Raw genomic sequence first — 144,179 nt, 5'->3', positions numbered from 1 at the left:
ACTTTTTTGAAGGCATACGACTAAAAAACAGAGACGAAACGGGAGGGAATGACCTTTTCCTGCAGAAAAATGAAACTGACGTGGAAAAAGAAAAACCCAAAGGTTCATTCAGAAAAAGGTTGAGAGGGCAGAAAAAGTGAAAGTGATATTTCCTGGATATACAGTACGACTTTCCTTCCAGGAACAAACACCTAAAGGTCGATGTGTCGAGCTCTTAAATTGTCTAAAATGAGACTCTTAAAACTGCAAGAACTCACAAAACTACATGACATGAAATTATTATTATTACTCTTAATTTCCCTTCTGTAACAACTAGAATTTAAGTCTGACCTGCTGCCTATGAGAATATATGATATATGGTAAAAAGGTTCATATTTAGACATTCATTTACATTTTTTAAGCCAGGTTGTCATCAATTGTGGTGTGTGGATCATTTAACATTACATTCAGGTTCAAACAGTATCATTTCCACTGAGCACAACTCCAGAAGTCCAGTATCTATCAAAACCTCTACATAGACTCAACTGTTTTCAGACTAAAGTAGAGCTGGAACAACTAGTTGAATATTTTGATATTTGATTAATGAAAAAACATTTGCTGCCTCCAGCTTCTCAAATGTAAGAATTTGCTGCGTTGCTCTGTTGTATATCACTGTAGATTAAATCTCTTTAGATTTTTGACCATTGGTTTGACAAAACAAGTGATTTGAAGATGTCTCCCCTGGGCTCCGAGAACTTGTGATTGATTATCACATTTAACAAAGTAAATGATTGAATGATTAATCCATCAATAAAAAAATAACTGATATAGCTAGAGTTGAAATGATTAACTGATTAGTTGATAGAAACTTAATCTACTAATATTTTAATGACAGAATACTTAGGATTCCCTGTTTGTCTCTATTTTATATATCATTGTAAACTGATTTTTATGGATCATTGGTTGGACATGCACAGTCATCACTTTGATTCCAGGAAACTGTGATGGACAGTTTCCTAGAGGCGGTAATGTTGAACAATGAAATTATCGTTGCAGCTTTAGACCAAAGGGAACGTGATGGCAGGTGTCTGACCCTCATGACCTCTGACAAACACACAAACACAACAGGCAGGGACGATGTCCAGAGAAAAGTCACAACAAAGTTAAAGACACAGAAATCTAAAAAGAGTTCCCAAGATGCAGTGGACACCAGAGAAAGAGACTCTAGAAATAGAGGGACCCAACCCATCCAGAAGGAGGAAGAGGATGAAGGGGGAAAAGGGGATTAGCAGGCAGGCTATCCTTACTCCCCTGTCCTCCTGCTGAGCACATGGCCAGGTCAGAGGAAAACTGGAGTTATTTTGGAGCAGAGCGGAGAGGAGCTAAGCAGGCCCTCACAGAAGGATTTATCCTGGTAGAGGCTCTGGCAGTCCTACTGTCCCCTGGCAGACGGCTGAGGGTGGGGAGGAGTGCATCCGAGAATCTGTGAAGACCTTAACCCCTTAGACGCCAGAAGACAAAAGCACATGCCTGTGAAAGTCTTTTTTTTTTTTAAAATCAGTGTGAGGCCCGCTTCACACTTCTGTGGCACAGTAAAAATATAAAAGCCACTTTCATTGTAGATTAATTAGGCAATTTTCTTCACGATTAATTGATGAGTCTATGAAATGTTGATTAGTAGTGCTATGTGCCCAGGGTGACATGTTTAAATGCCTTGTTTTATCCAACCTACTGTCCAAAACCCAAAGATAAGTAGCTGTCAGTGATTAAAAACAACAACAAAGAAAACCTTAAAAGCAACACATTCTCACAGTGAAGAAAGTGAATGTTTGGACTTTTTGCTTGAAAAATGACTGACATAATTAAATTCATTATCAAAACAGTCACTGGTTTTATTCTGATGATTGCTTAATCCATTTATCAACTAATTTTCCCTACTCTAAAAAAAAAAAAAAAAAACTTAAATGTAAACTGAAGAAAAATTCATATCCTGCATTATTGTCAAAACTGAAAATGTGACTCTCAAATGTCCTGCAGATTAGTCTGAAGTGGTCGATCAACCCCAAGCCAAACCTGAGACTAACTCAAATCCATACTGTACAACAGCAGGTGAAAAACACCCAGATGTCATCATGAAGTGAAATTTCACCTTTGACCTTGTAAATTGTCAGTTTGAAGCTACACAATAACACACTGACTACTGCACAAGGAAATACTGTATCCACTGGTAAAAGGAAAAAGTAGAGGGTAACGGGTATTTAATAAGATATTGGTGGATTCAAAACAAAAGTCTCACTAAACTGCTCCATCACTCTGGTCCTCATGCATCCACAGCAGTGACGGCAGAAGAAAAAGTTCAGCGATAGATCAAAACATGTCAGCGTTTTTATGATCAATACTTTCTATTCATCAAACGGACTCATAACCTCAATATACCGTTACCAACTTGCCACCATGAAACTGACAGCTTTAAAGTGATGAGTATGAGTTCGCAACCGGCGGCGACACTGACCAACAGATAGTTTCCCAGGAGATGCTGCCATGGAAACACATGTACAGTGTACAGTGATGCTGGAAGCAGATCTGTGCAGCGCTTAAAAAGCCTGTCCTTCAGCTGGAGGAGCTCAGCTCACAGCCTCTCTGTTAGAAAGCCTCAGACCATGCTGAAGCACCCTTAGGCAAGGCACTGAGTTCTTATCAACCTGTGGAGGGTTCAAAAAACTAAATTTCCCATTGATACTAGAAGAGAATCAAAACTTAGTATTTATCACACAGTGAGACAAGTCTTCATGTGGACTCGGTGCTGTTTTCTCATTAACTCCAGTTTTGGTGCTTTCAACACTGCAGGGTCCATTAAAACTGGCCAAACAATACAAAGGCTCATGGAGGCCAGACTTTTGTTTCACAGCAGGGGATCAGTATTGTGATCAATGAATAACACTACACTGCAGTTACATTTACAGACCCATACAACACATTATGACTCATTACTGACTTTTTTTCTGCCTCCTTTAGGTTGATTAGTCTAATTCATGCTCAACTAAGAATTTTTTTGTTAAGTAATTATTTTTGTCAGAACTTTCTGTCAAAGTGTGTTCATCACTCGGGAGACAAACAAATGAGAATTAATCCAAAACTGAGCATAGAAGTTCAGTGCTTCACTATTAGTTATAGAATTAAAACACACCACTGTTTAATAATGCTTTTGTTATTTTCCTTAGGCTATGTTTTCCTACTACCCCCCACCACACGTCATAATGGTCCATTCACATGAGGCCACTGTTTCAATGCTTGGCACGCGCCACCGATTGTTCCTCACTGTGTGCGGGTGCTTGGTCATTCCGCATCACCCACCCACCACCCCGTCCACACACACACACACACGCACACACAAGTAGTCGTAAACACACGTGCACGCCTATCACTCAGGCACGCTCCCGCGCACGCAGGCACGGGCAGCAACAGAATAGTGTGCGCCTTGTCAGGAGCTCACGCGCCCTCCTGCTCCCTGCATTCCAGCAGAACACGGTCATGAATGATAATGATAATCATAATCAGAGTTGTCGCAGGACGGAGGCCTGCTGGAGACATACGACGAGCGGCAGCAGCAGCTTCAGTGTTTTTAATGAGCTGCAGGAGGGGTGGTACGGAGCCCACACCGTGCTGCCCTCCACTAACTGCCCGCAGGACAACAACACAATACAAGTTACTGACCCGCTCCAGCAGGCAACCACACAAACGTCAAGTGTGTTGCCGCAGCAAACAACCGGTGTTTCATTACTGTTATTTTCCTCGCGATTTAGTTGGCATCGATAATTGATCAGGTCGCCTGTCAATAGTGCGTCCAGCAGCAGCAGCAGCACGATGTGACGTGACCGCACAGGAGAGGAGGCAGCTCTGCAGGCTGCTCGCGTCTCCGTCTGTCAGTCAGTCACCGGCTTCCAGGAAACAGGGGAGGAAAATACCGAAGGAGGAGGCGAAACACTCCGGGTGATAAATAAATAACAAACACACGCAGAAAACGCCTTCTTACCTTCACTTCTGTCAGATTACAAACATGAATGTCGACCGCCACCCGCGCTTCCACACTCTTGTTCTCTTGTTTTCGTTGTTTGGTTTAACTGTTTGTGCATTCGCCTCCAGTTGTTGTTTTTTTTCTTACTGTTTATTTTAAATGGACAATGTATCCTGCTGTATATGGGGAGGGAGTGAGAGCACACAGCAGGACCCTCAAGACTCTCTGTGGCAACCAGAGGGGGCGGGGCTACGGCTGCTTACATCAGAGAGAGGGGGAGAGAGAGGGAGAGAGAGAGAGAAAGAGTGGTTGTACTGTAATATACTACTGTAGTGTGCCACTGACTAAATCCATTAAAACAATGGCAATGAAGATTTGTACTCCTCTTCCATCCCTCCTTCTTTTGTTATCTGTCATCAGCGCCCACAGCAGAGTTCACTCTTACCCACAGCTGGATAATTCACATGACTAAAATACATCTCTAAACTCTACCTTCTGAAGACATCAGTGAAGCAGCAGCAGAGTCAGAGCGGCTGATCAGAGCTTCTAACACATTTTCATGCTTCAATCAGTTTTAAAAACATTTTTAATCAATTCTAATCGAGTCTAACTAATCAATCTCAACTACTTTGTGAAAACTAATCAAAACAGTGCAGAAACAAATCAGCCTTCATCTGAGTATAAGACATCAGCATGACCTTTATACACTTGGCTAAAACTAATGCAGCCTAATACAACAGTACAACAATACAACATGAAACTGTTTTATTTAGAGAGGTGTTATGATAATGAAGTTGATGTATTGTATAAAGAATCTGTTATCCTTTCCCATTCAATTTGACTGGTTAATAAAACACATGAACTGGACAAAGTCAGAGTCTCGCCAGCTGCAGGGTCTCTGAACAATCCCTGCACAGAGCTTTGGACAAAGAAACAAAAACAACCGAGTATATGATCACATATATTCATAGTGAAATTCATCTCTAGAACAAGTTACATGGCTTTTTTTGATGTTGAAGGAAGCTGTTGTCAGTGGTATTTATTTTAGGTGAGAGATTTCATTTTTCTCAAGGACAATGACAAAAATTAAGTGGTAACTGCACTAAAACGTAAAAAATGCAAAACCAACTGTTAACTGGAATTACCCCCTCGCAGTCAACTTACAGTTTAAAGCCTTGTCTCCCCATATTCATACAATATATGTAGTGAAGACTTTGAAGGAATTTTATAAAGGCGTATAAGTGTATTTTGTTATAATTACAATATGAATTCTTGAATTATGGCCAAACATGTTTTGTGTGGTCTCAGTGACCTTACTCTTAGACCTTTGACCACCAAATTCTGTTCAGTTCATACTTGAGTCTCAGTGAATTTTTGTGCCAAATTTGAAGAAATGCCCTCAAGGTGTTCTTGAGATATCACATTTACGGACGGCGGCGGCTGGTAGAGACGTATAGAAACAGACAGCAGCTGTGATTTCCAGTTAAATCAACCCTCTCAGTGCATCTTAAATGTAAACAGAGAGTATTAAAAGGCATCCTGTAGCAGCAGGATGGTGCTGCAGATGCTGTTTTAATATGTTTCTTGGACAAACAGAAAACCATCATTGACACCGACAGGATGTTTCATTCAGCTCAGGTCTCATCTCTTTTTGCACACTGACCTTTACACTGGATCAGCCACAGACAAATGTTTAAATACACACAAACCACTATACATACTCATGAAGCTGCTGGTATGTGTGTGTGTGTGTGTGTGTGTGTGTGTGTGTGTGTGTGTGTGTGAGACAAAGTATCAGAGACTCTCGTACATTTCCATGACAAACCTGCCACCTATAGGCAGAGGGTGAAACTGCGATGTAATTAGCCATGCATGCCCATGCACGGCACCCGGTGCTCAGGGAATTGCAGCGCAGTGTGTGTGTTGATAAGGATGCTTATCATTTCCTGTACCACAGAAAACACTGAATGGGATGCTTGGCCCGAGAGGAGACTGAACACTGTCTAAAAGAACTGGTTTCAACTTTCAGACAGTAGTAACTGTGAAACTAAATTAGCAAAAGAAAGTATTGCTTTTAAAGAAAATATGATACTTTATCACCAGGTTTAACATGTTTGTTACCGCTAAATAATTGGAAAGAGTCATCAGTGTGTTTTAGCGTGTGTTCCAGTAAATATAATAATAAAATATATTTATATACAGCACATTTCAGAGACAAAATGCAGCTCTAAATGCTTAGACAGGGACAACATTACAACAGTTTCGATAGAGAGCAGTCTATGCTTTAAGTGTTTCAAGGGAGATTTTTAGCCTTCTCTTTAAAATTATGTCACTAGTATTGTTTTGAGTCTTTATATCATATAGTCCATAATTCAGGGAGCTTTCGAACCCTCTGTCCCCCATGAAATGTGTTTCGGTTTCAGAGTAGTTTTACTCTAAAAGCAGTTTGAGGGAGAGATTTGACTCAGTTCTGTTCTCAGTGATGACCTGTGATCTCACCTGACCCGCATGGTAAAGGTCATGGGAAACAGAGCTGTGACGCGTTCATGTTCTTTCATACACTATGTGTTGTGCACTTACAGACCACTGAGGGGATTTCTCCTTGCAGGGCTGTTTCCATGGCATCTCTGCTTTATTGGACAGTATACACTGGAGAGCACCAGATGGGCAGATGGTGAGAGGATAAGATGTGATAAAGGTCATGCCCCTGGTGCAAACCCACACTGAGGACTTCAAGCCAGGAGGAAGAGACCGACCAGCACGATATTTGTGATCCTGGTATCAGCTAAAAGCTCTGAACCAGATGTATTTAATGTTTTTAGAGTTTAGAGGCTGGACAACCACTGAGACTATCTACCTTATATCATCATATGGAAGAACAGCTATTGCTCTTATTTTGCTCTAAAACCAGCTGATTGGTAAAATAGTGACAGTAATCAGTTACAGACACGTGGTGTATGTGGAACTATCAACTCCAAATTGTGCATTTATGTTTCTCAGCAAGTTCTGACCAGTATTCATCCATTATTTTAAGGCTGGTTGATCATTTTATCATTTTATTTATTTATTCATTTTTAAACATATCTGACAGAAATTATGTGGATATGGTATTGAACAGTTTTTTGGGTTTTTTTTGGTGAATTAAGTGCCTCATTTACAGTAAGTACAGCACCACAAGATGGTTGGGGAGATTGACTGTGTATGAAACTTAAAGTTCAAAGAATCTTGATTGTCCCTTATCGAGAAATTGATTTGCAGCCAGTAAAACACACATACAAAGACACACATAGCACCAACACTTATGGACATCCACAGACAGTATGGTATGATGGCCAGAGAAAGAGTTCATCAAGGTCAACGTGCAAAAGTCAAGTAAGCAGTCAGTGTAAATTAACAATCTCTAGACAACATTAAATACTATCTGCCATTTAACAACTGAATAGACCAGACCATGATCTTTCCCTACGACAGATCCAGCGTGCTCAACTCAAATACTTTTATTTTAATTAATTTTAAGTATAAATTATTTTAATGGGCGCAGCAGCAGACAGAAACAAACACGTTTCAGCTCTTGTTCTTCTTCAGTGTCACTGACTCTGATCACATCCTGCATTAACATTCTCAGTCACCTGAGGAAGAGCTGCTCTTCTGCTTTTCTTCACATATCACACTCTAATTGCACGAGCATCACAAGCATCAAACTTGTTGCTTGTCGCTGTTGACGACAATGTCCGACACTTTTTACTGACGTCTTTCACATAGACCTAAATGCAGATGTCACTTTAGTCACCGTTCCTATGGAAACACCAGCCAGTTGGGTGAAGCCATCGGTGCCCCAACAATGAACCCTCCTCCAAAGTCACTTAGATCTTTTCCTCTTGCTGTCTTATTTATTTAGGTTTTACCTTTTATTTGTCTCCTGTCTGTGTATAGGAAGGAAGGATAACTCATATAGTTAGCCTCGAATAAGTGCACGATCGGCATTGGACACCATAGAGTCAAACCAATGTTCTGTTTGTTAAAGTCTACAGATCATTCTTTTTATTTTTGACCTTGTATTTCGAATCATGACATTGTGTTGAATACATTCTGTGCATGTGAAGTATACCACTGTACACCATGGTTCACATGTTGCTACAGCAGCCATCAACCATGTAAAACTTGTTTGTGTTTGGCTCCTTGAGGTCATTTCCATTATTTCATTGTTTTTAAAGAACGCCCCACCCTCCTGACATCTGGACTTCCCTGAGAAAAGTCCGAATTATCTCACAGATGTCTGATGCTTTGCACTGTGTAGCACATGTTTACCGAACCTAAGAATCAAACTGTCACTTCATTATTATTACTACTGAAAAACTAGAATTACCGCCTCATGGTTGCAGGCCTCCGCCACTCAGACTAGTTTCAGGTTACATCCCCATTTATCCAGAATCATATAAAATATTGACCATTTGTGTGAAACTTTGTCATAATTGCTGTATGAAGTCTTGAGTAATGGCTAAAAAGTGTTTTGTGAGGTCACTGTGACCTGGACCTTTGACCCCAAAAATCTAATCAATTCATCCTTGAGTTCAAGTGAACGTTTGTGCTTAATTTGAAGGAATTTCCTTGGAGTCCTCAAGATATCGCGTTCACACAGCCCAAACCATGTTTTGTGACGTCGCCATGACCTTGACCCTTTGACCTTTGACCACCAAAATCTTGTCAGCTTATCCTTGAGTCTACCTGTTTTACCAAATTTGAAGAACTTCCGTCAAGACGTTATTGAGATATCATATCCATGAGAATGGGATGGCATATTGTTTTCAGGTTGTATGTACAGATGGAAAACCCGAAAACAATATGCCTCCTGCTCTGACACACAGAGGCAAAAAAACTGTATATGTGGGCAGTGGAGTTCTGGGACCAGGATACTGTTTTGTACATGTAAACTGTAGATTTTCAAGAGAAAGAAACTGATTCTACATCAGTTTTGCTGTGGACAAAAGGACTTGGTCACTTTTTCAAGGCTGTTCCAGCAACCAGCCTTTATGTATGATTTTGCTCTGCTGTCTTCTCAGCAGTCTTTTAGTAATTATAATAGACCAACCCCCAACCTATCTCCCCTCTACACACACATACACACACATACACGCGCACGCACACGCACACACACACACACACCCCTCCTCCCAAAAATAATGAAATGTCTTTCCTCTGGAGGTAGCTGAAATAATGGGCAGAGAGCAGGAGAGGGGGAGACCATAAATGATAATGAACCACCTCATTCTCCCTTTTTAATTCCTTCTGATTCCATACCCCAAACTCCCCCTATCACCTCCCCCAACCCCCTCCTCCCATTCCTCCATCTACCCCCCCTCCCCCCAATCCCACAGTCGCCTTCAAATTTTCTCATTTTTATTTTCACCCTGGCCGAGCACATCCTCCTACTCCCATCCTCATTTTCACTTCTCCTCCTCCTCCTCTCTATCTTCCTCCTTCCCTCAGCCAGACAGAGCCACCGCCCTGCCATCTCTCCATCTTCCTCCTCCCCCCTCAAGTCTCCTCACCCGATTCTACACTGTCTGCAGCATCCCCCCTCAAACACTTCCCCACATCCCCCACACCCCCTTGCCAGGAAGCATCCTGGGTAATTTCCTCCTCTTATTGAATTGGTACAGGGGGCGGATGGAGGGAAAGATAAAGGATGGGCAGATGAACAGAGGCTTGGGATGAGTGCTAATGGAGCCGGTGTAGGATTCACACATATGCTGTACATCCTCCCCTTTTCTTCTTCTGTCGTCTTTGGCTCATTTTCTCTCCTGGGTAAAAGTAGAGATGACCCTCTCTCTCCTTCTCTCCCATGTTCTGTTATGCTCGTTCGCTCTCTCTCCCTGATAGAAACAACCCAGACAAAGGACTCCGACCTTCTTTTTTTCCTTTTTTACAGAATGCTATTCAACTATCCTGCACACTGTGTGATTACACACACACACACACACACACACACACACACACACACACACACACACACACACACACACACACACACTATACTGTCTGCTAAAACTTCATCTTCCAGCTACAAGACTGAAAAGTCAGTCTGGTCTGATAAATATAAATCACATATGAGTGTTTGGGTGTGGGTGGAGGTGCAGATTTAAAGGTGCTGGGGTGGAGAGGGTGGATGGGTGGATGTGGATAGGTTTTCAAAAGTTGACCTCCAAAAGAAATCTGCAGCAACAGGATATCATTACAGCACTTTTTAGTGGAGCTAGACTGATGTATTGGCTGATAAGTCACAGGAACTATTAGCACAGAGAGGCCAGTGTTTGTTGTCATTTAGAAACACTGTCTCCATGACATACAGTAGTTTTCCTATCAGACAGCAGTGACAAGTTTATTTTTCAACTTTGAAATGTCCTGCTTAGTATTAGCCGATTAAAACACTCTTATATCAGTATAGATACTTTTTAAAATCATTCCTGCTCTTCTCTGCTTTTATCCTGTCTTGTGTTTTATTTCACAAATAACATCTTATTTGTGTTACATTCTAATTACAGATTTTATAATTATCATTTAAATATTATCAGCTATATTACATGCTTCTTGTATTTTCATTTGTTTTTTGTGCTTCATTTTGTCTTAATTTTATGGTTATTGCGTTACTTATTGTGTACTATGAGAAACTGGGGCTCATTGTCTTGTGACTGCTAACCCTACACAAGTGCATTATGGGTATATTTCTTTCATGGCAGTGTCAGATCAAATTAACTTTTATTGACCTGTAACTGAAAAACCTGCAGTGTTATTTTATTTATTTGCATGAGGGCTTCAGCTTACAATTATTTTTATTATCAATTAATCTGCCAATTATTTTCTTGAATGATCGATAAATTATTAGGTCTATAAAATGTCAGAAAAATGTCCATCATAATTTCCCACAGCCCGAGGTGATATCTTCAAATCACTTGTTTTGCCATACCAAGAGGCCAAAGTTATTAATTTTACTGCAATTGAAGAAAAGGAAAACCAGCAGATATTAACATATGGAGGCTGAAGCAGGATATTTCTGCATTAAAAAAACTACTTCAATGATTAATCAAATAGCTGCAGATTCATTTTCTATTGATTGACTAAAAAAGTAATCAACTAATTGTTTCAACTCTCCTGACATTTTTATGCTTCTGTTTTAAAGCTGTTTGAAAAGCTTCTCCTTGACTGACATGAATCCTCTTAGGCAACAATAACGACACACCGTGAACAACGACCCAAGGTGAAAGATGCTGAATATTGGCTCATGGTCTCGGTTATTGGAAGCTTCGTATTGATCAAGATCTCACATCAGTCAAGCCCTAACTGCTATAGGCACCAATATATCTTATTTATCATTCACAGGCTGCTTCTGAAGCACCACTGCAGACCAACAGTGGAGAAGTTCTGTTGAATTTACAACATTTCACAGTGACTTTAGATAATTGGATCACACAACCTCAGCTCCTTCACCATTATACCACAAACAGCAATTAGCAGGAGTTAAAGGGTCAGACTTACCGAGAGCGCAGTGAGAGAGTTTTTGAGAGAAACATACAAACTGCTATTTTAACATAAACAATAACGATAAACAACAGTGAGAAAAACATGCAAAGAAAAAACATGTTGGTTTTGCACTGTCCTGGATTCGAACATGAGGGTGTAATGAGAATCATGTCAGAATGTCAGTATGAACTAATTAGAACGGCTCTGACAAGGATGCACCAAACAGACTGGTACAACTGCTAGAAAATAACAGGAGTCACAGAGGTTGTTGCAGGTGTGACTGTGCCTGTGTGTGTGTGTGTGTGTGTGTGTGTGTGTGTGTGTGTGTGTGTGTGTGTGGGAGAGAGAGAGGGGGAAAGAGGGAAGTGAGGGAGGTGGGAGGGAAAGTATTGAACTGTATGTGTGTTTTTCAGATATGCCGTCTGTGTGTGTGCGTTTGTGAGTGTGAGTGTGTGTGTGTCTAGATAACGGGTGGGGGAACAGAGGGTTGAGCTTGTTCCAATTAAGCCAGGCCTCAGAGCATCGAGTTAATTAGCTGAGGAGAGAGAGAGAGAGAGAGAGACACTGAAGTGCCAATTTGCCCTGGAATGTCAATATATCTGCCTGTCTGTCTGTCCAACACACACACACACACACACACACACAGGGAATATGAGTGACAGCAAGTGTGTGGTACTGATAGTCACAGAGGTACAGGGTGATGGTGCTGTGGGAACAATATGGAATATACCAATCACCACCCCACCCCACCCCACCCCACCCCACCCCCCCCCCCCCCACACACACACACCACACACACACACACACACACACACACACACACACACACACACACACACACACACACACACACACACACCACACACACACACACACACCACACACACACACACACACACACACTGCTAAAGCACCTAGCTGAGCAGTGTGTGTTTAGCAGTTCTTTTAGCACGGGCCATGAATGTTCCATCACCGTACCTAGTGATTATTGTTATCACCATGACAACTAAGCTCTAGCTAACTTAGTACCTTTTTTAACCCAAACAACAACCTTTCTCTAAACCTAACCACACCTTAACCACGGCATCGTCACATCATGAAACTGATTTATTTTTCCAGCAGAGACACAAACAAAACCAGCTGTGCCAGGTCAGAAAAAACACTCACACACTGTGTGTGTGTCGCACTGTTAAAAATGACATATGTGATGTTTAATTTGGAGGACTTGTTGATATGAGGACGTACCTTGATTTGATATTTCCTTCCCTTCTCTACTTGTCATATATCACATTATATTAGTGTTGAATCAATGAGTTATTTAATCAGTTATTTCAGCAAAAAGACAGTGAATCAGCAACAATTTTGATAAACAAGTCCAGTTATTTATCAAGAAAAATAACAAATATTCACAGCTCTTCTTTTCTATTTGCCACTTTTGCCAGTTTCATTGAATAACATTGAATATTTCTGAGTTCTGAACTGTTGTTAAGAGATACATGAATATATGAAGGCATCAGCTTAGGCACTGGGAACTTCACTATCTCCCAACATTAAGTGGACTATTCATTAATCTAACTGGAAGTTAACTGATAATGAATTACATTTACTGTGCTATAAGACATTGTCGCAAACCAAAAATGAAAACATGTTTTGTTTTTGTGCAGATGGTCTTACTTGTCATTTGTTCACATCTTTGAGAGCTAGCTTAAATGAGTTTAGAGTTATATATACATTATGTGCAGAGAATATAAAAATAACACTGTGGCTCAGTCTTATTAAGGAGAAATGGTTTTGGTCCACTGACCTCTGCAAGCGTCAGACGGAAACACTGATATTTCTTGTCATTACATTTTTTTAATTGCAAGTACGAGACGGTGCGTGGGAGTTTTCTTCCTACTGAGGCATTAGTGGGCCTCATGGTCTCCTCCTACACACCTGTCACACACGGCTCTCCAATGCACAAAAGAACCTGCTGTTCTAAAGTGTCAACATTTACTTTATGATCCACTCTCAGGATGCAGAGAAACACACGAGGTGAACGTTCGGTCTGATAGCACAGACAAAATCATGAAATCAGACAAAAAATAATGCGCGTGCAGCCTCACACCGAAGCTCAGATCAGATATAGTGTCCCTATTGTTTAACATGCGGCTCTGTTGCAGTCACTTCACGTACCTTGTTGTTGCTCATGCACTGCAGCTTCATCTGTTTCATGTAGGTGGTGGTGAGAGGCATGTTGTAGTCTATCACCTCCGACACCAGAGAGCTCGGTCTGTCGTTCTCTGGAGAGGAAGAGGAGATTTTTAGGTGCAAATAGTAAATGAGAATCCACATTGTCATTCCACCGTGAGCTTTCTTCTCACACAGGGGTTTGTGATGTCTAGACACATCTGTCCTTTCTCTACCTGTATCTGTTTTTGCTTTAGTCCCATTACAGTGGAAAAATTAGGCATTTCTCTTGCCTGTTTCTTCATAGTCACTGAGACTTTATGGGGTGGAAGAATATTTTGAAATTACAAACAGGGATACACAAAATACCCAACATTAGTTTTTACATATTTGCTGTTCCTTCTGATTATTTTAGTTAAAAAAGACTTTTTCAAAGACTTTCAGGCTTCTTTAACTGAAGAAGCCTTTCCGAAGAGAGCAGCCTTCAGCCATCACAGAGGTCAGCACAGTTCATGTCAAAGTGCAGAACCATCACAAAACGCCACGTACACAATAATGAAAGAGACACACACATAAGTTTGTTTTCTGCTAATTCAGTTTGGATCAGTTGCCGTGGATTACCTTTCAACTGTTTTTTAAAATGAGGATGAAAACAGTGTCAACAAAATCTGGTTCGACAAGACAACAAATTACCACCTTAAAAACAACAGCAACACCTTGCTTAGCACCTTGAATCAACAGCTTCAACACAAAAACAAACATGCTGACTGGTTCAGTGCGTCTGTCTCTAGTCCTCACCCTCGTCTGAGTTTCAGTTTTTCAAAATGTCCCTTTCTGACTTGGACATTTTTAGCTTTCTGAATATCCCTCCTTTGGGGCGCCCTGGTGGCTCAACTGGCACCATGAAGGCTTAGTCCCACAGTGGCCCACGTTTGAATCCAACCTGTGGCCCTTTGCTGCATGTCCTCCCCTCTCTCTCTCTCTCTCTCTCTCCCTCTGACTTTCCTGTCTCATTTTCACTGTGGCTGTCTAAATAAAGGCAAAAACCTCTGAAAAAAAAGAAAACCATAAAACCCCTCTTTAATCTCCCACTTCACCTCACAGGTTCTGTGTTCATGCAATCTGTTATCATGCTGTGTCTGAAAGCCAACACTAGAGGACCCTGTAGAGCTGAAGGTGGAACGACACAGACAGAGAAGCAGCGAGAGGAGGTGCTGACTTGAACCATAAATTAAAGGTCTCTGTCATTTCCACTACAAAAGCTTTTTTTTATAAAGAAATTAAACAACAAATACAAACAGGTTGAAAACTACTTGATCTCTCTCTAAACCTCCACCACTTCTCCTCTACCTCTCCTTTCCCTCTTTTATCTTCTGACCTCATAAAGGACACGTCTAACATAGCATCTACACAACGGACATGAATACAGGTCACAAAATCAATACGGCTTAGCAGAATAGACAGACCCGTCATCATTGATTGGTGATTGATAGTCTTGTACAAGGACATGAGAAAGTAACAGTGTGTGAGAGTGTGAGTGTGTGTGTGTGTGTGTGTGTGTGTGTGTGTGTGTGTGTGTATCCTCCAGAGAGCAACAGACGGTGATAAGTGACTGTGTGACACAAAGCTGCCACGTGGTTTTCAACATGAGGCTCTGGACCCCTGCTCGGTCCGGGCAATGATCATCTTGGATGAGATCTTTTCTTCATGTGTAAATTTGTTACTGAACGAAGTAATCAATTTACTGATGCCTTACAACAGTATCAGTCGTGTGTGTGTGTGTGTGTGTGTGTGTGTGTGTGTGTGTGTGTGTGTGTGGGGGGGGGGGGGGGGGGGGCATGAACTGACGAACTGACGAACCAGAAATGAGCATGAGCGGCAGGTTTTTGGGAAACTTCAGCAGAATACAGAAAAGACAAATCAAACATGACGTAAACATGAACAAAGTACCTCGACAATATCAACTACATTTATTTGTACAGCCCATTGTCACATGCAGTGTCGCATCAAAGCATCAAACCTAGCTCCTGAATTATGCGTCTGGTGTCTGGTTCTTTGGGTTGTTTTTATAGTGAATATAACCCCAATATTCACTTGATGTTTAAGGACAAACCTGACGAAGACTGTGGTCAAAATGTAGCTGTGGATAAACGGACCATTGACAGATTGACAAAGTGTTTGTCCTCTTTCTTTTGCATCACACACTTTCAATTTTTTTCAATTCAAGATCAATTTTATTGATAAAGCCCAAATCATTAATTTGCCTCAACAGCTATCGTTAGACCCTCTTCCCATAAGGAAAAATTTCTGGATGGGTTGATATGCAGTTTAATTTTAGCTGCAATTTGTTATAAAAAGGATGATCAGTTATTTTTCTACATAGTAAAAAGGAAGCTCCCCCGTTCTCTCTCTCTCTCTCTCACACACACACACACACACACACACACACACACACACACACACACACACACACACACACACACACACACACACACACACACACACACACACACACACACACACACACACACACACACCCATACAGTGAGCCTGCTGCCTGTGTCAATTAAACATGGCCCTGGTCCACGCTGATTAATTGCATTTAATAATTCACAGCTGAACTTTAGTGGGAGTCACTTCAGCATAGCGATAAAGGGGGCTGGGGTCGTTCGTGTGTGTGTGTGTGTGTGTGTGTGTGTGTCATGGAGAGGCCGAACCCCCACAGGGTAGGAAGGCAATTAGTTGCTCTCTCTCTGAGTGGCATCCAGTCATGGCACAAGACACACACACACACACACACACACACACACACACATACACAGTGAACTGAAATAGTATCACAGAGTTTGTCATTACAATCCATACGTGTGTGTGTGTGTGTGTGTGTGTGTGTGTGTGTTTGATTGTTTGCTCAGCTTATTACATCTTGTTATTAAATAATTTCTATTATGTCCAACATCAACTTCATGTTTACGTTTTTCATTTAATAATTGTGATTTTAATCGGAGACATTGTTCAGTTTGTACAAACAGGTTCATGGTGCTAAAATTCACCAACGACGAGACAAAGAATTGAAAAGTTCTTCCACGAGACTCCTGAAAAATCTGCAGCTTCTACATTATTTGTAAAGTCAGCTTGATGTGAAATTCTTTCCTTTGTCCTCTTCTGTGTATACTCTCATTTCAAATTTTTTCTTCTTCAACATCTCTCTCTTTTACAGTGTATCTCAGATTTCTCCCCCAGCCCCCCAGCAGCACTGATCCCTTCTCCCTCTCTGCCCCGACTCTGTGGAAAATGAGCTTGTTTCCTGAGCCATTTTCTTTGTTAAAAGCCATTAATTAGGCTAATTGAGGAGAGAGACAGGACACTCCAATGACTCCCCTGTTTAATGAGCGACAAGGAGAATTAACGTGGGGGGGGGGGCAGGAATGGACGTAGGGTATAGAGATGGGTAGAGGAGTCGATAGAGGAGGGGAAGGGAGGATGGAGGAGGGGAAGGTGAGGGATACAGGGACGGGACAGGAGGCCTGGAGCAGTGAGGAAGGGGGAGGTTGGGAGGGAAAATAAGAGGGAGAAGAGCTGGAAGCGGGATATGGGGACACGTGGGTGGGATGCCTGGAGGGAAGGAAAAGGGAGAGGAGAACACAGAGAGATGGGTGAGTGGGGGGGGCAGCAGGAGGAGGAATCGGGGAGGGATGAGAGGGATGGGAGTGTGGAAGAGGGGGAAAAGATAGGGAGTGGGGCCTTCAGGGGGCCTGTAGTTATAGAAAATATATAAGGGGGTGGCAGGGCTGGCAGAGGAGGAGACTGGGGAAGAATGGAAACATCTTGTGTTTCATGTGGCAGCTGGAGGATCAGTCCCACTGAAACCTGTACATTTACATTTACCTCTGTACATTTTCATGACATTACACATTTGTACACATAAGAGAACTTGCTTTTGAAGAAACCGGAGGAAATCAGTTGACTGGAGACCGCGGAGTGTAACGAGGTGAGTGTCTGGAAGCTTGGAAGTGTTGTCTTAAAACAACACTCAGATACAGATGTACGCTGAAACAGTTTTGTTCCTCTTCTCTGCAAAAGCTCTCAAGAAAAACCCTTCCAAAACCCCACACTCATCAAACGCATTCAGAGGTTCAGCTGAAGCTACTGTGATTTAAGGCTTCAGCACTCAGGGTCACACAAATCAAGTGTGTATCTTCCCTTTGTGTTTCCTTGTTGAGCTGTGGTAGAGGGATTGTGACACAAAGGGGGGATTTTGTACCAAAATGACTGTCACTTGGAAGACAACCACTTGGATGGATCAGACCTGTTGTGGCTTTTTATACAGAATAAGGATTATATGGATTTTGGTGGAGATTTTGGTGGAGACACATTAGGAAGTGACCTCTCCACAGCCAGTAAGGAAAAGACAACGCTGTTCAGGTGATGCGCAAGAACACAACTAAAACCTTTTGAGGTTTTGGGATCATAAACATAGACTTGTCTTTCCCGCCGGTTTTAAAGTTACAGCTCACAGGCAGCTCTGCCACTATTTACACACTAACAAAAAAGCAAATTCTCCAGCTTTTGAGTGAGTTCCTTCTCCTGTGGCTTGCAAAGCCACATAGTGGTGAGAAAAAAAAACATCTAAAGCTTGTGACCATTAGTTTTAATTTGAATTGTCTCCTTGTTCAGATCCAGTGGAAGCTTCACCGACGCTGGTTTGCTCAGCCACAGGCTGCTCATCAAGATGACTGACAGGTGTGGTGGGAGGAATACGACCAACCAAGGGCAAGGAGGGCGGGTTTCATGATACACCTTTTATCTCCTGCTTATTTCAGCTTTAAAATCAAATCTTTAAAATCACAGCTGGTTGACAATAATGTGTATTTCTCTGTGAGTAAGACTGACCATGGGTCCAAAAAAAGAAACCACAAACAAAAGATACTGGAGAAATACTGTAAATACTGTAGTCTGTCAGCACTGGGGGGGGGGGGGAAGCAAGAGGAAGGATGAAAGAAGAGAAGAGGGACTCTAATTGAAAGACGTGGTGCAGAACGATGGTGAGTAAGAAAGAGTAATGACAAAGAGAAGGAGCTGAGAGCAGAGGAAGCGTGAGGGACAGCGAGGAGTCCTTTGAACCTTTGCGCTTTAACAGAGATGCTGAGAAAGAAAAACAGGAGAGAGACAGGAATAAGATTCTTCTTTGCCTGCACACACACACGATACACTTCCTGTCAACTCTGGTGTTTTTCTGCTGTTAAAACTTATCATTAATCTTCTCTCTTCTGATGATGTATGCTCTCACTGTGTTTTCTTACGTTAATGGAGCTTGATTTGACTCATTAGTGAAACAGTGTGGCATCAGACAGAATTAAAAGCTAAACTGAGCCTGAACCATAACAACAAAACAAGCTGTTATACACAGTTATAGACCAGGTCTGCGGTGATGGACTAAAATAAACAAAATCACAGTTATCATTTTTAAAAACGCTTGTTTTCCTCAAATGAAACCCTCCAATAATCTGTCAGTGAGCTGAGACACTTTCACATTCCCATAGAGGTTTTATCTGCTCTTAAAGAACTCTCCTGTCACAGGCCTCTGATGGAGAAATGTTCTATATAATTCATATAATTCATACTTGTATATATATATATATATATATATATATATATAGATATGTATTTAGCCACATATCACTACTGTTTCTTCCCACGTGCATATACATCCACACAACAACAGACAGCCCTGCTCCTTCTCTAACAAACAGATCCCTCGTCAACACAACAACTACAGAACCATGGTCACATCCCAACCCCTTTTCCCGTTTTCCCTTTTTAATGTATTTATGGATTTATTGTCTTGCTCTTGCTTCTGTATGTTTGTGTGCATGTACTTGCTGCGTGTTTTGTCCCATTGTTACAGCCTTGTAAAGCTCCCACTGTGCTACAGTCTGTCTCATCTGACCTGTTGTGTCTAGTTTCAATAATTAAAAAATAAATGAATAAATAATCTGCAGGCTCTATAGCCAGCAGAGATGAGGAGCAGGCTGCAGAGGTGGAGTCATCCTTCGTTTCACTCACTCTGTAGTTGATCATATACAGGATTTTTCAGCTCACCAAGTTAAATCCATGCTTTCTAACAGCACGTTATTTAATCCCTGTTTCACCATCACACCAGCCCCAGGATGACAGTGTAATGAGAAACCAGTGTGGACTATAATTATATTGTATCCTATCACATTTTTAGAACTTCCCAGTAAATGACAATAATTCCTAATAATACAATTAATTGAATTAATGCAAAATGGATAAGCAACAGAATGAATGGATGGATTAGCCAATTAAAATCATTAATTACCTATAAAGCTGTTACGATTCATCCATCAAAAGAAAATCTGCGTGCAATTGAGGAATGGTTTCCATATTTTTTCCAAGAGAAAATGTAAAAAATTTTGCTGGTTTTTGCTACACAATGTAAACTTTTTCTGCTTGTTTTTTTGTTTTTGTTGATCAGTTTTGGAAAGATGAACAGACAAAACCGGAAAAAAGAGGAGGCAAGAGAAAATATTTAAGACTGAAATAAATCAAATTTAACACTCAGAATTCACTGAGACACACAGATTAGATGGTGGAGTTGATGCAGTTTCACTGTATAGTGATTGGAAGTGATTTTGGACACAGCTGTTGCCACATGTTTGTGCCAGAAAGAGGAAACTGCAGCAGGATCCTTAGTTGAATGTTCCCACTGAAACTTCGATGTTCCCCACTTGTGCAGCATAAAAAAAATATAAAAAAAACATTGCTGAGGCTCAAACTGAGATGAGAGGACTCATTGACTCGGACATTTGCTGTAGCGTTGTGTTTGTACCTTTGTAGTCCTGTCCTGTGGTGCTGATGTGCATCCTCTTCTGACACTCTCCACAGCTCATCAGGAAATGAGTCACCGCCTCTCTGGGCAGGAAGGCGTACGTCTCTGCTATCTGAGAGAGAGAGACACCGAGGGACAGGCAGAGAGAGAGAGAGAGAGAGAGAGAGAGAGAGAGAGAGAGAGAGAGAGAGAGAGAGAGAGAGAGAGAGAGAGAGAGAGACACAGAGAGAGAGAAAGAGAGAGAGAGAGAGATAATAATCAATAATCTAACTTTTTTGTATTTCATTCTAGGCCCTCTGAGTTGTATGGACGTATCTGGGCACACGTCGTCATTTATTATCACTTTTCTGGTTTCCACGAACATAATCATAGAAATGTGGACGTAATAAGGAAACCGTTTGATTTAGAGTTTTGTGAAAGCAATTCACAGTCAAAACTCCAATTTAAGGTGATGAAAGCACATGTGCATCAAACAGCTTGTTAACACTGGTAATTAAAATTACACTCAATGGGAACAGAATTTAATTTAAACAACTCTATATTGTGAGCATTGTATGCGTGAGAGTGGGCACAGTAAAAGTGAGAGTGAGTGAGTGGGAGAGAGGGAAGTGTGTAAGGGTTGTGTGTTTTATCTGCAGTGTAATTTTATCTGTCACAGCACAATAAACAAAAACAACTTCAGTCTGAGGCGCTGACTCTAAAATCAAGTGTTGACAATTGATTATTAAACCACTAAAACACTGTCTGCTCTGTTTGTGCTCTTTATCTTTCAAGTCATGTTGTCTACATTTCACCATATAACAAAATTGGCCCGGAATGGCAAGACAGGGCCGTTATTACCTTTTTCAAAGTGTCTCAAAGAAAAACTGCTCTCGGTGATGCTGAGGATATAAAGTCTATAAATCCGTGGGTGTGTGTTTGAATGTGCGTGTGTGCATAAATAAAACATTTATTCAGGAAGAGAGGCACAAAGACACAAAAGAAAAGAGGAGGAAGGGTGGAAGATAGCCAGCGTGGGTGGATGGGGGTGGCTGTGCAGCCTGTGTGTGTGTGTGTGTGTGTGTGTGTGTGTGTGTGAAAGAGAGAGTGAGTGTGTAGGAAGGAGGGGGTAAAGCAAAGGCAAATGTCACTCACAGCCTTTGGTGTCCTGAAGACCTGAAGCTATGTGGCATGGTAACCTAGCTGCCGGCTGTAACTATACTGTATGTACAGTAAATACAGAAGGACACAGGACAGTGTGACAGACCACATAGGTGATAAAGAATTAAGGATTTTTAAAAGAAGATAAAACAACTACAACAAAGAAGATAAAAACATACACAGATTGGTAAAAAGATGAAGAAGAATGAGGAAAAAACCTAGAAAAAGAAAAGTTAAAGATTAAAGATATCACAGCCGTTTGCCAGTAATTGTCACAGCTTCGTCTTGTGTACTTAGAGATGAATGTGTGGAACCTGCACTTGCACTGTTTAACCAGAAGAGGGCAGTGTCAGCAGCTGAGACAGAGACAGCAGAGCAGAGCTGCACAACCTTCACTGAACTACAAAATCTGAAAATAAAAAATCTATTTCTGCATTTTCCTCAAAAAATTAATCGCAGGTCTCAGAAGGTTTAACAGTTTCTTTGAAACTGAATTATGTTAGAATGATGTTTATCATGAGGTCAGCGGAGGTGGATGAGGAATTAATGTTGCCCCAACAAGGAGAGTGAGATGAGACAGAAGAAAAGAAATAAAGGTGAAATGGAAAAGGAATTCCTGAATAACAGTGATGATGATGATGAAGATGATGATGATGATGATGATGATGATGATAATGAAGGTGGCTCACTTTCACACACTCTGTGACCTATACAAAAGTTAATTTTCTGAATCTATTCACTTTCTCCCTCTGATATTACTATTCGAAGACAGACATTCTCAGCTGCTGGGTTCTTACTCAAAAATTGGATATAAGGGGGAAAAAATTAAGTAGGGTTGCAAATCATTATTAATCTACCAGTTATTTTCTCAATTAATCAACCAAGGTGTTTTAGTTGTATGTAAAAATTGTAATTGCAAAGAAAATTTTCACAAGTCAGGAGCTGAAATTCGGGAATGTTTCGTGTTTTCACTTGAAAAATTATTCCATGATTATAAAAATAATATCCAATTCTTTTTTCTGTTGATCAGCTGATTAAATTTAATTCACTAACTAATCCCTTCAATCGTTGAAAAAAAAGTTACATCTACTAAACAAAATGTAAAGTAAAACTACCTGCAACCCAGCAGAGTCTGCAACCCACCCAGAGTCTAGCTTCTGATGTGAAACTGAAACTAGTGTGACGACGGCTGTTAGAATAAAGAGACACCGTTTCTTTTTTTCTGCCAGAGACACTGAAAGAGGAATGAAGCCCGAATGAAGAGGAAGAGAAAGAAAGGGAGAGGAGGGCAGTGAGCGTTGAGCAACAGACAACACAAGTTATGAAAGAGAGAATCCACTCTGTGGGACAGAGGTTGGTGGGTAGCATGAGACAGAGGAGACAATGAGAAACATAGTGGAAAGTGAAAGGAAGAGAAAGAACAAAGTGGGAGTCAAAAGATGCTCAAGCTGGACACATTAACATAAGAAGAATAAAAAAAAGGTTCACATACTTAGATTGAAATTGAGAGAAGAGAATGAGAGTGACTTTCCTGCTGCTGTAACCATGACACATAAATAAAAGGGAAGACAGCATCCTTACAGCTTTGTAGGTTTTCTTCTGGCCGGCGTGTTTTGGTGCTTTGCCTGGATCCGTGCTGATCTCCACATGCATGGCGTAGATGATGTCGAAGAAATCCTCCACCACTGCCACGCGCTTCAGGGACGAGTCGACCCCGGACATACTGTCCACACACTGGAGACGGAGCAGAGAGAAACTTTGAATGTCTGAGCATCTTTTCTTTTTTTTGGGGGGCATTTTAACCTTTTATCAAACGTTCACATCACAAGACAGACAGGAGAAAAGGGGACAATCGAACCAGGGACCAACTGTTCAGTCTCAGTGACAATAATGATTATTTTTATAATGATCTTTATGGTCTTTAATGAATCATCCACAGGACAGGAACAAGACACCTAAATGTAAAACAGCCTACCCGAGATGTACAGGTATTCACTGAGCCCGGAAACATTCACATTCACATGTGTAAGACACCAGCAAAAAGTGTTAATGATGGTGTTTCATCTAGACACTCGTGAACACCTGTTTAAACTGTGTTATAGATACAAAATGAATAAAAGGTTCTGTATATTTAACATCTGTCTGTTATACAGAGACTGATGTTGGTGATAGTTTGAATTTGACCACTGACAACAGCTGTCATGTGTGTGAAGACTGATGATCAGAGGTATGATTTCAGATTTGCTGGTTCCGGTTTTTGAAATATCAAGTTTTGCTGCTTTTCCCTTGGTCTCACAAAAACAAGATATGTGATGGTACCACCTTCTGTTCTTGTTATGGGTGCCTTTCACTGTCAATCGACAGACTCCTCAATAGTGAAAATAATCATTAGCTGCAGGCCTCCCTCTGTCTAATCAGGTGCAGAAAGGGTTGTTGATGTCTGAGAGAAGGAGAGAGCTGCCATTGTAAAGCCTATTTGTAATTATGTCTGATGACTCAAGCCAACATCTTTAATAATAATAATAATGATGACAATAATAAATTCAATTTTAAGCGCCTTTCACATAACCTGTGGACTTTACATACAGAACACAAGCAAAGCAACTACATTAATAAAAAGCTTGGTAAAACAGATGTTTTCTTAAGTCTAGACTTAAGCTAAAAAATACAAAATTCATCTGAAGTGACAGAAAACCGGTGTAGAAACAACAACAGTGTCTCCTCGCATCAAGTGTCATCCCTTCACTGTGCATCAGTCAGACCATCGTGAGCAAAGTGAAAACTGCGTTGCAGAAGCTTCTTACTGCCATGAGTCAAAAATGAAAATGAGTTCTTTTGTTTTTCATCACTGACTCCTGTCTTTACTCTCTGACCACTATCAAAAAGGTTTCTGTTTAAGTTATGAGTCGTCTGCAAAAATCAGTTTACAGTTAACTGAATTCAAATAGTCGCTAGTGACCTTAATACAAAATACATTTATCTTGGTGTCTTAATTTTGGTGTCTTCTACATTTGAGATGAGGAGGTTAATGGATGCAGATCCCATTAAAACCACATGATTACAGATAGAGATCTGCTCCAGATCACATACCCTGATCATTAGTCTTGATGATTAGATTATTGTGCTGCATTTTGGGATCTTGAGTCTTTCTCACAGATTGAAGATGGACCATTTCTGGCTTCAGTGGGAATTTGAATATTCACTCTTATCTCTCCTGTATGCAGCTATCGCATACCGACTCTTCTCAGAAGAAAAACATTGACACCAAGGAAGACGAGTGTTCTCACACTGATGTTTGATGAGGGATTGTGAAAGTTATTTTGAGTTAACAGCAGCACTGGGAGGAGACTCATCTACATCTCAGAAACCTAAACAGAAGTTGTCAAAGTGCCCTGAAACCTCCAGAGTCAATAATAATACAACTGCATCACATTTACAGCTAGATCAATTCTGCAACAAATCCTCCAACCCTGACCTCTGATACGACCCATAGGAGCATCTGCTGAAATGGCACATATGGAGGCAGATGTACCAAACCTTCATCGTCATGGTTACAACAGACACTGTTAAACTTATGTAAGGGTCACCATTTGGTTAAGGTTAGGCACAAAAACGACTTGGTTAGGAAACGATCATGGTTTGGATACTTCCTTAAGGTTAGCGGACTTTAGTTGTCATGGTTACACTAATAAAACATGCAGTTAAGGTTGAGGAATGGTCATGGGTAAAAGAAACAACGATGGCGATCAAACCTGCTCCTCAGAGGATCTATGAGGACAGTCTTCTCTAATTCTTGTCATGATGACAACTTGTAAAACTAGAACATGGATGCAGTGAAATTCATGTCGTGAACACCTTTCCTGTCTTTAGCTGTAGGTATTTAAAGCGTAATGAAATGTTTCAGTTTTGCAACATGCCAATTTCCTCTGCTGTTTAATGGTGTGGAGTAAATTCATGATGTATAATTATACATAAATGGCTGAGCAGCCCTGAATTAGACAAAGACTTCTACACCTACTGTAAGTTAATCAAGCTTCCCAGAGGACAGCTCACTCTCTCGCTCTCTCGCTCTCTATCTCACTCAAACACACACACACACACACACACTTCTGGGAACACCAGTATGTCTTGGGAACCTCCCCTGTCCCCACAAGGCTGTAGGAGTGTGAGGTGTACCTCTGGAAAGCAAAGAAGGGACTGGAGAGGGTGGGAAAGTTTGTATGTGTGTTTTTCTTTAGACAAAGAAAGAGAATGAGAGCAAAAGAAAAAGAGAAATGCCACTGAAAGAGAGGAGGAGGGGAAAGAGGAGGAAGGCCAATGGAGGGATGGAACAGCGGGAAATAAGGTGGTGGGCATTGCTACCTGCTCAACATGTGTCAGTGGATAACAACATATACACACACACACACACACACACACACACACAAAGCTCCTCCCCCGCTGCAGACTAGTAGCATACAGTGAAGCCTGCTACTGCCATGGTAACCAAGGAGAGCTGACCTCACAGGGCAGGTGTGTGTGTTGGGGTCTTTGTATGTGTGTTATGGAGAGTATATTTTGGTGTGTGTGTGTGTGTGTGTGTGTGTGTGTGTGTTGTGTGTGTGTGTGTGTGTGTGTGTGTGTGTGTGCGCGCAGACAGTGTATTTTCTTCAACAGGTTTCTAACAATAATTGAGTCGCTAGTGAATAGAATGTGATGTGTTGACCAGACAACACACACATGTGCACACACACAAGAGTTCATGGTTACTCACAAGAAAAAGCAGTGAGGGGAAGACGGTCATGTACAGCTTCTCTGCTTTCTCTGCTTGAAAACAACATTTTTATTGTGTCCAGTTTCTTACAGACAGGGGAGAAGAACCTACGGCACCTAAAGAAAGCAGCTGTTGAGTCAGCTGAAGTTCTGCGCAAAAGTTTTAGGCACTTTAGATCTTTAGATTCTTATCTATTACAAAATTACATTATGAAGGCATCAGATAAGTCCCAGATTCCCTCTGCAGCAATGACAACAACCACAAACCTACCTGCAAAGTACCTGGAGAACTGTGTGCAGGTGTACCAAGGAGAACTGCAGCTGTCACAGCAAATATTGATTAGATTTTGGTTTTAACTGATAAATTAAAACTATTCATGGCACAGTAGTCTATGTGGTCATTTTGGAGGTTGTAGTTTGTGTGATATTTTGTCCACATGAGGGCAAAATTGTAAACAAAACTCATAGGATAGGCCTAAGAATCTCAATATGATCAAAGGTTGATCTCACTGTGAATTGTTTACACACAGTACACATGCATTTGTTTGGATGAATTAGATAAAGATCAGATAGTTGGTTTTGTTTAAGGAGCAGTCCAAAACCCAAAGACATATTTAATTTTATTTTTTAAAAGACAAAGAAAAGCTGCAAATTGCTGAATTAGATTCTGCATTTCGCTTGTAAATGACTTAAAAGTAACCTGACACACCAGAAGGTTTGTTACACGAAGCATCTGGGAGGCTTCGTTGTTTAAAAAAACTTGGCAGTTGATTGGATCCATCTGTCTATCATATGATGCGTTAGCAGAGGAAACACAACACAACAACAAGCCGCAGTCTGAGCGGCTTTGAAAGCTAGTTAGCATGTCGATGATTCTGTCTTTGTGAGGAAAATTTGTGCATAGAAGGAACTGATGAACACCAAAACAGATGCTTCTCCACAGCTCCCCATAGCTCCTCCCTCGCAGGACTCTGATTGGTCCGAACCACTGTGGTTTGGCCACAAGCTCCGAGCCTGAATATGGATTCTCACTTGCAAGAAATCCAGCTGTCTAGCAAAGTTGACTTAATAATAATTTGTTATGAAAATTGTTACCAATTCATTTTCTTTCTATCAGTACGACTGATATTGGATTTTTGGGGCCGATGCCGATACTGATATTAGGGAGTAAAAAAAATTCTGATATCGATATATTGGCCAATATATATAAATATAGACTTGTGAAAAAAATATGTAATGAAAGCAGGATCATGTACAGTATAACAATAAACTTTATTGTCCAAAATGACTTCTTACTAGTATAAGAAAACACTTTCATGCAGTCATTCAATCCATTGTTAATGTAAAAACAGTGATTAGTGGAGCTTCATTATCTACATAGGAAAAGCTCTGTTCTTATATACATGGATAAACACATATAGGACATGAATCGGATGCTAGCATGCGACTTCAATCGTGATTTAAGCTGCACGTGGGGACGTTGAGAGCCTAAAAGTCCACGTCTGCCTGAAAATATTTCATTTTCACATCATATAATACAACCTGTAACATCTCTAATGAGTGTGAACAGTGATAAATATCCAGCTGACAGGAAAAGGATGCCTCTCTACCCGTCTGTGTGAGGGACACCACCATGACGTGTGTGTGTGTGTGTGTGTATGTGTGTGTGTGTGTGTGAGAGAGGGAGTGGGCATTCATGGGAGGTTGGGGCTATGTAGGAGACAGGCTGAGGGCAGTGTATATACTGTCTGTGTGTGTGTGTGTCCCCTCATTACTCTAAAGCAGAGTTCCCAGCACGGCCTTTACCAGATATAAAGCATCTAATGAAGAGTCAATGAGCGAAAGCCTTTTCGTTGTACGTACACACACAAACACACACACACACACACACACACACACACACACACACACACACACACACACACACACACACACACACACACACTCTTGCGCATCATACGTACACACAATCAGGACACAATCTTTTGACCCATTACTTCTCTGTCTTTCGCTCTCTCCACCCCCTGTCTCAGGGTGCAGGTAATAAGCGTTGCTATGGTAACCAGCTGCAGCTTATCACAGAGGGGATGTTTCTAATGTGCACCCCCTCCACCCATCCCCAATGCCATTACAACTGCCAGGCTGAGGAGAGGAGGAGAGGAGGAGGAGAGGAGGAGGAGGAGGAGGAGGGGGGTGTGAAAGAGAAAAAGAAAGGAAGACAGTAGGACGGCTACTGGCTGCTGCTGCTAATGGTAGGAGGAGAAAGGAAGGATGGAAGTAAGAGGAGAGGAGGGAACATGGGAAGGTTGATGAAGATGATGGTTAAATGTGTGATGCAGGTGAAGCACCTCTTACTTTTCTGGGAAGATTATAGTTAGTGCCCAGTACTGTATGTGGTTGAACAAAAACAAAATTAGAAATGCTATGTAAATTGCTACATTATTAATGCACTAACCTTACTTAAAAATCCCATAGTTTCTTTGATAGAGACCTGATACTTAATGCATTTCCATCTTAATTAAGAGAAAAATGTATTTTACTGCCTTACCGCCTGATGTTCAATTCTACCCTGTTTGTAGGTGATTAATAACTGTGAATGAACCACAAATTAAATCATATGTATTTTGTCAGCCCTGAGAACTGGCTTCAGTCTTCCTCTCAGGCTGCGTACAGCCCCAACAACCTCCTACAATAACAAAGGGGACATTCGGATACCCAGGGCATAAAGAGGGGTTCACTGCTGCTTGTAAAAGCTTGTTGCTCACAGTAATAACTGGCAGCTGGACAGTCACATACACTGTTCTGAGATAATTTAATGACTAAATCAAAGTGAAACTGTAAGAGAAAGGGGGGCAAAAATATGCTACTTTTTACATTAAATGAGGAATGCAAGACGAAAGAGTTTAAAAGCATTTGTCAGTGTCTGCAGGTTCATGTGCTGTACAGGAAGAGAGTTAAACTGAACCACGACCCTGAATGCTTCTGCAGATATTTTCAGCAGAGAAAAGTGTTTTGAGAATAACTGTCACTCTCATGTATTTGCAATGTTGCAGGTAATGTCAAGGACCGTCCAGCAGTGTTTAGCTTGTTGCCATGGTAATGCTCACCACTGTCTTTAACAAGGTTGGCAAAAAAAATAAGACTGTTAGGTGAATGGTTTCCTACATATAAAACAGTACGTTTTATTTGTTTCTATTTGGTTTGCATGAATGAAACAGCAGCAGCATTTCCAGACTCAAAAGTCTGCAATAGGTTAAAAATCTCTTTCTACTCATGAATCTATAATAAGATGCATCAGATGATCTTTTGTATGGAAGTTAACCCTGAGTATGCATTACTGTTACCACTGTGACACAAGACTTCAAATGTTATACTGTTGTTTTGTTTTCTACTTATGTGTGTTTACAGCGTGCCAGGCCAGCAGTGCCCTTTCCCTCTCCCTGGCACATCACAGGAGGGCCAGGCCACTGCACAACACAGCTCCAGGACACACACACACACACACACACACACACACACTGAAACACATGAAGAACTGAGGCTAGAGCAGGGAAGAGAGGACATGTTTGTCCTCCACTGTCTGCTCCCATCCTCGTTGTCCCTGATACTAAGACCGAATGTGACGTAAAACCAGCACACACACAAACACACACTCACAAACAAATATCAAGCAATAAAACCTCCACATGCAAGAAAAAAGTGTGCACAAATATACATCGATTCAATTACACACATGCACACAGATACAAACTAATATGACACACGCACACACACACACACACACACACACACACAGACACACTGGACCTCCCCCACCTCTCTTCCTTGCGGTTGTAGGGCACATCACTGGCCCGGGACTGTAGCTTATGTGACAGCACTCACACACACATATCTATGTGGGCCATGGGGCGGGGGTGGGAGTGTGTGCGTGTGTGTTAAGGGGACACCTTAAGCCACAGCAGACAGGACAACACAGCATGCATCGGACGGACAGACACACACACACACACACACACACACACACACACACACACACACACACAGAGTCACAAACAGCAACCCCCCGCTTCCTCCTGGCCGAGTAGAAGGGTCAAAGTCAGAGAGGAGAAAGAGAGAGGTGCGAGGGCAGAGCTGCCAGTCTGCAGGACACACTTGAGTGAACACACAAACAAACATAGTAAACACACAAGCGTGCATGTGCATCTCCTGTGGCTGCAGCCCGTGCACACACATGTTCGTCCTGTGCAGCAGCCATGACGACGAATCGTCCAGTAAAAACACTGAAAACTCAACTATTTTTAGGCTCTTTTTTCCCAACCACAGGCCCACTGAGACATGTGACTTCTCTCTCTGGGGGTCGGGCTCATTAGGCATATTGCTTTCTCTGCTCAGCAGGACCCGTGACCCATTTCCAGGTCTCGTCCCACAGTCTGAAGACACAACTAGGTATTTCCCCTGTTCTATTCTCCATTGTCCTCATGTCAAGCCCGCTGTTTTCACGGTTGATCTATAAACATTGATGGGAAAACATAAATACTCAGATTTCTCTGTGGTGACTAGTAACATTTCATGAAAGCTGTTTATATTCTATAAATCTAAATCAACAATGAACTGATCCTAATAACAAGCCTCCAAAGCCTCATGTATCGGCGATACAGACGAATGCACATGCTCCTTCATTAACGTGAACAGGTACACTCCAACATCCACCATCCTGCTGCCATAAATGCTCATTAAATGAAAACGTGGATTAATCCCCTACTGAAAATAGTCCTCAAAAAGGCACTTTTTTGCTGTTAGAGTAATGTTTTCTTTAAAGATTCACATCTTCAGTAGCAACAAATAGGCTTGCGACTGAGTAAGCAACAGATTAATCACTGGACATCTCATACATATAACATATATTGCTAATTAAAAATAAACCATTTTGATGTTTGATGTCAATGATTGTAGTATATTTGTCATCTATATTTGAATTTTTATTCAGAGGAAAGTAAAATATTCACACAGGTGACTTTCAACAAAAAGTAACTGCATGGCAACTAGTCACTTTCTAAGTTGGCTACCAAACTGAAGTAATTAATTAACTACTATATAATATAATACTGTTCTAATGTGTTATAAAAAAATTTTTCCATATTTATTTTGTTGGAACCGAGCAAATAGTATTTTGTTCAGTGGTACATCAAAGGCTTTTGTAAAATTTTATTGGCAGAGGAAGCTGGTGAAACCCTTGGTCTGTTTTTTCAGACAAATCGATCCTATTTCCACAACACTGGCTTCACCTTTCTATCTGAGCCTCCATCTTTCTCCTCTGACCTGCTGCACCTCCACCGCCTCCATCCACACATTATCAGCAGCCACTCTCTCTCTCTCTTTCTCTCATTTCCTCTGTTTTTTGTGGGCTCTCTCCCATCGCATTTCCACACCAGACTGTTGCTAGGATACACATGGGGTCCATTCAGTGAAAGCTAACTGCCCCTTCAACATCCCCTGTGCACCACCAGCCACCCTGCTCTTCATCCTCCTCCTTGTCCTCCAACCACTCTTCATCCAGTAGACCGGGACACACACGCACGCACAGCTCAGATGAAGTGTGTGCTGAGCCACAAGCAAGTAGCAGCAGCCAACCTGCCACAAGACTGATACACATACCCCCTGACACACATACAGCATATGCAGATATGTGCAGACACACAGTTAATGTAGAAACACACAAGCACAGCAAATATGCACCCAGTCACTATCTAACACACACACACATACACACACTATGACATAAACATTGAGGAAGTAGGACACACAAATGCTAACCAACACAGACACACAAAATGAGCCCAGAAACACACAGCACTACAGCCCCGAGGTACCATAAAGCCATACAGTAGAAAAAACTTATATATTAATATTTAATAAATGTGTCACATCAGGAAATTTTAGGCAATAACACAAAAAAAGTCCAAGCCCAGTTTGACTTTACTCGAACACAGAAATATATTCTGTTGGCAGATTACTAGAGATCGCCTGACTGCAATTTTTCCCTTCCTGATAGCTGAACTTGTGTATCGGCCAATAACAAGTACTGATCTGATACCATTATGTTAAAAAGGCATTTAACAGCTGTATACTACTAACCCAGTATGGATGTGATATGATTGCTGTCATTGTTGTATGGCATGGCTCAGGCTAAACCTTTTGTAAAACATCAACAAATACATGAATCTTTCTCTTACTATCTCATTCGACTGTCTTCACTGCTCTAAAACAGTAGCTGTCAGTGGCTGTGCAGCACAACTTCCTGTGTAAGCTACAGTTTTAGAGCAGTGAAGAAGAACTTATTTCTTGAAACACTGCCATTTTATCTGCGTGTGAAACTATACCGATCCAATATTTTAGGAAGTATCAGAGGCATTTCTGACACTAGTATCAGTGTCGGAATAACTCTACACATTGCTGCACAACATCCACCTCAATGTGGTTCAGTGCCAACCGTGTAGAACTGCATGCGGATTTACAGTGACATGACAAAAACATAACAGAAAACCTGACTGCAATCATTCTCAGTAAAATAACAACAACTCCTTACACTTCAAAAACAATAAGAGCTTAGTGAGTGCCTTCCAAAACCTTTTCATACAACTGTTACAAAGCAACTGTTACACACTGAAGCGTTTTGAGATCAGACACCTCTATGATTTTGCTTTGTTTAGCTTTAAACAACTAAAACTATGTAGTTATGGTTGGAGAAAGATTGTTGGGAGAAGAGACACAAAGCACTTTCACTGGTCTCAAAGTCAGGCGCTTTACATGCACACCCACCATCCTCCCACCTGAAAGGCTTCATGACATTATAACATTACACTTTTGCAACTGGACTGTGAACAGCTATTCTAAGGATGACCACAGAACAACATATGCTGGTTTTAGCTTCTGAACAAATGACTAGTTTTTCCTGTAAATACAGATAGTAAATGTCATCCTTCAAAGTAAATAGGCTAAAGCTTTCATTCATTCACTCGTTCATCAATAAAAACGCGCAACAGTGCAAACAAGGACCAGAATCACCCACCAAGAACAATGAAGTCAGATTCACTAACTTTTTTTAAATGTATACTCTTCTGCTCAAACCTTGAACCTGCTGGTCATCACACTCTCATTTCCTCTTCTTTCTATTGTCTAGACGGTGTAATCTACACCATCATTGCACAGTGGAAACAGACAGCAGGTGTGAAGCTGATCAAATTAAAAATAAAGCTGATGACAAAACAACACTGTATTAATTAAATGAAACAGTTTTCAGTTAGGACACTAAGAAATATACACAAAAATAGCAGTGTACAGGTAAAGCAAAATGAAGAATCTGGCCTTATTCTACGATTTTTTCTTTTTTCAGGCTACAAAGGCATGGCCAGGTTAAGAACATTAGAAAGTAAACTCAATAAGCAAACAAGAGCCAAACATATGGGGAGTGGGCATGCTTATAGGACTGTCACTTTTGAAAAGTTACAATTGTCACACAAAGCTCAAAGTGTGTGGTGGAAGGGCTTTGATGACTGCTTTGACAATGCTGTTTCCCAATCTGACCAGCACTTAAAGCAAAGCGGCCCCTTCAGAACACAAAACGGACAGGTACTGGTATAAAAAAACGAAAAGCGATGCAGAAGGCCCAGTGAGAGTTAGGTTATCCTCAAACCAAACTAGTCCATTAGAAGTGTTGTCTGACCTGGTCAGAAATCTTTATAGTTGCTCATAATGGGAATGCTGGAAGCCAGAGGGAAAAGCTGGGTGTGGAGACAGGATATTGTTTAAATATGGGAATAATTGCACTTTCCTAAAAGGCAGTCATAATATTGCACACGGTTGTACAAATGAAAAATGACAGAAATAGTTGTGTAGGGTGAAAATATGTGATCAAGCCTTTACATTACTCTCTCACCTCCATACAGCCGGCCAATCGCTGCACGAATGTGAATGTGGGATTGTTAGTTTTGAACGTTCTAGAAATTACTACAGGCTGCTTCTACAAACTGTCTGAAGTTTTGAGATCAACAGTCTTCAGAGGCAGCAGCTAAATGGGCCATGACACAGGCCAACACACATTCCCCCACCCCCACCCCCCCAACCCCTTCCACCTCTCCGCTCTTCACTCCCTCCATCCATCTTGATCACCGTGACCTGCTTCTATCTCTCTCACTGCGTCAGCATCCTTCCCTTCTGTCTTACTGTATCTCTCCATTGATCACCTCCTTCTCCATCTCCTTCTGCAGACAATTTGATATCAATATCCACACAGTTCTTACTGTATGCTACACATCCTCCATCTCTTCTTGGCCTTTATCTCCTTCTCTGCCCACAGATTCCTTCCTTTCCCTCTCCTCCTCCTCACTTCACTCCACAGGTTGGAACAATAGGTTGATTCAGATTTTAAGGACGGACCGCCCCACTGAAAACCAGGCCAGGGAACATATCCTGTCCTTGACATTGACTATGCCCCTGTACATGAACCTGTTCACACCTGGTCAGACTAGCAGACCAGTCATTAACATGCGTCTCAGGTAAATCAACCACAAGTGGACAGTACATAAGTTTAGACCTGGTATTAGAATACATCTCCACATGCGTCTCTAGGGACCACTTGTGATCAGATCTCACTTTTTCACTCTATGCAAATAAACACGTATGCGTTGTTGTTTTCGATCCGAGTATGACAGACGGTGCGTTGTCAATGTGTTTTTTTTTTTTTTTTTGGGGGGGGGGGGGGGGGGGGGTTGTACTGAGCAAGACAATTCACCGTGCACAGCTCTTCAGTGAAATACGGTTTTGGGCGTTTGAAATAGTAAAAGAAAATAGTAAATAGAAAATCAATATGTAGCGGTCAATGTTGTTATTGTGGCAGGCCGCCACAAATAAATCAATGTATGGGAAACACAGTGAGAAGTGTAAAAATATTTTTGGTTCATTATGAAACTGTGGCAGAACTAATCAGACTGTGTCAGAGGACTTCAGTAGAGTCGGTGGTCCTTCAGTGTGGCCCCAGACCGCCTCCAAATGTGGTCTGAGTGATCAGATCACAAATACGTCCTCAATGTGTCTTGGGTACGTTCACACCTGGACTAAGAGCTTGTTAATACCAGGTCTGAACAGGTAACAATATTACCATGTCAGGAGCATTAATAATCACCTTAACCCAGTGAAAGTGAGTAAGCACAGCTGAATTCTATGGTGGCCCAGAGAGCTCAACGCACTGCAACTTAAGAAAACAAGATTATATTCTTGCTAAATTGTGTTTAATTCATGTACATCCCAATTTCCCAGACCCTAAGTTGATATCTTCAGATGTCTTGTTTTGTCTGAGCAACTGTCCAAACCCAAATCTTAGGCTTCACTTGTTAATCTGACGCAAGGATGGGATCAAAAGAGAAACATAAAAGTTGAAAAAATGATTTGGTGATAATTTAGAGCCGTTTCTGGAAACATGATGGAGCCTTTTACATCAAATATAATAGTTATGATGAGTATGTTACGAATGATGATGATTATTATTATTATGATAATAATAAATGTGACAATGATGATTGCAGTAAGGATGATGATGATGATGATGGTGTTGATTAAAACAGCTGCAGATATAAGGACACAGCACACACACATCTGAGGAGCACCGAGCTAATTACCCAGCAATGTTGGCAGCAGCGCAGAGAAAGGGGCATTGTGGGAAATAAGGAAGGTTTCAGTGGTGGGGGGGGGGGGGGCAGGAGGGGAAGGTGGTGGGTCTGTGGGGAAGACAGTCAGAATGGAAGAGACGGGATGCTGGAGGGAGGTAGGATGTGTGTTTTGGAGGGGGAAGGTAGAAGAACGAGGAGAAAGAGGAGGAGGAGGAGAGACGTGATAATGAGAAGCCCGTTGTCCCACAAGAACATCTCCCTCTGCTTCCCCCCCCCCCCCCCCCCTCAGAGACCAGCCTGGTCTAAACCAGTGAGCAAACCAGAAGGAAAATCTGCCCTTTTCTTCATGAAACAGCCTGAACAGATGAATTCAGATGAAAACTATGAGCTTCGTTTCACTTTACCGATTTTACCTCAGACATTCAGGTGACAGGACCCAGAAAAAAAGATGGAGGGAGAAAGAGGCTTTCCTGAGCCGTAAGAAAACCAAAACATATATGTAATGTGAAAATCAGGTTTAGGCTTTTCTCATTGGTGCTGAACTCATCAGTGGTACTGAAAAGGTATTCTGGGTCTAATCTTGAAAAGCAGCATTTCTTTTTTCTGAAACAGAAAAAAATAAAATAAATAAATAAATAAGGAGGCCGACAACAAAACACATGCTGCTGAGACGCGGACGCAGATGCCACAAGGAGGGGCCACACCTGGGGACAGCTGGAGGGGACTCGGTGACGTCCCAGGAGGGATGCAGCGGGTCAAGAAGATGATGTCCATTTGCACACCTATGGTTTCTAGCAGGAGATTTTCAAACGCATTAAGTCTTGTTGTTGCCGTCTTTGAAATAGGGTGATAATCAGTTATTTTGTTTTTAAACTGCTTGATCTTCACTGAACTTAAAAGTAGCATTTGTAGAGAATGCTGCCTCTGATTATGGAGGAAATTTTGGGGAAAGCGAACTATACTGAGCCATCAATCATCTGTGGAACAGGAGGAGGGTGTCGTCTTTAGTACTACGACCCGATCAGTGCAGTGTAAATATCTCCTTTTAAAATGCTAACAACAAACGGACCATTCGCTTCTTTAAATATACAGTCTAAATGCAGAATTACAGTGTACACCTGCTATTTATTTGAAGGATATTCAGTGAAGTGCGTGGACAGATTCTGACAGCGTAGGTGGGAACTCCTAATTTCTAATGTTTTTCTCGTTGAACCTGGAGGAAAAGGCACATCAGTGTTTTCTGTATTTGTACAGACTGACAGCATGATAAACTGGCCTTCACCTCTCAGTATCAACGTGAGTATTGAGTTTTATACCGGTAAAGGGTCAGCAATTTCATCCCATTAGAAGATTTGTTTTGCAGACTTGTTTTGACACTAGCAACACTTGATGTTATCGGAGCATATTGTCAGCAAACACCTCAGTGAAAGCAGCTATAACCCGCACTGACACAGGTACACATACCAACATAGCAACACAGGAGCTGGCCGTCTGCTGCGGGACACAAACTACAAACTCACACCTCTCAGACCATCAGTCCAGTCTAACACTCATTCTTCACACATTAACAAGTGGTATTCATTGGTGTTTTACTAAAAGCAGCACACAGTGACAAAGGACATGCTGCAGACTTTACTTTGATTGACCGTACTTGATAACAAGGGTTGCTAAAGCAGATGTGAATGACAACAGTCAGTCAAAGAACGAACTGAAACAGCATGTGGAACAACAGCGTACCAAATGTAGGCCTGGTTAAAAACTCAGGTTGTCCACAGGCTTATTAAAGACTTTTCTGTGTCCGGGGTAGATTGTATCTGTTGTTGCTTCTTCAGTTAATCACACACGGCTATGCTCCTGCTGGTGCTCTGACATGTTTTGGCTTCTCTGATCCTCTTGTCACAATGTGAGACATGAAATACGTGACATTAGGAGAATGATGGGAAAATCCTCTTGAAATCTGAGTGGTCACACTTAGCACCATCTGCACTGCAAGCCAACATGCTGCCCGGAAAGTATAAGTGAACATCAACAATTACTGACAGGGGAGGGGGGGGTGAATCACAACTTAGCAAACTGTCTTTGTCGCAGCCTTTGCCCGAGTCTACTTTTGTTTTAATTGTGGATTCACTGACAGTAGAGCTGATATGAGAAACAGGAATGTTTTGGGTTTTGGGTGCAGCTGTGAAAACGCTTCTTTGTTTAATTCCTCTGTGGATCACAGAAAAACAAGGCCAAATACTTATTAAATACACCCTCTGATAAACCAGCATACACCAACCATTTAATCAGTTATCGTGTTTATGAATGAAAATTAATGTCATCCCATGGAGGGAAACTGTATTTTTCCACTTTTATTTCTCCAACCAAATCTGTTTGCAGTTTTTCAAAGACAAAACAAACAAACTAAACTGTTCAGTCATTTTCTCTGTACTTTCCTTCAGACAACCACAATCTGGTCCAAAAAATTACATTTAAATGTGCTTGCTTATACAAAAATCTCACATGCAATCGCTGTAAACAAGTTGAAATGTCTTAAACTTGTCTGAAAGATGTTGTATGTGAAGAATGAAACAATAAAAGCAGTTGAAGGGTCAGTTGTTCAGCACTGAAACAGTTTGTTGTGTCTGTGTCTGTTGATTCTAAGAGTGGAAAGCAACTGAATTCAAACGTTTTATTTTTGTGTGTGCAATGAAGACAGTGACATGTCAGTTGAAGTATATGAACTCTTAGTTGAAGAGAAAAATTACTTGAAATGCAGCAGCTACATACAGTTGAGAAGTGTGAGTACTGAAAGCAGTTGAAAAAACAAATTGGATTAAATGTCAGTTTACATATAAAGGCTGAAAGCAGTTGAAATGTTAAAAGAAACTGATGTTTCATTTGAGGTGTTGGAAGTGTGTTCACTGTAAATAGTTGTTTGCCAATTAGTCGGTATGCATGAAGAGACAGGAGGTGAAATGTCAGTTGCAGCTGACATGTCAGTTTAAGCATGTTCCTTATGTGCAAATTAGCTTAGGCTATAAATGCTGTGGTATGTGGCATTGGTTCATGCTGTATATCGTTCCTATGCAAATCAACATTAAATAAATTAGATACCAACATGAATTTTTAATCTGTAGAAGCAGATGAGTCAGACTCTTAGAAAACGCCTGAAATTTAAAACTAACTTATAGACAAAGTTAATTAATCAATAACTGACTATTTATGTAATAAATTACTTCAAAGGGCACTTCATTACATTATCCATTGATCCTGGTCATTTTTTATAGTGTTTAGTGCAAGAAACGTTATTCTCCATTTGCTAGAGAAAATCCACTAACTCTAGATCCAAAAAAAAAAAATTGGACACCTCACAAACCAAAATTATTTTATCTTCAGACCGGATACTCTATAGTTTTCAGATTTTTACATAATGTTTCCCAAAGCAGGGACAGAGCAATCAGCATCAGTTTGGAAGTTGGAAGTGTTCATAATCTCAGAGGGCCAACTGTGACTGACTGGTCTCATTAATTATGCCTGGTGGCTGGCGTTAATATGCCAGCCTGCCTTTCAGGTGGGAGAGGGGCGTGATGAGAGGGAGGAGAAGGTCGGGAGAGGAAGACAGGAGGAGGAGGAGGAGGAGGAGGCAGGAGGGACGAAGGTGGAAAATGAAGCCTTGCAGTGTAATTAAGACTGGTGTTAATTTCTTTTCACCGTCACTGCGGCCAAAGGAGTTGTTCACCATGGCAACAGGAGAACACCGAGGGGGAGCTAAGCCGAGGGCTGTCTAAAAAAATACACTATGTGTGTAGCAGTAAATAACAAAATACCAACACTGTTACAAACAAACTCAAGGTAACTGATTGGTGAAACATTTGTATTTTTTTCAGGCGCTCTCAGCCTTTGTATTGTATTCTCCATCTTTGACCCAAATAAAATTTACCAACGCCTTCAGCAGCCAAGTATCTCACACCGAGTCTGCTGCTGCCATCCTTTACCAATTAGTAGCTACTAAAAACCTCCGTTCTCCACTTTGGGATGTTTTTATGTTTTACAACAAGTACCAAAGGATTACATGACCCGCTACAGGATGAATACTTCCTGTCAGACGTACAAGATTAATTAAAACAAAACAGAGCTGAAAAAAAAATCTGAATGTGTGGTTACACAAAGAAACAGGAACTACTGAAAATAAGGGAAAATGCAATTAATTATGTGAATTTTTAAACACAAAAATGTGGACGTATTACATTACATTAAAGTTGTACTCTTTCAATACTGCTACAGCTGAGTTTTTATAATTTACCTTCCAGGGAGAAGGTGAATAAATCTATGTTATTTGTGTTTTTATGAAATCACTTCTTATTAAAATCCTGTTGACAATCTAATTAAAACTCAACTGTTTCTTTTTATTCTAGCTCTCACATAAATAATAAAAAAAAACCTGCAACACTAAAGTTTTAAAAGTGACAGAACAAAGTGAAAACATGCATTTAGAAATGTCAAAGTTTATTACTTTTAATTAGTTGAGGCTACACAACAAGTGACTGAGTTCATCACTTTAAACACAAAGGAGCTCAGACTCTATTTACAATGCTTAGACTGAGCTGTATTTACTGCTATATCGTTGAAGGCATGGCAACCGTCTATATTCAGCCTCAGCAATTATGACTTTGAGCACGATCTGTAGAAGTAATCACACTCTGTTTTTTTTTTCTTATCCAACCAATTAAAAGAGAAAACTTTTTATCTTTTGAAAACGTTTCATACTTTGTTCGCTGGAGTTTGACAAAGAGAGACAAAGGTGTGAGCAGGTGTCACAGACTGATGTCTAAATCACAATGTCACAGCACCTCAGACGTAACGTGATAAACTCAATTTTATTAATAATTAATCAACTTTAACTTGCTTGAGATGGTGAAAATGAGTGACGGCAAAAATCACTTCCAACATGTTTATCATCATCAGCAAAAGCCCCATTCAATCATATTAACACTACAGGAGGAGGTGAGGAAGAAGTGTTCCTCTGTAATGAAGTTACAGGATGTAGCTCTCTGCAGGACTAGTCAAAAGAGAATACCAGTAAAGTACATTACAACAACACATTTGATGAGCTCTAACTCTCCCTTTCAGATTAGCAAAAACATTTTTTAACAGTATTTCAACTCCAGGAGGACTAGGTAATTGCAGCTGCCATTATCAATATGGTGGGGGTGAAAAATTACCCACATACAGATTAAGATCATTGACTGATAACTGACCAGCACAGATTATGTTAAAATCATCATCTACCCTAGAGAAATAAATCCAGTCCAAATGGGGCTGAAAACAGAAAACAAACGTTAAGAGGATTTAGGAGAAATTTAATCTTAGATACAAAGACATTTAATACACACTCAACACCAATTCTGAATTATCTCAGTGTGATTCAAAAGTGCCAAAATATTCCACAATATGATGTTTCAGGAATGTTCTTGCAGCCCAAGAATTAGGATGCATAACATAAAAACACAATATCCCTGGATTAATTCCATGTGGGCACCTTTGACACATTTATGTTTCAGGTGAGTTTCACGCTATAGAGACGTGAGCTCGCTTGGCAAAAATACACTCGCCAAGCAAGGAAAGGAGCCGCAGTGAGACACGACATGCCAGACATGCACCCAGTGGACACACACACTGGCTAACGTCGTCTCCGGATGCTGCGAAGCAGAAGGAGCGCCACACATCTGGATCCTGTGTGCATGGCTGTTTACACCAGATACACAACCATTTCTCCATAGCACAAAACAGTGATGTTTAATATATTAGTGAAGTGACACTTTAATTGAGTTTGCAGCTTCATCTTATCCCAATTAAAAGACCCCCCCACACACACCCATTACCCACCCACCCACTCTCTCTCTGGAACATAATTACACCACCAGTCAACAACACACAGCTGCTAAGCAAGAGATTTAGCTGACCACAAACACATACACACCCCACACACACACACACACACACACCCCCATACACACTTCTGTCTGTGAGCAGCAACACACTCTCAAACAGTAGGGGTTTGCCTCCATTGTACTCCCAGACATCTGACACTTGCACTGATCCGCCAAACAAAGGCAACAACTCAGCGAAAGTATGTGTGTGTGTGTAGGGGCTGTGGTCTCAAATATGTTTACACACAACCCTGAATACATACACAGAGTAGTGCTTACAAATCAACAGCAGGCACTTTCAAAGAATCTACTGCTATTGACACAGAGAGGGAATCCTCAAATCGACTAGTGGATGTCACTGGGGCAGCAAGTCTGTATCTACTGTAGTTAATCATCTTTCCTGCCAGCTCATGACGAGTGCTTAGGGCAGAATCATGAGGCTAAGAAACACGGTGACACAAATTTCAAGTCTCAACAACAAGAACTGTGTGAGAAAGACAGTCCAAGAAATGCTTATAGTCACAGAAAATCCATCCAGTATGTGTGTGTCTATAATCTGCCTCTACAGCTCCAAACCTGTGTGCAGCTATAAACCAGCGTGATGATGTAAATTAGCTACATTAGCTCTCCCCTTATCGTTTATACATTAATGCGTCTGTCAATTAGCCTACATATATTTTTAGAAAACCACAGCTGAAGTACGGCTGCAACAAATGATGATTGACACTTTCAATTAATCTGCTGAATATTTTCTCTATTAATAAGTTATTCAGTTGGTCAGTAAAATGTCAAAAAAATAGTAAAATCACAAGGTGACATCTTCAGATTGTTTGTTTTGCACGATCAATGCTCCAAAACCCAAAGTCACTTTACTACAACATGAAACACAAATCGTTTCAGCTCTAAGTCTCTCTCCTGCTGCAATCAGCTCCTGTTTGAGTGATTTTATTGTTTCATTTTCTGTTTAACTAAAGTATCTTATACGGGTTGTTGACAGACAAATAAATGAAATATTATCCAGAGATTTAATCATCAATAATAATCAATAAAACACCAAAAGACAACTTCTTGTTCACCCATTGTGTTTCATTGTTTGAAGTGGCCTGAGGGCTGGATCAACCCTGTCTCCTTGAGATGAAGCTTCTATAAAGCTAATATGTTTTGGAGGAAACACAAATGGGACTGGATTATGTTTCTTATTAAGGTAATGAGGATAAGTTATTAATTTTCAGTATCTGGCATGTCACAAATATGTTGATACTGGATGTATCAGTAAAATGTTCAGACAATGTGTTTGTTTTCTGCTAAAACATCTGCTCTTGCAGAACAACATCCACCTGTGGTGACTCCAGCTTTATTAAACTGTTTTATGGTTCTGTTAAGACTCTCACAGCTCTTGGTTAAGGTTAGAGAAAGATCCTGATCTGGTTTAACACAGAAAAATTCACACCAACTTTGGACAAAACATGTTTACTTACATTTAACTAAAACCACTGGGGCTGGGTTGAAAAAATCCATCCTCGAATTAAATCGATCTTCATTTGAATAATCCGATAGAAAGTTCATTAATGTTACTGCTTTGTGTCCATTTGTAATGTAAACATTAATGTTTTTAATAATGCACCAGGTTAGAACAACAATTTACACTATTAGTTCTCTGAGAATCGGATTCATTTGCAAGAAAAACTGATATTGTAACTGATCTATATATATATAATATCAATATCGAATAAAATCAAATCAGTAATCGAATAAAAATCTTTAAAAAAACACCAAAAAAAAAAAGAGCTTCAACTGAGCAGCTTTTCTAGTCAAACTCTAGGTTGAGACAGAAACGCGAGTTACGAGTAGGTTAACAAAGAATCACTAAAATTACCCAGCAGACTCTGGTGTTTCAAGTTACTATAGTCGCCATTTTGCCAAAACCTCCGCTGTCAGTGAGGCAGCTCCGAGTTTTCTTGATTTTTATTTCTCTATTGTTTCCCAGCAGAGTGGCCGCTGATTCACCCAGGATCTGGCCCTCACATAACCTCTGGCACAGACGAACAGTTACTTACTCACACACACCCACACACACACACACAGGCTTATGACAGGTTAGGGTCAAAGGGAGGGTAGGACATACACACAGAGCCACACACACACCAGAGTCCAACCAATTCCTGTCAATTTAAGGGTTTTTATAATGACAGAATAAGGGGCTCTTTGAGATAGCAGAGATCACAGAGACCTGATAGAAGGGGCCACCCCAATTAAGCTGCTGCTGCTCCAACAGACACCCACACACCATCAAACCCCCAGATGCACAGGACAGCACTCTTATCGAGTGTGTGTGTGTGTGTGTGTGTGTGTGTGTGGGGGGGGGGGGGGGGGGGGGGGAGCATTGGTCCGTCCTTCCTCCTCCTCTCATGATTCTACACTGAGTGAAATTGTTTCTGTTGCTTCTAACAGAGGACGCACACACACACACACGCACGCACGCACACACGCACGTGACGCAAGCACGCACGCACGCACACACATACACACACGTTTCATTCATCCATCTGTTTACCTAAACATACCATTTCCCATCCCACTACAGCGCTGATAACAGCACAGACAAGCCTGGTTTATTGGAGTCATTTCCATGTCAACACTGTTCTGTGTACCAGGTCTGATTCTCCCTGGAAGACACAGGAGCCCTCATCTGTGCATATCACAGTTTACATTTCAGCCATTTGGGTACTGTTCTCATGCAGCTAAGTTAATCATGAGGCCAGCAGGGAATAAACATTCAGCAGCAATTTCTGGGTCTTTAAAATAATGACCAAGTTGCTGTGACAGTAGAGTCACAGGAAAAAAAACACAGGTGTAATCTATGTGAAAAGTATTGCCACTGTTTACTGAATACAATAAAGCCAAAGTCACACAAAAGAGATAAATTAAGCTAAAAAAGATAATGTTGAGGATGATTTGTCACCTACCAGTGGGTTTCAATTCAGAGTTGTAGTAAGCTAACAGCTAACCTGTGTTGTGCGTTCCTACAAAGGCAAATGACTGTTAGCCCATTTCTCTATAGCATCCAAAAAGTGTTGTACTAGACCAATATAACAGTTTAAGCTGTGCTATAATATTAGAGCTAACAAGCATCTTTATGTGCTTATCTTTTACATGGATCACCTCGACTGTGAAAACACTAGGGACAGTCGTTGGAAATAAGCCCAGAACTTTATTGTTTTATCTCTCACAAAGTCTGATGTGTTATATTTTTTTACAACAAACAAAAACTGGTGAGGTTATAGCTTTATCTTCAGTATTTTATTGTGATAGTGCATATTTAACAGCCCTTTACAGGGCTGTGTTTCAAAACAAGTCAGCTGGAGTTGGCGTTATCAACGTACTCATGGACCTAATGTTAGCTAGTTGGCTGGGGCTGACACAGACTGATAGCTACAGCTGTCATTACAAACAGCAAAACTGATGGTTGCCAGGAAGAAATGAGAAGCCTGCTTCTGTCCATATGTATCTGAAATAAAGGACCAATTGTTTCAAGAATTTAGTTAGACTTTTGACCTGCAAATATTCCACCATTGTTATAATAAAGTACATATGTGCAGTATGTACCTGTCAATGCAAAACCTGACAGGTAGTTAAGTGATTAAGAAAGCGTGGGGCAGGGGGTCACTTAGTTGTGTTACAAGTGGGAGACCAGTGAGGGATCACGTCACTGTCCCACTTCAACAGTGCAATTGGACAATCTTTGTCATTCATTTGTGTGTTTGGCTCAAAAATGAGAAATATTAGCCTTCATGATTTAGATGTATGACCAGTTGGCCGCCCACAACAACATCATAAAGTTAAAAAATCCAATGTGTGGGCAGAGGATTTTTGTTTGATATGGCGTCTGATTCAACACTTTACTTTCACTTCCATATTCACTTCGACATCCTGTTCATGTTCACCGTTTCCTCTGTCAGAGTGAGTATTGACTGGTGTATCCGTTATAGTTAAAGCAAGTTGACCAATAACAACCTGTACAATCTGTGTCAGTGTCCATGGACATGTTTGTGTTGCTACGTCTCTGATGATGTCGCTGTTCCTAAATTTGCCTATACAGCTCTGATGGTTTAGTTATATCTCCAGCCAGGGAAATAGCTGTTGATGAGCAAAACACGCGCGATGTGATTCAAAGGACTAGAACCAGAAAAGGCAATTTTGTGGTGAACTTTTTAAAACAAGAGTAGAGGCCAAATGGTAGATCAAATCAACAAAAGACAGCAACACACCAACGATCCATGAAGCAACTGATTAACTGTTTGTACATAAGGCTCTGGTTCACCCTGACCAACCCTACTTTAACTGCAGCTCTGGCTGAGGCCAGTGAAGAGAGGGGGAAGCAGTCATCACATGTAGTTGACACCAGTGTCTAGATACCACCTATTATTAGTCCCAACAAACCACTCAGTGTTTCCCTCTCTCACTGGAGCCTAAGACTCTGTTTGCACCACGGAAACCATGTAAGTTCACTGCTCACTAGATCCGACACAGACTTTTATGAAGCTTATTGATGTGCCAAATTTAAATTTCTACTTTACTATCACTATAATTACTATAACAGCTGAGACCATCACTGCAAAGTTATCTGTTCAGAGCAGTTCATCCTGAGTCCCTGTGTCAGACTTGGTGTTTGCATTACACAACAAAACTAATGTTAATTATTGTTTTCCTCGGGAGACAAAGATCAGAAAAGGCTGCAGACTGATGAGAGGAAAGAAGACAAGTAGAACAGTATATGGGACATGTGGAGAACCTAACGCAAAAATGTATTAGTGGGTTGTAAACTGGACTATTTCATTCTTAATAACACAATGGAACAGAGGTCATTAATGAGTAAAGATGCCCCACCTCCAGTAGATTAGATTATGTTTACTTTGACAATGTCCTTATTCAGATCAGGGTGAAATAAAAGGTTGTTTACATGGTGATTTCTCAGTAAAAGCATTGTCTTCATTTGGTTAATATGAATACAATCCACTGCACTCAAAATTACGGCAACATGTAAACACAATTACTTACAACAGCATGAGACAGAGGGTAGAGATCAGCTTGAATATGGTCCTTAAAGTTAATTTGTCATTATTCCACAGCATCTCTAACAATATTTACAGAGGTTATGTAACAGTTAACTAGCTGCACTCCACTGTTGTCTACAGACTGTCCAAAAAATGACATAAATGCTGCTGGGCCATAAAGAGGAACATCAAAAGACCCAGGATTTTGTTGTGTTTTGGAAATCCTGTTGTAGAGTTATGATAAAACTGCTCAAGCCAAGCCAAGGGAAGGTTATCGTTAAGATTTTAACAATACTATGACTCTAACAGATACTGCTTGTTGATCCGGTATTTTACGGTACTCTTAACGGTTCTTTATGTAACTTTTCAAGAGAAATAAAGAAACAAATTAAGGACAGAATGAACATTACTTTATTTACTTATATGAACTATAGATCAATTAATATTCTTGAGAAGTAACTGCAACAACATAATTTTGAACAAATCACTAATGGTTACTTTTAATTATTAAAAGCTCCCATATAGTATAAAGGTAGCTGTCCATGTGTTCTTTGATTATAAAGCAGGTTCTGCAAGTTCTATATTAATACTGTGAAAGTATCAAAGCGCTCAGTCCACAGAGAAATGCACACAGTCTGTTTACAGAAACTGAGCCTTAAAAAAGCTGTTGAGACTTCTGTAACTTTGTGATGTCACAACTAAGCAGTCACCACTCCGCCACTCTGCCATGCCCCAAGCCACACCCACCCAAACCCATCATCCAACCTTGCAGGATTTGGTTTTATATTTTTATTTAATCACTAAAAATCTAAGAGCCTCTCTTCTGATTGGCTCACGGACCTGCTGTTTCTAGAACTCCAGAGAGAGGAAATGTAAAACTATGTTGAGATGGTTTTTGGTTCTTAAAACCACAAATATATCTTCTTATGGATCAACACTTCAAATAAAACACAAGAGAAGTTAAACTATGAGACCTTTAAAACATGTTCATATAATCTAGTTGACTCGATGTGTGGGCTCTACGCTGCTAGCATACAGATTGACCAGGGTTTTTCCTGCATAGAGAATTGGGAGGTGGCCGCCTCGGTCAAGTTTCGTGATGGCTCCGCCTCCCGACAAAATTCTAGTGCTTGTCTTCTCTGTACTCGGTGGAAAGTTAACTGCAATTGCGGCTGTACGCCACTACGGCAATGTAGTGGCACTGTATCGTAGTCCAGTACCAGCAAGACAGTTTTTTACTACAGTGTATAATCCACATGAAATCAAACAGTGCAATGTTTTCTGATCAGACATCAATACTCTATTATTAATCATTGACAACCAAAACCATGATTTTACATTGATTATACAGATAAATAAAAAATTAGTCAGTTCAGAACACACACACACGCACGCACGCACGCGCGCGCACACACACACAATCTCTGGTGGCTGTCTTTTACATCAACAGGGGCTCTGCTTCTACCTCAGGATAAGTTTCTGTTCCAGGTCTCAAACCAAAGACTCCCCACCAGCCAGAGGGGCGGCTACACTACTAATTAAGCTAATTAAAAAGTGCCCTCTGAATTAACTGAAGGATAGTTTTCCCACCAGGGGTCAGTTGAGCGAACCTGTATTAGATATTCTCTTTTTTAATAACTTAAACTTTCTGTTAGTGCAAAAGGATATAACCACAACATAACCGCAATTTTTTAAAGGTCTGTTTGTAGATAGTTTTACTGATAGAACCAATTATCCTCATTTGAGTTGTCCTGTTCCCTCTGTGCTGCAGGCCTCGTCACTGTTAACTCTCTCGTTCTGTGAAGGACTTAAAAACAGACAGACATGTTCAACCTCTGTGACACATGGTGTTGCCAGCTGCTTCTTTGCACCTGCCTGGGATGAGCTTCACTTGGAGGAAATAACTCACAGGATGTACATCTGCTGTGCAGGTGACCCAAACAACAGGAGTTACCAGAGTAGTGACATGAATGGGAAAAAAGGCCACTGATATTATATCAGTTACTCTTCAGAAACAAACACATAGTTCAGTAACTAATGATTAATTCTTTATTAATGATTAATTTGCTGATTACTTTCTTAATTAATCAGTTAATTGTTTAGTCTATAAAATGTCAGAAAATTGCATAAAATAAACAATTTCTTAAAGCTCAAGGTGAAATAATTTTGTTTGTCGGATCAGTCCAAACCTCATAGATGTTCAGTTTACTATCACATCAGACAAAGAAAAGCAGCAAATCTCCACAATTAAGGAGCTGGAACAAGCTCAAGCACGACAAAAAAATGTATCTTTTCTTTCAACAGGGCTTTTATATTATGCTTTAAAGTTGTTGTGTGTCCTTGTTTGAACAGATGACAGTAGACTCAACGGGAAACTCTTGGACAAATTACACAACAGCCATTTATTTAAAAAAAACAAGCTCTAAAGTTTTCCTGAGGTTTGGCTAAAATCACAGATATGGCATTGAGGAAGACCAGACCCCTCAGCTAATAATAGCTCACTGTAAACCAGCCAGAGCAAGTGTTACACAATCAGATGACCAGTGTGTGTCTGACTAATCAGATGCTTCGACAAAACATCACACCACTAGTTTCCCCTTCATTTTGACTCTTGACAACGAGGAAAAGTTTATCATTGGAATATATGGGTTAAGAGGTTGTGTATGAAACAGACCAGGAGTAATGAATGCAGACACTGAGGAAGAAATTAGCAGCAGATCTGTCACTTTAACACATTAATGTTCCCTGTCAGTCTTTTGATTAGTCCCATCAATTCTGATCACTTGAAAGCTGTTAAGTGTCTCACATGTGTATTACTGAGTTCTGGCTGCAGAGTCAAACCTAAGAGCCGCCAGGAGACTGACATTTCCTATATGTTGCGCACTCAACCCTTTGTTTTCACTTCTTTCGTCCATACAATGTGCCACACATCAGAGATCAGCTGACCATCACACATATAATTGACATGTACACACACGTGATGATCTGTGTATCAGTGTCACTGTAAACACTGTCACTGTCTGATCAGCTGTTGCTGCAGTCAGGTCACACCCCTCTCAGCACGACGCAGACGGAAAGAAAGCAGGATGCTGATTTGAACCATAAACACAACATTAAGATCCTGTGTGGATCAACACATCCAGGCCTGTGTTTCTCACCTCACTCTAAAGGTAGGATATAAAGACAAACTGGAGACTGAATAACAAATGACAACAAATAATATATCTTATTCCTCTGTGCCACAGAGTTCAATTATTGGTCAAAGTCAAATATACATCAATGAGCCACAGCCACACTAATTTATTTTCGACTCAGTCCCACATAAACCTGCTACTGTTGTAAATACTCACTAGCGTATTGAGTATTGTTTTTGTATTTACAATTGTTTTTTTCACCCTGAGCACCAACCAGAGAAAGCTTGTTGCCACTCAAGCTGACAGCTGAAGAACAAGGTAGATGTGTGTGCATGACACAATCTGTCAGAGGCAACAATACAATGAATATCATCACCTCGTCCCTTACAACTCATACTGTGATACAAATGGACACCCTTACTGAGCCTTTTTTTAAAATGAGACCATATGTATGTGATTTTTTTACGGTTCGACCTTTCTGTACATCATAGGAGCCAATGGGTTTGGGGCAGAGTGCCACAGAATGTGTAAGGAAGTCGTAAAGTGCTGAGAGAAATCTTTTGATGGGATTTGTCAACATTAAGAAAACTACAAAGCATCACCTGCCTTATCCTTTGTTTTGTTCAAATGCACATCAGCAGTGGGTTATGGGAGAGCAGATACTGTAATTCAATCACCCCCACACACATGTATTTAGGGATGAATGAATAAAGCTTGAAGTAGCAAAGTTATTGTCATAAGAATTAAAATCTATTCCACAGGTCTTTCAGGAGATTTTATTGGACCCAACTTGCACAGTATAACATGCAATAAACTTCTGCGATAGGTGCACTGCCTCAAGGCACCTTAAACCATCCAGGTACACTCAGAAATAAAACACACACAGAGACTCAGTGAGCTCAAGAGAACACAGGAGGGATCTCTCTCTCTCCCAGTCTAAACACAATCCTCAGATACTAAACAGACTCAACAGACCTGGTGCTGCCAAGACTGAGGGTGAGACACAGGGGGGGTGGGGGGAGCTTAGTCAAGATAAACTCTGCAAGAGGATTCCCAGTCTTCTGCGATACTCCTGATGTTAATCTGAATATGAAATGATATGGGACAGAGTGAAATTAGCCGCGCGGTAACCATGCCAACCATCCTATCAAGCCCCTTCTCGTCTCCACAGCAATCCTGCATTACAACAACCTGTCTGTGTAGCCATTTGAACAAACGCCTCAGTCTGCAGATACAGAAATCGTTCAGACGAAGATCTGCACAGGGGCAGAGACTGAACAGCAAAATCTGTTTGAGATTACAGACAATTCGGGTTTAAAGTACAAACAAGCCAGACTGATCCATTTATAAATGTAGCAGTGTTTTTGTTTCACAGAGAGACGCCCCTTTTTCCCCGTTTAATTCATACCTTTTGGTCATCCCACTGCACCGCACTATCAACAAGAGCTCTCTGTTTTGAGAATACCACCATCATGTAGGCCAGGGCTGCTCCGAGCTACTCATACAATCAATCCAGAAAAATCAAGAGTAAGAAATTAATGATTTGATTCCCTCCCTACAACATCTTTTGGACACACACATTACCAGCCGATACATTGCAAATACCGGTGGTTCTGCTTAGAAACACAGCTAAAGTCATGACATGGGAACAGACCTGCAGACTACTGACCACACAAACCACATATATGGGCTTTTTCAGAGCAAACTAAACAACTTAGTGAACAACACACTGAGCAACAGGTACACTGTTTGAGTTGTGTCGTTAGAAAACTCCCCAACTTTGTCTGTACCTTGAAACAAATGGACATACATCAAACAATATTTAGGATTACTCATTGATCTGTGCAGAAAATGAAAAGAAACTGATTATGAAAAAGCCAAATCTAGATGAAACGATGGATGATGAGGGACATTTCACGACGACCAAATCTGAGACTACAACTAATGATTTTTTTTTTCATATCATTATGGATTCATTTGTTAATTATCAATGGGTATCATTCAGTCTATAAAATGTCCATCACATTTTCACAGAGCCCAATTTGCCATCTTCAAATGGCTTGTTTTGTCCAACCATCAGTTTACAATGACATCAAAAAGAGAAAAGCAAATATTTATGTTTGAGAAGCTAGAACCAGAAAATGTTTCACATATTTAGCTTGAAAAGACTTCATATAATGACTTGCACAATAAATTGATCATCAAAATAGTTGCGTCTGTTTTCGAGATGGTTTTGACTCTAACAACAACAACTACCAACAATGTGCTTCACTGTCCTGCAAACACTTATTTGGTAAGATTATGAGCCACTTTCTGTTTCATTACAGGCGCTAACTGATGCTACCAACTGGCAATCAAGCTTTAATCAAGCTCAATAACCATTTTATAGTAAGAAAGCATTTACACTTCCACCCATACAAACAGTATTGTGTTTGTAATTACCTGAACTAAAATCTAAACTAAATTCTGTTGGTTAAATTAGCTTCTACAGCTGCAGGATGTTGAAGTTCTTTTGCACTTTACTTCTCAACAGTGCAACACAACTGAGTTTACCTGTGGGTTATGGATGTTTGGCTGCCTGCAATGTATCAAAGCACAACAAACACACACACACACACACACGCACGCACACATCTTCCCTTTCCTCTCTCTCACTTTCTCAAAAGCAACTTTCATAAGATTTTCTCACCAAGAGAACAAAACAAAAACAAATCTCAAAATCCCACCTTTTCTCAAGTTAGATCAAGTCAACAACTGGACCTGAACTGATAAACAGCTCAATTATTATTAGAATACTATACGAGCAGAGGAGAACGAATGTGCATTACACTGTCAAGAAAAGAAGGAAGCACACTTGTAAAGGACTTGTATCTCTGTGCGATGTAACATCCCATTCGTCCCTGTTAATGCATTATTTTACCAATGCCAAGATATATCTACACACTCAAAACACAGTCACACTATAGTAAATCAGCTTTAACTGAAGTCAAAGCAAGAGTGGTGGGTTAAACTCCAGGTCAAAGTTCATTACTTGACTGACAGGAGGACAAAAGTAAAAGTGAGATGGATAAACTGCACAACACTACTACCTTGCATTTTCAAATCGAGTGATTAATTCTGGAAAATCCTGTGAATTAATCGACTGACAGAAGCTTTAATTAATCCCAGCACTACTAAATCAAACTGGACTAACTCCACATACAAAACAGCTTTGATGCACTGTAGTACTACTAGGTCCTCATGACTTCAAAATCTCACTGCCACTTTTATTTCCATAATTGTCATAACAGAAACATAATTTTAGTCATTTGTAGATATTTATAGAGTCACAGGTCACAGTCTGTTAAATGCCTGTAGTCGTTTCCTTGTCTTGGTTTCATGTCATTATAAACAGACCATTGTGGGTTTGTAGTTTTTGCCAAACAAATTGATTTTTGAGGACTCTGGTGACCTTTAATAGGCACCTGTATTTGTTTAGATAAATTAATTACTCCCTTTCTTTTACCATAATTAACAAAGGCAAGTATAACTCTTGTCAGTAAATGTTTGTGAGCAGCATTGAACAGTATTATATTGTCTGTTATTCAAGAGGCTGCAAAAATAAAGGATTTTAAAAAAGACAGTTCAAAACCACTAACAGGCTCGGCTCTGTAATGGAACAGGTGTTTGCTGTAGCCATGGCACTGAGCCCGGGAAAGTTATGTTGTACAGCTTCAGGCTACAACACACACACACACACAACACACACACACACACACACACACCTTATTTCTTTAGGCAAATAAGGGTAGCCCAATAGCACCCATGAAAACGGGACACACATGCACGCACAAACACACACACACACACACACACACACACACACACACACACACACACACACACACACACACAGCCCATAGTGAAAGAGGAAGATGCACTAACCGTCGCCTTGATGGGGACGTACAGCACCGGTCTGTCCGACGAGCCGTTCTTGCCGTCCTGCAGGGTCCCGATCTGGAAGCCCTTGGACTTGACCCAGAATTTAAATTTGGCGTTGATATGGTTGTTGCTTTTCTCGTGCAGGAACACCCCGTTGCTGTTCTCCTCGTCCCCCTGGAGCAGGGTCTGGAGGATTTTGTTATATTTGCGCCGGGTCACGGTCTTGGTCTTCCCGGAGTCCCCGTACGTCCGCAGGCACCAGTCCTGAAATTCTCCGAACATCTCCGCCCCTCCGGCCGCCGCTGCCGCCGCCTCGGACGCAGGAACCCCGCTGCCGTAGCTGCTGGGACTCCGGCTCCTCTGCTGGTTCTGGTGCTGGTGGTTGGCGGTGGTGGAGGTAGTCACCATGTCCGCCACACTGCTGGCTTTTCTCGTTGTCATGATAAAACGAGATACACTTTGTTTAAACAAGAGAGAGTCCCCTGAAAAGACCCACTTCGGGTCCGTCGGTTCGTTTCGGTTGGGCTAGCGAACGTCGTCGAAACCACAGGACCAACGGCGGCTCTCTGTCTTTTAACCAGAGGCGAAATCAGTGCAAACCTATAAATTTGGTGAAAAATCTCACAAAATCTTTAAATTTTCTCCGAACCTCTGATATAATGAGTCCAAACCTTTAAATTACCTCCATTCCTCAAGAAAAAAAAAAAACAACCTCGCTACAAAGTCCCATTCGTTTTTTTTAAATTAACGTCTCAAAATTAGCCGTTTGGATCCCACCTCCTCCTTCCTCCCCTCAGATATTACGCACCAATGGATAGATGCGAAGAGACCGAAAGAGGAAAAGAACAAGCGCTCACTGTGATGCCGAAATATAACTCCAAACCAGCCCGTTTGAATGTAATTTCGGCAGGAACAATAAAGACACAAGAACGGACCGGGAGGCACGAAGGGAGGGAAGGAGGGGAGTGAACCGTCCGGACGGGCGGTGCAGATTGGAGCGGTGTGTCCTCCTCAGACACACCTGTTAGCAGCGTGGGTCGGTCGGCCTGTCCCGTGGGGGATGTCGGTCACCGCCTCCCTTCTTCTACCACCTCCTCCTCCTTCTCTGAGGGAGAAAAGAAAGAAGGGAGATGCAAAGCTGGCTCTTTTCACCTATTTTCCTTTAAAACAAGCTACGAGCGATATTAAAAGGCGGTTTTCTCCTGGTTCGTCTGCCGGGTCTCCATCACCGCTGAACCGAGGGAGCGCACGGTTCACTGGAGGAAACGACACGTTGTGAAATTAGCGGATTGATTTGCCTATTAACCGCCTTTTCTTATTGATACAGTCAGAGTAGCCGCACTATAATGTTCTTCTGTTTGCCACCTTTCCTGTTGTCTTCCTCCTTCGGGCTGATGGGAGACAACCGGACACCTGTTTGAATCCTGTTTGTCTTTCCTCCTCTGGCACCCTCAAAGCGCAACGCTACGCCTCATTTCCTCTCTCCTCAAATAAACGATCAGGTCCAACGCTGGTGACAATACGATATCGCTGCCCAAGCAGCAGCAGCAGCAACTGTAATCCTAAATACATGAAAAAAAAAAATACACTGCTGCGACACACGACCAGTCCAGCCTGTGAAGAGGCAACGGGACATACACGCTGCAGCTCCAGTTTAAAAAGCAGGAAGTGTCCGGAAAAGACCAAAACGCGCCGCTACACTGCTGCTGCCAGATGTCAAAAGGGGGTGTAACAGGCTGACGTGAGGATATGACCCAAAGTGTTGAGAAAACTATTTGATCTTACAGGAAAAAATAAAAACAAACATTAACATTAAAGAAGTTTGCAATATAAAATATAAAAACGACTGGCTGGCCTTCAGAAAGTCTAATCTATTATTTATCACATTTTCCAGAATAATATCTGATCAGTCTCTGTTCCACTTTAGGTGGCCTGAACCTGGCGCAACACAGGCACTGATAACGGCTGATGAATAAGAACAAATTATATATGAAGATGGATATTTAGAATGAAAATAGATTAGGACATTTTCTTCTCTGTTAAGATGGAAACTCAATGATCAATGATACATTTTGGGAAGACACAGGGACCTTTAATGTGCATTTTCATAGTTGCCATGTATGTATTTTTTATTTCAAACTGTATTTTAGTCTGTTCTGCCTTTCTTTCCCTCTTTATTTTATTTGTTGTGTTTATCTAACATCTGCATTGGAGCTCCTGCTGCCACTTGTCTGTTATCTGTTTGAAAAGTCATTTAATAAAGTTTGGGCTCACCTTGAATCCCTATTGTTAAAGGCCACAAACCTGTTATTATCTTCAAATATATCGAGAATTAAAGATTTTATCACTCAATGAGACTCAACTACAGTAAAGATGTGTTCACAGATCTCGCCAAAAGTTGACCAGACAACAGCAGCTGATTCAGAGACCTCACTAAAGAGGATCACATACATCCAGTTCTCATATCTTTGCACCGGCTTCCTGTATGTGACAGGAGTGATTTTGACATATTGTTATTGGTTCATAAAGCACTGTGGGTTTCAGGTCCAGAATACGTTTCTGATCTGCTGTTAAGAACAATCGAGACCGCTCATAGTCCAGACCAGGTCCACTTCCTGTCCTTACAGGTACATAAATACACAGAGTTCAGTATCAATGTACTTCATATAAGGAACCAACTCCCAGTGAATTTTATTAACACTGAAACCAAACAACTAAATTAAGGCTAAAAACTTGTTTTCCAAAACATCTTAATAAGTTAAAACATGGTTATTTATTAATATCTCTAATTGAACTATAACGGCACTATACTTTTTATCCTTCTGCTTGTTCTAATTTAATCCATTTTAGTTTTTATCTTTTTATTTAATTCAATGTGTAAATTGCTTTGAATTACCTTGTTGTTTAAAGATGCCATGCCTGTTATTTTAAAACACAAAACAAAACCAATCAAGATGAGCTCTCTGCTTCCCCATGATATCAGATTTTATTTTATTGATTGATCACTTCAGTAAATTTCAGTGAAGATATTTAATGGGAGGTGTTATCTCAAAGTTCTTTTTAATGCAGCCATGATGTGTCCCATTCAACCCATTAAGCTACCGTATACATGCACCACATGGGAGTGTTTTATTAGTGTTTTGCTTTTGTAACAAACCCAGATAAGAAGTAGATCCTCTGATTTTGGGACCAGAACTAAGGAAAACATTATACCTGGATTGTTTCCACGGTTACTGATAAAAAACAATGAGAATAGAGGCTATGAATTCCTTTGGTTTGTTTTAGCTACCTATATAGCTTTTAAATTGAGCTACATTGCATCAGTTTGGTTTTTCATAACTTTGTGTCTAGACTAGAAGAGATGATGAAATTAAAGTATTTCTTTTTTGAGTCCCAGCTGAGGTGTTTAACAGTCATGTAGCCTGCACCCCGACAGTCAGATGCACGCTTGAAATGAGTGGAGTAAGCAGAGGCACAAAAAGGCCGGTAACCCGCTGTAGAAACAGCTACACACATCAAAATAAGGAAGCTGGCACTGAACCAGGCTGCAGAAAACACTCCCCCAACACAGCATCCTCCACCAGCCTTAAAGAGGAACACCACTATCTGACAGTTCACATGGTCTTCCTCCTGTAGCCTGGTTTGTTCACACTGATACTGACTTATGGAGAGAAGTTGACTCTGCAGTTCAGTTCAGTCTCCATGGTTATAAGGGTTAAGAGAGACTTTCTTGAATTATGTTCTTTTAAATTACATCACACATTTTTATTATTTCAACTCACTTTGTATTTGAAAAAACTGGGCGTGTAATGGAATCAACAATCTTTGTTACTGTTTATGTGTCTTCAGTATCTCTGAAGTTTATTGAATAAACTGCAGGTGATATGATATGAATGTGAACGCAGCCCAGTCCAACCAAAAATAAACATACCTGAAACTGTCTAAATATCCAACCTGAAGCTGCTACTGTCAGAGAAAGGGTGACACATTTGTTGTCGATGCATTAAGCAATCATTATTTGAAAGGTTTAAATGAATCTGATTGAATAGAAGTTTCCTTCAAATCAGAGTATAAGAGTACAATAAGAGTATTTTTTAAGAAAAAAATTGCCAAAGACTTTAAAGTTTTTCAAATGTGAAGATCAGAGATGATAATTATGTGAATCTCCCAAAGGCTGTTGGTCAGACACAAGGACATTTCAAGATACCGCCTGGAGCTGTGGGAAATTATAACAATTTTCACAGCAGGCACTGTAACCATTCCACCACCAGAACACTCCACTAATTCCTCATTGTCTAGACAAAATGATTTATCAATTAATCAAGAAAATATATGTCTGATTAATTGATAATGAAAGCCATTGTTATTTACAGCCTCAGAAAAAACAACTTTCCATTATGGGTTGGTTAAAAACACAGAGTTTAATTGTTGATATGTTTTTAAATAACCAGCTATCTCTCTCAAGATGTGTAGTCGTCATATATTCATTTTACAATATCAGTACTTAGTCTAAACCGCTGGAATTATTCATTTCATTTTAATGTAAGACAAAATGTTTTTTGCTAAGGATGGTCTGAGTCATGTTTGTGTTCTGGGAAATTTTTTAAACAAGTGACTCTTAGCTGGAAACAAGTAGGACGATGACAGCTCCACTAGTAAAACGGCCAGTAAAATCATTGTTGGTAAAAGGCATCTCACATTTTCTCCAAGAGACCAACTGCAGAGTTTGAGCTTTTCCCGTCTGGATGGTAATTTAGAGTAGCACAGACCAGGTCTAATAGTAACTGTTGAATTCTCTTGATGAGTCAGCTCTGACTGTCTGTGACTTTGACCTAAAACCTAGTAAGAAAAGTGCTTCATGTACTTCAGGCTTGATGTTATACTGCCACTTGATCCAAACTGTTTCCTGTGAGCTTGTGTGATAGATGTAACATTTGTTTCACTGTAAATATTTATATCACATGTTTTATGTATCTTGTGTTCTGTTTCACCCGCTGACAGACAAATGTCCCTGTAGCGACTATAAAGTTAAAGTTGATGGTTAAGACAAATAAGATGTTTAGACTGAGTATGAACTGAAATGACCTTTTCAAATAGACAGTGCTTTAAATAGGGTGATGAAAGTCACTAAGAAAATAATACATTGCATTCAGCAGATGCCTTTGTCCAAAGTGGCTTTATGTTTTTTCCAGCTCTACTTGTTCTACACACTCCACCACCTGAGCTACAGCTATAGCTACAGCTACAGCTACAGCTACAATCACCAGCCTGCCGTAGGGTTGCAATTATGTGCGGGAAGGATTTCATGGATTTTATTTGCATTTGCATTTCCACTGTGTTTAAGATACATGAGTGTGTGCATGTTAACTTTAGTGTGTTCAGTAACCTTAATTATGTGCACACAGACGGGGGGAGCGCAGTAGCTTCACTCTGTGAGCTGAGGCTTCATGTCATCTTCTTCCATACACAATATGAGACAGACACCGGCTCCTGGAAGGAATTAAACAACAAAAAATTATTTATTTAAAAATTATTTTACCAGACACATTTCTTACACAAATACGGTAATACACAAATACACAAATAATGTGCAGTGGTTTAAGACTCATTTAAGCCTCACAACTGATCATAAACTCTGCACAGTGGATCTTTACTGACAAACATTTTTGTTTTCTGTTCGTCCCTGGTCATTAACATTTTGGTTGCGTTTATGCTGTTTACATTTTTGTGTCTTTTTGCGATGTCATTCTCCTGATTAAAATGTTAAAACAACATGGCCTTTTGTTCGTTTTTAAACAATTTCAAGTTTCCAGCTGGACAGAATCGATGTGCCACTATGTGAAACTCCCCTGTCAAATTTTACCCACCATGCACTGCACGCTTGTTTATTTCAGTTTGTCTTCTTTTAGTTACCACAGAATGACTTCCAAAGTTTGGTGTAACAAGTAAATACAGCTGGTGCAAAAATGATTCTCTAAAACTGTGTGAGATACTTGACACTGTACAGCTCTTTTGCAAAATGGAGACAAATCACATTGAAATGAGCTCCACGTCAAAACAATGCACACTCCACAGTATCAGCACCATAACAACACACACTGACAACCACCTGAAACAGTCAGTTCCGTTTGTCTCCTCTTATCAGCGCAAAAATCTCACAGTGAGGATTCAGCTTCAGAGTGATTCTCACCATCAGCAGCAGCACTGAACTGCAGCTACATATATAATATCAATATATCTGTGGCTGTTTTATCATTTGAAAGAAAGCATCACTGCTAGTGTTGTGAAGTTATCAATCCCACAAAATGAAAACAAACGGTTATAACTTTTAATGTACATCTCCTTTGTTTGTTCTTTTTTAGCTCAAAATAATCAAGACATTATGTTAAAAGGCGTAAATTAAATTTGACTATACAAATATAAAATACAAATACCATATAGAAATGAATGAAATATTTTTCAAACATCTGCACAGGATTCGCTGGATCTTTTGATACTTCTACATGAAATAATGTAGATCAAGAGAAGAGAAAAAAAAACATTATGGACCCTTTCTGAAAAATTCTACATGCCAATTTTCCAGAAACTGAGACAGGCACTGATGTATTTTTAAAAATACTGATTGGGACTTGAAGGCTTTTCATGAGCCCCAGCACCTTGAATCTTCCTTTTTAAATAAAACTGTTAAGTAACTGGAGGTTATATGAGAAAGATCTATTAAACAACTTAGCAGCTTTCTAAAAATGTATGAATATGGGACCCATTTCCCCTGTGCTAACAGCAACTGTATCTAAATATTTGGTCATTTACTGTATTTGTGTGAATATTATAACACGTTTTACCTTAACCACCTGTCTAATTACTGTTGGTACGCAAAGAATAATACAACATTTACTGTAAATTAGATATCTAATATCCTTTCAATACTAAATTTTAAGAGTGTGTACCTTTGCATTGTTCTATTGTCTTGATGAGTTGGCGCAGACAGCTGTTTTATAATGGGAAACAAGATATAAATATAAATATATACAATCTGTGTGTGTGTGTGTGTCTGTGCATGCTTTTAAGGTGGGTTGGGACTCTTTGTTCTTAGTCCTGTCTTATATGGGTGTGTTTATGTGTTCATATTTATAAAGGTAGGTTGCTGTGTACGAGGGCTGTTGTAGTGGCTCCTTGGAGAACATGTGCTGTCAACACACTCTCACACACATGTATACACACTCTCTCTCTCACATAAACACACATACATAGACATGCACATACACACACACACATACACACACACACACACACACACACAGACCCAGCAGCTAAAACACCACAGCCCCTGTCGGTCTCCAGAGAAGAGCTATAGAGAGACAAAGGGAACAGAGAACAACAGAGTACGGTAATATACAGTGGCTGGACAGAATAACATGGACAGCAGTGTAGTATAATGCATCTAGTAGAAAAACACAAGTTGCCTCAGAAATGATGGTGAAGTGTTGAATCCTCCACTCTGACCATGTTTCAAGAAAGGCTTCAACTCAAGCTCCCTCAACAAAAGACATCACAGTCCCAAAATCCCATCTCACACTGTCTGAATGACGGATTGCCTCTTTTGAGGCATAAGGCCCCACCTGTCACAGTCCTTAGCAGCTAGCTGCACCTTGTCTCATGAGAGTCCCGTTTCCCCCACCTCAGCCTTCACTGTCCTTCGCCAGGTAGCCTGAGGTCTTGTTGGAGAAGCAGTAGAGTTTATAACTAAATCGACAACTTAAAAGGGTTTTTCAAACAGGGATCTCTAGAGAACAAAACTGTGGGTAAACAAAGTTATGAGTAAACCTGACACAAAATTACTGAATCCCATGACCCTTGTCTGACTGGAGATATCTGTCAGTTTAACACAACATTTTCAACCAAATGATAAAATTGTTTGTTTTAATAACAGTATTCTTTGTTATATTCAGTGGGAACATCAAGTATATAGATTTTCTTTATTTGAATAACTGATCAGCTCTGATATTTAACTATTAAAATACACCAGCCATGAACCCTGTATTCATAGTTTTAGAAGGTGAATTTGCTGAATTTCGAGTGAGCATTTTATTCACGTGTACTATATGAAGGGTAAAAAAAGGTAATTTTCTTTACAATGATTAACATCTATTATTGTAATTTTACAAGACTTAATAGTAATAATAATTCCATAATGTCTTTTACTTTTAACATATGTTAACTATTGGAATAATCCTGCACTTCTAAAAAACGGAATAGTTTTCTTTACAAATAAAAAAGAAAATTTATATGTTTGAGTTGTTAGACAGTTGTGTGTCATTTCAACATTACTTCATGCACAGAAATAACTCACACACGGCTCCACTGAGACCACTGAGTCCACTCAATGGTTTAATATAGATTGACTTATGAATAATTACATGACAAGTCTTACCTCTGTAAGATTTCCAGAGTTGGACCCAGTTTTGGTGGATAACTGATGCTGAGGCAGTAGTATGTTGCAAACATGAGTACAAGGACGTTGCCAAAATTGGGAAAACTGCCATCCATGAAGGTCTAGTCCACTGGAATCATGAAGAACCCCCTATGGTACACAACAGAGGAAAAAGTCAAATTAAAAGATCAGTCTATCATCATGACTGTCAAAAACCACAACGAGGAACTACTGTAAAAACATGTTGCCATTATTTGGCTTACATTTTGGCATTAGAATATAATCAACAATTACTTAAGAAATATAATGACATAAAGTACTCTCTCAACTCAGGAGCAAAGATCAAATGATGGAGGAAACCAAAGACTGTAAACAAAGATGGACGTAGCCTCCTTGATATCACCCTGAGGTTTCTGAAGAGCATTTTTGAAGCTGTCTTGTCCTAACTCCGCTTAACTCTAATCCACCTAATCCAGAAATGCATAGAGAGGTGGGGCATTCGTAGACCCAAGATTTCGCTGAATACCAGTAAATAAACTGTGGCAAGCGTAAACTCCAATTAGCATCGTTAGCACAGCTGGGGGTCTGTGCGCCTTGCTTGAAGGCTAGCCAAAGGCTAATACATTTGCTAGCCAAATAGCTAGTTAACGAGCTAAGCTAACAGGCCAGTTATGGTGAGCGCAGACAGATAACTGCTAACTAGTGCTAACATATAAATAAAATAATACTATAATTTCACTCACCTTAAAAAAACCGGAGCACAGACATCCTCACGTTCTGTTAGTCAATTAACCGCACAGCAAGCCATATCATTTGTCCGATATTTCCATGATCTTCCATCTTCCAAAAGGCACCAACACCACAAACACCGAGAGGTCACGTTCAGTCTAAGGTGACGCAGAGCTGACGGCCAGCAGACTGTGACGCATCCTCGATGGCCACGCCCACAAATATAAAAGACTTAATCAAATTTAAACGGGTAAGTTATATAAATGACTTAAAAACCGGGTTTTTTTTTTTTTACCCGACTGTAAACATTATTTAAAGGCTTTTTTTAGTATTATTATTATAATCAGGGGTCTAAGTGCCTTGGATGTTTTTAATTCCTGTTTACAATTGACATGAACGGTCCACAGTCTTAACTGCGTTTATAATTGTTACCATGACCACGAGCACACCTGCCGCTAGTACACACCTAACCAGGGCAGTGAAAAGCGACCTATATGGTGGTCTAGGTTTGAGGACTTGTTGCCCTGTTGACATGTTTTGACTATATGATTGTAATTATCACACAAAAATCAGGATTCTAAGAAGTTCATCTAAAACTTTCTTTTATATATTTTTTTACAAAAAAAAGGCATTTTATTGTATGATCCAAATTTAGGATTTTTTTCTACGCGTACCACGATAAACATCAAGAGATATTTTCAAAGATCGTATTGAGAGGAAATAGGTCTTTATGTGCGTGCGAGTGCATTTGTTTTTCAAAGACAACTGAAGTTGAGCTGAGTCCAAACTGGGCCGTTATGTTTGTGTCTGAGTGTCTTATCTGAAGGCCCCTGGCTTTCCCCGTAGGAATAAGGAGATGGAGAGAAAAAAAGAGAAACTCGACCAAGAGGATGAAAATAACCTTCCACCATGGGAAGTGAAAGTGTGTTTCAAAACACTTTTGTATCTCCTCGCGCTCCCCCCTTTTTTTTGTTCTCTGTGTGACGTTGTCCAGGAGGCCAACGTTTGCCCATCGAGAGCAGCTGGTGGGAAAGCAACCGTTTGTTTGAGGAGAATTACACTCAATACAGCTACATAAGAAGTAAATAAATCTTAAAAACCAGGAGTTTAAACATTTAAAGAAAAGACTTCGACAGTTGAGAGGCAAAGTTCTGTCTTTTAAGCCTGTTCACTGATTCATTCAAAATTTTAATGAGTATGACTATTTGTAGTTTTATGCTACTGCTACATAGCTAGCATTAGCATTAACAGCTGTTTATTTACCAGTCTAGAAGAAACATTGTGAGTCAACGTCAAACTTCATTTCTTTACCAAAAGCTGTCTCCAGCGGTGGAAAGCAACCCTTTTGTTTTGCTTCTATTTCTATCGTCACCTTTTCTTCTACTTTAGTTAGCATGCTAGCCAGCTAGCCTGACCGCGCCGTCTCATCACTTTCCGGTACAGTCACTGTAGCATAAGCACTCTAAAGTAATATGTTCCACAGAAAATGCTATATACAGTACAATATATAATGTTTGTATGTATGTATGTTTCTAGTGAGTAAGATTGGATTCACTAGGAAGCAGTTTTATGTTTGGAAGTCATACTGCAGAAACACAAAGCGACTCTGCTCATGTATCCTTTACTATCTCACACACACACTTTCTTTTGGATGCTTCGGTTCCACAATCATCAAAGTTTTGGCTTTAGATATTTCTATTCTAAGGGAATATTTCTGTGTTGTTATGTTTTCTGTCCATCCAGTTTCATCCACTCTGGGCAGGATTCTCAGCTGTGTCCTTGGCCATCCTGGGTTGGGCCTCTTGGATTTCCTTCTCTGTGAAACTGTCCTCTTCTTCTTTTTCTTCCTCTTTCTCTTCTACTGTTTGACACACACACAACCTTTAAGTGTTGAAATCTCCACTGACATTCTGCTGAGGCCATGCAGAGGGCGGGGGACTGTCCCAAACCAGGATGAAGCTGTGGAGTGGTCTGGAACCTTCCCTGTTTCTTCTGTCAGACACTGAATGCAGTGAAGAGGAATATATGTTTTCACATTTCTCACCTTTGACTCATAATTCAAATCAGCAACCTTCCTTAGACCTCCACCGATTCCTAGTACTACTGCTCCTACACATTTATAGTGAAATATGGAAAGATTTTAGATGCAGCAAAGGATAATATGGGACAAATAAATTATACCTAATATTGTTTAAATACTTTGTGTTATTTTAATTTTTATTTGTATAGGGACAAGTATATAGAGTAGCATAAACCAATGCTATATGTGTAGCATTTATAACCCAAGCTCATTTGCAATGCCTGTTCTTACGTGGGCCTTTAAAAAAAAACTTGACAATAAAATACATTAAAACAACAGTAGAAAACACAAACAATGATACAATAAAAGTGCTATAAAGCAACATGGACAAGATCATTCATGATCATTTGTCACATATGATCCACTTTTTTTTTTTAAACTGTTGCAATTTGAGTTTAATGACCTGTTCTGAGCTTTGTGGGTCCCACAAGTTGATCTCCCAAACAAAAGAAGCCATCTGTCCAAATGAGGATTTACTAAAGGGGCCTTTACTATTCCCAGGGGACACACCTCATATTATGGAGCCAGACACCCTGAGAGGAACCAGCAGTTCACTGAGCACTGGAACAACCACGTTATTTAGGCTTTTATACATGACTGTAATGATCAAAACTTAACATATTTAAATTCTTAAGAACATAGCAGTGTTGTGATCTTATTGTTCAAGGGTTTAATTGTTTGATTTCTCATCATCATAAGTGACTGGATTGTTGTAGATGCTGCTTGTGTATGATAACACTCTGCTCACAGTTAGAAAAGTAGGATTTGAACCATTGTAGAGTTTAACCAGAAAAGTTAAATTTGGAAAGTTTATAAATGATAATCTCATGGTTCAATGCGTCAAATGCCTTTTTAAGATCTGGTAAAACCACAACAACCACTTCACCTTTGTCTAATCAGGGTTTTATCTGTTGTGTAATAAGGCAATTAGCAGCCTCTGTAGAATAATTAGGACAGAAGCCAAACTGTAATGGATGGAAATCGATTCTAGATGCTTCATTAACTGCTGAGCTACAACTTTTGAAAACACAGGTAGGATACTAATTGGACTAAAGTTTTATGTCTGATCAACAATATGCATGAAAATTTTTGTCCTGTATGCAACAGGTCTGTCAAATAAGTCTAAAAAATGTAACGTAAATCCATTTTAAGGAAAATGAATTATGGCTCTTAAAGGTGTTTCAAGACAAGATACCTTGTTATGCTAAGCTAAGCTAACTCCAAGATGTCTCTTGCTTTATATGTAGCATACAGACATGAGAATGGTCTTGGTTTTCTCATCTAATGCTCAGCAAGAAAGCAAATTAGCATATTTTCCTAAATGTCAAATTATCCCCTTTTCAACACTATATTTTTGTCCACTGCCTGTGTTTCTGGGGGTCACGTTATCCAGGCACTGAGACTACAAAGTCTCATTGACCTTTGTTGGTAATGTCTGGCCTTTGGTGCAATCAGAAATAGTTGTGTTGTCCTCTGCTCATAAGGAGATGCCAGTGGTGAAGGGTGAAGCCTCTCTGAGCCCTGTTCCTCTTCTGCTGCATCTGTGGGAAAAAAATCTCCTTATTCTGACCCAGCAATGACCGAACAACACCCCCATCCACACACACACACGCACACACACGCGCGCGCACACAAGCGCACACACACACACACACACACACACACACGCCTCCAGACACACAGAGCTATGCAGCCATAAAACTGCATGCCTAAATGAACATTCACCCTGCACACAAATGCATATGTCCTGACTGTCATGCACTAAAACATATGTATATATGCATGAGTTGACACATGTACAACACAGCTGATAAGAGGTTTTATGCACATTAATGTAAATGCTCCTGGTACACAAACAAAATACACAAACAAGGACTGAAAAGATGAATCAGTTAGACCCACCTTAACACAGATATGGACACAAGAATACACAGACACACACACACACACACACACACACACACACACAGGACCCTGGCTGCCTCGCCTGCTCGGCTGGCTGGATCTCTCGGTTGCCATGGTGCCAGTCAGCTGGAGGGAGTGCGAGTGGGCGTCGAGGACGAGGTCTGCTGCTGACTCCTGGCTGGGACACACACACACACACACACACACACACACACACACACACACACATGGGCAGACAAATACAAGTACAAAAACACACAAAAGCACACACACATGCATATCAAGGCACACACAGTGGTACAGTAATGTATGCAGATATATGAACAAACATGGATGTAAAAGCATGCATACAAACACATGTGGGCTGCCACACAGGAACCAACACACACACAGTGCATGCACACACACACAAAAGGAGGCAGAAAACAGTGCGACTAATATGCGAAAAAACACACAGGTGTAAACATGCTCCAAACATACACACACACACACACACACACACGCACGCACACCCATACACACACACACACACAACTCTAACCTTGTCACACTCATGAAGCCACAAGTGACTGCATGCACACACACAAACACACACACACACACACACACACACACACACACACAAACAAACACACAGGGATTTCTGAAGATGAATAAGAAAATAAAAGACGATAATGGAAACATTTTTCATAGTGAACAAAGCTGCTGATGTGACATGCTGCTGCTCATAAACACCTGATATTTCACAGTACTGATCTTACTGAACCTGTGAGAACTTTCACTGACTACAGGCTGTCCATACTGTCTAATCCTGAGCTAAAACTAATTCAATCCTAATCTTACATGAATCCATAAATTATCCCCATACTGATGGGGGGAAATGATGAAAACACTCACATTTGTATTTTGTGACCTGTAAATACAGGTTAGTGGTCTAGTAACATTTGTCTCAACTGCTGTTGTCCTGTCCTCTAATTAGTCAAGCACAAATAACACATGTTTGGTTTTTACAATACAATTACAAATGTTGCTCCTGCACCGTCCACATATAATTTACTTACTGTTACCTGTGTATCATCAGGCCAGGGAATGCTGGAACACTACACCAAAAAAGTAAGGCTGCAACTATCTGAATTTATCTTGATGAATAGATTCATTGATGAATGATTTTGATAAATGTCAGAAAATTCAGAATCTTCATCACATTTTTCCAGAGCCGACGCTGACGTCTTCAAATAGCTTTCTTTGTCCAACTCACAGCTAAGAACTCAAAGATTTTCAATTTACTGTCATAAAAGACCAAAAACACAGCAAATATTCACATTTTAGAGGTCAGAACAAGAGAATTTTGTGTTGATTAACTGATGCATTTACCAACTGATCCAAGTGGCTTTTAAAAAATAGTAAATGTTACTTCTGGAAACAAATTCATCAATACAGAACTTTTAAAAAACCCACCGAGGTGCTCCCCATGGAAAGTATCTGTGAGATATTATGTGATTTTATGTGTGGTGTTTGGTATGAGGCATCATACTCATGATTCCTGTTATTATTATTTCATGTTGAGAAAATGCTCTGGACAGATAATTGTTTCATTATGTGTTTTTCCAGCTCTGTTATTTCAGCAGGGTTTTCATTCACTGGACTCATTTTGTCATTTTGTTTGAGCAAAAGCCATTTTTTCTGAAATGAATATTTAATTTGGGGACTGAACTCTTTATGTCTACAGTAAATAAAACATGAGAATATGTATAAACATATTTTTCTTCACATTGGGAGGTGGAAATACAAAAGCTTAGAAACTGTAAAACTACAGTCTAATTTATAACTCTCCTGAATATATTTTACCTCTAGAAAAGTGACCTCAGTGTAGCAAGAAATTTTGCATTCTGCTTCTCAGTGACTTTAAATCACATGTAAGTTGTATTGTATGTTAGACAAACACACCCAGAATGCCACATGTTCCAAGATAAAACACACAAAAAGAAGAAGTCCAAAGTTCCCATGAATACACACACAGAAATACACAAGGACCCTGCTGTCCCTGACTTGAAGGCACGCTTTGATAGTCTGACAATAGAGGTCAAAGATCACCGTGCGTGAGGATCTGACCCTGACCCATCTCTTGTACAAACAGACCTGACTGCTGCTACTCAGTGTCAGCTCAGTGATGGAAATCAGATGAGAAAGAACAGAAAGATTCAGCCCTGTCAACAACTACTGCACATCATGTTCATGGTCAAATGTAAAATGATAAAAGGATTTAAAAATTCTCCAGAAATATCAGATTATGAAAATAGCATCAAAAGCATAAACTTTATTGATTTTTTCCAGAACTTCATCTGACATCAACTTTTACTGTTTGTAGTAAATTATTACTTATCACAATTTAGTCTATTGTCAATCATTTTTCTTCGGTCAATAATCAGTGGCTGCTGGTTAGTATTCCCTGACAGAATGAAGAAATATTAATATGCTTTTCATGTTTTACTTTTTTATCCTTTGAGATTTGCGTCTTGACCTCTGGGTGTTTTTTTTTCTCTTCTGCTTTCTAAGAAAAATAATTATTAATGATTTTTTGTTCAAATTTACTAGTTGTCTAGTAATGCTTTGCCAACAAGCTTAAAGTTCCCTTCAGACATGTTTTAAAGTTTTCACACATAAAAAGTAAAAAACAAAAACTAGGGCTGGAAGCACATCGACACACAGGCCTCGTGCCCTGCCCACCACCAGACACACAGTCGTACCTGCACCCGTGTCTTTTTAGGATGGACCCTGTGAGGGGGAGGGGAGTGTAAGAGGGTTGAGTTGTGTGGTATGAACGACACAGGATGTAAAAGACATTAATACAGTTAATGAAAATGAAAACCAAACAAACGCTCTTGCTACATCGGGCATCTTAATCATCTTGTGGTTATACACAAAACCACATTTAGTTTTTCGCTGCATTAATGCATCTAATTAATGAACTGAATTCATGTATTAATGCAGTTTAATTAATGTGGCACACAGGCAGATGATCAGCTGGTGTTAATTATTCAATGAAAAAGTGATTGACCACTCAACTGGAAAGTGATGGAAAAAATAAAAGGAAAAAATTTTTTTTATTCTTAATACATATATATTATATGTATATCCTAAGTTAGTTATCTACTGTATGTTATTCTCTCTACTTCCCCATCGGTTCAGAGAACAGACAAACCACAACCGTCTGGTTGTGTTTAGATAAGCCCTGTAGATGTGCTGCGAGTTGTTTCTTCATGTGGTTCATACACACAGTCTACCTGTACATCCCACACAGAAAATGTAACAAAGCTCCAATAAAAAGCTCAAATCCCCAGAAACACAGTTTGCCTCTGACGAATTAAGAGCAGAAATGTTCTGTGTATTTTTCTCACTGTACTCACATGAATGATGGTGTAAACATACAATCTGTGCACAGAAAGAGCAGCTTTCAAATACTGTGCTGTATCTCAGATGTATTGTGGCTTAAAATTCAGAGATACGAACATCTCTTCCTTTTCATCTGCATCTTTCTTCCATGACTGAGGTGGAGTAAAGTGGAGGAATCAACAAGAGCTGGCAGCTTTTAGCAGGATTCACCTGGTTGTTCTGTACAGATTCAGTGTATATATAAATATGCCGTGACTGTAATGGGATTAGGTAAATCCATCCACGGAGGAAAAATGTGACTAAAAGCTCTGTGGCTCAGAGTTTTGGTTATAGAAGCATTTACCAGCAATCACACGACACAGAATAAACCTTCACACATTCAGCTTGTAACCAGAAAGACTAAGTTAACAGCTGATGCTTCATGTCTGTGAAGATTCTCAGTCATCCAGGTCATGGTGTCTCTCAGAGCTTTATGAAGGCAGCTGGACTTACAGTGCTTGAGGTTCTTGAGGATGTTTCTTCTCTCATCTTCTTCAGTTCTGGGGCTGAAACTAAAGCAAGTTCAGTTACCTTCATAAAGCTATAAGAGATGCTATTGCTATGCTATCACTTAACAGTCCACAGAGGTCCTGCTATATTAGACTCTCTCTCATCCCACTTCTTGTAATTAGCTGACTTCAGGCATTTTCAGCAACCAATCAGATTTCAGCACAATCTCAACCATCATGTTGTTGCTGTCAAACTTCAAAACCTGTTCTCCTCTCTTCTGCTGTCGGCTGTCATTTCAGTGCGTGTTGCTGCGACTCTCCTCCACCCCATCCTCCTCCAGTCTTCACATCCAGAGCTCATCAGTGTCCACTCCTCATCACAATCCAGCATTCTCTTCATCCCATGACCACAACCAGTGTCTATGCCCCTGGAAGGGTTTCCTGTACTTCACACAGACTCGCCCCCTTCCAAAGACCCCCTGTGATGAAAATCAAGTTTTTTACCTGGTTAACAGCCGCATGATGTTTTTTATATAATACAAGAAATATCATGAGTGAAGTAATCAGTCGACACCACGACTGAGTATTTCCACCTTGAACTGCAGTGAACCAACGGCAGACTCATACAAACAGATTCAGACATACATCACAAACCTAAGTAACCAATCCTGTCAACTAGTGGGGACGGGGGGCGGGGCTAGAAAAAACATGAAACCAGTCAGTACAGAGAGAGAGTTAGCATTAGCCTGGTCTGGGTCTGACTGAGGCTCAAACATGTGGCTGAGTCTCTCTGATGTTTCCTCCTCTGACCATCTTTATACTTTCTGCTCTTTCACCTGTCCACCTGGAGCAAGCAGCAGCGGTGGTCGTGGGCGGGGCACAAGGCCTGATCCAGATTTCTCAATGAGGAAGTAAGAGTAAATGTGCTTCAGCCCCAGTTTTTTTTACTTTTCATGTGTGAAAATCATGTAAATTACAAAATGTTAATTATAACAGAGTATTTTTACAGAGTTTATAACGTGTCTGGAGAGGAACTTGAAGTATGATGACATCACAATGTGGTTAAATCGCTCTCAATCGACTCTCACATCTCTCACTTTTCCTTCTCTTGTTTTGCACATGGCAATAAAAGTTTATTCACTGACTCAGAGTGAAGTCTCTCCTGAATGAACTGATACTGGAGAGAGTGTTTGCCACCTGAAACTTCATTGCACTGAGCCAAACATAAAGTTTTTATAGATCAACTCTCTACTACTGCTGCAAAAAATGCCAGAAAGAAAGATAGAAAATTAAATATATGGCTAGCAGAGCACCAGCTCCAGGTGACACATCAACACTGTGGTCCCATTCAAATGAATGAATGAGCTGCATTTTTACACACATCATCTGTCTGAACAAAGCCAAACATGCAACTGTATCAAAGAAGAGAGTCCATTAAAGTAGGCATTACTCTATATGCACTGTGCCATGGAAAACACACACACACACACACACACACACACACACACACACACACACACACACACACACACACACACACACATTAACATATTGTTATACATTAATATGGTTCTGTATCACTGTCACACACACAGCCGGGCAGTAATGAGCCGCCATATATAAAACATGTTTATTCATTCTGTGTAAACTGCTTTGTTTCCACAAACACAGCTCGCTGTCAAAGTGTAACCCCGCCTGTGGCAGCATTTCTTCTTTTTTCTGTATCTTATTTATTTATTCATTTGATCTTGATTTAATAAGGGTCTCACTGAGATTAAGACCTGAGAATAAGAAACAATCACAAAAACGCAATCAACTAAACGAAGGCAGCAAAATTACACAATACAAAAAAAAACTGTTACTAGAATCAGAAAAAACATCAGATAATAAAGCTTTAAAATCTCCCTACAAACATGTGGCCAAAACACACACATACACTGACTGATACACTGAAGTCCTAAATCACCAGTTTTAGCAACTTTCCTTCAGTAAAAACTGGAATCATTATGTTGTAATTTTCATATTTCACTGTGCGCAAATACCTCCACAAACACACACACAGGTTCCCCCCTGCATATATAGCACACACACACCGCCTCCCACACACATGCACACACATAATAACGAGCCGTATATGTAAAGTATGTTTATTCACCCTATGGAGGCTGCTTTGCGTTCATGAACGCAGTCCGCTGGTGAAGCGTGACTTCCAATGAATCCCTGCCTGCTGTCAACGCACACACAATACACAACACCTCTACAAACACACAGAGAGCAGGATCAAAACACAAAAGCTACACTGTGTTGTTTTTCACACCCATGTCTTGTTTTGGTGGTTTATTATTCAATTTCTGGGAATTTAAGGACCTGGCAACAGAGTTATACATCTTTACTTCATTAGAGTAAATGATTAAATTCATTTAAAAAACAAGATAAACCAGGATTCAAATCCAGGTTTATTCATCTTCATGTAGACAACACGCTCAAAATCTTGATTACATTTGTCAGTGTCATTATTAAATAACAGTCATGGATGATTGTAATAAGTCTGACAGGTCAAAGTTGAACCATGAAATGGCTCCACAGAATCTAATGGACATTTTAAATGGACCGTTTGGGGAATAACAGACACTTTAGTTAACACTCATTAATATGCAAGTTAAACTTCCTGCTCATGTTACCTGACAGGTGGAGGTTTCACCTCCACTGACCTCAACAATTAACCTGAAGAGGAAAATGTTCAGAACTGATGGTGCTGATGATCAAACGAGACCAAGGTTGGTATTTCCTTGTCAATCATTATACCATCGATGTAATAATTTGTTTGTAATATTCCACCTGCATGTGCTGTGTGTGTGTGTGTGTGTGTGTGTGTGTGTGTGTGTGTGTGTGTGTGTGTGTGTGTACTGTGTATCCTAGAGCTGAAATGATTAGTCAGCACAAAAAATTTCATTGATAATTAATAAGATAATAGATTCATTCACCTTTCCAATCTGAGTTATTTCCTGTTCTTCATTGTCTTAAATGATGAAATCACCTAATGAGAAAATGATCAACAGTTTAATCAATAATGAAAATACGTGTAGTTGCAATATATCCCCATAACAAAGATCATTCGTTTTGTGTAAGAAACACTTTTTTTTTTTTTTTTTGATCATATTGATTAATATGTATTTAGATGAGATTAGATTTGAAAGTCTTTATTGGTCCCAAGGGGCAATTTGGTTTGTTTCTACTATATTGCATTGTTTTTATTATAATTCCTTTCATACACTGATGGTCTAATTAGAGATGCATTCATCACAAACTCATATTTTTCCTTTAAAATGCCTCAGATTTGAATTTAAAGCTGTATCTGTAGCTATAACGATGATATGTTGCCCTTCTTTTATGAGTTGTCTTGTCGTTCTTCAAAAAGTCTTTGTTCCAGTCACTACATGTGTGTTTCTTATTAACCAACAGCGTCCTCTAGTGGTGACAGACATGCTGTGGCTCAGTGGGAAAAACTGCTGAGCTTCTTTTGATCTCAGTTTGTGTGAAGTTTCATTATCTCAGAGTGATTTAGTCTGATTTCATTCAAAGTGTTTCTTTGATTCTCACTTTTCAAGGTCCTCTGAGCACCGAGGACTCTAAAAATAAAAGGATGGATGCTTGAATGAATAATGACTTGGCTGTGTTTAATGACATCGAGGTCTAATCCCTCTGTGGTTCATGCAGACGGGGGAACAGAGTGTTTACATTCAAATGAAAATGAACAGGTCGTTTTCTGATTATTCATTCTGAGTTTGTATAAAACAGTATGTGGCGCTGACTGAAAGAGTATTAGTGTTTATGATAGCAGGTTGTCTGTGAATATATTAGCACCCTAGCTGGCAGAATGACACACACACACACACACACACACACACACACACACACACACACACACATACTGGAATGCATGCAGTCATTCAGACACTCACACATAATTAACTGGGTCTTTTTTAGAAATGAGGGAAAGAAATGAAGAAAGGCGGGATGAAAAGGGAGGGAGGCGGTGCAACAGTTTAGAACAAGCATCGTGGGTGGGTTAGAAACAGGTTGGATTATTAATGAACTATTAATCTCTCTCACACACACACATACACACACACACACACACACACACACACACACACACACAGGAGCAGTATTCTCTGCAGGTGAAGGGAAGGCTGCACGTTTCTTGGTCAAACAACAACAACCTGAAGCTGTTAACAGGTGTGTGTGTTTGCGCAAGTGTGTGTGTGTGCAGCTTTGTGTAGAGGCACAACCCCTTCCTCCCCACCAGGAGCTTCTGCTGTGTGCTGAGTGGGGGTGGGAGAGTGTGTCAGGAGGCGTGGGGCGTTGGGGCACTGGGAGGGGGGAGGGGGCAGCCTTGGGATAACGTTATCCCTGCCTGTGTGTGTCTGTGTGTGTGTATCCTTGGGACAGGCCCACCGTGGCTGGATTTCCACACAATGGGATGGGTATGGTTGCCAAGGTAACCCCATCAGCCCAAGCAACCGTGGCAACTGGTAGCTAAGTAACAGGAACCCAGCAACAAAATTGAGAGGGGGGATTATAGGTACCATTGAAGGGGTGAAATTATGGGCCGCTGAGTGTGTGTGTGTGTGTGTGTGTGTGTGTGTGTGTGTCATGTACTGGTGTATATCCATTTTATGCTTCTTTATGCTTCTACTCATGAACCAATAGAGGGAAATATTGTACTTTTTACTCCACTACATTTACCTAACTGCTATAGTTACTAGTTATATCATACAAAACATGATTAACTAACAAGATATTTTTATAGAATTATATGCTGCATACCCACACAGATGTTTTCAGTCTTAAGTTTAAGTGTATGACTACACCTGTTCAGCTTGGAGATGAACAAAGGTATGCTGGGATTTACTGTATGTGTAGTCTTTGTGTCCTAATAATAAAAATGATAAAGTTGTAAAAGAGAGACTGAGAGCCCCCAAAGAATGATCTTTTATCTTGTTGTACAAAATAAATAACTTTGCTTCTGTGCATCAGATGACCTTTGAACTTTGACCTTTGACCACGAAAATCCTTGGGCATAACTGAGATATTGTGTTCACGAGAATGAGATGGACAGATAACCCAAAACAATATCATCCTTTGGGACCATGAGGCTCCATAACTGAAATCATAAGAGCTTTTATTTTTGATACTAATCATTACATTCTGCTCTTGTACTTTTACTCAAGTAGGATTTCGAATGCAGGACCTTTACTTGTGAGTATTTTTATATTCTGGTATTGCTACTTTTACTTCATATTTCCTCCACCTCTGGCGTTCAAGAATAAAATCATCAACACTCAGCTCCACGTTCCACAAGGCTGCAGGTGCATGAAGTGACACGAGTGCATAGCAAACAATAATTTATTCTAGCAACTTCTGCATCCATTTTCAAAATGCTGGCGCTAACCTCCAGAGCTGTGCATGGTCAAACACCCCAGTATCTTTCTGACCTCCTCCTCCTGCCTTATACGGCACATCGGGCTCTTGGGTCCCCGGAACAGAAATGACTGTCTATCCCTGGAAGCCGCTCTAAAACCTGAGGTGAGAATGCTTTTCAAACTGTTGCACCCAATTTATGGAGCACTCTCTCCTCATCGCTGCAACCCCTGGACTCCTGCGACATCTTTATGAAGCAGCTGAAAATGTTTTTATTCAGACAGGCTTTTGGTTAGTCTGTCTGAATAGCTGCTCTAATTCACTTCATTAACCTAGTTCCTCGTCTCTGTTTGGAACCTTTGTACATTTTTATTGATGTAAAGCACTTTGTGATCTTGTATCTGTGAAAGGTGCCCCACAAATAAACTCAGTTTTTGAGAGAGAAAGAAAAAAATAGTTTGAACTTTACTCCTATTAAGAAGCATCTTTTATTATATAGCACAACAGACTCCTCATCTGAGTCTGGGTCTGACTGAGGCTCAAACATGTGGCTGAGTCTCTCTGATGTTTCCTCCTCTGACCATCTTTATACTTTCTGCTCTTTCACCTGTCAACCTGGAGCAAGCAGCAGCGGTGGTGGACGGGGCACAAGGCCTGATCCAGATTTCATAATGAGGATGTAAGAGTAAATGTGCTTCAGCCCCAGTTTTTATTTTTTCACTTTTTATGTGGGAAAATCATGTTAAACAAAATATCAATCACAGCAGAGTATTTTTACAGAGTTTAAAAGATGTCTGGAGAGGAACTTTAACAGTTAGCAAAGGGAAACAGACACACAGGGCCAGCTGAGTGACAGGCAGCTCCAAGTTCAAGACAAACACACTTAGCAAGACCATGAAAGCACCACTACAGACCAACAGACATCGGTTTGACTACAATACGCAACGGAACAACACTAACTCTTCAGCACTGGAGCAAAACGGTCCCAGATAACAACTCCTCTTTCTGGTCTGGTCAACAGCTGTGTGCCCCCTGGTCCTGGACACACACACACACACACACACACACACACACACACACACACACACACACACACACACATACAGAGTCTGTAATGTGAACACATTATAGGGAAGTGGAGTCTGTGGTCTGTGTGTGTGTGTGTGTGTGTGTGTGTGTGTGTGTGTGGATGTGTGTGTGTGTGTGTGTGGGTGTGTGTGTGTGTGTGTGTGTGCCTGTGTGTGAGTGACAGTGTCCCTGAAGTATTTGTTTGTGTAGGAGGCAGTTTTCTCACAGTTTGGGGCAGGAAGACATTAATTACCATCGGCAGAGAGCGAAACCACTTTCTCAGTAAATCCACATGAGGAGGAGGAACTGGATGAGTCTTATCGGCAAGACACACACACACACACACACACACACACACACACACACACACACACGTGAAAATATACACCACACACTTCTACACTTCCTTCCTGTGACTTGGTACACGCAGGTGTAGTTCCTCTCCTTTACAGCAGAGGGGTCTATATCAGCTTCCTCCCCCTACCTCAGCCTGCCTCATACCTGTACTCTTATATAGCATGTACTGATTTTGTATATCCACACTGCATATGTGTTAATGAGCTAGAATCACTAATGTCATTAAAAAATTTCACGGTAAAGAGCAGAATTCAAACCTCACAGTGAATCTTCCCTTCAGCTTTTCACAGGCAGTGAACCGTCACCAGGCGTTTCCTGATGAAGATTAGAGTCTCGTTCCTCTGGTTTCTACCTGTGGGAAAGAGACGTTCAGGTGCACAGATAATAAAACCATTGATATCCAACCTGGTTTAGGTGGAACAAAGAAACACAGGCAGTGTGTGGGAAACATGGAGATCCAGAGCACAACATAAAATAGTCTTCATCACAAACACAGTAACACAAGTGGATAAGACAAGAGTTCAAAGGTCACATGAGAATAAGAGTTTTCCTCACAAGACACCATTGGTTTAGTCAAGTGCAGGTCAAAAGACATTTAAAAATCTGGATGATTCTGCAGTACAGTTTGTGAATTAGTGACAGTTTTAGGTTACATGTATAGAAGCAGGTCACAACACAGTCTAATATAAACCTGGAACTTTTTAACCATATTTAAACGTCGACACATCCACTGATCAACACTTACAGGGCAGGTCTAAATCCACAATTGAGCAATATTCATTTAAATATTTAATTAAAGATTATAATTTGAACATGAAATATTAAACCATGTGCTGTATGAAATAGTAAAGGTACAACTTTTACTATCAGGGCTCCAACCTTTCCTGAGGGTCCGAACTGGGGATTTAAATGTATTGTTAAAGGCACTTCGGTCCCATAGAATAAACACTGCATAAACACAAACAATACATGCAAATAAAAGAAACAATAAACCTCCTCACTCCTCACCTTAATAATGTCAAGGGGGGTCAGAGATGTTCTTTTGACCTGCAGTTGCTGCATCCAACCTGCCTGAAGGAACTCTGATCCTGCAAGTGAAGAACCTCTCTCTCTTCACAGGTGTGTCCAGCTCCTGGCCTGCGGCGTGGAGCTTCCTGACCGGACGTCCAGCCTCAGCAGTGAGGGCAGGGCAGGAGGTCATTACACCACTCTTTCATTAGGGGATGATGATGGTGTTTTAAAGCTGCTTTTAAGGGATTTTGTGCCTCTGTTGCCTCTGGTGCTCCTGCTTTACTGCCTCCGCCTGGAAGACATGTCCTCTACTCACCATGAGGCAAACATTTGGACCCTTGACCCCGAACTTATGACCTCTGACGAAGTTCCATCTCTGGGTTTTGTCTTTCTGCACGTGGATTGTGCGCAGACACACAGACACACAGACAGACAGACAGACAGACACACACACACACACACACACACACACACACACAACGTAAAACACACTTGCATCGTTCGACAGCTGTGAGCTATTGGAGTTAGCTCCCATAAACTTCCTCTTTCTTCTGTAGGTCCAACGGTAAAACACATAAACTGGGTTGTAGGTGCGGAATAAGCTCCTCATAAAATTATTACCTGTTTTTCATACAATGGACAAACATTTCTGCGGATTCACACTTGACAGAAAAACAGAAACCTACCAGCTGAATGATGTTGTTTTTTTTGGCATGGTGACAAGATAACACCAGGAGAGAGCGACTGCTGACAGAAGCAGCTGAGATGAAAAGATTAAGAGTATCGAGGTTACTGTGATGTCAGGGTTATTTATGTCAAATCACCTGCCACAGCAGAATCCCACTGAAGTGGCAGGTGGCCACGTGCAGAGCCACATATTAATGAGGTGTAACATATTTAACACCCACCAGGGATCACGAACTGACAGAGAGACAAATATATGCTGTGGTGTTTTAAATAGAAAGATGGTGTCATCTTATCTTTTTATTATTAACAACAAATCTCTTAATGCTGAAACAAGCAGCCTGTGGTCTGTGGAGCCACAACAACCTGCGCTGTTGTTCAAATCTACATTAGACTCATTGTGTCACCTGATGCAGAGGGGTTTCCACAGAGAGCTTTTTTGATTGAGGTAGAATCACTGACCCTTAAACCACACTGTTGCTGTGTGTGTGTGTGTGTGCGTGCGTGCGTGTGCATGCGTGCGTGTGTGTGTGTGTGTAAGTAGCACACTAAAGGAGAAATAAAAACACATGAGGAGAAGCTCCTCCTTTTGTATTCTTCAAATGCTGCTGCAGCCAGATGTTCCAGGCTCAAGGGCACATCAAGAGCTCTTCAACAATATAGTGTTATTGATCTCACATGGATAAATTCAAATCAAGGAGCAATCACTGAAAAACTAGATAAACACAATATCCATATCCATATCATTTAACAGGAACTAGCAGCTTGAGCTTTTGCACAGACTATACGACCCTGATGGAGAAAGACGATGAAAACGTATTTTATTTTTCCTATTTCATCCACTGAGATCCACAGCTTTAAAGTTAAAAGCATAGTCTTTTAAAAGTGATATTTGTTTACCTCTGACTGTGTGAGCAGCCGAGTCCAGAACTGGCGCTAATAAACTAGAATAACCACCTTTCGGTTGTATTCCTCCGGCTCTCAGACTAGTTTCAGATTAAATTCCTGTTTATCCACTCACGTAAAATTTTGTCATAATTGCTGTGTGAAGTCTTGAGTGTTGGCTAAAAAGTGTTTTGTGAGGTCACCATGACCTTGACCTTTGACCACTAAAGTCTAATCAGTTTGTCCTCGAGTCCAAGTGAAAGTTGATTTCATTTTCAGATGAGTACAGTCTGTTAGGTGGGGACGATGCAGACACAATTCTGTTATGTGTTCAGAGTCAGTGTTAATGTTGGACATGGACATTCAAAATAGCACTCTTTAATCCACACACTTGTCAGGGTCTGGGAGGATGTGTTAGATACAGTGTTGGCTGTGAAGGTTATAAATGACAGGATGTCTGAGCAGATACAAGATTTCCTGAGGGGAAGATGTGTTGGTGGAATCAAGTCTGTGGTCACAGACGCCACGAGGAAGAAGAGTTATAGTTAGACGTCTGATCTTGTTCGAGATTAAGAAAAATTGTGTTTGAGGAAAAACTAAGTGGGTCGAGGCAGACAGAGACATCACTCACTCAAATCATAAAACTCAGATGTGCAGCTTTGGGCTGTTGGCAGCGAACTGCGTGTGGTGGTTACATGTAATTATAACTGGGATTATTAACATCAATGGGCTACAACGTTTCTGCAAATTTGGTCTTACAATGGTGAACTCATGTATGACGTGTTTCTGGTTCCTTTATAGAAAACACATTAGCAAAATGAAGATGGTGAGCATGCTAAATATTATACCTGCAAAACATCAGCATACTAGCATTGCCATTGCGAGCATGGAGATGTTAGCACAACTCAAAGCCAAAGGCTAATATGCTTTTGTGGGAGCTGAGAACGGCCATACTACAAAATACGTTATCTCAAGATAACAAAACTCGCTACCCCAAGATAACGAAACAATCCACACTTTAAATAAAACACAGGAAAAGTGTAAAACATGGGACCTTTAAAGTCTGAGAAAAGCAGGTGTATAATTTGCATGAGTGATTTACTTAACAGACATTAAAAGGTCCCATATTTTACACTTTAACTGAGTTTTATTTGAAGTTTGCTCTTTCTATTTTGGCGCTTTTTTGTAGAGCCAAATGTCACCTTCACAGACAACACTTACATGTATTACTTTGGCAAATACTTTTGTACAAACCGGCACACAAATGAGATCACACAATCAAAGCCGCAGTAGATCAACGTGGAGGTTTAAAGAATAAAACCAGATATCTTGTGATGTAGTCGGCAGACTGCCATGAACTTTGCTGAGCACATTCCTGACAGTCAGTCAGACAGAACACTTTTGGAAACAATAGATTTCATAAGGTGTAGAGAATATCTAAGGGCCAACAGCTCTCAGCAAAGTGCGACCACAGATCTTCAGAGGAGAAATGAGGAATGACGAGGACTAGTAGACACATGCACAACTGGGTCGCTCGCTCTTCTGAAATCTGCCTCGGGGTTTATATGTATCAGTGTGTGGCACTTATCGCTATCAAGGCTTTCATCACCGCTCATTTTGTCTACCTTTCCTCCATTATTACTGCTAATTGCTATTCCTTATTATCAAGCTGCCCTGACACGTCTCTGCAGCCTCTCCAGCTGATCCAGAACGCTGAGGCACGTGTACCGACAAGACGGAAGAAAAGATCAAATTGCTCCTCTGCGCTGTGGCTTCCTGAGCTCATGGTGACCTGTTACACCATCGCTACTCCATCTGTGCACATTCATATCCCATTAATACATGTTACTAACCTGGCCTCCTCTCTCTCCTGTACTGCTGTGTTTTCTAGCCACGTGCTGCTTACTGTACATCTCTATGTGAAACTCACCTTGTGCTATGTTCTCCCTCCATCCCCTCAGCCAAGGAAGATGGCCGCCCACTCTGAGCCCCTGAACCTGGTTCTGCTCAAGGTTTCTTCTTCTTAAAGGAAGTTGTTTTATGCCACTGTCGCCAGCTTACAGTCTAGACCTGCTCTATATGAAAAGTGCCCTGAGATAACTTTGTATGTTCACCACGTTCTAACTTACGTGATTAGGAAATAAACATACGTATGAAATATTCTTCTTATTAGAAATCAATTAAACACATTATTATTCAAGCCAAGAAACAACAGGTTCTTAGGAGCAGGTCTGCCTGAGGTCGGATTCACTTTCCCTCGTCATTTCACAGTTTTCGTCTGAATTTCTCCACAGGCAGACGAGGAGAAAGTAGGTGATGAAATGCCAGGACTCGTTCACATCTCGGTTGGCAAAAGACACTTCCTATGCTTACACCAGAGGAAGAAATTCAATGACTGGAGTGTTGCTTTATTCCCACATAAATCAAAAGGTAAAAAAAACGAGTGTTTCTTATTCCTCTTCCTCATGTTTATTGATAGATTTTAGTATAAATGTCTGGCAGAAAATAACAGGACTTGTTTTTGTGTTTAGCTTCAGTCAGTGAGGGCTGGCAGGCACACACACACACACACAATGACACAATACATACCGCACATTGCCCTGCAGCTAGACTCTAACATGATCACACACTCTCTTACAGTCAGTCAGTCTCTCTCTCAAAGACACACACACAGACACACACAAACTCAGCGGCCCATAAATTCCACCCTTCAGAGGTACCATTATAAAACTGTCTTATGTGAACATTATGTCAAATGTCACACACACACACACACACACACACACACACACACACACACACACACACTCTCTCAGCTGAAACACTCCATGCTGGCCTTGGCTCTCTCCATTTCGTGCAGGAAGTTGTAAAACTGAGGGAGCGTCAACTCTAGAAGAGACGGGGGGGAAACAGGAAACGGAGTGGATAAAACAGACTGAGATGAACTGGGTACATCTCTACTACAGAAGATAAATAAAAATGAATGACATTTTTTTTCACACTCACTCAGCATAAACAACCAGGTGTATCTTATTTCATAACAGCTTTTTTCCTTTGTGTTTGGCAGCTCTTTATTTATTTTAATTTTATTTAAATTTCTCTGGAAGTGAAGAGTTTTGAAATTTCTGCTTTGATTTGAATAAATGAAAGAATTTCACATGAGCAGTCATCACTACTGAGGATGAACAGATGAAGAAAAGAGTGCCAACAATGAAGCTCTCCAACAACGGTTCGCTGCTTTTGACAAACAGATACTTCTTTATTTGGTCGTTTGCTGTGACGACTGTAACTGATGTCGTGTCTTGCATGCTGTGTTTGTGTGTCCTCTGCTGTAGTGAAATTCCCCCTTAAGGGACAATAAAGATCTCTGAACCCGCTGAACTCTGAACTGCTGGTTCTCTAAAAGTAAAAATTTTTTAACACTATTTCTAAAACCTCTTTTTGCAGCGCTCCTCACGTTGGAGTGGACATTTGTACCAAATTTGAGATATCGCATTCAGGAGAACGTGACGGATGACATGAAAACACGATGTCTGACGCTGGTGTGGAGCCGTAATAAGACAAAAGGTTGTTACAAATGTTAGCTGAAATATTACACTGTGCATTTTCCATCCAAGGTCTGCACTTCTATCAGCTGTCACCAAATCAAACAATGCAACTGTAAAAGCTTGTCAGAGCATCAATCTTAGAGCCTAATTATATTATAGATAAAACAGCCATAAACATTCAGTGACAGTGTGAGTTTTCACACCTTAGAGCAGCCATTTCTTCCTGACCAGCATCTGTGCAAATCTATCCACCACCTTAAAGAAATAATCCAAATGGCTAATGATGCAAAAAGCTAATGATGCACGTTGATAAAACCAGGCGGTTTCTTTCTTCAGATAATAAGCAGAAACCTCACGTCAGATATCTCATAGTAACGTAGTTTGGGAAACCCCAGCCTATTCGCCTGTGATGTAACTTTGCTGCTGGCGCTACAGAAACTGTGTTTGAAAAACTTTTCCAAAACGGGAAACAGGAGTGGCAGCATTAGAGGGTAAAAGAAAATTATAGTCTCCATCTCAAGATGTATTTTCTCTCCAATGCTTCTCTGAGCTGAGCATTCCTGCTGATTACACATATCTCTGTACAAGCAGCGCAGCAGGCGACAGAGTTACGGTGAAAAAGAACATCATTGATTTAAGTGTTTCCGGGAAGAACCTGCAGACCCGAATTACTCACAACGCAGAGTGGCCGACCCACGGCCCCTTGCTTCATGTCATCCCCTCTCTCTCTCCCTGACCTTCCTGTCTACCTCTCACTGTACTATCAAAATAAAAAGGCAAAAATGCCCAAAAATATAACTATATAAAAAAAAAAAAACACAGAGTAATAGTACAGAGTAGACGCACTTGCAGTTCATGCATACACCGTATTTATATGTTTTATTAATCGTACTGCTGCACACACATGGATCTGACAGCCTGTCTTCATTTTATTGAGCCTCTTACCAAATACAATAAATGACATGAACATGATTAAAATGTCAGTGTCGTTTTTATCAGTAACGGCACAAACTCACTCACCCATGTAGACGTTCTCAGTGGAATTCCCCCGTCTGACCACCAGCTTCAGCTGCAACAGGACAAAGAAGTGTAACTGTGCATGTGTGTGTGTCTGCGTGCATGTGCGTGCATGGCCGGTCAAATGCAGGCTTTACAGAGCTTTCATACCTGCAGAAAGATGTTGCCGACTTTCTGAATCTCACTGGTGCCGACAGTCACTGTGTGGGGCCAGAAAACACATCATGATGCTTCAGTTCATTCAAACTGAAACAAAAATGGAATCACAAACAAGAACACACTTCTGTTTTTAAGTTGTATCCCAAAAGGCCGGACACACACACACACACACACACACACACACACACACACACGACTAGCTGGTTGTTAATGTTGTGTGTCTGTTGGATGTGTGTACTCACTAGAAACGAGCCATAACGACATAAAAACTGTCTGTCGGTTGTGTTATTTAGTTCCTCTATCGTTGCCCCTAAAAATGAACCAGTGCTGCTGTAAAACTCACCATGAAGATTTTATTCTTTTCTTTTAACTAAGCAATTTTACCTCTACACTCTTTTCTTTGACTTATCTTTTTACCCCGAACCTTCAGTTTTATACATTTCCTCTTTCTCCATGACGCAGCCCATATTTCATTCCGAATTGTTCTAATTTTTTAATATCTAATTCCAATTTAACATGCATCTCAATTGTCTGAAAATAGACTTTAATTTTAAATGTTTTGTTTTATTTCATTATTTATTATTGGCTGTCTTTGGCTCTAATTTATTCTTATTCTTCTATTCTCTATAAATGATTTGGGGTTTTGGTTGTAACGCTGATGGAAATGGAATATTCCATTCTCCTTCTTGCAGAAGTTACATTACACTTTATATTTATGTTGATGTTAAACTCTGAATGTTCAAGGTAAGTGAAATAAACCTGCTTGACCATAATAACTATTTCTCAACATGTATAACGTGTATACAGTTTCACAACTGTCATCCAAAGAAAAATCACATGGTCAGTTTATCAGTTTTAAGGTGTTTTGTCAAATATGTCCAAGGACCTGGATATTTTATGTACATTCAGGCCTGTATGTAAAGTATGTTGGTCCATATGAACACCAGTTTGTGAGACAGGCCGTGGCCATATTGTCCCTCCATACTGTCAGGTCTCCACGGACGCCCGACTGGATGCAGCTGCAGACACACAGTCCCTTCGTCTGACTGGAGGTTTTCTTTTACATATCAACAAACAGCACGGTGCAGCACACACAGACACTCCCTGTCCACTCCCCTCATAAGCTGGAGCACATTATGAAGATCAGCTCAACAATAGTTGAACATGATGCTAACGACTCTCCTGCCCGGCTGTATTAGCATCTCTATCACCTTAGGTTCTATGAATAAACAATGAGGCCCGATAGAGAGCCATCATGTGTTTAAATGAGACTGAGTCTTACACAAACCATTAGAGGACCTAGGATATGCTAATGACTACGTTAGACTAGAGGCTCGTGGTCATGAATATGCACTGAGAGAGCTGCAGCCCTCACAGTGTGCACAGAAATAAACTCACAGTGAACCTATAATTACAAAAGCTAAATCTGATGTGGTTTTACCTCCAAACTTCCACTCCATGTCAACCAGCTGGTTGACCATGAGAGTCTGTCTCACAGCGAGTCTGGACAGCGCTGCGTAGTGCTCCCCCCACTGCAAAATATGATTTTAAAAAGTCAGAACAACTCATGTGGTTATAAAATGATTCCTGGTTTGAAAAGAGAGTATTTAATGTGACTTTAAGAACACAGAAAGAAACTGGGTTATGCACTTGGTCATCATCAGATTGCAAATGATGAACGTCAGGGGATTTTTTTTTTTTTTTAAACCAAAAGTATCTATTTTGATTGTTTTATTTTTACTGCATCTAAAAGCCTAAAATAAAAAAAATTCATACTAGCAGGAATTTATGAAAAGTTACCTGCTGTGAAAAGTGAGCCGCCTTGTCCTCGTTCAGTCCTGAGGAAACAACATGAAGGAGGAATAAAATGTAAATTGACACAGCGTCATAAGAGAAGAGTATCCAGCAGCTATATTTATATATATATATAAATATATAGTTTTAAAATCGACACCACTGATGATGGTATCGCCGGTGAAGGATTCAAGGTGCGTACCTAACGTCACGAGGTCTTCTTTGATCTGCTCGGCTGTCAGGTTTTTCTTCAGGGCTCCTGAGGGGGAAACAGGGGAATCACTGTCACTGAAACGGAAACGTTCCTGTAGCTGCAGCTTTTTTCTGATAATTCAAAGCTGAACTTTCACAGGTGTCAAGTTTTGAGTGTCGTGGGAAATTTCTGAATTAGCGTGCATGTATGTTCAGATCTGTGCAGCCTCACAGAGAGGGGGATGTACTAAAGTCAGGTTGTGTAATTACAGTTTTAACTACTGAAGCAAATAGTTTGTCTGTTTAGTCTTTCTCTTATTCCCATTGATAACTGGCCTGTAGTAGAATATATCTTATTGTGTCAAGACGTCGACTGGTTACACTGGAGTCTGTTCATCAGGTGGATGGGTGTGTGTGTGTGTGTGTGTGTGTGTGTGTGTGTGTGTGTGTGTGTGTGTGTGTCTCCCACCCTGCGGCACCAGGAGGACGCTCTTCATCAGGTTCCTCAGAGGACCAGCACTCATTCCATGTTCCCCTGCAAACCCAGTGAGCTGCTGCATGAACCTCTCCGTCTACATGCGCACGCGCGCACACACACACACACACACACACACACACACACACACATGCAAATCCATGCATTCATTTGCACACACACACAAAAGAACAGGCAATGTTTCGCCTCGGTTCAGTTATCAAGGCTAATCACTGAATCCAAAGTCCCATTATCATCAAAATTGTGTGTGTGTGTGTGTGTGTGTGTTTGTGTGTGTGTGTGTGTGTGTGTGTGTGTGTGTGTGTGTGTGTGTGTGTGTGTGTGTGTGTGTGTGTGTGTGCGCGTGCTCACCTCTTTAGGCTCCAGGAGTAACTGGAACAGAATTTCAATCAATCGGTGAAACTGCTGCAGAAAATAAAAAAGTTCAGTTTTGGTTGATGTTAAAAATGTTCAGCTGCGTTTGGTTTGTTGAAGAAAAAAAACTTTTCATTTAATATATAATATACTTTGTATCTGTACATAGATTTTTAAATGATATACATGTCATGTGAAGCTGTTTGTGTGACTAAGAGTTTCTAGTCTTTGAGCAAGTGAAACCTCTCCCCAGATCAATTAAGTTAAATATTATACGGTTTGTTTGGGATGAGACAAGTTCTGAAAACATAAAAAAACAGCATCTCTTCATAGTTGTTCTGAGTCTCTTTCTAGTCATTGTGTGTCTCTGTGCAGTTTGTGTCTCTTAGAACAGACATGTAGACATTTGTGGTCCTTTCCGTCTCTTTCTAGTGATCTCAGTCAGTTCGTGGCCCTGAAAGACACTGGGCCCACTGGGTAGTTTTGATGCTCTTACTTTTGTACTTTAACTTCAGTAATCTTCTGAATACATGAGTCTCACTTGAGTATTTCTACACTGTGTTACTCTTAATGGCAGCCTAACTCCACTGGTGCACTGGTCCTGCTGCCGTCACATGACACACATGAGCTGTCACTATCACCTGGTGCGTTTACTGACGCCTCTGAATAACGAGCCGATTCTGAGCATTACTCTTTCAAACCAGACAGATTTCCACACGTGTTTGAAGGAGGTTTAAACCTCAGCCAGCAGCTGAGCTCAGAGTAATAATAAAATAATCTAATGATCCGAGTTTGGCGGTAAAAGCGGCTGAATTTACCTGCTCGTTCAGTTTGTTCAGGTTCTGGAAGTCGGTGCTGACCGAGTCCGGCAAAACGTCTTTGGTGAAGTGAAGCTGCATGTTTGTTTTTTTTAGTTTTTTAATCTGCAGGGTTTCGCTGAAAAACCGTCAGATGCTGCTCTGCTCTATTCTCGACTCCTGTTCCGGGTTAGTCAAATGCGCATGCGCACCGAGTGGTAGCCCCTGCCTTCCTCCTGGAAGGAGCATGAGAGTAATTGAATCAGAAATTGGATTTTTTTTATGCCTTTATTTGATAGTACAGTAGAGAGACAGGAAGAGAGGCAGAGAGAGGGGGAATGACATGCAGCAAAGGCCGTCCGATGCGGGACTCGAACCGGTGACTTTAGCCTCTACACATGAGGCGCCTGCTTAGACACTACATCACATGACGCCCCAGAAATTGAAATATTTAATCATAAAAAAAAGTGGTTTAAAAGGCAAAAGGCAATTAAAATGGTAACCTACAATAATATTGAAATAAGGTTTAATATGTAACAATATATCATTATTAATTATTTCATTATGACTACAGCAGTCAGAGAAATGTAGTGGAGGAAAAGTACATTTGCTGAGATCTGGTGAACCACTGATTGTGTCCCACTTTTTGTGCTCTTTTCTTTCACAATATTTGTCCTCATGAGGAAACAGACTCCTACAAAGTGAAAAACTACAGGCTGATGTGAACAAGGAGTTTACGTGTAGTTTCTTTTCTGTATCACTGCGTCCCCTCGGGTAAAATGGAAGTTTTTTCTTTCACTCTGATTTCTAATGAAATAAGGTGAAAAGGGGGTTGACTAAAGACGAGAGAGGCACGGAGAGGTGAGTGTGGTTGAGGGGCGGAACAAAAAAAGTAGTCCCTGCTCTCGTTTTTAACCTCAGGGGACAAAAAGTGGGAGGTGACATCTTCACCTGGGAAAGCCTCAGAGCAACCAACCCCCCCCCCCCCCTCACCCAACCCTGCAGGTCGACTCTATGTATAGGCCGAGCCTCTAAGTGGCAGAGTTCACTCAGTCTGCAGGGGGACACACGCTGAGAGGGAGAGAGAGAGAGAGAGAGACCTTGGCACACACCAGGAAAGAGAGAGAGAGAGAGAGAGAGAGAGAGAGAGAGAGAGATCTGCAGCAGCTTACTCCGACAGAGTGAAGGACTCCTGCGAGAGGAAAAGACGAACCTGATCCTGATCTGAGCTCAAGTCCAAGGCTGATTTTAAAACTCTTTTAAACACATTTTTCACCAGTTTAACTCCGCGGCGAACAACACGTCCTCCTCCAAAGTCTCCTGCCGTGGATGAGAGCGAAAAGCCCGGGTTGTTATGTAAGTTTCTCACCGCGGAGGGCGGTTTTTTCTTCTTTTTTTGCAGGATTTATTGCAGATAATTACCGAGCGAACAATTAAAGTCTCTAATATTAACACTTTTTATCACACCTGATTGGGTTGTGACTCCGTGTGTGGAGCCGGGCTCTGTTGTGTGCGGTTGTGTTTTCCTTTATTCCACGGTGCACTTTGTAAAGTGTGCAGGTCGGTAGTCGTGGTGCCCATGTGCACGGTGAACCGAGCTGCATACAGATGTTGCCCAGCCCGGTGAGGCGACGTTAATCCGCTACAAGTGGTTCACTAGTGATTTTTAAACTGGTCGCGTCTTTGTTTGAAGTTAATGGTGATTTTAAAGTGTCCTTTATTATTTTCCCACAGTATTCATATAATAATGTGAGAAGTGAACGCATCTGTGCTGCGGTTTCTCCCACTTTTCACTAGTATTTCAATAACAGAGCGTCTCTACATTACATACATACTTATTATAAAGCTTAAGATGCTTTTTAAAACTTTGTAGGCAGCCTAAGACTTTTATCTGCTGTTATTTAGTATTTCTTCTGTGAGGACTGGTGCTGAGAGCAGATTAAAGGTTGTTAATCGACCTTTTATCTAAATTTTGAACTTGAAAATGACTGAAAAGTGAACTAGCAGTGGTTTCACGGGGCTGTCCCTCCTGTGGGGTTAACTGTGATAGATCAGCTGAATGAGGTGTTGGGATTGCACGACAGGATTTGTTTCTTTTTTTTTTTTCTGTGGTGGTTTCCTGGTTGTGAACGCGCTCCGGTGTTTGAGGCTTTACCGGCTCAACTTCCGCCTGGGATTATTATTAGCGTGTTGTGGGGCAGGTAGGAACAAACAAACAATGTCTGCAGATAAAAAACACTGCTCTCGTGTGTGTGTGTGTGTGCGCGCGCGTGTGTGTGTGTGTGGAGCATGTACAGTCTCTGGTGTGGAGTCATTAGACTGTGCAGGGAGCAGCCACGCGGTGGGAGATGAAGGGGAGGAGTCAGATTAAAAGCTGCAGGAGAGTTCACTCAGAGGAATGTTGACATAATGCAGGTGACTGAGTGATTGTAGCCGCCAGCAGGAACAGGTAGACCTCCCAACAACTACCGTCATATTTAACATAGATTTCAAGATGGCACACACGCTTTTCCTTTCATGGCATAATTTGACAACATTACAACAGGACCCCAGGGATCGTCAATAAAATATGTTTTCACTCCAGAAAACAGGAGTTGTAGGAAGTCGGTTGGCCTCACATTCAGCCTCAACACATTTTATTTGCTCATATTCAAAGAATAGCGTACATGTTCTTATATGAGCTATTGGGCTGCAATTAATGTTTATTTTCAATGTCATGATGAAACTTATTTTGCCTATAAATTATAGTAAAATAGCTATGGCATAACCCAAAGATATTCAGTTAACAGTGAGAACAGCAGTGATCCACTGGGCGATCAGCCCCCATTTTAGCAGCTGGAGTTGGTGAATTGTCAGCACTTTTGCTTGATATGTGACTGCGATGATTCATCAGTTTAAAACCAAACGGTTGCTGCAAATGAATTTTTCTGTAGATGGAGGTGGGAACATTAACACGATAACCTGGCAGATACTTTCTCTGCAGATTGTTTTTGTACATTTGAAACTTTAGCTTTCAAAAAAAAAACAGGCAACATTTTCTCTCGGTTAGTGGCGTGATCCAGTTCATGATGAGTCTGTGTTCTCCTGCTTTTAGTTTTTGTCCTAAACACGTCTGTCACTTTCGGACAGAGATGGAGTTAAACTGGATTTCACTGGAACAGCTTGTTGTGAGATAAATGAGTCACACTGTTGTTTTTAATGAGATGATGACAGATATTGAAGTGTCTCCAAGATTCCACACACACACACACACACACACACACACACACACACACACACACACACACACCGGGATCAACCTCACCATCACTCATGTAAACTCAGTGCTGCTGTAGTGATACTGAATAGTGGCACTGTTGGTGATGCATCTCATCAATGGAGCTAATCAGCTGTTCCGCAGGCTGATATTTTCCAACAGTGAATAAATAGTGAGTGAATAAACTTGTGTTTAAATTGAACTTTTATTTAGTGATCAGCAATATATGGAGCCACATGATAAAGCATTAGCAGCATTAGTTTTAGTTTACAGAGTTAATCTGTGCATTATTTTGCCATGATTCAGTCATTTATGCTGATTTGAGGTTTGCACATGTCTTGTGGTTTAAAGCACACCAAGACTGAAGTCATAAGTTGTGTGTATTGTTGTGAGATGAGTGTTATTTTCACAGACAAAATGTTTTATGAAAACGTGATGCATAACAAACAGCTTCTCCTGAAAACAGATTTTATAACAGCCCGTCACTATCTTACGTCACTACAGCCGCATAAATAACTCGCTTAACCCTCTTCAGATGAGTCACATCATTCGGTGTTTACTGACCTTTGGGTTGTTTTAATGATGGAGAGAGCTGTTTCTGCAGGAGACAAACATGCAAGATCTCTACATGATAGTATGCGATGTGTAAATCTGCATCATACATCCATATCTGCATCAGATCTGATCCTCCCATTTGAAATGAAGGACTTTAGGTTGAGCAATTATTTAAAGTTAATCTAACTAAAAATCCTCTCTGTTCAGTGGCGCAACGTCATAAAAAACGGATGTGACACGTTTGGAGTAGGTAGAAGGTTCAAGATAAAGTCCCTGATAGGTTTAGTGTGTTTTCCCAGAGGCTATGATTAACTTGAAGCAGACTGTCTGAGAGTGGCTCATTCAGTTTGCACATTTATAGTTGTTTATCTCACACTGTGATCTTCTAATTACTCATTTGTCGTGATCATCCTGGAAGCAAAGATCTTAAGACTAAAGACTGTTGGAGCGCCTGAACGCTGAGGCCGGGCACTTAAAGTTTGTAGTGGCTGTTAAATGCTGGTATGCGTTGTGTGTTGTGCTGGTGATGTTGGAATTTAAGCATGAAATAAAGATGTGGTAGCAGTTGTTGCTCAATAATCACATTCATCCTTTAACTGAGAGCAGCTCTTAATGACGTTGGAGGAAGAATACGCTTTAGTAGCTGTAACGGCAGGAGAAAACACTTCTTTAAAGCCTGGTAAAGATGGATGTAAGCGGTGTGAATGCAAGACAGCCGAGTTCTTCTATAGCTGCCTTTTGCATCATGGGATGTTGAGTGTTCACCCCCCTTCACTTACATTTAGAAAGGCATCTCTGATCAGTCCCTCAGTTTACACGTGGGAATGTGAGTGTTTTAAGACGGGCTTGTGCGGCTTAAGTGTGAATGTAACGTGTCAGGTGTGGTACAGGCCCAATGTCTGCTGTGGTTTTCCCCCTCATGGTTGCAAGTTATGTGGCGGTTCCAGCATTAAAGGGATGTACCGGTCCAGTTTTCTCTCGCTCTCTCTGTACCTGTTCTGAAAGCCGACCTGCACGGCTGACACCTGTTCTCGTAGCCTGAGCTCCTCTCTGTGCGGAGCCCATCCGAATCACTTTGGTCTGGGATCGCTGCAGTGTAAATATTTGAGTCGGTGTGACTGAATACAGCCGGTAATGTGGATCGGTAATTCGTCTCTCTTCTCACCTTTTTGTTATCCACAGTTTTAAGTCTGCTCTGTTAATGTGAACTCAAATCAGTTTAAAATCCATATCCTATATTCTGATATATAATCTATAATCTGGTGTTTACGGTTTTTTGGTGTCATGATTTAAAATGGGACCTGATGATAGTTTTCTGTGAGAGCTGTTCCAGGAAGCTGAATGGACGATGTACTGTACGAGCCTTCGTGCCTCCACAGCTCAGTCTGTACAACGGGCAACAAAGTAGACAATGTATAAACTGTAGGGCTCGATCCGAGCTGGAAGGGGCCATAAAGTACATGACGGACAAGGAATGCAGCCCCCAGAGAGAGACTCTGAGGAGCTGACCACCCCCCCACCCTACCCCACCCCACCCGCTCCCTCCTTAACACATACACACACACACACACACACACACACCCTTTGGGGAGCGAACAATCCCCTCTTGCAATGCGGTCCCTAATCTCTCGCTACCAGACAGAACTTTGATGTGAAGGCCCCCCACTCCCCCTCCTGTCCTCTGTGTCCCCTTTTGGGGGCCCCTCAGTCTCTGCCCTCCATCCTTCCTCAGTTCTTAGTTCATTCTCACCCCCCCCCCCTGTTCCTCTAACCTGTTTCTGCACAGACACAATTACAAACATTTTGTGCGAGGATGCAGAACCAAGATGGACACCCTCACCACCCCTCCAAAATAATAAAATTATAATTTCAAGCATGAACGGACACACACACACACACACACACACAACTAAGGCTCTGAGCTAATGTTACTATTACAAGATGTCACTTACAGGGTTAGTGATATGATTTATTTATTTTCTCCACTTTAATCTTTATTTTATGTTGAAGTTTTCTTCTTTTTAGACTTGTTAAACCCTCACCGTCCTGCAGTTGCTGCATCTCAGCATCATTACAGACTGTTAAAACAATATGTGTAAAAAATGTGATGCACTTTGGTTCATTAACCGTCTGTGACAAAGAAGTTGAACGATGATGACGCCTGGTTTGCATTAAGCTCAAATAAGAAAGAAAAAACAAAACACCAAGCAAACACGCAGATGTTTCTGCCTCTGCACGCACTACGCTACACAAAACACTATTGTTTTAATAAAGGACAAATAGAACAATAGTAATATGTGAACTTATGTAAGGTGTAAGTGACATCTACCACACTGCAGGTTTAAAATGAAGCTGCTGACGAGCCACTGAATGCTTAATCACACACGGCATCAGGAGACACTAATCCAGGTCTGACGCGAAGCCTTCAGCAGAAAGGGACAGTGAGCGGGTACCTGTTTGGTCTGATTGTTGTCTGTAGGTGAAAGGTCAAAGTCATGGGGAGCAGAAGGGGGAGTGTGTGGGGGCGGATGGTAGAAGGGGAATGGGGGTGAGGGGGGTGTCTACATCCTGTATGGATGATGAACTCTTTCACCTCTCTGTGCAGGGAGAGTCCCTCGCAGATTAATATGCATTGATGTCAGATTGTGTCAGAGGGCACCCAGCCTCTGCACACTTTGACTCACACTGAACAACATGACACCCCACCCCCCACCCAAGTCTGCCGCCAAGGTGTGTGTGTGAGAGAGTGTTTCGCTCATGTTGTGGGAGCATAAATCTATTCTCAGTCACATTGTGGTGAATCAGCTTCCTTCTGGGGGCAAAAAGCTGCAGCCTCACAGCTATAAACCGTCTACAAGTGCATTTGTAAGTTTAGTTCAACAAGTCGAGTCGGTCTTTTAGTCTTGGTTGTTGTACGTAGTTTTGCTGCCAGTGTTTTGTCTCTGCAGTGCAGCTAACAGGATGTGTCCTGTCCTCACCACAGCCTGACAAGGAAACACTGCCCCAGGAATCACATTTAGGGAATTTTGAATTCAACTCTGGAAGATACCTGCTTTAACTCGTAGTCAGTTTTCTGCTTCAGTGGTTCAAGTTTGGAACTGTTTTTGTTTTTTTGTGCTCAGAACCAGGACTTTGGATTTTGTCCCCCATTTCTCACAGTGTAGTCACTGCACAGGTGGGAGAGTTATAACAAGGAACAACACTCACATCAAACTGAATATGATATGTGGTAAATGTACTGAGGAGTGGAGGAAGATAAGGGCAAAGGCTGAGGTTTGGTTAAAGATAGGATGAAGTTAATGCAATGGAAATGTGTGTGTGTGTCCTGTGTGTCCTGTGTGCAGGATGCACCTGGTGGTCTCATTTAAGTGGTTCTTTTGTGTGCGGCCCTCGAGTTGTGAAAGCCTCCATACACGCATAAATATCACACCACACAAATATTATGCGTATACATTTATTTGCTGTGTGTTCTCACAGTGACTAAAGGTGATGGTGTGTTTGTTGACTTTATCTCATCTTGTAACCACTGAGGCAGGAAACCGAGCTTCATGTTGAGTGAAGATACTTGTAAGATTTTGTAACTGTAGGTGTAATGTGTTCGTGTTTAGGGCTGTTACTAATGATCATTATACACTACATACACATTTCGTGTTGTTGTAAAATGGGAGAGAAGCAGCAGCTCCTCACGTCCTGACATTGTTTCCTTGATACGACGACTTCAACCATTAATCAACCATCAAAATTGGTTTTGCCAAATAATTTTCAGTCGATCAACTAATCTATTAATTGATGAATTGTTACTGCACGATTTTGTGCCGTATATCAGATAACCAGAAAAATAGAAACCACAAAACTTTGCAATGCAACATTCCTGTATTAAAGTTGTTTTAATTCAAATATGTTATTTTTTAGGCTGTACTCTGTTGTATTGTTGCTGTTACACTGTACTCAGGTGTTTCTAATAATGATATTAATATTAATGAGGTTCCTTTATAGAGCACTTTTCATAGAAGAGATGTAACACTATGCTACAATAAGAAAAATCGAATAGTACAATAAAATGTGGGTGAATTAAAGGCCAGTGAAACCACCACCACACCAGTAAGAATGGTAAAATATGAGAATTAATTAAAAGCCAAGTTAAATAAATAGGGTTTCAGCTGCTGTTTTTAAAAGTGTTCACTGAGCATCTGTTATGACTCATGGCTGGTTATTTTATTCCATACTTTTGAAGCATAGTTTAAAAAGCTGCACTTTCTATTTTCTGGTGCGTAAAATTGTGTGTATGTGGAAGATCTGTAGTTATATTAGATATGGATGTGCTAAAGTGTGGAATATCTACAATGTGATTAAATGTAATGCCACGTTACACCGCCTTAAGAACAAGCTAATTGCTCTTCCTAGGAGTGCGGCGATGGGTTGAATGAATTGAACATAGAGGAGTTTCTGTTTTACTTTACACACTCGCTGTGTTTCCTTCTGCTGTGAGGAAACTAAAACTGACTGACTGAGGTCTGCACGTTTGTCTTTACAGGCCGGTTTGACAAAGCTGTTGACTGGTCACCTCCCTGAAATTTAAACCCACACACACACACACACACACACTGTTCTAGCCACAGTAAAACGGGCATTTGTGCACCACCATGGAGCCACAGGAGAGCTAAAGAAACAATGCAGAAATACAACATTCTTACTTTCATGCTCAAACACATACACATTCACTTAATCTGTTCACACACACACACACACACACACACACACACACACACCCTAACAGGCCTGTGTATCTGTTTACCTCGGGTCTGTATGGACATGTCTCCTTCCCACTCACTTCAACAGGAAACGCCAGAGTCGACCTCTCCTGTCCCACTCTTTTTCTGCGGCTGCTTTTCCCCACCGCTCTGTTCCTCTGCCACCGCTTCGATTATTTCCATCAGAAAAAACACTTGTGAAAACAGTTAGTCAGCTTAGTCCTTTTTGCTGTTTTTTGTTGATCAGAAAAAAACAAAAGGTGGCCGTGTGAAGATGTATTGACGCACCATCTCACCTCTTGATCGTACAGCAACAGACACTGTGACATGATCAGATATTTCACATATATTTACATAATTCCTTTGTACTTGTAAGTTTACATCATTTTCACTTTTCTTCCTCTCTTTTCTCTTTCTCTCCTTCACGCCCCACTAACCCTCAGACACTGTTCTTTCCCTGCTGGTACCGCGAAGTCGCAGTTGCACACACACATGCTGGTTGTGAGAGGTTTTGTCTTTTCATATAGTGCTACTGTTTTTCTGCTGTTCCTGTTCTGGGACACTCAAACAGTTTGTCCCACAAAGTCTGAATCAAACCTGTTGACTGTGGAGACCGTATCATGTTAAATTAGCTTCTGACGTTTTACAGAATCTTTTGCGTTTGTGTCCTCGCAGCAGCTCAGGAGGATGAGGGGTTTGGTCCATGTTGGATAATTATACGCCTCATGATTTACGTCTAGTTGTTGGTTGCTCACGTTGAAGCGGTGCGTCCCTTTGCATTGAGATGGAGATGAAATCCAGGATGTTGAATGAGCATCCTTTATTCAAATGAAGGATCTCGGATTTTGAAGTTGATAAGAAAAGAGCAACGTGCACAAACGTGGAGATAATGCGGTGATATTTACTGTGCTGATAATCCATGACACCAGCGTGGCGTTCACAGGTGCAACAGTGACACAGGAGGAAACTCAGTCGTGTTTATTTCCTGCCTGTTTCCTTGTTTGTGTCTCGTCCAGGTTTGAAAAGGAGTCAGGACAAACAGTGGACCAGTCGACTGCGACAGCGATGCCTTCCAACAAGTACTCTGCTGTTATCATGGAGGAGAGCAACAACATGACTGCTACTGTGAGTCTCACACACACACACACATACACACACACACACACACACACACACATTTCATAACAGACAGAATAAATCAAATAATAAGAATAAATTAAATGGAAGTAAGTGATTTTAAAGCCAAAATTTTTAAATAATTAACACACACAAAGCCACTCCCTGAACTCTGAGCCTGCTGTGGTTTAAAGGAGTGTGTGTATTGATGCCAAGGCAGATGCCCGGACAAGAGTGCCAGCATGTTATACGAGACTAATTGAGAATGTATTGAGAGACACACACACACACAGACGCACACGCACACCACACATCACAGCTGCATCTACACAGAAAGGAAATAAGGGATAGATGGAAGGATGGAGGCAGCAAAGGAGAGAGGGAGGAAGGAGAGGAAGCAAGGAAGTATAGAGGGAGACACACACACACACACACACATTTTCTAATCCACACACACTTTTACTCACTGTTTCTCATGTACCCACACACACACACACACACACTTTCACTGTTTCATAACTTGCAGGCACGTGTACACATACACACACTTGTCGTCCGTTACTACTCCTTCCTCTTTCAGTCTCATATATCACTCTGTCTGAGAGGGACGCTTCCTTCCCTCCACCATCTGCTTTTCTTTCTTTTCTCCTTCCCTTAAACCCCCCCCCCCCCCCCCCAACTCCCTCTCCCTCATTTGTCTTCATCTTCTCTTAATCGTCACCACTTTGTCCTCTGTTTATTGTTTGCCCATCTCCATGGTAACCGGCCTAGCTGCCATCTTATCAGGCGTGATATGACAACCACAGTCTGGAGGTATTCGCTTCAAGTTTAGGCAGCTTGGCGGCAGGCGGGTCGTTACTTATCGCTGTTCACATCGTGCGTTGAAGTTTGCACTTAAAGTGACACGATCCAGCGGGTGATTTTTATCCGGAGCACTTCCTGTTACGGGAGTGCAGATAGTTTTCCATCAGTAAAGAACACTTTAATAGATTCCTGTTTGTCTGCCATCGTCTTCGTTGTTTTTTTTTTTGGAAAGTTTGACCCGTAGTTTGAGTGAACAGTGAGCAGTGAGGGTGCCAACATGAAGGAAACATGGAGGATGTATGTGGATCACCACAGACAGCCGAGGTTCAGTCTTGACCTTGCAGATGAGTCGAGAAAAACTCACCAACCGGTCCTTTTTTAGAAACTCTTCCCGGGCTTTCACAACCTCAGAGCTCAAACCACAGTGGACAAACTGAGATCATGTGACGGAACTGAAAGCTCCAGAAGAGCTACTAAGTGGAGCTTGTGTAAGATTATTTTGGATGGATGGAGTAGGTTTTGTCCCACCTCCATAGTAAAATCAGCAGAAGACGCTCGTCACCAACTTAGTAGGTTTCAAAATTAAACCGGTTACCAAACATTATAGTTAATTACACGTTATTCCACTGTGCTGCAGAACAACTTTAATCTGACGTGTTCATGTGAGTCACATTCTTAGTTTGAGCAGCAGCAGCAGCATCATGAGTGCAGAAATGATGTGTCAGCAGACTGTGTGGGTAAATGGAAAAAAAAAAAAAAATTTTTTTTGGTGTGGGTGGGAATAAAACGTGATGGTTCAGCTACACGTTGTTATGAACTTCACAATCCAAGAGTCTGTGAAGAAATACACATACCTCCGGGACGTGTGTCTAGTTGTGGTCCGGTCTTGACTGTTCCCAGCCCTCTGTGGTTGGGGTTACATCTGAGATCACGTCCTGGTCAGGCACGGCACGTTTGTTGGTGCATCTCGGCACATTATCGCCTCCTGGAGATCAGTGACATTGTTTGAAACTGTGGTCGGGAATTTGTATCGTTGTCATGTTGCTGCTCTATAGTTCTTCTCCACAGGTTGGCTGTCAGGCAAGAAGACACACGAACTGAAAGTGAAACAAACTGGTGTTGATGCATTGGTTAAAGAAAAAATAGAAGACAAGTTACCTTTGTGCTTTATTTAAATTGTGTAACACTAAGAAATCTGAGGCAAACACTTGGTCGAAAAACATTAATGTTACACACAAGGCTTCTTTCCACTATACTTCATAATAAACTAAACTCATTTTTGTTGAGACTTGCAGCATCGCAGGCAAAACTGCTCTGACAAACTCACCCCAGGCACAAATATTGAAACAAATATCAGGAGTTTTTTTTTTTTTTTTTTTATTGCACAGTTCTTTGTTAACAAAAGATAACACCCTCGAAGCCTCGGAGCCCCTCAGGTGACGATTTACTGCACGGCGAGTTTTCAGACGTTCGCCTCAGACCTGCACTTCTAATCATTTAGGCCTCGCTAAGATGTTTTGACAGCGCAGTCAGAGCGCCCCGGGGCTGACTGTTGCGCACTGTGGAATGTGTGTGTGTGTGAGTGTGAGTGTGTGTGTGTGTGTGTGTGTGTGTGTGTGTGAGTGAGTGTGTGTGAGAGACGTAGGTTGGTGAGATCTGCAAAGCGCAAGGCTCTACACACACACACACACACACACACACACACACGCAGAATCATAGTGCAGGATGCATGAGTCCGAAACACATTTTTGTTCCTTAATTTTTTGAGGAACTCTTTTTGGTAGCAGTAGTCGCCATAGCAACAATACGAGCAGAGAGAGTGGTAGCAGAATTAGTAGTCGTGGTAGTGGTTGTAATGTTTGTACTATAAAAGAGAGCAAAGGGAGGCAGAGGAGTGGAAAAGGATCATTTGTGCTACTTTAATGCTTCATTGGGCGAGTTCATGTCTGCCAGCCTGAAACAGGAGGAGGAGGAGGAGGAGGGGAGGGAGGGAGGGACAGAGGGAGGGACGGACGTCTGAGGGCAGGTTAATGGGGGATATTGATGATAATAGTCTACACATCTACCTGGCTGACATCAAATCCCATTTTCGTTTGCCGTCTGAAACCAGAGGAGCTGGAAAGAGCAGTTTAGCATTTCACAAACACTGTAGAGAAGAATTTACCAGAGTTACAGGCAGGAGCTTTGTCATGTTTTGGTGCTTTTTATTATAATTTGCACTCCCCACAAAAACCCCTTTTTCTGCTCCTTTTCTCTGTGCACTCGGAGCAGCTTTCCCCTCCTCATCTTTCTACAAAAGCAGACCTGCTCTGGTCTTGTAGAGAGAGGGAGAGAGAGGGAGAGAGAGGGAGAAAGAGGGAGAGAGACTTAAACACAAATGAGCTGAAAAGAGAAAATAATAGATGAAGGGGAGAGAAGAAAGTTAGGATGAGGTGAATGAGGGCAACAAGGTTTTGTTTCTGTTCAACAGTGCAAAAGGAATTTGAAGTTGATTTTTTTACTGCTGTAAAAAAATAATAAAATGAAATAAAATGTTGCATCAGACGAAGTGGAGCAATTAAAATATGCTCAATGCAAAACATTAGCAACTTTTCTACAATCCTACACAATTCCATAAATATTTTAGCTTTTGCAGAAAGTGAAACAAATTTATCCTGATGACACAACAAACAGTTGAGTGTGAGTCAAGTGTTTGATATGAAAATCATCTACTGTGTGTGTGTGTGTGTGTGTGTGTGTGTGTGTGTGTGTGTGTGTGTGTGTTCCTGCTGCCCACTCAGCGTGTAGCTGTGCCACAAACAAAGGAGGATGGAAACAGGAGAGTTCTTAGAAGTAGAGGGAGGAGGATGAGTTAAAGCTGAAGTTAGAGGTGTGTGTGTGTGTGTGTGTGTGTGTGTGTGTGTGTGTGTGTGTGCGTGCGCGCGCGCCCTTTAGCTTCAGAAAACACACACTTGCAGACAGCTGTCGTAATGATCAGCTCCCAGGTGTGAATGTGTGTGTCTGTCATCACTTCCCTCATGCTGCTGCTGCACATACGAGTTGAGTAGGAGATGAGTTACTGAACTAGGATCAGCAGTTTGTGTTTGAGTAGAGCAGGATGACCCAGTGTCCCACAATGATATGTGATTGCTTATAGTTTAGCTCTCGAGGCAAAAACCAAAAGGTTGAAGTAGAACTTGATTCCCTTAAGCAATTATTTATGACATAGTTATCATTTCTGCATCATTTTTTATTTATGTTTTGTTGACATGGGAGAGAAGGTGTTGGAGCAGAGTAGACATGCTACAGTAGCTATGCATGATTTAGATTTCTACAGGTTTCCTTGGACATTATCTGCTCCTAGTTTGAGTGATTGCATGTGGTCGCTGCAGCACGGACATCAGCAGAGTCGGTGTCAGACCTCTGGTTTTACTGTGCAGCTGCAAGGTGTAAATAAATGAATGTGAAACACGAAACTGCTAAAATGAGCCTCAGGGTCAGTCTGTCTCCCATTATGTCATATTTTATGTCATGATGTGTTAGTTAGTGACGGAGGAGCGCGCTGCGGCGGCCAAGGCCACTGAAGTTACAGCTGTGCAGCAGGGGTGCAGATTGCTCCCAGCTGTGAGTCTTCATCACAGAGGACACATGAGGGAGGAGGGGTGATTTCACTTTTCACTTAAGAGCAGAATCGGTGGTCGTTCATCAACTTTAAGGTTCATCTTGAGGCTCATGTGCAGCTTTTATAGACTGAACATCTGTAATTAAAGCAGCAAATTAAATGGATAATGAATGGGCGGAGAGCAACACACCAGAGCGGCAACAATTAGCTGTTTAGTTAATTGTAAGAATATTTTTCAGCAGCTATTTTCTCTCAATCTCAAGCATAAACACCAAACATCTGCTGGTTTCAGCTTCTCAGATAAGAGAAAATGCTGCTTTTTCTCTGTCTCATATTATAGTAAATTTAATATTTTGGGGTTTTTGATTGTTGGTCACTTGTTGTAGTCATTATTCACTGTTTTCTGATGTTTTATGGACCAAACCATTAATTAACCAGCAGATTCATTGAGAATGCAGCACCAGAGATTCCTCAGATAAATAAAACAAAATGTGCTGAATCCCGTCTGAAACCTCCATGTTCCCCTGTCGCTCCGTCCATCTGTCCAGACAGATCACTAGTTTGTACAGTAGTGGTAACGCAGTATAAACATCTGTGCTGGTTCTTACAGCAGCTGCTCCTGTGCTCCAGAGCTGCCTCTCTCTCTCTGTCATCACTCTCTCTCTCTGTTAACCAAACATTCTTCACTCCTCACCTCTGTTCACCTCCACAGCTCCCTCACCCTGAGCCTGTTCACACCGAATCTCTCTCCACCCCCTCTCATCTCTTCCTGAACTATGACAGGAAGACACTCGGCTCTCAGGTGTAACGCACGTGGGTGACTTCAGCTCAGATACAGCGGCTAACGTCAGCTTACCTCAGCCTCTCTCTCTCTTCCCTTCCTCACCCCTGGCGGCGGCAGCAGCAGCAGCTCTCACTCTTTAACCATCTTGAACACACGCTCTATGCACAAGTTCACTGAGTTCATTTGTTATAGGGGAAATTTGGCATTGAAAAACACTCACACGCACACCACATGCGTTCCCTGTTTTATGACGTTGAACAATCACAAACAGCCTCAGATATGTGTAGCTGAGATCTGCGTTAAAAGTCAGCACAGTCTCACAATTTTCCATCTGCCTCACAGTTACTGCCTCAGAGCTGCTGCTGCTCTCTCTCTCTCCTCTGACTCAAACTCAACGCATTAAAAGTCCATATTTACACTTTTCCTGTGTTTTATTTGAGGTGTTGATCCATAACAAGATATATTTGTGGCCAAAAATCATCTCAATGTAGTTTTACTTCCCCTCTCTCAGGCCTCTCTCTGGAGCTCTCGTAACAGCAGGTCAGTGAGCCAATCAGAAGAGAGGATGCTCTGAGCCTCTCTTCTGATTGGCTGATGTGTTTTTGGAGGGATCTCTGGCTGAGAGCGATGACTGCTTTGTTGTGACATCACAAGTTACAGGAAGTCCTGACGGCTCATTTCAAGGCTCAGTTTCTGAATACAGGCCGTGTGCATTTCTCTTAGGACTTAGCGCTTTGATACTTTCACAGTATTAATATAAAACCTAGACCTGCTTTATAACCAAAAAACACACGGAAATCTACTTTTATACAACATGGAACCCACATTTCAACCTGTCACAGTTTTCATCTGTCTTAAAGAGGCAAAACAAATGTTATGTTCACTCTCAATCACTAAAACTCACTGTGTTCATCCTTGAGCACCAACCTTTGTGCATTGCATGCATGTTGCCTTTGCTGGTTTTCTCTGTATTGTCCACATGGGCACCTACATACACACACCATATATATAAGCATGCATACATCACAAGCACACACACGCACACATAAATCTCCCTAGGTGTTACCTAAACACATTAGTATCTATGTGTCCTTTGTGTTCAGTCATCTTCTAATCCGAGCGTGCAGAGAGGGGGGGATTAGGTGGAATCACTACTGTAAGTGGGATGTTTCAGGTTCAAGTCCAGACAGAGCTGAGCTGAGCGGCCGGGCTCTCGCGGCGGAGGAGAGATGAGGCAATGCGGAGAGGTTTCCTGCCCGCTCTCTGATCCCTCTGGCAAAACGGCCGCTTCATTCTACACACATGACTCACTGGCAGCTAAAGCATCACAGATTCATCATCCGCTGTGTTGATCTTGTGCGGTTTGTGCAGCGTTTACTTCAGGTGCCGTCGGACGTGCATGCGCCCCCCCCCCTGGTCTCGGAAATGTGAATTTGTTTAAATGTGCTGGCTCTGGTGCAGATTTACTTTTTGGTTTTTATAATCTTTGCACCTTTTTCTGCATCTTGACGTGTGCAGGGCAAGAATAAGTTTCATAATTAAAAATATGGCCTGGAGGGAAGGGAGGCTCCGGCTCCGTGCAGCAGCAGATATTGATGCTTTAGCTTTGAGCTCATTTGTCTTGTTTGATCAACACATTTGGTCAACACATCTTAGTTTTTCCGATGTTAGTCATGCTTCCTTTTGTTTCCTGCTTGCAAGACGTAGCTTGAACTTAATGCTTGGTTAAAATATCGATCATCTCGTTTCATAAAAGTTACACAAACACGTGCATGTCAAAAGTTTCCGGCAAAGTAAGCATCCACTGTGCTTTGGGGATTAAAAAGATTTAGGATGTTTAGCACCACGTTGGCTTCACACTCAGTTCAGCGTTGTGCATGTTGCTGACGATGACTGAATTACAGGAATATGTGACGGTTAAACAGCAGTGACATTGTGGACTAATACGTCATGGACACACAGACGGTCTTTATCCGAGGCTTTGGGAATGTTGAGCGTTGATGTCAGCTCTCTGCCTTCAGCCAACACATCAAACACAACGTCACCATCCTCAGCTGTGGGTGGGCTGGCAGACGAAGGCTCGTGTGGAGGTGCAGGTGTGTCATCTTTGGCAACACTTCCTGTTTGACTCCGAGCCTTGGTCTGAATCTGACTGATGTATTGATAATCCTTTTGTTCTTCACTAGCTTTTGCGAAGTTGTTGCTACATGTCCGGGGTTCATATAAAATAAATTCCCATTTCAAATTTGTGGATTAGAAACCGGTCGTTAATCCAAAATCTGGACGTGAAATCATTGCAGTTTGTAAAATCAGTTTACCAACAACAATTTTAAGTTTTTGAGTTTGAATCTTTATTAATTAAATACTTTCTGGAGTTTAAAAATGTCCAAACTGTCAGTCAGCTAAGATTGTCTTGGAGTAAATCAACAGGGCTTTTATCTTTGGAACCAGCTGCATCTGATAAAAACTTCCTCTTCTATTAAACAGCAATTTAAAAAAGAAAATCGCAAAGTGTGATTGAAACAGATCAAAAATTTGTTAAAAATTTGTGAAATTATTTTGTCTATAGAATCAATATCTGCTCTTACTAATAATTTCCAGTCTTTGGTTTCCGTCCTCTCTGCTCCTCACATCACTTCATCAGTCTGATCACCTGAGCTCCTTCAGCACTCAGGACTCTGATCGATCACCTGGTCACACCCGCTTCACGTGTCTAAATCACCTTCCCCCGACGCTCTTCTCCCTCTGTCCTCAGGCGGCGGTCAACGGGGACACGTCTCCGGCTGAGGGCCTATCGGAGAACGACAGCGGCGTGGAACTGACCAATGAGAACAGCCCTCTGACTGCGGCCGAACCGCCCTCCCCCTTTAGCCCCAAACAGAACGGAGACGCTGCCTCACCTCAAGGTAACACACACACACACACATTGACACAGCGGTGAAATGTCCTCTTGACTTTTTTCTATAGTTATTATTTTCTATTTTACTGTTATTATTTTCTATTTTTCTGTTATTATTTTCTATTTTTCTGTTATTATTTTCTAATACTCTAGTGCCAAAGAGTTCTTTCCCCAAAGTTTTAGGAAACCAATATGAGACATGTTAACTTAAATAAAGTCTTCATATTTAATATTTTGTGTCAGATCCTTTCATGAACATCAACAGACACTTCACCTTCGTCCTAGTTTCAGTCTGTTCTTTCCACCGTTCCATCCTGGTTGGAACATTGACCTGCCGCATGAAAATATTGAGTTTCTTTTCTGCCATCTGTCTCACCGTCTGTCCATGTCTCTCTCTCTCTCTCCTTCTCTCTCCCTCTCTCCTTCTCTCTCTCTCTGTCCCTCTCTGTCCCTCTCTCTCTCTCTCTCTCTCTCTCCTCTCTCTCTCTCTCTCTCCCTCTCCCTCTCTCTCCTCTCTCTCTGTCTCTCTTCCTCTCTCTATAGATGATAATCAGTGTTCAAGCGAAAGCAGGAAAAGGAGCAGGAAGAGGTCAGAGGAGGAGGAGAGTACCTGGGACTCCTACAGCGAGGTACGACTGCACACACGCGCCTGTTCCTGTAGTCAATAAATCATCTTTGTGAGGAGTGTACATGTTATATTTAATCCATTTTGTGTGTGTGTGTGTGTGTGTGTGTGTGTGTGTGTGTGTGCGCAGGAAAAGGCCTCAGGACCGTCGGAGCTGGGTTTGAGACAGAGACCTCGACCAAGGACCATCTTCCAGGCCGGTCTGTCGCCGCACACCAACACCAAACCTCGCAGACAGAACCGCAAACAGGAGCACAGCATGTTACTGGTAAATAAGATAAACACATACACACACACACACACACACACACACACACACACTGCCACAAGCTGCCTGAACCATTTTTTTTTTTTTTTTGTCCCATGCAGAAGTGTTGATTCTTCACAAATGTGTAATGAACTTTGATTGTGATGATTTGAACCTGCAACACTCGATCACGTCCTTCCCTCTCACTGCAGTTCATCTAGAAACGGTGTTTGTTTTTAAAAATCTAGCTTCTGTGTTTCTTTCTCTCTTTTGCTTTTACTCAAACTGTTTCTTGAGTCTAATAAAGTTTCTCTCCTGCTCTCCGTCAGTGCGCCAGCGGTCCTCGGACAGTCGTGGTCGTGTCCAGCGAGGTTCCAGAGGCCCCCCGTCTGGAGCTGATGGAACAAGACTCCAAAGACTCGGCCCAGAGCAGCAGCACCTTATCCAGCACCGAAACTCAGCCAGAGTACAATGTAAGATGTGTGTGTGTGTGTGTGTGTGTGTGTGTGTGTGTGTGTGTGTGTGAGGGAGGGAGACACAGATGCATGAAGGAAGAGACTTGGATATCAGGACCAGAAACCAGACTTTCATTACTGATGTAAAGATATCTCGGCATCTACAGAAGGTCTCGTTTGAAATGTTCTTCTCTTAAATTTTACACCCAAAAAGTCAAAATGAGAAGAAGAGAAACTGAAGCAAAGTTACAGTAGGTTTTATAGCTTTTGGGGGTTTTTAAAAAAAAAAAAAAAAATTGCCTTGCCTTTTTTGGCATACTAAAGGGAAACTAAAGTCTGGAGCTGCACCTTTTTCTGAGGGAAACGCCACAAGTCTGAACCGATTCTGTATCAGCAGCTGTTGCAGTGATATGGATCCTAAAATGTTTTGTGCAGATAGAAATGTACCAACGAACAAACAAACGGTGTATAATTTGTCAACGTGTGAAGAGATCAAAACACACCTGAAGTGGCGATGGGACGTTGAGTTTTCAAGGGTTAATCTGCAAGGTTGATCAAGTACTGTAAAAGTGTAGAAGTGAGCTGCAGAGATCAGAGAGTATCTGTGATGAGGAGAAGGAAAGGGAGAGGAAAAGCTGCAGGAGAGAGAATATTTAAAAAGGGGAACTGGGAAGTGGGAGGTTTGGCAGCAACAGAAAGAGGAGGAGGGTAACTCCCCTCGCAGACCACAGAACCTCCTCCACCTGGCCTTGTGTTAGTGCAGGTGGCCACACACACACACACACACACACAGAGTCTGGCCGTGTTTGCTCAGTATCAATAGTTTCATTCAGGTCATGACGACCACCAGTCTGCACAGCAGGGCCTCTGTGTGTGTCTGTGTGTGTGTGTGTTTGGAGACACACTCAGGTCTGCATGCATGTCGTCCTGTGCATGTCTCTACACTGTGTGTCTGTGTTTTCCGCTGCGTGCACGCCGCCTCCCTTCATGTGTGCTTTTTGTGTATGTCGATGCGTCTGGTGCGTTTGTGTGTGTTTTCACTGGGTCCTGGACTCAGCGGAGCGTGGCTTCCTTTAGTGGAGTCAGACTCCATTACAAAGCCTAATGGGTTTTCTCTTCTTAAGACGGACTGAGGAATCACATAGCCCCGGGCTCTGCCGGGATTTGTTTGCATGCATAGAACTCCCACCTGCTCGTAAACCAGCGCACGTAACTTTCAAAAGACAGAAAGGGAGAAAGAAAAATGGGTCACTTATGGCATTATCAGGGATGTTGGAAGTTTTCTGCTCACAAAGAGGCCAAAGTGCAAAACAAACAGCAGAAACAAAGAAAACACCTGAGCAAACAAGGAAATCAGAGTGCACAGATATTTACAGGCAGGTGTAGAGTGATGCCAAGGTGGACAAATACTCTCAAGTTAATGTTTGTCATGCTTTTAAGATTCCGATATTTAATCGTAATTAAAATCAGATAATTTATTGATCCATTAAAGGAAACTCTTTCCTCCGCATTGACTGTTGAGGAGGTAAACAGTGAGTTGATGTTCTCAGTCAGTGATTGGCTTGGTTGATATCGCAATACATGATGTTATCGTATATGATTATTATTTGTATTTAATGTTTAAGTTGTTTTAAATATATAAGGCACATTATGCAGTAAGCAAAGCAGTGAGTAAAAAAATGTAATATTATGAAAAATATTGCATATCGGGGGAATATTGTGATATTATTGTATATCAACCCAAACGTATTGAGTCGTCCTCTTTTTCTGAGAAAACAAATGTTTTTTTGTTTGTTTGTTTTTTTACAGTTTATATTTGTTTTTTCTCTCTGTTCATTCACCCTTCAACCTTTGCATTTATCTGCTCAGTGGGTTTTAACACCAATGTTGAGGATTTCTTCCTTTCCCCCTTTTCCTTTCCTGATCCGCAGTTTTAGTTTCTTTTTATCACAAGTTTTTTTCCCCTCCTTCTTTTCCTTCTTTCTTTGTTCAAGACAAGAAAAGTTTTTGGCATCAGCAAATTAATACGTCCAGACTATTGTTTTCAGCTCGCTCTTCTAATCTTTCCTTCATTTTCTGTGTCTTTACTAGAACTGAAATAGGGGGTTTTTCAGCTTTTGCACAATACAGATATCATTACAGATTTCTGTCATCATGTCAAACCATTTGTCTTCCTTGTTCTTCCTCCTCCTTGTCAGCAAGACAAGATGTTTCTGCCAAAGTGTACTGTTTTCTCTCCTCTGTTCTCTGCACCTGCAGCGTTAGGAAGAGTTTTCCAAAAGATCTCAAATCACTATGATTCAAACCTGATGGATCCTGGTTCGACGACAAAACGTCTCTACACTTTTTCTCTACGTTTCTGTCTTTCTTTACTTCAGGAATAATAAGAGTCTTTTTGCTTTGGTAAAGTAGTGATGGACAAGATGTGACCTTATCCTCACTCTCTCTCTCTCCCTTTTCCTCCCACATCCAGGACAACAAAGGTTTTGGCATCGGCGAGCTGGTGTGGGGAAAGATCAAGGGATTTTCCTGGTGGCCCGGCATCGTGGTGACATGGCGCGCCACCGGAAAACGGCAGGCCAGCCACGGCATGAGGTGGCTGCAGTGGTTTGGAGACGGCAAATTCTCTGAGGTTAGGAGGGAAAGAAAAACAGACAGACTGAGGGAGGGAAGGGAAGTGAATCATAATTGTACATGTCGTCCTTCTGTCTGATGCCATGTTTTTTGTCCCCAGGTTTCAGCAGACAAACTGGACTCCATTACTGCCTTCCCCAAGTTCTTCAGCCAGGCTTCGTACACCAAGCTGGCCTCCTACCGCAGGGCGATCTTCCAGGCGCTGGAGGTAAGAGTCAGGGTGTTTTTAGTTGCTGCTTCTTCATCTGTTTATTAAAGCTCACAGGAACTTGTCCAGCTGGTCACCAGAAGGTTTTCAAATTTATCAACTTATAAGCTTAGCTTGTTAAAAATTTCCGATGTGTGTGTGTGTGTGTGTGTGTGTGTGTGTGCATGTACGTGTGTCAAATCTGACTGATTTCCCTGCCAAGAACACACTGGTACACTGCAAGTGCATTTACGCATGTTTACACCACAGTGTGTGTAACAGTAGCCAAGTAAAGCAAACACAGGTGTGTGTGTGTGTGTGTGTGTGTGTGTGTGTGTGTGTGTGTGTGTGTGTGTGAGACAGGGATTCCTCCTCACTATCTATTGTATCTCATCCTGTCAATAACTTAAAGACAACATCAAACACGTCAGGACAACAACGCAGGAGACATGACATCACGTCTCAAACTGTGCAGATACACATCAAGCACTTCAGTAAATATGTGATCGCACCACAGATAATAGATCTGTTGAGGTTGTTGCAGAATTGCAGACACATATCAGGACTGTTTTCTCTTCTGCTGTCTGATACTGGTGTCATATGTCAAGCAAATAGACAAATGATACAGCTGATGTCTTCCTACAGGTCTTCAGTGTCTGTGCTGATGCAAAGTTATACTGAAGTTATGGCTCATTTGTTGAGAGTAAACTTACAAAAACTATTTTATATTGAACAAAACAAGCGAAATTTGTGACGTGCATCTGCGTTCAGTGTTGAGTTTGTCTGTATTTATTTATCAACATCACCAACATTATATACATGAAAAATATCATATAAAATAGGGAACCAAACTGACAATTTGAGCAAAGCAAAATTTCTTCTTTTTTTTCTTTTTTTTTTTTTTACAAATTTTGATATTTTGAAGCTAAAAAGTCAAAAACAACTTTGGGTTCATCACATTTCACATCACTTTGGGATCTGGAGACTCGTGGACATTTTGTGCTATTTGCTGACATTTTATAACAAACAAACAATTAATCTAATATACAGGAAGTTATCAGTAAGTGAATCGGTTATTTAAATTATCATTCAATGCAGCCCTGTTTACAACTTAGGAAACCCCAGTGAACCTGAAGAAGGAGAGACATGGTTGAAAGGTCTGGAAAGTAGCCAGTAATTGGACATTGTGCCAATATTGAGTTGGTGTCGTCTGAGGAATCATCTACAGACCTGGGAGACAGACAGACAGACAGACAGACAGACAGACAGACAGACAGACAGACAGACATTGAAAATGTCTTTCACTGCACATCAGTCCACTTACTCTCACTCTGTGTCATAGAGACAGGTGTGTGTTTCTGTCAGTTCTGTGTGAGTGTTTAAGTGCAGACAGAGTTGGACTGCAGGCCTCTTCATGCTGCTGTTTGTCTTTGTCTTTCTCTCTCTCTCTCTCTTTTTCTCTCTCTCCACTTTGCTTCTGTGTTTTGTCTGCCTCGTTCGCCCCGTCTACCTCCTGTCATCCCCTTGTGCGGCGCTGCCTCAGCCCTTGTCTTTCACTCACACGTCTATTTAACATAAAAACCTCCTCTGTCTTCTCACCTCCTCTCCACCGTCGTTTGCTGTTCCTCCCTGCGCCCGTCAGTCTTTCATCTCTGTCTAAACATTCAACACTCTCCAAAAAACTCTCCAGTTATAATTTCTCTGAACGTCGTCGCTGTGTTTTATTTCCAAACTCGTCGGGATGCTGCGTCTTCACAGGATGTTCCAGTGTTTTAAAAATGACAAATCTCATTCAGGTGTAAACACTGACATCGGATTCATGTCACTGTGTTTTGATCTTTATAACATGTCGGCCTGGTCGGCTTTGATCAGCTTTGTTGTTGAAGGTCAAAGGATAAAAATAATGATAATAATTAATAAATAATTAATCATTTTCTTATTTTTCTAATCTTCTTTTAAATTTCTTCCTTAGAAAAAAGTAGTAAAACTGGATTTATGTATTAATTTATTACTAAGAGATGTGACTGATTTTTATAACATAATTAGATAACGAGCTCTCCGTCACCTTCACCTGTCTCTGTGTCTCACACTGTGTAACCTCTGTGTCTCAGATGGCCAGTATCCGGGCGGAGAAAACGTTTCCTCCCTGCGAGTCGGACAACCCGGAGGACCAGGTCAAACCCATGCTAGACTGGGCCAACGGTGGCTTCGAGCCCAAAGGAGAGGAGGGACTCAAACCTACACACAGCGCCAGTGAGCAAAGCAGCAGGGCTACACTGTTTACCCCAAATTAACCAGGGAATAAGACTGAATCTGATCTGTTTGTGTGTCTGTGTGTGTGTCCCCTGCAGACAGCAACCCTCTGGACCACCAGGTCCTCGATGTCTCGCTGCCAGAGTATTTTCCCAGCGCAAAGCGGCCAAGAGTCGGCCTGTGTAAGAACAAGGCCGCCCCCGAGGAGTCCTACTGCAGAGGTAGAGGTCAAAAGTCAAGCTCACTCAACATCATACAAAATGTATATAATGTATATAAATATTTGGAAAATGTAGTCTCTGTAAATTTTTATGTTTTACTTTTAGGTTATAACGTTTGCTTTTTATCCTTTCGTTAAGGAAGGTTTACATTCAGATTTTCAATATGACTTGCTACCAGTACAAATACACTCATACTCATTAATTAGAGATTTAAAAGTGTTGATGTCAGCTGGGATATACAGGTGTTAGTGTCTCTGCCTGTTGTCTGTTAAAAGTATAAAAGAGGAGCTGAAATTGTGCATGAAACGTGCCACTTTTTAACACTGTTTTTCCTTTTCCCTCAGAACAAATGGTCAATGAAGTTCGGATGAATAAATGTAGTATTGAAGGTAAAGACTCACACGTTCACATTGTGTTTTCCTGTGACTGTGAATTATTTGTGAGTTATGAACTGTGTCGTTTCATTTCTCTTTACCGTCATTGATGTGTGCGTGTGTTTTGGCAGAGTTCTGTCTCTCCTGTGGAAAGATGAGAGCAGCGACCTTCCACCCACTGTTTGAAGGAGGCCTGTGCCAAACATGCAAGGTAGAGCAACACAAGTGTGTTTTTTTTTCCATCATCATCATTAATGTCTCAGTGTCAGAGAGTCATGAATCATATTCTAAACCAAGTGAACCCCATAATGATAATATTAACAATAATAAACACAAGTATGTCAATAATGTTTGGAGCCTTTAAACGCTCTCATACATACAGACAGGTTTTGACCGGTGTCAGCTTCCAGAGGCTGATATTGATGCCGGTAAAATGAACTTGTCATCAGCTGATATATCTCCAGAGTGAATGCTAAATGCCAGAGTCATAAAACCAGTCATGTCAGACACATAAACTAGTCGGTTCATGCCCTCAGCAGTTTGAAGGAATAAAGAGTAGGTGGAAGTGAATGCAGCATGTCTGCCAGACTCCGCTGCTCAGCTCTTGACTCTGTGCTCAGTCATGTTCGTCCTGCTTGTGATGCATTCAAATGCTCCTTTTTAACAGCAGACATGTTGGCTGGTCATAGTAAGAGAAGCACAGGTGTAATTCTTTCGTACACAGAGACGTCCCGTCACCTAACAAACACGTTTTGTCCCGACTGTTGCCTGGTGATATTTGGTTGAATGGACCTGATGGACACTCCTGGCAAATGTGTGAAGTTGTGTTAATACGTATTTGCGTGTGTGTGTTTGTGTGTGTGTGTAGGACGTGTATCTGGAGATGTCCTACATGTACGATGACGACGGTTACCAGTCTTACTGCACCGTCTGCTGCGGAGGTCGAGAGGTTCTGCTCTGTGGCAACGCAAACTGCTGCAGGTCAGACACGCATGCACACAAAGAAACAGTACATGCCTCACATTAACTATTTCTCTGCCAATGTGGAAAAAAATGTGTCTGCGTGCATGTGTTCACCACCGTCTGTCTGTCCGTCCACCTCCAGGTGTTTCTGCGTGGACTGTCTGGACATCCTGGTCGATCCTGGAGCATCTAACAACGCTCGCTACTTGGACCCGTGGAGGTGCTACATGTGCCAGCCGCTGCTGCAGTACGGCGTCCTGAAGCGGCGGCACGACTGGAGCCTCAAGCTGCAGGAGTTCTTCGCCAACGACAACGGACAGGAGTTTGTAAGTCACTTTGGTCTGTTTCAAGATGTTTCATATAAGAATGGGCAAAAATTGAATGATCAGTAACTGTTATGTTGCTTTTTTCTCATTTAAAATATTTATATACACTATATCTACTATGTGTTTGTTTTTTTGTGAATTTGTGAATATATTTTCATGCTATATATGAGGAGTTCACGAAGTAGGAGTTGGGACACTGAGTAGATGCAAAATGAAATAAAATAGAGAGTAAGAAAAGATAAGAAAAAGCATATTTGTGGCACACAAATAATTTCTTCTAATCTTTCCCTGCAATCTTTTATCTTTATCTTCAAGGAGAAACCAAAGATTTACCCAGCAGTCCCTGCAGAGCAGAGGAGACCAATCCGAGTTCTCTCCCTGTTTGACGGCATTGCCACCGGTGAGAATGAGTGTGTGATGTATTCGTGGTGATGTGTCGACCGTTTGATGTGTTCTTCATCTAAAAAGCAGCAGATCATCATGTGAAGCTGTGTCTTGTTGTTTCTGTTGCCAGGCTACCTGGTTCTGAGGGATCTGGGTTTTAAGGTGGACCAGTACGTGGCGTCAGAGGTGTGCGAGGACTCCATCTCAGTGGGCGTGGTCAGACATGAAGGAAGGATCCAGTACGTCCATGATGTCAGGGACATCTCCAAGAAAAACGTAAGGAAGAAAATGTTTGCTTGACTGAGAAAAGTCAACTGAAAGGATTCATTTTCTTCCATCAGGAACAAAGTGCTCAAAATGCTCCTGTGGATCTGCATGTAACTGAAAACGTGACTTATACATTTTATAATATACATTTGGCTTTTATTGAAGACAAAGAGAGAGAGTATCTTGGGGGGAAAAAAAGGGTTAGTTAGTAAAGGTTTTACTTTAACATGTACAAACACAAAGTCAACCTGAGTTTTGCTTCATCTAAAGCAAAACTACTGAAGTGTCTGTCATAGGTGACAATAGGTAGGATTGTAGGTGTGTAGTTCCTGGTTACCATGACAGTTGGAAGCTGCTATTGGAGAGGACGGAGAGCCAAGTTGACTTGCTCAGGTTTAAAAAAAAAAAAAAAAAAAAAAAAAGTGCTCCTACTGCATGATGCGTACTTTTACTTTTTGTACTTTGAGTATATTCTGATGCTAATACTTAAGTATAAGTATCCTGCCAACCTCACTGGAGTTACTCCTGACAAAAACCTCCAGTCGTTTCTACATATATGTTTAGGGTTAGTGCTCACACACACACACACACACACACACACACACACACACACACACACACACACACACACACACACACCAGACTGGCAGCTGCAGTGATGTAGTTTGGAGTTTGGGGCAGAGGACAAAGAGCAGCTTCAACCTCTGTAAATCCCCTCAGGAACCCTTTCACTTGTTAGTCACGCTGTGTGTGTGTGTGTGTGTGTGTGTGTGTGTGTGTGTGTGTGTGTGTGTGTGTGTCGGGTTCATGCCCCTGTTCTCTATTATCTCTTATGTAAGAGATTAATAAGAGCATCCCACCCCTAACTTCTTCTTCTCTTTCTCTCTCTCTCCCTGTTTCCTTTCTTTCTATTCAGCTCTCTTTATTGTCTTGAGTGGGGGGGTGTAAAGGGTAAAAGATAACAAAGCAGATGAGTGAGCAGATGTTAAATTAGTAGTTGTGTGTCTATCGCAGGTGAAATGAATGAATGACATTTAGAACTGAAACGATCAGACAAATAATCTATTAGTCAATCATCAGAAAATGTGTTTTGATTATCAAATAATCTTGTAAGATAAAATGTCCAAATGTCACTGGTCTAAGCTTCTTAAATATGAATGTTTTTTTCTTGGTTGTCTTTGGGGTCCGGACTGTTGGTCGGGCAAGGCAAGTAATTTAAAGACATAAACTTGGGCTTTGCAAAGTTATGATATATTTTGTTGTATTTTTCTGACATCTTATGGACAAAACGATTAACCAATTAGTCAGGAAAATAATTGACATACTAATCTATAATGACGATAATTGTTAATTGCAGCTCTAATGACGTTTGGACTTTACTTATTGAGGGCATACACTCAAAGAGAAATCATCTGCATGCAGAAAAAGTTTAATGAAAATAATTAACAAAATAGAAAAATAACTTCATTTTTCTTGTCAGTTCTGGATTATTCTGGGTAATAAAACCTCACTGCTTTGTATGTAAAGTTGCGTACAGTATTCAGTATGTCATTAATGAGTTTCCCTTATACACTGTCATTTTGCTGTTATGTCACTGAGTCTAACACTAGGTGGTGCTCTTGTCTCTCTCAGATTCTGGAGTGGGGTCCGTTTGACCTGGTGATAGGGGGAAGTCCCTGCAACGACCTCTCAATAGTCAATCCTGCAAGGAAAGGCCTGTATGGTAAGTACCTGCCAGAGGGAATTATATATTAGACTTCTGATTGTGACTTTCATCATAGAAATGGTAGCTGACATTGTAGTGATGATGGAAGTGATGTTGTTTCCATTTTAAATGATGTTTTAGTAAATTGCTGTTCATTCAAAAGCACTCATGTAGTGCTGTGTTTGAGCAGTGAATGGGTACGGAGGTTTAACCCTGCATTAAAGTCTACTCGAAACCTTAGTCATTTGAATTTCATTATTATGAGATAAGGTGAATACTTATAATCTCTCATGATTGTCTAAACCGCTATCTCTGATGCTTTCCTTCTCTGTGGGTACAATTCTTAGGGAAAAAAAGATGCTTTTTCAAACTGAGTATTGGGGAGAAATGCCATGTGTACTGAAGCATTCAAGCAGTTCTGTGAAGTTTTACGGACTCTGATCATGTTTTTGTTGCTCTAGAAGGCACAGGGAGGTTGTTCTTTGAGTTTTACCGTCTGCTGAGCGAGGCCAAGCCCAAAGAAGGAGAGAACCGGCCGTTCTTCTGGATGTTCGAGAATGTGGTCGCCATGGGCGTCAACGACAAGAGGGACATCTCACGATTCCTGGAGGTGAGTCACATGGACTGTGGAGAATAAACAGCTGTAAATATCTAATGCATTAAAATCTTTTTCATATACTGTATATCAGACGACAAAGTTAAAGACCTAATCCTTACAAACATTTATACATTTTAACAACATAAAAGTTGCATGTCCCGAGCCTAAATTTCTGAATTCCCCTTTGGTGGTTGTTTGTTTGTTTGTTCAAGAACAAAAAAGAGTTATTTTTATGAGTGCCGTGAGTTTATGAGTAATCACCGTGTTTCTTTGTGTTTTTTGTTTTTATAGTGTAACCCCGTCATGATTGATGCTATTGAGGTTTCCGCTGCTCACCGTGCCCGATACTTCTGGGGAAACTTGCCAGGCATGAACAGGTGGGCGAACTCTTCACATTTAAAATGTATCCGAGTCCCAGTTTGTCAGGGAAAAACAAACATGTTGACTCTAAACACTGGTGGGTTTATGTGACTTGTCATCGTAGGATCCATTCAGTTTTCAACACTTGCAGAGTCTAAGGATAAAATGTGCACTGTGTTCTGCACAAAAAACTATTTTATATTCTGTGTGACAGTGTGTAGGACTCAATGTGATTCCTCCTCTCACTTTCAGGCCTCTCTGCGCCTCTGGGATGGACAAGCTGGAGCTGCAGGACTGTTTGGAGCATGGCAGAGTTGCAAAGGTCAGAAATCCACAGAATAAGTCCATGATGAAGAAATATGTTTTTTTTCACCCTTTGCAGTACTAAATTGCAGAGTGGCTACTTGGTTGTTTTAGTTTGAATGTGTATCTGTTGTCTCGTAGTTTGGAAAGGTGCGCACCATCACGACTCGCTCTAACTCCATCAAACAGGGGAAAGACCAGCACTTCCCTGTGTTGATGAACGGGAAGGAGGACATACTGTGGTGCACTGAGCTGGAGAGGTGAGCAGAACACACACACACACACACACACACACACACACACACACACACACACACACACACACTCATGGCTGGTAAGATTAAATATGAGTCTCATTTAACTGGATGGTTACAATTTAGATGATATTTACATCAAAACCTTTAGTGTCACACAACTTTAGCATCATTGCGACACTGTTCGTAATGGTTGCTGTGTATTTCTTCCCCTGCAGGATCTTCGGCTTCCCCGTTCACTACACAGATGTGTCCAACATGGGTCGCGGTGCCCGACAGAAACTCCTGGGCCGGTCCTGGAGCGTCCCTGTCATCAGGCATTTGTTTGCACCACTCAAAGACTACTTTGCCTGTGAATAGAAAACCACCCATCATCAGCAAACATATGCCACCTGTGAATACACACCAGCTTTTCTACTATGACACTGGCTCCCAGAAACAGCATCTGTAAAGAGCTGGAGGAAAAAAAAGCCAGTTTCACTTTAAAAAAAAAAAAAAAAATCAGTATAGCTGGGAAAATAGTGAAAGTAGCTGTTAGTTTGTGTCCAGCCATTTCTGGATTCTGGTGATAACGCACCTGTAGCCTTAAACACACATAACACACACTAACACAGAGATATGCAGAAACAGCACAGGTGAGCTCCTTGGCTGTGGTTTATCACTATATCCAACAGTGTCTGAGAGAGAGGGAGGGTGAAGGTCAAGTGAAAGTGCAGCCGGTCAGTAGCACTGATTATATTATCTGTAAAGGAGGCCAGTAGGCTGCTTCGCCTCTCTGGAGGAGTTAAAAGGGAAAGAAGATGACGCCCGCCCTCCTGTTTTAACAGTAGGACTGTGTAAAGATTAATATGATTTTAATCTGATTTTTTTTTTTTTTTTTAGAAGGCATTGTTTTTAAGTTGACACCACTTACTAGTTGTAGAAAAAGGTGGAACAACACAGCACCAACGGCACAGCTTTTTAAAGTGGCTCTGTATCAAACCGTTTTAGTGCTCATCCCTCCGTTGAACTGATACAGGCTGTTCATCTGAACAAAAACACTTTTAAGATCACTTGAACCAAAGTCATTTGGACAGCTGAAGTCCTGCTCCCTCTGGGCCACCTGCTGTTCCACTAGTCTTGATATAACATTGTATTTTAAAAAAAAAAAAAAAAAGAGAGAGAGAGAAAAAAAGGTAGGTTGTTTTTAAAACGCCAAAATATGATACTACTGTTTTTGGCCAAATTAAAATTAAGGTAATAAATATTCTACAACTGTACTGGACAGCAAAAGTCCAGCATCTCTTCTTAGCCAAGATAGAATAATGATTATTTTGTTTGCATACCATAACGACATATCCCATGAGCCTTAGCAAAGGAAATATTGTGAAAGCCTCATGGGAGATGTAGTTGCTAGATGCTAACAAAATAGTCTTTTATCTTTTAACAGTGCTCTTGTACCTATTTAGATTCAATTATGAAAAGAAACATTTGCTAATCTCGTGTTTGAGATTTTTCAAAAGGCCAGTGAAGGAAAATACATTGAGCACTGCAAGCTAGTGGACCAGACCTGGACATGAGACGTGTTGGTTTTATACTTAGATTAGGTTTTATTTGTTGTTTGTTGTAAAAGAAAAAAAACAACAATTTTACTTTTGTCTTTTGCTTTGAGACAAGTTCCAATGAGCAAAATAGCTTAGTTAAAAAAAAGAAAAAAACTTCTATTAAAGATTTTCTAAACATGTTTTTGTATAGATAGTGTGAAACTTTGAGTTAAACAGTTATAATGTCACAGCAACTTCTCCCTGAGAGCTACATACAGATACTTGAAATAAGCCAATGCAAAAACAGAGATGTAGAGAATGAGTTTTTGTCTTTTGTCAACCATTCCAGACGTCTGAAAAATTAAGAGTGATGGCATTTATCCTACTGTAGATGTTTTAAAAATAAAATTGTTTTAGTGTACTCTAACAGCTGGATGCCAGTGTCTGCACATGTGGGTGATCCTGGTTTACAGCAGTTTCTATTCCAGAAAGGAAAAGAAATGATCGGAAACACTGGTGAACACACTATATTTTTGTAAACTAGCACTGACTACTTTTTCTTTAAAGGAGTTTTTCAGTTTCCAAAAAAATTAACAAGAGGAGTGGCATGAAAATAATCTCAATTGATGCTGGTTGATACTTTACTTAAGTCTGTGTGCTGCACATGCTTCACTATGCAGTATGTATAATGCTATTTAATGCTCTTAAAAAAATGATAAAGATTGTTATCCACAATCCAGTGCTATAACAGAATTGTTACTGAATTGGCTAGTATATATGTCATACTGTATGTTTAAGCATTAGCATGTTCACCACACAGAGTGATCTACTGGACAGTTAAATTTGGTACAGATTCTCTTGACTTGTGGACCAATCACACAAAAACCTGGCATAGTCCTTTGAAATATCTTTTTTGTTGTTGTTGTTTTGATAACTGGAAGATTTTTAATGCTGTTGGCTGCCACCAAATCAAACTAAATGGGCATTACCTCAGACAAAGGGGCAACTGTGCATCACTCCTCCTATGGGATCTCTGTTCTGTGAATATATACTGTAGCTTTCTGCTCCCATATGCCCTGTATATATAGCTTGTATTTTTATCACTGGAACTGTTTTTACACAGTGTTTTGTGTACTGTATCAATAGAAAGGTTTACAAGTGTTTTTAATTCTCATTTGACCAAGAACTACATTGTTTGTTTGTTTGTTTTTGTTTGTTTGATTGTTTGTTTTTTTTATACAAAATGCACAAGCCTTGGTAAAGAACCTGTTTTTCATGTTTAAATGACCAGTTCATTTGGAAATGCAAGACTCCTATGTGATGGTCAAAAGGCTCTTAGAGTGCCACCAGGAACCTTTTTTACTTTTCAAGTCTGATTTTAAAGTCATCTGAAAAACCAAAAAGTAATTGTTTACATGCTTCATTAACACTGCTGAACCACAAAAAAACAGTTTATTTTCTTTTTTGGTAAATGCTCTTTTAAGACATTTTATATCGAGAACACATATGGTATATATTAACACGGTATACAGCTTGCTTGAAATTTGTAATATTATAGCACAATATATAGCATATTAATCAATAGCTTTTTGATATCTTGTGTTTCTTAGATGTAAACCCATTCAGTGTATTTGTAGACTTGTGTATGAATGACATCTGAGAACTGTTTCTACTTTTTTTACTACAGCCTTTTGTGCTTTATCTTTTATCAGAATCACATTTGAGGATATTTTAAATGAATCTAAAGCGCAAAAGCATTTCTAAAGAACAGATTCTGTGTTATTTTTATACTTCATTTGAACTGTTAGTGGAAAAGAAATGATTTATTTTTTTTTTATGTTTGTGTACTTCCTATAGCAACCTATATATAATTTTTACTCAATAAAACACAGCTTGGCTGCTAAAAACCACTGACGTGTCTTGTTTGAAATGCTAATCCTTCAGTGTGCATTTTTCTTGTGTTTGAATAGTCTTCTGTGGAGTGAAAGGCTTGTAAAGTTGAATAAGATTGCAACTAGTTAATTTAATTAATTGTTAATCCCCTTTTTTTTCAGACTGCATTAATTGGTTAATATATAAAATCATAGCAATAATCACAAATGCTGTATGATAATTATCATTATAAAGATCTGATCCTCGAACTGTAATTAAAATTGGATTAATCAGGATTTCCTGCTACGATAGGAGTGTAAAATCTGAGTTTCGCTGACATAGAATTTGAAGTTTTCATTGATTTTTGCAGAGGATGTTGCCAGTTCACAGTACATACAATGGGGAAAAATGCATTGGTCTTGATACAGAGCCCTGTGGTTCCCCCACAAGAAAAAAATTATAATGTAAATGATGTGGTCTGTAGTGTCAAAGACTACACTCAAGTAGAACTGGAAAGAATTTTTGTTCCCTTGGTTTTAAAACCAGAATGAAAAGCTTTGGCTGGGGAAAGAGTGGCAAATTAAATTTATATTGGAATCATTTTTTAAGTTTTTGGGGGGCATTTTTACCTCTAATAGCAGCAGTAAGAAAGAGAGAGAAAGGGGATGACATGCAGCAATGGGACTTGAACAGCAAAATACTTGGACCACATGTTTGCTGGCTTTTGTCCCAGTATACGCCCGTTTCCACCCGGGATCTGGCCCATCTCTATACAGCATGACTGTCGGATGCTACTTCCATATCTGTCCCAGTTCTGGTGATCATACAGAAAACCTTCAAGTTGTCAGCCAATACCAGAGCATAATTGACGGAATCTGCACAGATTTTGAAGTATATTTAACCTAGGCCAGACCCAGGCATATATCGGACCAGAATTTTCATTTTTCTATATAATCGATTTTACTAACTGAGCTTTGATCAATTGCTAACTGATAACTGAGCCTAAACTGACAATTTGGAGTTAAACTGACAGAATTTAATAAAACAATTTTATAATACACCAGTCTTCAGCATCAACGCTGAATCAACTCCCCCAACTAGCCGGCTGTATTTAGATGTCAGGGTCTTTTATAACAATTGACTTCGTTTTCTTGTCTTTCACTACACCATGTTAAAACATTAAATGTGGAATATGGAGGGGGCAGAAGCTGACGTTTGACCTTCGTTGAACCGAAACGTAACTGTTAATGAAAGTGTGAAAATTTAAGATCCAGTACGTCCAAATGGTGAAAATGTTGTTACAACAATGGCCTTAATGTTTAACTTAAGCATTTGCAAAATGTCGGCTAGCGGCTAATGCTAGCGTAAGCTACAGTTAGCTACAAAAGCTACCTAGGAAATAGAAGTTGTTGATCGTTAGCGAACGTTAGCTGCCATTTTACGTTACTTTTTGATCATTAGCAGACTAATGTGTCCAGACTGGTTATTTTGTTATATTTTTAGCTATTTAGGGTGCGTCACATGGATATTTTCTCGTTTTAAAAACAGGGAACAGGGTGGCAGGGGAGGGGGGTTTCGGGGGTGTAGGGACTCTGGAGTCTCATACCGGTAGTTTAAAAACCCTCAAGGAACCGAGCGAAGAGGGTGAGTGGGGACTTTTCTCTGATCATGTTCATGAAAGATCTGGGCTTAACGTTAACTCCGTTATTCCTTGTACGTCATTTGTTAAAGACGACCAAACTTCGTAATTGCGCGTTTTATCGTTGTGTACTATGTTAGAACGCTTTAACAGTAATAGTTACTGTTTACGTGCGTAAGCTAAGTAGCTTGCGTTATGTAGCCACGCCGGCTACTGTCTTGACAGGACGATTGTTTCATATACAACATGCTTAGTTAACTTTGTTTAGACATTAAAGTCACTTAGTTAAATCTTACGGGATTAAAAATAAGACACATATCTTATGTCCGTCTTTGATTTAACTTTTGTACGAATCTCGTAAACACTTAACGCTGCCGTGTCTTGCGGACTGACTTTGCGTGATTATCTCACAGCGAACGTTTTTCGATTAACTGTTTGACTTGTGGTAGAAGTTTAATTCAGAGCACTGCGCATGTCGTCGTATGCAAGTTATGTTGTATAGCAATTCTGTTTTAGTTTCCAAAGCTAGCACGTGTTTAGCCAATATTGTGCTCTTAGATCATTGTGTATGTGGTGTTGTTTGGTGTCCACATCATCCCACTGACTGTCTCCATGATTTCCTTCCATTAAAACGTTCCATCATGGCTTCTTTTTCCAGCTCGTAGAACATGCTGCAAACTGCTGATCTGAGCTCAGATTTTGCTGTGTTTTTATCACGTGGAACAAGTGCATAATCTGACCCAGTGTCAGTTGCCGGTGCAACCTTGTGTTCTACAATCCAATGGTAGTGATTCCAGCGATTCTATTGGTCAGAATGTTACCCGCTCTGACGTGATTGGTAGAGGGACAGTAACATCTGGCTACATTGGACACATATGGTTGCGTTCGCGTCCACACAGTAACTAACAAATAGCCATTACAAAATAAAATACATTCATTTATTTGCGGTAATTTTGAAGCGCAATTCGCAGTTTTTTTTTTTATTATTTTTTTTTTATCACGTTTACGTTTTAACTGGTGTTTTGTTAGTTATGATGGCAAACGTTCGGTTAAACTATGAGTGGAAAAATAACTGTTGCCTGCCTTGTCAGTTGTAAAGACTGAGCAGGAAAGAATTTAGTGGAGTTATTAGCACAACAAATCACTAATTGCCCAATTATTGACTAAAGGTAGTGAAATAAATTGGAGCACATTGGCAAACTTGGAGTTCCTTAGCAAGAACTTGCTTTTCATTTACTGAAACATGGATGAACGACACTTTCACATGGTTTGAATGCATCGTTTTCGCAGGAAAAGCCCGGGGTTGTCTTTTAGGGAAGGGTTTGCAGGAAGTACATAAACAGAACACACTTGTAGCAGTTATGGGCTGTTTTCCTGGATTTGGTAATGATACAAAGTAGTAGCTCGTTGTTGTGGGTCAGTGATTCATGGCTAGTTCTGATTTCAGTGCTGTTTTTTAGTGTCACCCAGTCCAAAAGGCATGACTAAAGTCTTTTCAACATGCCTGGAAAGAAAGGTTGGAGTAATATATTTTTTTAAATGCATAATGTAATATAAAATACCTCCATCGTGCATTTAATTCCACATGATTATGACAAGAATGGAAAGTGACTTTTATGTCAAACTTGTTGTTTTCTTTATTACAAGATCAGTGTTTTGTTTATCTGGCTTTCATCTAAAAACACATTTATGTGGTGTTTGTGCAGGTCAGTCCCTTTAGGAAATGGCAGTGAATGTACGTGTGGATGCAGGACATTCATATAACCGCTATGAGCTGCTGGCTTGGCTCAATGAAACTTTACAGACAGGCTTCACTAAGGTGGAGCAGGTATGCACAGGTAGGTCAGTGTGTGTGTCTATATGTAAATAAAACCTCATGCGTTCTGCTTTCACAGTACATATGTTGTGGAAAATAGGGGGTGAGTGTAAATAAGCACAATATGTGTGATTATTCTCTTTGTGCATCTTATTGCAACTTTTAATAATTGCCCATAAAGTCTGTATTGTGTGACAAATAAAATTAAACCGAATAACTGGACTTTCGTTTAATGAGTAATTGACCTGAGGCTTAAGTTAATGTTTTGGAATTAAGATAATTTCTTTTCTGAGCTTAATGATTTCAGACAAATCCCACCACTAACCTGCTCAACTGAGCACCGCTTCACTCTTGGGTGTAGTCCAGGTGCCGACTGCATAATGTACTGCTGCCTTTGTAAATGAGGTGCTAAATACTATGTTGTTTTCATAGTTAATCTGGCCCTTAATGTTTGGACTGGAATTTAATATTTTCAAAGAAGCCCTTATTGCCACCAGTTCCATTTATTGATTACTTTTTTTGTTTGTTTGCATGAATATCCAGGTGCAGCCTATTGCCAGCTGATGGACTGGTTATGTCCCGGGTCCCTGGACCTTTCTAGGGTCCGGTTCCAAAGCAATAACGTGGTTGACTGTATCCACAACTACAGTTTACTGCAAACTGCATTCAGAAAAGCTGGAGTTGTCCGAGTGAGTATCTTTTATAAGTGGTCAACGACCAATAAATCTGAGCACATGTTTAGAGCCAGACAGATTCATCACCTCAATATTAGCTCATCTCAGACATATTATCAGTGTTTATATTGGCTGATGAGAATAAATTACAGTATAGAAATATTAAAGATAGTTTTGAGTTTAGAAAGTGTCTCCACATAGTTTGTTATCCAGGAAGCACTGACATCTTTTCTATTCAATTGTTGTGTGTCCCATTCAGTACACATGTATGTTGTTGGCCATTACGAAAAAAAGAAATTTAAGTGATTCGAATCCAGAGTGTGTTCTTATGTTCTATGTCTTAAAATCCAGTATTGGTCGGGTTATAGTACTGATTCCTTTATGAGGGTCTTTGCATTGTTGGTGAAAATGTTTTCTGACTTATGTTGATATTTCAGAGGTCTCTTTATTCTTTTAACCCCAGCAGATGGAAATACACCAGCTTTGTATTTATGAGGTTTTTCTTTTCTCTTCATCTGTCCAGCACATCCCCATTCAGGCATTGATTAAGAAGAACTCTGTGGTGGCTCTCACCTTCCTGCAGTGGTTTAAGACATTTTTTGATAAGAACAACGACAGGGAGTACCACGCGTTGGAGGCCAGAGGGGGGCAGAGTATGAGTATGTTTCCTTCTGACTCAGGTGGGAGCAATGTGCAGCTATGGATTTTTCCATCAAATAAATAAAAAATAAATGTAAAAAACACATCCTCTTGTGCAACAGGTGCCAAATATTTTGCAGACATTTTGCCTATTTCTGCAACAGTCTTGTCATTTCTGATTAAAGCTATAATGAACATTTATGTAACATAGACCAAGGTCTGAATACAAAAGGTCTTTGCTTTAACAGAGATATGAAGCCAGCAATGTCACATATTTCTTGCCTGTAATAGTGTTGATGTGTGTTTAAATATTGTCAGTGTTGTTTTTATTCCCATTACAGATGACCCTTCCCAGACCTCTTGTCCGAAATTGGAGATTATTGTGAAGATGAAGGGCAAAAAAATAGAAGAACCAAGACAAGAAAAACCAAGGGAGAGTTTGAACATGAATGCTGATGTGGTAGTCATGATATCTGATGATGATGACAACGATGTGGTGGATGTGACGATGGAGCAGAAAACAGAGACAATGGAGGTAACAGCGAACAGAGACTGTGCACAGGAGATAAAGAGAGTAGAGCAAGCAGAAGCAGCAGTGGACAGCAGTGGTACTTTGTTGAGCTTCATCAGAAGATACTGTAGTGACAATGTGGGTACAAGTACAGACACTCATACTTCTGGCCCTTTACTTTCTGCCATTTTGAGACCATCCCACCAAAAAGACATCACCAAGGCCAGCTCACACACACCGTACTGCCTCTACCTCTACATGGGGGTAGAGCTGGATGGAGGACAGACCACAAGCGTTGTTCTGATTGGCTACTTTGACCAGAGCTCAGGGGTCAGTGTGGTGAAACTGCTGCACACTCTCCAGCTGAGTGTTGATACTGTTGATCCAGAAACCTCAGCGGCCATGGACACTGACACTCCTACAGTTGAACACACAGCAGATTCTGATGCACACCTTCTGATTGAGATGCTGAAAAAATCTGGACTTTTTCTGTCCAACCTTGCTGTGTTTCACTGTAATGCTCCACACACAGGGTTGAGCCAGGTAATTGTATCCAAGCTCCAGACTTACAACCCAAGCTTAGTGTCGCTCTGCGGCCTCCCTGGGATGGCAGGAAGAGCATTCCAGACCGGACTCCTTGTTTCCTTTAGTGGCGTGGTTGACTTGGTTAGAGCGATCCACCATCACTACTCCACCTACCACTCTGTTAATGACGGTCTGAAAGAGATATTTGCTGGTACAGAGTCCTATAATTCATCCCATTCTATCTCTGCACAGTGTTTATTTATTATCTGCACTGTGCAAAAGATGGTCAGCAGCTGGAGGGATTTAGTGGCGTATTTTAAGTCGCTTGGGCAAACAGAGGACACTGACCGGATTCGAAGCCAACTGATGGATTATAAAGTCAAACTGCACTTCCTCTTCCTGTCCCAAATTTTGGAGCCCCTTCGAGGTCTTCAAGAACTGCAGCAGTATGGCACAGCGGACGTGGCTGTGGAGCTCCAGATGACCTCCATCTTGATTCAGTCCTATGCAACCAACATCCTCCGGCCCTCGGTCACCGAGCGCTTCCTCAGGAGACGAGACCTGCAGCTCCTCTGCAATAAGAAGGAGCTGCTCCCCATGGCAGAGGTGAATGTGGGCTCTTGTGCCAGAGAATTTCTGTGGGCCACTGCTGTTGTGGATCTTGGGAAACGGGAGAGGAGCAACTTCCTGAAGGGTGCAGTGGCTTTCTATAAAGCGGCACTCCAGAGTTTAGCAAAGAGTATCCCTGAGCAGCTTGGAGACGCGGCGCTGAGAAATATCGCCACAGTCCTGAAAAATCCTGAAAATATCAACGTAAGACGATTTATTTCTCTTATAAGTGAGACATACTGCAGCCAGTTATAGCTCAGTATTTGTTGAATCAGAGATCATGTAAAAAATAATTAGATGCATTCAATCTATTTTCCCTGCTTATCTGTACTTTGCTACATGTGATATCTGTGTTTTCCCTTCAGGATAATACGTTGTCCAGAAATGTGCTGTCAGAGTTGGGGGTTCAGCTGGGTCTGTGTAAAGCTGACTCTCCAGAAATGCATAAGCTGGCACAGGACTACCTCAGTTTCACTGAGAAAGTGAAGGAGCCACAGGCGGGTGGAGAAGGAGAGGGTCATTGCTGGGCAAAGGTAAACTGAGGTTTCCTTTCGGTTCTTGAATAAAATGTGTAACCATCTCATTACTGGGATGAATACCTGTGTTGACTGGAGAATCCCAGGCAGCCCATTGCAATCAGTAACATGTTCATTCAGTTGGTCATGAACTGAACATACTCTCTCTCTGTGCAATGTCAGTATTAGAAATGTAGTAAAAAAAATTTTTATATATCATTATAATTTTAAAACTTTATGGGCAATAAGACCAGTTGACCTTATGTAGAAATGTTACATTGAATATCAAATGTCATTACAAGAGCTTCCTGTATTGTCTCTACAGATGTTGCATGGCATGAAACCGTACTCTAATCTGCATAGACTCCTCCTGACCCTCCTGGCATTGCCGAGCTCTCTATGCAGGACTCAGGTGTTTGATAAGGTGAGTGTTAAAAGCTAAAGCTACCCAGGAAGCTAACTGGTTCATTTACTGTGTATAGGTGGGTGGGGGAAGGTCCGATGATAAAGGTAGATCTGGGGACTCAGGTGACATGAATTTGGTGATCCCCTCACCTTTCCTCTAATGCCCCCAGCAGGTTGACATTTTTTGTGAAAACCTTTGATACACGTTCATGTCTTACTCACAATAAATTGTGATCCCTTAACTTTTCCTCTAGCACCACCATCAATTCAATTTGTGCATTTCGTTCATGAATAAATAGCTGCAAAACTGACGTTCCCATTAGCCTCATTTGTACTTTGTGTTAAGTGCTAACTAGCAAATGTTAGCATGCTACCACACTAAATTAAGAAAGTGAATCATTGATCTAAAAAGATGTGGGTTTGTGTGATTGCTCCTGTCTCAAGATGTTACAGAGCATCAAGGCTCTTCCTGAAAGCAGAGAAAGCCCCAGAGCCACACCTCGACCAGGCAGGTGGGCAGAGAGAACCCGCGTCCGCAGAAGGAAACTACCGGTCCAGAGGGGTTATGGTGGCAAGAAGAAAGAAAAGGTGGATGAAGAGAGTTCATCAGAGGACAGTAGTGACAGTTTAGTGGCCAAACCCAGTCTGCACAGTTCTTCCAGACACTACATTATAGAGGACTCAGACTACACAGATAATTCCTCTGGTAAGACTAGTAGGTGTACACTGAGTGTGGCATGTTTCTGTATGAGCTTTAACTACATGAAAATGTGTTTATTGCCATTGATTAATGAAGTAAATCTATCTAGATGCCAAGAGCAAATTCCAAATGTTGTTGTTAATAATAACCGATGTGACTGTGCTCTATTTTTATCAGATGTGGTTGACGTCACTGAAGAGTCCAGAATGTCTCAGACCAGCAGACTAAAGGCAGAAGGTAAGAAGTGTATATTAATGAACACGATCTATAATAATTATCTCCTTGCACTTTATCTAATTTAACAGATTTAGAACTTAGTTCTTTCTCCAGTGTCTCCTGCTGTACTGAAGCTTGAGTGTTGTATCTCACTTGTAAGTCACTTTAGATAAAAACCATCTGCCACATGAGTAAATGTCAATGTAATAAGCTTAAGCACATTGTGTCTGTCTACAGTTTTAGATGAAGAGAGATCATGTATAGATCAATAGTTCATTGTCACTGTGTTGCAGGTGAACAAAGTCCACCAGCAGAAGTTGAATACGTCTTGGGCAGTGATGATGATGGTGATGATGATGACGACAACATTGTTTCAACAAGCACGTCGTCCAGCTCTACACAAGTACTGGTAAGTGCTGGTAATTTGTAGCACTAATAACTTTACATACTATTGGAGCTGCAACAATGATTATAATTGATCATAAAATGAGTCCAAATTAGTCAGAAAGGTTTTGACAGAATTGGCATTAATTAATTAATTGGCAACTATTTTGGTAAATACATTTAAAAACACTCACATTCTTTTTGAGCTCTGGGATGTTGTGACATTTTAGAGATTGGTAATAAAAAGAATCATTAGTTGCAGCCCTATATAGTTATGTAAGGTAATTTGGTAACCGTGGTAACATGTTTGCACATGTGTTGCAGCTAATAATGTTCATAGTCATGTATTTGTTAGTGACACCAGAAAAGATAAATAAACACTTATGATTCTATGAAGTGCTACAGAACCTACTGAGATTTTCCCATGTGCGATGATGCAGGACGACGGTTGTAAAACCATCTGTTCAAGTAACGTCATGTTTTCTTCTCTTGATTTGTTTGTAATAAATCTACGATGACCGGCAGGCAGCCCAGAACACTTCCACTAGGGGAAACAAGCTGCAAACTCGGAGACGATGCAAATTCAAAAACACATACAAAACAAATACGACAACAGAAGTGTGTGTTTGTCTGTGTGTGTGTGTGTGTGTGTGTGTGTGTGTGTGTGTGTCATACAGGGTGTGAATGGGGAGCTGGTCTGGGGCGATGTAGAGAGTTTCTCTCCTTGGCCAGCCATCATCCTCCCCTGTAAGGAACAGAAGCTGGTTCAAGGGAGGAGGCTGGTGGAGTGGTACGGACAGAAGGTGTGCTCTCAGGTGAGTCACACGTGCAATGGACAGATGATGGATGCAGAAATTCAGGGAATCTGAGTTTATACAGCATGTAATCATGTACATAAATGCTTCCTCTACATTGAGACAGTATGTTTTTCACCTGCTTAGTTACTGATATTCTAAAAATTCTCTGCACTGATGTCTTGCCTCTGATTCCAGACCAATTTGCAGGATCTGAAACCATTTGCTGCCTTTGGCCAGCACTTCTGTGCCAACTCCTTCGCCACCCTTGCCACGTACAAAGAAGCCATTTCCTTGTCACTGGAGGTCAGTGTGTTTTGAAATAAACAGGAATCTAAGTTATGATATGTAACTTTTCCACATTAACATGTCTAAAAACAACTAGACCTATGTTATCTGTCTTTTTGAGTTGTGTTCTTAGATTATCCCACATGTCTCCATCAATTCTCAAACAAGAGAAAGCTGTGATTTTAATCATGATAAAGCTCTGTTTCATTTGGTTGCCTGTCAATGACGGACTATCCTCTATGTGCATGTGTGGTGTTGTGGTTGCCTGCCAGAGGCTCAAAATGTACTTTTATCCAGTTTTAAGCCACTTATTTGAGATACACTTTTTAGATCTTGGTCATTTTCAACTATGTATTTTAACCAGATGAAGGATTTTAGTCATTGGCCGTGTGGAACTTAAGTTAACAATCCTGAGGTGTTCAGATGTGTTTGCATGTTTGTCGACCTGCATTACATATTTGTGTTCTCGTCCATCAGGAGGCAGCACTTCGTTGTAAGAAGCGGTTTTCTGCGCGTCCTGATGATGGTGATGAGCTGTTGAAGAAGATGTTGGACTGGGCCCTCAGAGGTTTTCGACCCACAGGGCCAGACGGATTCAAACCACTGGCTTCCGTACACGGTACAAACATCTGTTTAAGAACCCTGAATAGATAAAAGATCATTATCAATAAACAGATCACAGACTAGAGGGAACTCACTGATAAACCATGACAAATGAAGCTGCTTTTCTAAATGAAAATGACAGCACTGTGGTCCAAATATTTCTTCTGGAGCTTCACAGTAAAAGCAGAAGAACGTTGCTGCACTGTGAACAAGGTTTGTTACTACCAAATTAATTATATATAAGATATGTATTCCTCAATTGCATTATAGAGAGTTTAATTCTGTTTTGTTTACTCTAATAACTCAGTGAAATGTCTCATTTTGGGTTTCTTGAGGATGTATTACAGCACTTGCTATTAGAAGAAATAGCCAAGACATCCTGTAGTGCTCCCTGGTAATATTATTTTCCAGCCTTTAGGTTTAATCTCTGCAGTTGTCTGTGGTTTATGGGGAATGGAGTTTGTTAGAGGCTGTGAAAAACATAAAATAAACAGAAGTATTGATTAAGGTTAAGGTTTCAAGGACGGTTATTTAGTCATTTGTTTTATTACAAATGTCATTGAGATTTTGAATGAGGTTTTCTTGAAGAAGTTCCAGTTTCCTCGTCGTGTTCCCAAAGTCCCAATTTTCAGCTCAAGCTCACAGTTAGTTTGTGCACGAAAAAGCAAAACTGAGAAACACAGGAACTGAACATGCATGCACAGTCAGTCGTTCACAGATAAATCAAAAGGTAAAACAAGCCAGAAATTAATCAGCAGCCACACAGATTAACATTGATTTGAGGAGATGATTTGCCATAGGCATGTAAGTGAATTCCATGGATTGCACATATCAGTCATAACAGTTCTATATAGTTTTGTATGTGATGGTCACCTGAATGACTGTCCTTTTTCCAGGTGCTTCTAAATCATGCCACAGGCAGAAGGTGAACATGACACTCCTCCTGAAACCCACCTCTTCTCCCCCGAGCAGCAAGAGGAACATCGGCTCTGAGGTGAAAGAAGTGGCCGTCTCCATGAACAAACTGTCGTGCCACTCCAAAGAGAAGTCCTCCCACAAAGGTGGAGAGACTGCAAGGGGAGAGAGATTTGGCACCAAAGGAGGGGTGAAGGAAAAGGGATCCAGAGGAGGATGGGCAGCAGAGAAACACAGGAAGGGAGGAGAGAGAGACGACTCAGGGGGAGGATTGGGAAGAGGGAAGGGTGAGGGAGGATCGGGAGGAGAGAAAGGAGGGAAGGGACAGAAGAAGAAAGGCAGTCTGTTAGATGGGGTTGATGCTGACATGTCACCAGATTTTACGCCGTACAAGAAGAGGGCCTACACCAAAATCTACAACAAGGTCAACCAGGAGACCACCGTCTACACCCAGCCGAACCAGAAGCTTAGAGGTACACAACAGAATTTAATTCTATCATTAAATCGTGAATGTGGATTACATGCTAAGAAACACAATTGATGAGTTTCATTCATAGTAATTGAACATTTTCAAATGAGAATCAAATGTACAATTATGTGATTATGTGGGTGGACTGGTGTATTGCTCTGGATTGTGTTGCAACATTTCTAGATCCATTTTCTAAGTTTGTGTGTGAAGTCCTGATGTTTTCTTGCAGAGGAGACCATTCGTAAGATCACAGACATGAAACAGGACATCGAAGGTGAGTGCTTGTTGTGTGTGTGTTTTTTTTTTTTTTTTTTTTTTGTATTCTACATTTTTTTCCATGTTTATGCATAAAAATTCATTTTGTAATGTTACATGATGAATTATTTTCATTATTCAGCAGTCGCTCACGTTATATCCTCAATCAGTCAATTAATGGCTGTGTTTACATTGTGCACAGTATTGTAAGAAAACCTCCAGTGAATCTCTCTTAAACTTTTATATGATTTAAACATAATGAGCGTACTTATGTGTATATAGTTGCATTTGTTGTATCCATAAAGATAATTTCACCCAGTCACTTATTTGTTCCTCACTTGCTTCCTCTACATTGAGACATCCCCTTTGTTTTTTGTCTTTGTTGTGTTTGCAGGCTTCTGCTTGTGTTGTGGAACTGAAAAGGTTGAAATATTCCACCCTCTGTTTAAAGGCAGCCTCTGCTTAAAGTGTAAAGTAAGGAACCATCAACTTCTCTTTCTGTTTCCTGAAGCATTTAGACCATCCCTTTTCTCTTTTCCTCCAGTAAACACAAGTAACAATAATAATTAGAGTCCTTTTACTTCGTTGCTCTACAATTAAAATGCATCTTTTCACCCAACTGTGAAAGATTTGATATGTATTTTATTAATAATGTAAATTGTAAAGATGAGCTTGTTCCACAGTAATAGGCCCAGGTCATAGACTTGGACTGTGTGACATTGTTTAACAAACCAAATGAGTCTCCACTGTGAAGTATTGTATTAACACGTGTTTTGAGTGGCCACTCAGACATCCTTGTCTTATATGATGTTGTCATAGATACATAATAAAACACAAATACCAGTCACCATGACTATTAAAACACATGATCAACCGATTCCAGAGCTGTGCAGGAGAACTAATCTAATTGGTGTCGCTGTGTAAATAGAAATCACTGTCAGACTGGTTCTATTATAAAACAGATCGGATATTTGTTAAAATGTAGGTGGTAGGTGGAATCCCACTTCTGGTGAACAGACAAAATAACAGAGTCAGAGCACAAATGTGTTGCTGAAACACATAAAGTCAGTAAGTTTCCCTAAACTTTTAAAACGTCCCTAACCAGTGGCTGTGACGTTGTCTGTTTCCTGCAGGATAACTTCACAGAAACTCTGTTTCGTTACGATGAAGACGGGTATCAGTCCTACTGCACCATCTGCTGCTATGGACTGGAGGTCATACTTTGTGGCAATGACAGCTGCTGCAGGTTGGTCTGTTCTTCTCGTTCTATACATTTAAATCTAGCTATCTAAAGAAAGCTGACAAGTAAAGCCCAGATGTTCTTTTATTCAATCTTCTGCCCACCTTCTTTTCTCCTCTTCTCTTCCTCTCTTTCTGCAGATCTTACTGTGAGGACTGTCTGAACATCCTCGTCGGTCCAGGGACGTTTGAATCGCTGACGCTGGTGGACCCGTGGATCTGCTACCTGTGTCAGCCTCACCGGCCCCATGGAGCTCTGATTCCCAGGGAGGACTGGAGCGTCCGTGTTCAGGAGTTATTTGCCAACAACAGCGCCATGGCGTTTGTAAGTAAACCTTTTTATATTTTATATTAAAATGTATTGCAAGTATTACACACCGTAAACGTCTGTGTAAATATTAATTCTTCACTAAACAACTTGATGGTAACATGCAGACAAACTGAGGATGTTGCAACAATTAAATACACAAGTTGCACATGTTCATATAATGCACTGTACTCAAAAGGATCTTAGTCACAAACTTGTGTCATATAAAATTTCCCTTTTTTCCAAGAAACTAAATTTATTAACAAGGAATCACACTGGCTCAGTTACTACTTAGTTTTTTCTTTGTAGGAGCCGCACCGTGTTTACCCATCCATCCCCGCCAACCAGCGCAGACCAATTCGAGTTCTCTCACTGTTTGATGGCATAGCAACAGGTGAGTACACAGACCAAGATCGAGGCTCGGAGTTCAGAGCATTTTCTAAGAACGTTTCTACGAATGCTTTTTTAATTTCTCCACGTTTCCCAAAGCTGTACTTATGGGCAAGTGCATGCACACACACACACTGTAGATGAAGGTGATGCTTAACAATTGTAAATGACACACAGACATGTTTTGTAGCTTAAGCAGTTTTCAGCTTTATAATTCATGTTACTGGGTGGAAACTTAAGAAAATAAACTTTAAGTTCGTTGCTGCTCGAGGCAGACATTAAACTCTCATGAAACCTAAAGTGAAGCAGTGATGATACCCTGGAGTTTCATGTACACAATCTGCTGTGAATGTCAGTCTGTCATATTTTCAAAGTGTCTATGAAGCAATATAAGACACCATGAAGAATGAGGGAAGGAAAGTGGATTTTAGCCAGAGAAGCTGAAGATGAAGAGGAGGGAGAGGACAATGACATCAGAAACGGGCAGATCAATTGCAAATCAAATAATTAATAATCAAATAATAATCAAGTATAAACTGAAAATGAACAAAAGCAATAAAACCTGAAATCAAACCTATAGTTTTTGGTTCCTCCTGCAGGTTCTCAGGTTGCTTTTACCCCTCTATGTTTGGACATGAATGACTAATAATCTATGATTGTTTCTGAGTGTGCTCAGTTACCATGTTTTTGGGAAACACCCCTTGATGATGGATTTCACCATCATCTTAGGCTGAAGATGGTTTTGGAAAACAAGACCAGTGGTCTCACTCCTCTGTTCTAACCTCACTATTCTCAGATACGTTCCTGCTCTTGTCTGTTGTGACCTAAACATTTTTAATTATGATCATCCAGTATGTTTGTGTTTACTTTCTGACACTTGTTGTCTGTTAGAAGCTTACAGTATGAATGTGTGTGTGTCTGTGTTTTCTCAGGCTACCTGGTTCTGAAGGAGCTTGGCTTTAAAGTCCAGACATACGTTGCCTCAGAAGTTTGTGAGGATTCAGTTGCCGTGGGGACCGTCAACCACGACGGGAAGATCCTCCATGTTGGTGATGTCCGGTTCATCACAGAGAATGACGTACGTACACACACACACAAACTGACAGCTGAGTGTTGATCTGCAACATGTAACTGAAACGGCGTTTGGTTGAATAGTGAGTTAAACCAGCTCTTTGCTCTTCTCTGACGATCCAGATCGAGCAGTGGGGTCCGATTGATTTGCTGATCGGTGGCAGCCCCTGTAACGACCTCTCCATCGTCAACCCCCTCAGAAAAGGCCTCTATGGTAAGTAGCATGTCAGCTTTAAATAAATTGATTGTCAACAATTAAAAATTTATTCATTGTGTTAATAACGACCAAATTGAAATGCCAAATAGTCGCTGATTCCATCTGGAAAGGTGCTTTCTTATATTAGAATACTGTTCAAATACTTTGAATAGTCTTCCTGTCTGTCCACCGATCTACTGTCTCTGCTAAATGAGAAATTAAAAATGAATTTGCAAAAACCCAAACAACAACAGACTTACATTTCTTTTCGTTTTTAAATTACAAATGAATTACAAACGATCCGATGATACCCAGACTGCGTTGATGAAATAATCATTATTTTCAGACCTGATGAGTAAATACTTTTCCCGCCCTAAACTGGCCTCTGCAATGCTTTGATCCTGTTGTTATGCAGATGCTGGATATTAGTGTTTGAAACCAGTATAAAAGTGTCAGTGCAGAGGCCTCTGCTCTTTGCTGTAATTCTCTCCTCTCTCTGGCAGAGGGCACCGGCCGGCTCTTCTTTGAGTACTACCGCATCCTTCAGCTGCTGAAGCCCAAAGAGGGAGACCCTCGGCCGTTCTTCTGGCTGTTCGAGAACGTGGTCTTCATGAACACACATGACAAAGTCAACATCTGCCGCTTCCTTGAGGTTTGTCCAGTTCAGTCCTGTTTGGTTTCTTTTCCTCCGTTCGCTCTCCTTTCCTCTACTCTATCCATTTATTTGTTTCTTTCCTCTCTTTCCACCCTGTTTTTCTTCCTTCCTTGTTGCTCTGCTGTTTATTTTTAACTAAGGTGCTAAACTCAGAAAGACTGAGCTGACTGTTGCTTCTCTCTGGTTCTTCGACAGTGTAACCCGGTGCTGGTGGATGCAGTCAAAGTGAGCCCAGCACACAGAGCCCGTTACTTCTGGGGAAACATCCCCGGGATGACGAGGTAAGACATTTAATTAATCGTGAATTATAAGAGTTAAATTACTCACAACTAATAGTTTCCAGATGTAGTAGTGGTGTCAGTGAAAGCAAAAAGCATTTGTTTTAAAACATGAAATGTTTTTATGTCACATCCTTCATATGTAACAAATCAATTGTGTGTGTGAGGCTTTTTCTTGAATTTTACATCTGTATTTTTTGGTTTGTACACTTCCTGCTCTTCCATTTTACACAAAGATGAATTAATGACACAGTGGACACCTGTGCACAGACCTGTAAAAATCTCCCCATCCCATTTGCATAAGAACAAGATGCCCAGACCAAAATAGACACAAGTGGTTTTGTGACTGTGATTTTTTTGCATCTATTTTGTTACTAATTTTGTGACTTTGTTTTCGTTTTGTGTCTCTTTGCTTCTTGATTGTGTCTTTTTGTTTTGTGTCTATTTTTGTGTCTATTTTTATTCATTTTGTTTACTTGTGGTTGTTTGACTTATTTTCACAGTAAACAGGTAGATTTCAAACAGAGGCTCTGGTCCACGGGCCCCTGAGTCTTCTGATACGTGGCTCTGTGCCCGATAAACCTGTTCAGTAATCCATGATTGTATATATTATCTTGTCTGTTTCTTTTATTTCATTCTTTCTTGTTTGTCCATTTTGTAAATCACTTTGGAACTTATCTTTTTTATAAATGCTGCATGAATAAAGTTTGCCTGTTTGCTGCTTATCTCCCATCAGACCCATCATAGCCTCCCAGAGTGACAAGCTGAATCTTCAGGACTGTTTAGAGATTGGTAGAGAAGCCAGGGTCAGTGACCGGACCTGCGGGTTCAGTTTTGTTTAGTTCTTTTTGTCATCTACCATCTCATTCCTTCCATTTTGTGTAATTTTAACAATATTGATTACGATGTTAACTACTACTACATGTTGTTTTTGTTCCAGGTCGCAAAGGTGAGGACGATCACCACCAATCCAAACTCTCTGAAGCAGGGAAAAGGTGTGTCTCTGCTGCCTGTCGTCCAGAACGGCAAAGAGGACAACCTCTGGATCACTGAACTAGAAAAGTAGGCATCAGTGTGTGTGTGTGTGTGTGTGTGTGTGTGTGTGTGTGTGTGTGTGTGTGTGTGTGTGAGAATGTGTGTGTGTGTGTTAAATTCCAGCATACTAAACAATAATCAAGTATGCATGTCTACTGGTTTCATTCTTATTCACTAAATGTATGTTCGTCTGCTCACAGGTTCATTTAATACATTTGTGTGTGTGTGTGTGTGTGTGTGTGTGTTTTCCTCATTGCAGCCTGTGACTGCTGTGTCCTGAACTTTGTGTAACTGCAGTCAGGCGTTTCTGGGCTGAAAACTTTAGGATCTTTGTTAATGTGCTGAACGTTCCTCTCACAGCATCAGATATATGCTGTACTCGATCTGAGCAGAGATTGTATTATTTACATAAAACCAAACACAGCAGTCTAATGCCAAAGCTGGATAAGTATCAGCCAACTCCTCTGCTCCCAGTTTGCAGCAGACCCACGAGTGTGAAGGATGATCAGACACAAAAACAATGCACAGCAAGTTAAATTTAGTCTGAGGCAGGAGTTCTGGAAAGCGTCAAATAATTCCAACTTTTATTTCGGTGATCACTTGTCAAACACTAGAAATAAAGCGTTCACATTACAAAATGCCAGGAATCTGCAGTTGACATATTTCATTTGGCACCACACACAGTGTCTTCATGGATGATGTCGGTTTTCAGTCAGTTGGCTCTCTTTGTATTTGCTGCAGTTCTTGTTCTGAAGCGCTCTGCACAGACAACCACGCTGCGTTGATGGAGAGGCCTCATTCAAATAAATGAGAGGGCTGCGGTTTTTCATCTTTTTGAAAATAGCCCTCGTCTCCATCTAGAAACTTGTTAATGAAGTTCTTTATTGACGGATACCCCTCGCTTTCAACTTGCTGTGTTCCCACTATGGTGAAGCTGCTGGATAGCAACACAAACATCACCAACACACAAGTTGCAGTCACTAAACGTTACAGGTGTGTAGGCGAGATCCAAACAAAAGACGAGTTTGAAGTATCTCAAGGCACTTTTCAAATAGAGCAGGGAGAGAGAGAGAGAGGGACCATGCAATAATGGTAGTAATAATAATAATGACAGCGGCAGTAACAGAAAGATAATAACAGCAATAATTATTATTATTAATCATTATACACTTTGTATGGTCTGACCCATGAGTACTGGGTCGGAACATCTACATGTTGACGGGCATGTGTCATCGTTTTTCTTTTTTCACGCACTTTACAAAATGAAAACATCTGGATTTTAGCTAACACTTCCTTCTCCTTCATTCCTCACCAGAATCTTTGGTTTCCCCAAACATTACACCGACGTGAGGAACATGAACCGGCAGCAGAGGCAGAAGGTGCTGGGGAAGGCGTGGAGTGTGCCAGTCATCCGTCACCTCTTCGCTCCCCTGAAGGACTATTTTGCCTGTGAAGAGCTATTGACCACATCCACTACCATCACCAACGCTACCTCCACCTCCATATCCTCCCCTCCCTCTCCAGACCTGCAGCAATTGAGATAGGGGGAAGTTGGTTATGTTTTATGTAGTGTAGTATGCATAGATGTGCGTGCACGGAGGGTTTTCCCTCCATATGTCTTATAAGAAGTAGATGGAGCATAAATGGTCTCTGTATTCAGTCTCCTATTTTTAAAAGGCCAGCTCACAGACAGGCTTTTGTGGATTGCTGCCTCGGGGCCATTTTGTCTCTGATGTGCCCCCGAGTCTCTTGCATCATGTCACACATGTAGTTCCTGTGTGTAACAGTCACGCTGGCCCCAAAGCCGCTCTTTGTCTTGGGTAGAAAATAGCAGGTTATGCTCCCTCCAGAAAACTTTGCAGGATGAGAGGTCTACCAGTGTCAAAATGAATGGTGCTGCATACTGATCAAATTCAGATGATTTCCTTCCTTTGTGGCCAGTAACCGTCTAAACTATTTGTGTCGTTTGTATTTAACATGGAAATTATGAGATCGTGCCTACATCAGGTATTTGAAGTTTTTAACCATTTTTAAATGAACACAAAAAAATCATTGTTCTATGGTGCATGTTAAAAAGACATTTTTACCACTGCTACATTTGAGTTATTTTTTTAAAGATGTTAATGTGTGGATCATTTCAAACAGAGCAGACCTGGGAGCTGCCTCGCTGCTTTATTGTCATATTTGAATCATGTTTCCAGGACAAAAACAAAACGTGCGTCTACTGCAGTTTTAAACGTTTTTAAAAGACATTGCCTTTCTCCTCTATTTCCTGTGCCAAAACTAACCGAACCATCATAGTTGATAAAAGGTTAAAACAAAAAAAAGACCTTTGTTCAAACACCAACCCTAAGACCTTTTATCATCTATTTTCAACTCTTTTTTCCAACGTTTTGTATATGTTTGTATTGTTCTTTTTTTTTTTTTTAAATCAGGAAAGTAGGGCTGCAACTGATACTTGTTTTTCTGCCAAAAAGATAAAGAGATGCCACTGCACCATTAGGTGACCGTTTGGGCATTTTTGTTTTTAAAAAAAAAAAAAAAAAAAATGACCAAAAAGGTGTGAATTAATAAATGACCTGTTGTTAATCAACTAATCATTGCAGCCCTACAGGGAAATGGAAAGTAACTGAGTGTAACCTTGATTGTGTGTGTTTAGGAGGACGTGTTGCATTTGTATTGATTGTTTTTTGCTGCATTGTTGCCTTTTGGCAGGTGTGTGTGCTCTGCCACTTTTACACCAACAAAACTGTGATGGACACAAAGACCCTCAAGAGCCTTTATGTTGTTTTGGTGCAAAATGATAACAAAGCCATAGTGATGAATAACAATCATCTGTACCACGTTTTGATGAACCATCAGTAATGTTAATAGTAACACTGGTGCTTTCCTTACTATAGCAAACAACACACACAACACATTAATCACCTGTTGTCCAATACTGACAAGTTATTGAACCTGATACCTCAGATGTTTGTAGGAAGTGACCACAATATCAAATGTTTTATACTTTATGATGAATAATCCTCATGTCCTAAATGACTGATTCTTGTATAGAATACTAATGCATGATATCCTGACTGATGATTGTAACGTGAACATGTGTTTTGAGGACTGTTGTTTTGGTGGTGGTGGACTCAAGACCTGTATTTCTGTAAAATCCTGCAACAAAAATAGAAAATGAATTAATTAAAGATATAAACACTCCTTTGTATGTAATTCATGAGTTATAACTTTTGCACTTATCAGTAAGAAGCAGCTGAATCAGCCAAACTTGCTGGACCTCCTTACAGTCAAGAAGAAATAACCAGCTCAACTGTTAAATCTTCCAAACTATCTTACATCTCTTCTCTCATTTAAATCTAGTATCCACAGAACATGATCCAATAACGACTTAACCCCCGATATCCCTCATGTTCACACTAATGTTGGCAGAACTGATTTCAGCTACACACCAATTTTGGTGAAACTGTCCACCAGGTTTTCAAATATTTTCTATACTATTCTAGTGGCATTTGTGGCACCCCCCATTGGTCAGGTTTAAAATACAATGGTAAACTATGGTAGCATATTGACCTGCTTGGACCTCTAATAATGAAAACCAAAATAATAAGGGTTCAATGTAGTCTTTTTGGACTATTGCACACATATGCAACTGAAACACTATTGTGGTGATTTGGCCTCAGTCTTAAAAGGCTGCATCCACATGAATTTGGGGGGAATTGAGTTTGAAGGAGCACTGAAGGGAGGGGTGTATTTGTTTTGCTATCAGTCTTTATTTCTCCAGCATAACTCACTCCACCATAAGAGAAAATAAGGAGCATGTTGCAAGCACAGTGACGGTGTGGGAGGGTTCATTTTTTGTAGTTTAAGCATTTTTATGTTTCCGTGGCCGTCTGAAGAGGATATGTTTTAAATGTCTATGTTTTCTTCCTTTTTTTCCACCGTTGCTAAGGTTCTTTCTCAGTATTTGGGCATAAAGAAAGATTGTATTTAATATTAGAATTGCTGCTTAATATACATCCAAAACAAGTACTATGAAATAAGTAAACATTTGTTTGTGTCACATGCTTGTCACAGGCTGAATCTCAACGAGCAGTGACTGGAGAGAGACCCAATCAGAGCTGAGTGGCAACACCTGTGCCACCTGCATGGAGGAACTCTTAAAACCTCGAGGTGAAGTTACTTTTTTTTTTTCCTTCGTGACTGGAGCCATGGGAGAAGTTTGGGCCCTGGTTGTTTGTGTGCTGACTGCCTGGCTTGCCAAAGGTTTTTAGAGTCTTTCTGTTTGAAGCTTGTGTTTAACAAATTGTCAGTGGAGTGTATCAAATGTAAAAGTAAGGTTAAATGATTGTAGTCAGACTTTTGGTGAGTGGAGTATGTTTTAGCACAACCTCTTGAACATTCAATTCCTGACTTGTCTCTGAGCTGTAACAGGTACGTTCTGTTGTGCCATAAAATATCTCAAACATTGAATTAACAGCAAGTGTACTTTTCACAGGCTCTTGTTTGCCAGTTGGTGGCACAAATGAAAAATATGATGATGGACTGCGCAGGAGCATGAACGGTAAGAACATTATGGACATAATCTTTTCTAAGCAATTTTCTGACACTAACTTAGATTCTTTTGGGTCCCAGATCTGTTTCCCAATGATCTTTCCATTAAGAAGGCCCTTGGACTTTATCAGTCATTGGAGTCCATGTTGGAGCAACATGCTAAAGAAGGTGAGCAGGTTCTCTGAAACCTCAGTTCTTAGCCTCACAATGTGGTAAAGTAGATTTCAGTTTAATGCTTTGCCAGGCTTGTAAT

General features: G+C 40.8%; 4 protein-coding genes and 1 long non-coding RNA gene across 8 annotated transcripts in view; 2 read left to right on the top strand and 3 right to left on the bottom strand.

Moving 5' to 3' along the window:
- LOC130174602 (nucleolar protein 4-like) overlaps positions 1–56,401 on the bottom strand; it is a 154,832-nt gene extending 98,431 nt beyond the window's left edge. Inside the window, exons 1-4 of one of the 2 annotated variants that reach the window (XM_056384578.1) lie at positions 54,116–56,401; positions 23,256–23,408; positions 20,535–20,646; positions 13,688–13,794 (exon numbers count right to left, since the gene is read on the bottom strand). In XM_056384578.1, the coding sequence (XP_056240553.1) occupies positions 13,688–13,794; positions 20,535–20,646; positions 23,256–23,408; positions 54,116–54,553 (810 nt within the window). In that variant the 5' untranslated portion in view covers positions 54,554–56,401. Of the gene's footprint in view, positions 1–4,012; positions 4,261–13,687; positions 13,795–20,534; positions 20,647–23,255; positions 23,409–54,115 lie in introns of those variants that run through there. The other variant, XM_056384579.1, reaches the window with a different exon arrangement.
- A 1,938-nt stretch (positions 56,402–58,339) lies between these two features.
- Positions 58,340–63,423, bottom strand: LOC130175054 (uncharacterized). Its single transcript, XR_008828683.1, has 3 exons — positions 63,287–63,423; positions 62,544–62,693; positions 58,340–59,602 (listed from the first exon to the last, which is right to left on the bottom strand). It is a non-coding gene; the product is annotated as an uncharacterized LOC130175054 (long non-coding RNA).
- Positions 63,424–83,013: 19,590 nt separating this feature from the next.
- Positions 83,014–89,122, bottom strand: commd7 (COMM domain containing 7). 2 transcript variants are annotated; one of them, XM_056383846.1, is made up of 9 exons: positions 88,946–89,122; positions 88,125–88,178; positions 87,747–87,849; positions 87,288–87,344; positions 87,092–87,129; positions 86,733–86,823; positions 85,283–85,332; positions 85,136–85,184; positions 83,014–83,456 (listed from the first exon to the last, which is right to left on the bottom strand). In XM_056383846.1, exons 1-9 carry the CDS (start codon positions 89,024–89,026, stop codon positions 83,380–83,382), a joined length of 600 nt encoding a protein of 199 aa, XP_056239821.1. In that variant the 5' UTR covers positions 89,027–89,122; the 3' UTR covers positions 83,014–83,379. The 2 variants fall into 2 exon arrangements, with proteins under 2 accessions (XP_056239821.1, XP_056239822.1); XM_056383847.1 differs by having other exon boundaries at positions 88,125–88,175.
- An 884-nt stretch (positions 89,123–90,006) lies between these two features.
- dnmt3bb.1 (DNA (cytosine-5-)-methyltransferase 3 beta, duplicate b.1) lies at positions 90,007–122,279 on the top strand. Of its 2 annotated transcripts, none has more exons than XM_056385615.1 (22): positions 90,007–90,280; positions 98,503–98,611; positions 106,547–106,697; positions 107,234–107,319; positions 107,446–107,583; positions 107,892–108,035; positions 110,491–110,649; positions 110,752–110,859; positions 112,950–113,091; positions 113,190–113,312; positions 113,657–113,701; positions 113,818–113,897; positions 114,555–114,667; positions 114,792–114,975; positions 115,291–115,375; positions 115,490–115,635; positions 117,259–117,349; positions 117,796–117,941; positions 118,221–118,306; positions 118,542–118,611; positions 118,734–118,852; positions 119,065–122,279. In XM_056385615.1, coding segments are annotated over exons 1-22 (2,469 nt in total). In that variant the 5' UTR covers positions 90,007–90,278; the 3' UTR covers positions 119,207–122,279. The 2 variants fall into 2 exon arrangements, with proteins under 2 accessions (XP_056241590.1, XP_056241589.1); XM_056385614.1 differs by having other exon boundaries at positions 90,010–90,280; positions 117,793–117,941.
- A 2,927-nt stretch (positions 122,280–125,206) lies between these two features.
- On the top strand, positions 125,207–142,576 carry LOC130174194 (uncharacterized). Its single transcript, XM_056383801.1, has 26 exons — positions 125,207–125,396; positions 125,587–125,718; positions 126,240–126,385; positions 126,894–127,050; positions 127,351–128,858; positions 129,020–129,187; positions 129,495–129,593; positions 130,019–130,280; positions 130,452–130,511; positions 130,784–130,899; positions 131,552–131,689; positions 131,867–131,974; positions 132,434–132,575; positions 133,456–133,947; positions 134,173–134,217; positions 134,593–134,672; positions 135,332–135,444; positions 135,579–135,762; positions 136,054–136,138; positions 137,067–137,212; positions 137,329–137,419; positions 137,905–138,053; positions 138,252–138,337; positions 139,071–139,140; positions 139,275–139,396; positions 140,685–142,576. The coding sequence occupies exons 2-26, from the start codon at positions 125,604–125,606 to the stop codon at positions 140,911–140,913; spliced, it is 4,911 nt and encodes a 1,636-aa protein (XP_056239776.1). The 5' UTR covers positions 125,207–125,396; positions 125,587–125,603; the 3' UTR covers positions 140,914–142,576.
- The last annotated feature ends 1,603 nt before the right edge of the window (positions 142,577–144,179 follow it).

This window comes from Seriola aureovittata, chromosome 9 (genome assembly GCF_021018895.1).
Source record: "Seriola aureovittata isolate HTS-2021-v1 ecotype China chromosome 9, ASM2101889v1, whole genome shotgun sequence".
Taxonomy (NCBI): Eukaryota; Metazoa; Chordata; class Actinopteri; order Carangiformes; family Carangidae; genus Seriola; species Seriola aureovittata.
The sequence above is the reverse complement of the archived record's forward strand: the minus strand, read 5'-3'. Positions and strand labels throughout refer to the sequence as shown.

Coding starts and splice junctions, on each gene's coding strand:
- dnmt3bb.1 (XM_056385614.1), top strand. Junction 98,612..106,546: donor GCAACAACATGACTGCTACT/GTGAGTCTCACA, acceptor CTCTGTCCTCAG/GCGGCGGTCAACGGGGACAC. Junction 113,313..113,656: donor CGAGGAGTCCTACTGCAGAG/GTAGAGGTCAAA, acceptor CTTTTCCCTCAG/AACAAATGGTCAATGAAGTT.
- LOC130174194 (XM_056383801.1), top strand. CDS start 125,604: ATGGCAGTGAATGTACGTGTGGATGCAGGACATTCATATAACCGCTAT. Junction 134,218..134,592: donor CATGAAACAGGACATCGAAG/GTGAGTGCTTGT, acceptor TTGTGTTTGCAG/GCTTCTGCTTGTGTTGTGGA. Junction 135,763..136,053: donor ACAACAGCGCCATGGCGTTT/GTAAGTAAACCT, acceptor TTTTCTTTGTAG/GAGCCGCACCGTGTTTACCC.
- commd7 (XM_056383846.1), bottom strand. CDS start 89,026: ATGCAGCTTCACTTCACCAAAGACGTTTTGCCGGACTCGGTCAGCACC. Junction 87,850..88,124: donor TACTCCTGGAGCCTAAAGAG/GTGAGCACGCGC, acceptor GTGCGCATGTAG/ACGGAGAGGTTCATGCAGCA. Junction 85,333..86,732: donor CATGGAGTGGAAGTTTGGAG/GTAAAACCACAT, acceptor GGCCCCACACAG/TGACTGTCGGCACCAGTGAG.